General features: G+C 37.9%; 7 protein-coding genes across 14 annotated transcripts; 4 read left to right on the top strand and 3 right to left on the bottom strand.

Moving 5' to 3' along the window:
- Nucleotides 1-2,467: 2,467 nt before the first annotated feature.
- On the bottom strand, nucleotides 2,468-14,293 carry LOC114149737 (ER degradation-enhancing alpha-mannosidase-like protein 3). 2 transcript variants are annotated; one of them, XM_028025780.1, is made up of 20 exons: nucleotides 13,435-14,293; nucleotides 13,292-13,337; nucleotides 12,196-12,296; nucleotides 11,572-11,611; nucleotides 11,356-11,468; nucleotides 11,119-11,272; nucleotides 10,675-10,809; nucleotides 10,428-10,533; nucleotides 10,197-10,294; nucleotides 9,944-10,069; nucleotides 9,730-9,813; nucleotides 9,438-9,521; nucleotides 8,939-9,063; nucleotides 8,697-8,862; nucleotides 8,342-8,496; nucleotides 8,140-8,257; nucleotides 7,170-7,340; nucleotides 6,209-6,374; nucleotides 5,930-6,121; nucleotides 2,468-4,480 (listed from the first exon to the last, which is right to left on the bottom strand). In XM_028025780.1, the coding sequence occupies exons 1-20, from the start codon at nucleotides 13,596-13,598 to the stop codon at nucleotides 4,242-4,244; spliced, it is 2,583 nt and encodes an 860-aa protein (XP_027881581.1). In that variant the 5' UTR covers nucleotides 13,599-14,293; the 3' UTR covers nucleotides 2,468-4,241. The 2 variants fall into 2 exon arrangements, with proteins under 2 accessions (XP_027881581.1, XP_027881580.1); XM_028025779.1 differs by having other exon boundaries at nucleotides 7,170-7,343; nucleotides 13,435-14,292.
- A 2,053-nt stretch (nucleotides 14,294-16,346) lies between these two features.
- anxa3b (annexin A3b) lies at nucleotides 16,347-22,203 on the top strand. 2 transcript variants are annotated; one of them, XM_028025714.1, is made up of 14 exons: nucleotides 16,347-16,466; nucleotides 16,809-16,851; nucleotides 16,931-16,978; nucleotides 17,266-17,353; nucleotides 18,815-18,909; nucleotides 19,442-19,555; nucleotides 19,844-19,934; nucleotides 20,043-20,122; nucleotides 20,508-20,564; nucleotides 20,684-20,777; nucleotides 21,063-21,158; nucleotides 21,247-21,305; nucleotides 21,601-21,723; nucleotides 21,830-22,203. In XM_028025714.1, exons 2-14 carry the CDS (start codon nucleotides 16,840-16,842, stop codon nucleotides 21,887-21,889), a joined length of 1,017 nt encoding a protein of 338 aa, XP_027881515.1. In that variant the 5' UTR covers nucleotides 16,347-16,466; nucleotides 16,809-16,839; the 3' UTR covers nucleotides 21,890-22,203. The 2 variants fall into 2 exon arrangements, with proteins under 2 accessions (XP_027881515.1, XP_027881516.1); XM_028025715.1 differs by lacking the exon at nucleotides 16,347-16,466 and adding an exon at nucleotides 16,584-16,722.
- Nucleotides 22,204-22,205: 2 nt separating this feature from the next.
- On the bottom strand, nucleotides 22,206-30,536 carry rcl1 (RNA terminal phosphate cyclase-like 1). Its single transcript, XM_028025713.1, has 9 exons — nucleotides 30,319-30,536; nucleotides 29,852-29,923; nucleotides 29,294-29,469; nucleotides 28,906-28,980; nucleotides 28,657-28,781; nucleotides 28,168-28,293; nucleotides 27,917-28,073; nucleotides 23,905-24,008; nucleotides 22,206-22,376 (listed from the first exon to the last, which is right to left on the bottom strand). Exons 1-9 carry the CDS (start codon nucleotides 30,446-30,448, stop codon nucleotides 22,223-22,225), a joined length of 1,119 nt encoding a protein of 372 aa, XP_027881514.1. The 5' UTR covers nucleotides 30,449-30,536; the 3' UTR covers nucleotides 22,206-22,222.
- A 6,789-nt stretch (nucleotides 30,537-37,325) lies between these two features.
- On the top strand, nucleotides 37,326-47,448 carry ak3 (adenylate kinase 3). Its single transcript, XM_028025525.1, has 5 exons — nucleotides 37,326-37,910; nucleotides 42,016-42,135; nucleotides 42,388-42,560; nucleotides 44,225-44,343; nucleotides 46,150-47,448. The coding sequence occupies exons 1-5, from the start codon at nucleotides 37,763-37,765 to the stop codon at nucleotides 46,259-46,261; spliced, it is 672 nt and encodes a 223-aa protein (XP_027881326.1). The 5' UTR covers nucleotides 37,326-37,762; the 3' UTR covers nucleotides 46,262-47,448.
- cdc37l1 (cell division cycle 37-like 1) lies at nucleotides 46,477-58,744 on the bottom strand. The gene is made up of 7 exons (XM_028025524.1): nucleotides 58,361-58,744; nucleotides 56,196-56,495; nucleotides 55,997-56,090; nucleotides 55,650-55,765; nucleotides 55,187-55,309; nucleotides 54,906-55,076; nucleotides 46,477-50,510 (listed from the first exon to the last, which is right to left on the bottom strand). The coding sequence occupies exons 1-7, from the start codon at nucleotides 58,463-58,465 to the stop codon at nucleotides 50,394-50,396; spliced, it is 1,026 nt and encodes a 341-aa protein (XP_027881325.1). The 5' UTR covers nucleotides 58,466-58,744; the 3' UTR covers nucleotides 46,477-50,393.
- A 1,043-nt stretch (nucleotides 58,745-59,787) lies between these two features.
- exd3 (exonuclease 3'-5' domain containing 3) lies at nucleotides 59,788-107,589 on the top strand. 5 transcript variants are annotated; one of them, XM_028025231.1, is made up of 23 exons: nucleotides 60,508-60,624; nucleotides 61,889-61,948; nucleotides 65,849-65,913; nucleotides 66,897-67,058; nucleotides 67,876-68,061; nucleotides 68,173-68,226; nucleotides 68,393-68,532; nucleotides 68,898-69,004; nucleotides 69,093-69,166; nucleotides 69,320-69,358; nucleotides 69,457-69,623; nucleotides 69,855-70,008; nucleotides 70,088-70,286; nucleotides 70,372-70,481; nucleotides 71,443-71,626; nucleotides 71,803-71,972; nucleotides 74,219-74,437; nucleotides 75,181-75,234; nucleotides 75,343-75,474; nucleotides 97,681-97,748; nucleotides 104,180-104,246; nucleotides 104,343-104,454; nucleotides 104,654-107,589. In XM_028025231.1, the coding sequence occupies exons 2-22, from the start codon at nucleotides 61,921-61,923 to the stop codon at nucleotides 104,406-104,408; spliced, it is 2,445 nt and encodes an 814-aa protein (XP_027881032.1). In that variant the 5' UTR covers nucleotides 60,508-60,624; nucleotides 61,889-61,920; the 3' UTR covers nucleotides 104,409-104,454; nucleotides 104,654-107,589. The 5 variants fall into 5 exon arrangements, with proteins under 5 accessions (XP_027881029.1, XP_027881032.1, XP_027881031.1 ...); XM_028025230.1 differs by lacking the exon at nucleotides 97,681-97,748 and adding an exon at nucleotides 80,837-80,959; XM_028025228.1 differs by lacking the exons at nucleotides 60,508-60,624; nucleotides 97,681-97,748 and adding exons at nucleotides 59,788-59,821; nucleotides 80,837-80,959 and having other exon boundaries at nucleotides 104,343-107,589.
- A 4,554-nt stretch (nucleotides 107,590-112,143) lies between these two features.
- On the top strand, nucleotides 112,144-117,322 carry nrarpa (NOTCH regulated ankyrin repeat protein a). Of its 2 annotated transcripts, none has more exons than XM_028025232.1 (2): nucleotides 112,144-112,400; nucleotides 112,612-117,322. In XM_028025232.1, the coding sequence occupies exon 2, from the start codon at nucleotides 113,101-113,103 to the stop codon at nucleotides 113,437-113,439; it is 339 nt and encodes a 112-aa protein (XP_027881033.1). In that variant the 5' UTR covers nucleotides 112,144-112,400; nucleotides 112,612-113,100; the 3' UTR covers nucleotides 113,440-117,322. The 2 variants fall into 2 exon arrangements, with proteins under 2 accessions (XP_027881033.1, XP_027881034.1); XM_028025233.1 differs by lacking the exon at nucleotides 112,144-112,400 and adding an exon at nucleotides 112,407-112,526.
- The last annotated feature ends 10,548 nt before the right edge of the window (nucleotides 117,323-127,870 follow it).

Below are 127,870 nucleotides of genomic sequence, written 5' to 3'. Positions count from 1 at the left end.
AACTCCAGTCCTCAAGCATAAATGCCCTGCATGTTTTGGATGAGTCCCTGCTCCAACACAGCTGATTCAAACGCTTAAATCCTCCTCAGTATGTAATCAAGTTCTGCAGCGGCCTGATAATGAGCTATCATTTGACTTAGGTGTGATTAATCAGAGAAACCACAGAGGTCACTGGCCCTCAAGGACTGACTTTGGACATCACTCTAAGGATTTTAGATTTGAACTACAGCTGGTGCTGGTCAAGTGCAGACCAGATTCCTAAAATGGCAAAATACTTCTTTAAATAAGCACAGGGAAATGTCTACTATTACCCAATGCTAATGAGGAATAGAACCACTTAAAGGGAAAATAAAGACATTTTTGGGAATGGACTTGCCTTCCACTTGATTCCACAATCATCACTTTAATGCATTTTGTATTTACTCTAGCAATTTTTGGAGTGATCTGAACAATGCGACCAAAGAAAGAAAAAAAAAAACTACAGAAATCAACAGAAAGAGGGCAACATTTTCTGACAATAAAAAAAATAAAAATTAGTACTCACAATCAGTTGACTTTTGATTGTGAAAAGTTTATTTATGTGAACAAATCCTGTTTGTTGTTTTTAACACAAAATTTTTAAACTAATGTCCTCTAAGTAAATAAAAGAAAGAAAAGTGACTATTTTAGGATCTTACCCTTTATACTGATTCAATTAGCACAAGTAGAGCTCAATTACAAAAAGTAAAACAACACCTATTACAAAAATCTCTGGGATTTCTTATACAAGCTTTTAAATAATTCAAATGAAAAGAACAAAAAAAACTTGTGCTGGAGAACCGATTACTTTATTACCCAAAAACGTGACAGAAATTTCTACGTTTCATTTTAATTTCACTCAGCGAACATCAAGTATGACCAACACTTTCCCACAGCACCTGAAGGCACCAGTTTACTGGCGATTAGATGTAGCAGCGCCATGACGTGGAGGAACCAGTTTACTATACATGACGTCCTAATTAGTTTATCTCATGACGCAGAATGAAATAAATCGCCCAATTTAGCTTTTTTTTTTTTTTTACTGTTGAAGTTGGATTAATTTGTTCCTATGAGACAACTCTTCATCAAGCAGCGGGCGTTTGAAATATCTTTAGTAGTGACAAAACAAACATGGAAGATGTATTCTGTCCCAGACCAGAACTAGAACAAATCTGGCCTGACTGATTATTGCTTTTTTTGAAGAGGAAGTCCAAAGCTCAGTTAGAGAAGAAAAAGTTACAACAGAGGAATTAAATGTACATCAGCCTTGCTTTGAAATCACAGCCTAAAGCATTTATTCTACTTTTTTGTGTAATCTTTTCTAAGTCTGCAAAAAAATGACAAAGCAGAATATATTTTTTTTCAACACTGTCTTTGACTGACTTGAAAGCAACTGTGAAAGAAAAGCTCAGCTCACCAAAATTGAGAGTATTTGCTGACTTTTTTTAATTTAATGTGCAATTTCAAACTTTTATTTGTAAATATAACAAAACCAAAACAAAAAAACCCGCAAGAGGTTTATTTACATTTTGAATGAAATCCATATTAATTCAGAAGGTCGAATGGTTTGCACTACGCTTTGTTCAGAGGAGAATAAAAAAAACTTTGATTTTAAAAAAGAAATAGGAGCACAAGTGTGATTTTTTTTTCTTTATTCACAAAAGGTCAAAATCATAAGTACAGATTCATCACATACAGCCACATTAAATTAAGGTAGCAAGTTGCCTGATTTTATTTGTATAAAAAAGGGGTGTTATTAAAATTATTTATACCCCTGTCAATAACCAGTGGGAAAGACTGTATTGGTTTAACAGCAAACATGTAGCTGCTCACGTTTGCTGTTCGGCTCTTTTCATCTTTTGCAGCGAGCTCCAAACCTTTAAAGTTGGAAAGCCCTCACTGCCGTTCCCCTAAACTTTAGCTTCCTCATCAGATTCTCATATTGAAATCATGAATCTGATCTGGTTGATTATGTCAAATCAAAACTTGCAAGGACTATGAACTATTCTGGGCATAACTGGATACAACAAAACCTTCAAAAAAGAGCTATATATAAATAAATAAAAAAATGTAAGAATCTGCTTCATCTGAATGATTAAAGGTAAAGCCCCTTCTCACTGTGCAAAGCGCAATCCCTGGCCATCTTAGTTTCCATGCAGGCTTTTAACAGAGAATGATGAAGCTATGACTAATAGAAGACAATTACAGAACAAAATGTGCAAATGTCACAGATTTCCAAAGCTGTGAACAAATGTTTTATGAATTATTCCAAAAAGTTGTTGGTTTTTGTCTAAGTAACCAATGGAGCTTATCAGCAATGGTAACGTTTATCACTTCCTTCTGTGTCGATGCAAATGTATGAATTGTGTTTCAGTTTCAGCAAAGAAGAAAAAGCATAGAGATAAAAAAAAAAAAAAGAAGTTAACAACAAACAATAAAAATAATATGCTAAAAGGAAGTTACAAGCATCTTTATTCTCAAATTCACCTGGATGAATGTCTCATATTTTCATGATTGGTCAACGTAAAATGTCACTCTATGGATACGGAAATCAACAATTAGAAGCAAATCGTCAAGTCCACAAACATTCAAATGCTCCTAAAACATTTCACAGAAACTAAAAAAATATGGCAAAGGCTCAATTACAGAAATATTAGTTAAAGAACGAAACCTACTAGGACTCCCTCTGCTTGCACCTGAAAGAAAACATAATGTGTAGAGATTATTGCAGCTCTTTTGGCACATTTTAGGCTGCAGTTGTTAATCAGAGAAATAACAATAAATAACATAAAATATCTAAAATATAACAAAAAGGTGTTCTTGGTTTGCCCTCTATTGGCATTTTATTCTGCATGAAAAATAATGTACCCAGACCTGAGGTAAAAAAGAAAACTTAGCAATAAATCTTAGAGAAGTCTCTTTGCCCTATAAAACTCTATCGGATTTCTGATCTAAAATCAGTTTTGAGTGTGAAAATTAATCCACTGGTCAAAAAACATTAAGTGTAAAATGTGCAACTTATGAGTAGTGAGAACAAAAACCAGCAACAGAAAGTGACTGAAGAAACAACAAATTTAAGTCATTGCACATATTAATGCCCGTGAAATACTTCACAATGTGAACTGGACTGCTAACCGGTGCAAATAAATCCAAAACTCATCCTGGACAGCATTCAAATTTCTTGAGGAGAAAAGTTTTCTATTTCTTATGCAACTGTGACAAACATGAAGCGAAATCTTGCTGCACACCTGAAAAGAAAACATTCACAACTAAATGTTGAAAAGCATTTTCTCTGCGTGGAGATGTTTAACTTTGGTTTTATATTAGGTATTGCCATGGGATTTAAACATAGTTGGAATATACAATAAGTTCAGAGCTAATGATCGGATATGATCACACCAGACTGCAAGACGGATTTAATGTGTTTTTCACTTTTTTCACAAAGTAATTTGAAATTAATTTTCCTAAAATTTGTACAAATACAATATTAAGAACCAAAGCCTACAATGAATCTCAAATATTACTCACAATTTTCTCTTCTTACTTGTTATTTGCATGATTAGGTTTAGAGGTTTCAACCGAGATGCATTTTTATATAAATATAGCCTAATTAATAAACTACACTCACACAGTCTAATGCTAACTCTTTAATTAGCCAAAATAAGTGCAAAACATCCCTCTCAAACGTGCACATTAAAAAAATAAAAATATTGGTCAACCTTGCATACTGCATTCACTCATCAAGTCCCTGAAGTTTCTACATAGTACAAAATGTACGTTCCAAAAGAACCCAAGATTTGTCTCCTTCATCCACCTTACACGTGGTGCAACAGAGGCGTTATGGAAGCCGACGCCACCTACTGGCCAAGTAAGACTCCACCGATCATTACAGACCGCTAAAACAGTATTTGAAGAAGTTAAAAAGGTGCAATCTAGATTAAAAGCAAATTGCATACATTTTGTTGCCTCTTCCCCCTAGGTTAGGACGACTTTAAATCCTGCTCTACTGGACACAACATCGCAGCCACAAGCTGTTTGTAGCTCCAACTAATGTTCTGGTTGAGAGCAGAATCCCTCTGATCTCACTGTGTCATAAACATGTAGCAGTAAATTCATATCCTCCCTGTTAATTGTAAACATTGCAGGCTGTGCTGCAGAGCAGAGAGAGGGGCCACATGCTGCTCACAAACCAACTAGCCGCCAGCATTTGGGAACCACAGCGGTCAAGGGTTTGTCCCTGGTTCGGGTTTGGAGTTCAGGGCTTGCGGAGAGTCTGTAGAACAGGGTCCAGTTCTGCCTTGAGTGCAGACCTGTTGGTGCGGTGACTGTTGTTTTCCACTAAGCTCTTCTTCGTCCTCCAAAACCAGCTCCAGTGTGGCTCCTGGAGCTGCTCTGTCCTCCGACCCCCCCTCCTCTCTCAGGCGGAGTTTTATGTTCATGCTGACAGGGTTTTCCGATTTATCTGCAAAAATGAAAAAAAAGTAAATAATAATAATTAAATAAAATGCATAAACTCAGAAGGGACATTCATACCACACACATAATTAAGATATGATGTTGCTAATTTAAGAATTATATTTGTTTAAGAATGGAGCAAAAAGTAAAGTCCAGCAAATAAAACTTGACAAATATAAGCATTTATAGGTCATTTATACTTATAGGTATTTATAGGTACTATATTTACAGGTATATTATAAATATATAACAGGCATACTGATAGACACATTTGACATTTCTAAAAACTTACATTTGAGTGAAGCTATTTAATGGGTAAAAAAAAAGCTGTTAAATTGCTGATGCTCTTAATCTTTTGCTAATACAGAAGCACTCAGTGTTCTATAACATTTCACAAGAAGCATGAGGCGTCCAGAGGCTGGTGTTTTTGAACAAACCCTCTTTTTATAACCTCTCTAGATCAAAAATAAAAACTCAGAAAAACTCAAATTATATAAACTCAAAATCTTAAATCCTACAAAAAACAGACGTTTTGAAAAGATGTTTTTATAGGACTTAAGTCTGGGGACTGAGAAGCCATAGCGGAAGTGTTTTTGATTTTTTTGAAATAAATTTACTGATAGAATCCATCTGATTTTTATTTAAAATGTCCTATTTTTAAAAGTATATGACGCTACAAATAAAAAGTTCCCAGGGCCTTTCGTAGAGAATCAGGCCCACGGCACCACAGACCCTTCACCATACCCAACAGGGGGCAGAGGGTGCTTTTGCACAGATTTATCCTGAGTTTTAGTCCACATCTTACTTGTTTAAGTTTATTCTTAGTCTTATCTAACTAAAGAACTCACCCTCTGTAAAAATCCCAGAAGAGTATATAAAACTCTAAATTTCTATGCTTGTGATAGAAGTTGCTTTTACTTTCAACTATCATATTTATCTCGCACATGGTGCCAAAATAACTGTGTGAGATTAAAAGAAAGGTTATTCGATTCTTATTAGAAGTTTCTGGAAAAAATGATCAAAGTTAAAAGTAGGAGTAAAAATGCTTTCTTTAGACAAAATTGTTAGGCATGTCACTCATTTTGCCACTCATTTTTAAATCTTGCAGATAAATAAGACTTCCTAACATGTTTTTTCTCCCACTTAATAAATCTGTTTGAAATAAAATGTACATTTTTTTTCCTAAATTTTTCATTGTGAGGTTTTGCTACCGCCATGAAAGATTAAATTAGTGAAAGACTTTTTACATGTCTTTGCCAAGGCATGCTAATACAATTGTTTGGAGCTGTAACACTATTCTATCAACAAAAAAATAAATATGCAAGAAAAAAAAAATCTCTTCGATCAGACTCTCTCCTGTATAGAAAAACTTACTTCTAACCAATGCATTAAACGGCAACAAAAATACACAACATGGAGTGCTCTATCTTTTAATGGACTTCCTCCTGGTTCTCACCCTGTCCCAGCTGCCTCTCCTTCGGCAGCAGCAACACATCCACATTGTGATGTTCCTCCAGGGCGGAGGTGAGCACGGCGCCCTCCCGGCTGAACAGAAACACTAAAGGTAAGGCGATGTCTTCGGTGGAGTCACCGTCTCCGACCATCTGGAAGAGGGGAGTCTCCTCGCTGTTGCTTCCTTCGCGATGATCTGTGCGACAGGGAAGTTTATCAATAATTTACTTCCTGAAACATTAAAAACTATGAGAGGTGTTGTCAAAATACAAAAATTTTTCACCTATAAAGATGACTCCACCGGCTCCAGCTTGTTGCAGCCAACGAGCCTTGGCTGCAAACATGCAGTCACCGCGTAATGCAAGTGCAATACGACCTTTAACCTCTGCTGCATTTTCTATTGGCCCACAGGCAGTGTAGGGGGAAGCTTTCACTATGGTTCCTTTCACCTGTGGTAAGGGAATTCATTTTAGTTTCTAATTTTTTATGTTAGTGAGAAAAGCAAATAAATACAAAATAAACAACTTAAAAAGTTAATTTTTGTATCTAATTTGACAATACTCCTTTGCTGAATTTAGGGTACATTCACACCAACCCTGATTAGTCCACTTTAATCTCTAGTTCGTTTGTAATCCGGTTCATATGGGGAGGTGAGAATGCACCTGCTAACCAAAAAAAAGAGAACTGCCTAAAAACCTAGGTTTTTGTCTGGTTAAAGTGAACTCTAGCGCAGCTCGGATGCATAAGTGAATGTCAAGTGGAAAGGAGACCGTTCCAAAAGCAGGAAGTGAACTACAGCGCAAGGCATACATTTACCCAAGGTAAATACAACCCAAACAAATGCGCATTTAATGCTAGCTACAGAAATTGCTCATTGATTTTTTGCCAAAGACAAAACAAATCCTTCAGCCGCTAAAATCTGACCCCACTACATGTTTGTTTACATGATGAAGGATATTGCACTCTTATCTCCTTCAGAGGTTTTTGGGTCACTTTCTTCAGTGTTTCCTGGTCCAGTGGAACCACAAGTGAGGAGGGGAACAAGTGTTTTAAAGGGTTTAGTTTGTTTGACGCAGTGCAGTGTAAGAGCGAAACTCACCAGCTGAAAATGCCAATTGAACCAAATCTACCGGATTATCAGGTGTGAAAACACCCAAACTGTTTCTATTCCCAATATGATGATATTTTTTTGAAACATCAAATCTCTTTCAGGTTTTGTCTCAATAGTAGGCTCTTTATCTCACCCCGTGCTCCTGCTTGGTCAGGTCCATCCCAAACTTGGCAGGTCCTGCAGTGAGGACCGTCCTACCCAGAAACGGAGGAGATATGAGCTGAACGGCGTGCGGCACCACCAGCTCCTCCTCTATCGTCTGGCTCACTTCTGCGACAAGCTTTACGCGGAACACTCCTTTATGCTGCTGCAGGTATTAAAAATATTTTAAAAAGACAAATACTCTAGTTGAATTCAACATATTCAATGTTGTTCGGGTACTTTTGTAACTAGAAAAATTACCTGAACATCATGTTGCATGTCCAGTATTTTATTACTAGATAATACTATAGTAACAGAATAATATTTTCAGCATAGACACAAATACAAATCAATTCAAAAGTTGAAATGAAAAAGATACAGGTTATGTAGTACTACTGGCCTTTACTTGAGAGTTATACAACAAGAAGTGTGGCAGAAAGAGAAGAAGACGTGCAGTGAAGGGATCAGGCTAGGAAGACATGCTGAGCCATTCTTCAAATAATTCACTTTGCAAAATTCATGAAGTTCAAAGTAAATTTTAACTAATCTGAAACTGAAAGCTTTTCTGTGCCAGCGGGAAATTTAATTAATCTTTTTTATTGTACAACAATAACAACCGGTTTGAGTTGTCAAAATTCCTGACTCCCTAGTGTGTAAATGCAACCAGTGTAATATATTTAAGTTTTAAATGAAACTTTTAAAAATCTCTCTCCATACAGCACCGTTAAATTAGTCACTGACTGTGCTCATGTTAAATCACACTATTATCTGAAAGGACATTTTAATGCTACACATACAACAATGTGTTCCACCATATTGGAATCAGTAGATTTTAAATGTTCATATTTGAAATATTTCATAATTTAACGTAAGCAAGATTTAAACTAGAAATTGCTACAGACGCTCTAGAGGTGATAACTTTAACTGAACACATATGAGATTTAGAGGTAAAAGAGGCCCACCTTTGAACCAATAGAGTCTCCCAGGGTAAAGTCATTCAGAGGGGTGAGAGAGATGCCCATGCTCTTCAAGAACTCCACTGGTTCCATGCCACTATCATGGAGCGGCAGCTCAATTTCCCTGTGAGTAGTCATGAACACATTCAGTTTCACATTAAGCACATCAGCAGCAGAGATACTGAGAGTCTCTTGCACCAAGTCCCACCTGATGGGTAGAGGAGTGAAGGCTCGTCCCACGCCGGTCAGGTACTTGTAGCCGTCCCTAATGGTTTTGGCAAACGATGGGTTGTTTGGGAACAATGTCTCTGTGCTGGGGCAGGAGTGTGTAAATAGATCCTCATCATGAGCAACAGGAGCCTCCTAAAGCGCAGCACAAAGAGATAAGGCACCACAAACCTTTCATAAGCACTTCAACAAAATAAATTCTCAATCTGTATTTGCACGCAGTAAAATGTTGCATATATAATTACAAGAATTAACATATTCTTGCTTTATACTCGTAGAGCACATCTTCCTGTACAAATTCGAGAACAGTAATTCAGATTGTTGAGAACTTTTACCGTAACGTTGGTCTGGACGGTGACTTGAGTCGTGGACAGAGAGACGGGCAGTAGGTGAGCCTCTGTGGTGAAAATGTAGTTGTCCATGTTAATCGGCAGCTGGCTCTTCTCCGAAAACAGCAGGTAGAGGTATTTGAACATCTCTGCCAGAAAGAACGAGTCCATCCTACACAAGAGCAATAATACCGAAATATTATTTATGGTTTCCCTCAAAGCTTGGCTTCGTCTGTCCCAAACAGCACCTGTCTTCATGTGTCCCAGTGCGGACGTCCTGCACAGCAGCAAAACCGCAAGGCACCCTGGCAAAGGCATTGAGTTTTTCCACTATGGATTGTCCCACTCTGAGGTAGTAAGGGTCACCAGTGGCCTGGACAGGTCAGACAGAAAAGACATGTTATTAAAACAATACAGGACAGGAAGACTTTTATTTGTTAGGGTATTTCACCTGGATTTTCAAGACTGAAATAAAAATTATAATTATAAAACTTACACCAATTTCTTGGGCTTAATGAATGAACATCTAGAGCCACATGGATGAATGGATAGAGGGTCTCTCAAATATTTTAAAGAGGGTTTGTTTGTGAGAGTTAACGTGTATTTTTAAGCATTGTTTATCTCGCAGCTCATTTTTTTCTTATTAATGATTTATTGGGATCTTTTTGGGTTTTATTTTCTTTCTTGCTAAGCAGATAAGTCAAACTAGAACCAAGCATGTTGTGTTTTTTATTTCAGTGTTTCTACCTTAAAGAGGTAGTAGGTGCTTTCTGCAAACTCTGGTCTCAGCAGGTGTTGACCCCAATGAACTCTGAACTCTGTGGTAAAAGCCTGGGTGGAGATTGACCAAAGGGAGCAAACATAAAGCTGTGGACACTCATGACCAGATTCAACAGCAAAACAATGTAACTACAGAACGAATGTCACTTATTGAAAAAACTAACTTTGTCACTTTTATTACATCATTATTCTCACGTGTTTTAAATATTTGTCTAATGCATGATGACAACAGAGTGAACAGGAACGAGATCTTCTTTACCTCTGGGAGAAACTTGTGCTGCTTTGTGACTTGGTATAGCATCTCATGAGTCTCTATGGCTGGTTTCAGATCGCCTGTTAAAACCTATGCAAACAATAATATATATACATGCATACATTTTTTTTAGACTCAGCAACCTTTTATCTGTCATCTGCTATTTACCGATTGGAGCAAATGTAATAAATGCAGCGTCTATTTAAGCAGTTCATCTGACCTGTAATCCAGGGAAGAAAGCGAGCAGCGAATCCATCCAGCTGCGAACACTCACAGTGGGATTGTGCATGTGCACGTTGAGCAGGAGAGGAGGCTGGCTGATGTACTTCATAATGGCACTGTAGTGCTGTTACAGAAAAATAAAAACAGCATAAAAACTAGATAAAACAACAGTTGTTTAGAGCTTCAAATGACAAGATGTGCACCAAAGATGTTACAAAATGGGACGAGTTGTTTGTTGAAGGGAGACTCACAATGTTGAACCTCTGCAAAAATGTATTGTCTCCTAAAAGAATGTAGGCCTTCATCAGATATTCGTAGTACGAGTCGATTCCTGCGCCAACACCGCTATCTGCACAAACAGAAGCAAAAAGGCTGTTCATTTACAGTAATGTGGGATTCTTATCAAGATTGTGCAACAACAAGAGAGATTCTGGGATTCATTAGGCATTAGCAGATGTGTATTTGTGCTAGAGTGTTGTTACCTTTCCTAACCCATTCTCCATTATGGATATTGATCACAGTTCCAACTAAGTCACTTCCTCTCTGTCTCCTCTCCCAGAGGACATCCAGGGCCTTCCTAGCATGTTCCTGTTAAACATCAATAAGCAGCCGGCTTTAATTTTTCAGATAAGGCGAACTAATCTCACACTTCAGTAATTACATATTTACAGCAGACTAAAGCACAAAAACAAACATTAAGAAAACTTTGTAATTATTGGCTGGCAGTACCTCAAACACGGACTCTCCTGACAGCCTGCTGAGAGCGGCAAACTCCAGGATCATGGTCCCTGCACACGCTGTGCACGTGTCCGATTCAGTGCCGGTGCGTGAAAGTGGGTTCAAGATGCCGTACCGCAGATTCACCTGGGAAACAACAAAAAGAAAGTCACTTAACTGGATGAAAAATATAGATAAACAAGCTATTTATGTTTACTTTCAATCAGTTTTGTTTGTGTTCACTGAACTGTGCAGAACTAGTTTCAATACTGAGTGGCATGGTCAAATATCTACAGTTTCCTATTACTTTTTTTTGCTAAATGTACACATAGAAAAATCTAATATTTATATGAAAAGGTATTTATGGATGTTTGGAAGATTCAGTGTTAAGAATGGTTGTGGTAGGATCATGTATTGGAATATTTTAGAGAAATAAATAACGACTATTAGTTGTACCTTAGGGTAGGGAAGGCCACTGGAGGTGTTGAAGGCAGGAATCAGTCGGTGGCCCAGCTCGACGGCCATGTGAAGGAGCTCGTCACGATACCACTGCATCCTCTCCCCACGCTGCCTGAGCAGGTCAGCCATCACATGTCCCCCCAAAAGCCCTCTGGACACATGTTTACAAAATGATAAACAGCACAACAGGACATGTTCATCATCAAAACTACACACTGCAAGCTTGTTTTATACCCTAAAACCCTGATGTTGGTCTCAAACACGGACACCACCACATCGTTGTCCAAGCGTACGTCCCTCACAGCCTTCTTCACTGCGTCGTCAAACTCGTCCAGCTTGTTCAGCACCTGTGCACATGCAACCAAGAGAAAACAACCTCATTTCCAAAAAGGAGGAAGGCGCAATAAATTCATTCTTGGCTTGGTAAACAGATGAACAGGAAGTACATACCACTAAGGTATCTAGGGTGTCAATCAGAGTGAGAGAAAACCTACAGAACAGGTGGCAGAAATGTTACAAGATGGTGAGGTCATGTCACTCTTTGCTGCACATTTACTTTTTAAAACTCTACATCCTGCTTGAATTTGCATAAAATAACACTGAACTCTTTTTTATACATAAACTTATTTAAATGATCTTGTGTCAATGATTTATTCGTTTAAATGTTGATTTCATTCACACATGTTTTTGTTACGTTATGCATGATCTAGTATTTGCAACAACAGAGCAATAAATGTCTACTTTGAGTCTGTGAGCTCTTTCAACTCAAATTTGCAGGAATATCATCACCTAAACTGTATATTCTTTGTGTTTCATTTAAATTCCCAAAACATTTGCTATATAATTTATATCTTCATTAGATTACTTTCCCATTGACATTAGTCAAAACAGTAGAGTTTGGGGGGAGAAAAACAGTTGTGTGATTCTGCAAAGGAATGCTAACGCAACCAGACAGGTCGTACAGACTATAAATTAACTATTTAAACAAATTTCCACCTGCCTGTTTAATTCAGGGTGCTGTGAAACATTATTTGATGTTTCAAGGCATCAGAAGACAAAGTAAGGTGTTCTTACTTCCCCAAGGAGTCGTCAATGTCCCCTCTGTTAGGCTCTTCTCCGCGTACTCTCCCTTTGCAGCTTAGCGGCATCAGCTCATCTGCTGGATAGGCATATTTCTGCAACAGTAACAGCTATAATTAGGCTCATCACTTCGTAATCATTTGATTCATGCTATTTAACTCATTTAACCATCTCCATGCTATCGGTATAGCTTTTCCTCATTTCTAAAAAAAACAAAAAAAACAAAGAAAACATACATGATGGAAACACCTCCAAAAGAGAGGATTTTTGTCATTTTAGTTGTCACATTTCCCTACATCCTCATGTACTACTTCATGTTTGAGCCAGTACTGTTTAGCCACAACTCCACAATAAAAAATAAGAGAAATCATCTAAATTCTCCCTATTCTCAGAAGCAAGTTGGGACGTCAACTCTCCATTGATTACTTATGAATAAAAACAGCAGAAAATGTATTCAAGGTGCAAATGACAGTTATTGTTTTTATCTGTAAACATCCAAACTCCTTTTCTAATGGTTCAATGGGATCTTGTACATATTGATTAATCAAAAACTACCAATGTTTGCCATTTTTCCCGATGTTTTATTTTTTTTTTTTTACAAAACAGAGAAGCAACTTTATTCACCATTACATTAAATTCCCTTTCTACAATAATCTAAACAATACAGCATAAAATACATCTAAATAAAAAGTTGTTGTTTCATGTGCCAATAAACTGCTCATTGACCATTAAACTTTTCTCCCAAAGGCTTTTACATGAGTTTAAAAGTTTTTAATTCCAGTTAGACTGCATATTAATGACATTAAAATGAGTAAAACATGTCCTGGTTTGGTTTTATGCCTTATTAGAATGTAAGATTTTGTGGTAATGGAATATGCTTCTAATCCGGTTAACACAGAGCTGAGTCTTGAAATACTTAGAGAAACTATTGAATTTATATCTTCTGTTTGGTTCGTGCTCTAAATTTGCCAGCTTTTGATCTGTAAGTTTCCTCAAAACACTCAACTAATAAAACTGTCACTCAGGCAACTTTGAATGGAACAAATAGACAAAAGAATGTTGACAATTACAAAGCTTTAATTGTCCTTACCATGTAACTTCCATAGGCATGGTCAAACATCTCCAGAATTTGGTTTCTTCAAATAAATAATGAGAAAGCATTAAGCAAAACGCTCTCCTCGGGTAATTTCTGTTTATTACATAGAGAAGAACTGTGTTTACTCCATTTTTCACCTGATGTTGGTCTTCTCCTCTGGTGTCATGCTCTGATTCTCCAAACAATTCACCCAGCTAAGAAGACTGGTGATCAGAAGCGTCTTTAGCAACATATCGGTTCCAAAACAGAGACCCGGTTTCCTCTGAGATTTAGCACCAAGTCTCATCATGTGTTCTAACATAACGTTCAACTTTAATGGGAACAAACAAACTCCTCTCTATCCAACACCCACGCAAATCAAACAGTCCAGCTGGCACAACTGTCCCCTGTCAGACCCCAGCTCATCCTCTTGTTTTGGTAGAGAAACAGCACAATTTTAGCTACCTCCTAGTGTCCATTTTCCCAGCTTTGTTGCCCTGTTGTTTGTCCAATCTTAATAGGACCACTTCATGGAAACAAAACCTCTCTGACGAAGTGTCTCCATGTAAACAAAGGAGAAAGAAAGCTACAAAAGACTCGTTGACTCCTATTGAAAAAATAAAAAAACAAAAACAAGTACAAATAGCTGCCTAGGTAAAGAAAACACACCTCTATCCAGACGTAGAAATACAGGAATACTATTTATAAACTACAAAACTGAAAGGAGAAGGTAACGATGTGGCTCTACCAGCTGTTGGGAGGCTCCCCGTTGCTAGCCTGATGTCGTTAGCAATGGCAGTTGGTTAGCAAACAAGCTTCTTGATAAAACAATTAAACTTATATTGGGACCAGATTTCATCCTAAGACAGATTTAACGACGTTTTATCGAGTAAAACTAACCCGAAGCAAGTCAACAGACAGGAAAGCGAAGCTGAGAAGTCTGCTGGATCTGTCAAACGACAGGCTACCCGGCTGTGGAAGTGAACATTTTAGCCCTGAACTTGTCTTTCAGGTAACGAGAGTGCCACGTAAGAGTGAGGCGAGTCCGTCGCTTTGACTGTTCCCCTTTTCTTTACGTCCATGATTATTCAAAATATTGTACTTTTTAAATTTTTATTATATTACTAAAGCGAAATATACGTTACAAGATTTCCATAAAAATATAGTGTTCATTAAAAAAAAACATTTAAACATTCCCTGTCAGACTATATTTTGGGAATATCTTAACACTACACACGCCTACAAGTACAGCAAGTAGGTTCACATCATTTACAACCCGGCGATGGAGTCAGTTCCCCGGATGAACACCGACTAATAGTGATGGAAGCACTGTTCAACTATGTGACCAACATAAAATAAATAGCATTTTTGGTCCCAGAAAAAATATTAATGGAACGGTTGCCTTAATGATGAAAAGGCAGTGACACATTCCAAATTCTGGGTGTTATTTTCAGTGTTTTATGTTTATTTGTACAAAAATTTAATATAACAGTGGTTATTGACATAATAGGTTGAGAATTTAAATTTCCCTGACATGTCACCGACCTCGTTCCGCCGCCCCCCAAAATCTTTCTTCTTCTTCTTCTTCTTTTCTATTATGGCGGATCACAAGCAACTTTAAGGTGCATACCGCCACCTACTGTACATGAGTGTGTAGCAGCATTACTTCACATCTATTAAATTCTATTTTTTTATTTTGTATTCTTAAGATAAATAAACAATGCTTTCCTTAATTTGTGAATATCTGTTATGTTTCCTTCATTTCCTAATATACCTTTAAGATTCCATTCATGCCCTATATTTCTAACTATTCTCTTTAATTCTTCCCTTTCGAGTTCATTTGACTTACATTTCATCAAGATGTGTTCTACATTTTCTTTCTCTCCACATCTCTCACATGTATCATTATTTTTCCTCCCTATTGTATAAAGCATGTCATTTAAGTAGGTATGACCTACTCTTAATCTACTAATTATTATTTCTTCTCTTCTGTTTCTTTCATTAATGCTTCGAATTCGAACTGACTTTTGTACTTCATATAATCTTCTTCCTTTCTTATCTTCATTCCACATTTTTTGCCATTTCTCCATTTCTTTACTTTTAATAAGTGATTTCCCTTCCCCTTTCCCAAAATGCCCCAAAATCTTTGCCCTTAGTAAGACGTAATATCCTCCCACGTCGTCTCGTCGTCACTCCCTCTTCGGGTGATTCAGTGGCTGACATGGCCAGAGATGCTCCCGTTATTCGTCACATGCCAGCTGATGTTTTACAAGCGCTGTACATCTGCTGTAGTAGTTCTAATGATAATACACCAATAAACTGTATTGAAAAAAATGTCAGCTTTTGTGTCCAACGAACATTATGATGGTCAAGTTGCTTTGCTTATTTTACTGTCCAGTCAGCTGTGTCAATAGTTTGCCATAAGATGTCGCTGTTGATCAACTGTCCCCATGAAGTCTTACCCATCTTTGTAAATGTACAAATACAGCCAAAATGTACACATTTTTGGCTGTATTTGAGTTCCCTACAACATGAGAACAACAAACATCTTTGTAATTGCAATTTGTAACTAACATCTCGGTTTCAAAAGCATATGGTGAAATTGCCCAGCTCTAAAATTGGTTCCAACGACTATCTGTCTTTAGGGCAGGTTCAAGGATGTGCGTCAGAGGGAGAGGAAGGAAATGAAGAAACAATATAAAATGATTTTAATTGATGTTATCTGTGGGATTTTGACACTGACGTGACGTGGAAATTTTAACACCGAACCAAACTCTGCTTCGGTTGAGAAAACTTAGTTTAATCGTTGAATGTATGCTGTTTTATTTATAACTTTCTAGTTTTCTTTTTTTATTATTATTATATAAAGCACTTGGAACCGCCTTGCTGCTGAAATGTTCTTTACAAATAAACTTGACTGACTTGATTGATAATGACAAATCATACTAAGTAGCCTCGAAAATGGGCAATTGTCAATTTTACCGAAGTGACATTTTTAAAGAAAGAAATAATATAAACATCTTACAGAAAGAGGCCACGGAGAGAGAAAATGCGGTTTAGTTGATTTGCACAATGGAGGAGGAGTTTTATGATTCAGCCAATAACGGGCGTTCCCCTTTCACAACCAAAAGGTGTGGCAGCTTGTGTTCCAGTAAAATTCCCCTTTCTATTAGCTAATATTTTACATCAGGTAAGAAAAAGCCTGCAAGTCTTTGATGTTGTGGTAACTTGCTAAAATGTTCTTATTTGTTTCCTTGTGTTCTGTGCTTTGTTTTGTTACGTTTTGCTGGTCCGACAAGAGCTTGTTTCCTAATATGGAGCCATCGACATTCCAGACTTTATTTTCTGCGGTTCTCTTCGTGGACACGCGAAAGCTCAATCCGCGAAAGAGAAATTGGAGTAATGATAAGACAGAATGGATTAAATATACATAAAGAAAAAATAAGGTTAATGAGCGTATAAAGAAGTTAAAAACGTAGCAGAAGAAAGGATGAGGGGAGGTTGGTGCTGATATGTTTGCTCTTCTTTTCAGATTGAATCATCTTTAAACTGCAACCAGAAAAATGTCTGCTTGGGTGAGTTTTTTCAACAATGCCTGTAATAGTTTAATTCGACATGTTTTCAAAAATCTATATTTGCTATTGTGTGGTGCAGAGTGATCTGGAGCTGCTTTTAGACTCTCCCTCCTCATTGACTGTAACTGTAAGTTAAACCAGCTTTTTTATTTATTTATTTAATCCTGCAGATTGTATTTATGGAGAAAATGATATATTGTTGTAATGAATTGATACTTAAGATGTACTCTTCAAGGAAATATAAGAGATAAATCTGTAATGTTCACACGCTGTTTTGTATGAATAATCACCTATGCAACCTTTTTACATTTGTTTTGAAGCAGTCTCTCTTTTTACCTAGACAGACAACTTTTTACTTTATTACCAACTGAATTTTGTATTATGTATAATTACTTGTAATTTGGTGTTTTCTAGTCTACTGCAAGAGGAACTGTGAAGGATAAGGCTAATTTTAAGCCAGAAGATGACGTCGCTGCCCTGAGAAAAGCAATAGAAGGCCTTGGTGAGTTAATAAACGATCAGCTTATTTTCTGAATATTATAGGCTCTATAGAGCAACAAAATACACTGCCTGGCCAAAAAAAAAGTCGCCACCTGGATTTAACTAAGCAAATAGGTACAAGCCTCCTATTGGATAAGTACTGCATAGGCGATTATCTTTCAGCTGGCAACAAGTTATTTAACCCCAGCCGATGCAATGAGTAACTCCTCATTTCTTAAACAACCATGGCAAAAGACACATCCTGTGGTCGTGGAAAAGACGTTAGTCTGTTTAAGAAGGGTCAAATCATTGGCATGCATCAAGCAGAGAAAACATCTAAGGAGATTGCAGAAACTACTAGAATTGGGTTAAGAACTGTCCAACGCATCATTAAAAACTGGAAGGATGGTGGGGAACCATCGTCTTCCAGGAAGAAATGTGGTCGGAAAAAAATCCTGAATGATCGTGATCGGCGATTACTTAAACGTTTGGTCAAATCAAATCGAAGAAAAACAACAGCAGAACTCAGGAGTATGTTTAATTGTGAACGCAAAAGCATTTCCACACGCACAATGCGAAGGGAACTCAAGGGGTTGGGATTGAACAGCTGTGTAGCCGTAAGAAAACCTCTAATCAGTTAGGCTAACCAGAAAAAAAGGCTTCAGTTTGCTAGGGAGCATAAAGATTGGACTCTGGAGGAATGGAAGAGGGTCATGTGGTCTGATGAGTCCAGATTTACCCTGTTCCAGAGTGATGGGCGCATCAGGGTAAGAAGAGAGGCAGGTGAAGTGATGCACCCATCATGCCTAGTGCCTACTGTACAAGCCTGTGGGGGCAGTGCTATGATCTGGGGTTGCTGCAGTTGGTCAGGTCTAGGTTCAGCAACATTGTGTGCCCAAAGAATGAGGTCAGCTGACTACCTGAATATACTGAATGACCAGGTTATTCCATCAATGGATTTTGTCTTCCCAAATGGAACGGGCATATTCCAAGATGACAATGCCAGGATTCATGGGGCTCACATTGTGAAAGAGTGGTTCAGGGAGCATGAGACATCTTTTTCACACATGGATTGGCCACCACAGAGTCCAGACCTTAACCCCATTGAGAATCTTTGGGATGTGCTGGAGAAGGCTTTGCGCAGTGGTCAGACTCTCCCATCATCAATACAAGATCTTGGTGAAAGATTAATGCAACACTGGATGGAAATAAATCTTGTGACACTGCAGAAGCTTATTGAAACAATGCCACAGCGAATGCGGGCTGTAATCAAAGCTAAAGGCGGTCCAACAAAATATTAGAGAGTGTGACCATTTTTTGGTGGCGACTTTTTTTTTGGCCAGGCAGTGTATTTTAAACACCCTTGTAATAATTCAAAGATTAGACACATGATCTATCCAAATTACACCTAAAACAAAGGTGGAAAAAATGCTGTACACTTATGGAAAAAGTGAGATATTTAGTTTTTTTTTTATCATTACAGGTACAACAGAAAAGACCCTGATTGATGTGCTGACCCAAAGAAGCAATGCCCAGCGTCAGCTTATTGACACAGCTTATCAAAAAGCCACTGGAAGGGTAAATGAATAGAGAATTTACAGAGCCTTGAAAAAGTATTTATTTATTTATGTATTTTATGGGAGAATCACAAATTGGCACATAACTCTGAAGTGAACAGAAAATGATATGTACCTATTATCATGTTTTCTAATTAATCTGAAAAGTACGGCATGTCTTTGTATTCTGCACCAGATTTTAAAATCACCTTACAGACGCATTTCAGTTTGTGTCTCCAGCTGTTTTGCACATTCAAAGTTTTGCCTCGTTTTCTTTGGAGATTTTAATGGAAAGTATTGCCTTTTGCCACAGATTCAAAATTGTTCTTTGGTCTAGACTTTGACTAGGTCATTTTAGCGCATAGACATGTTTTAATTTGTAAAAAAAAAAAAGGTCCCAACACTTCACTAGTATGCAACTGTTTTGTGTGGGTTTATCACATAAAATCCTAAAAAAAATTGCCTCTAGGTTTGTAGTTGTAACAGAAAATGCACAAAAACATTGTCTTTTTATAGATAAACACAACGCTAAGTTTCTTATGTCCTTGCATTAGACATTAGTGGCTGACATAAAGGGCGACACCCACGGAGACTTCGAGGACTTGTTGGTTGCTTTGGTAACGCCTCCAGCTGTCTATGACTGTCATGAAGTCATGAAGGCTATAAAGGTGAGACTTATTAATATACAGAATCACAGATGCCCGAGTGTGGATTTTCAACTAGTCGGTGTCCAGAACAGGTGTTTAGTTACAAGTTTTTAAAAAATAAACCATTATAAGAACAATTTTCAGTCTTTGAATTGCAAAAAAAAAAAAAAATCACATGTAAATCTTGACATTACTGATGATTTATTGTACAGTTTGTTCAAAACAGCACTTAATTACAAACTCTTCCTAAATAAGTTATATTTATTACTTGGGGTTTTTATTTTAATACCATTGTGTTTTTACATCTAGGGTTCAGGGACCACTGAGAGCACTTTGACAGAAATCTTTGCTTCCAGATCCAACAAGCAGATTAAAGCCATGACCGATGTGTACCTCAAAGGTAGGTCACTTAAAAACAAAAGCCTGAATGTAGTTAATAGTTTTTTATATTGCAAAATGATTGTGAAAGTGTTCACAATCTTTAGCAGATTGTGCTGTTTTATTCCAGAAACCGGAAGATTGATGAGAGATGATCTGAAGTCGGAAGTATCTGGGGATTACGGCAAAGCGGTGCTCATCTTGGCTGAGGTAAAGTAAATTAAACTGAAAGCATACTACAATGCACCACTCCCTACAGCAGCACATTCATCTAGTAGGCGGAAAGTCATCAACATTCCAAAGATATTCCAGGAATTTACATTTATCCAAACAGTCCACATGCTGAATATTTGGAAAGCGTATTGATAATCTGAAACAGCTGTTGAAAATTTGACTTGTCTTAATCTGAAGGTTAAATTCAGAGGAAATGTTTCCATTTATATTTGTAGATGTAGTAGAAAACGTGTCAAGCTTTAAGTTATGTTTAGCTGAACTGTTTAATTTTTAAGTATATTAAATCATTTTCTGACTTCTTTATTTTTCTTGAACATTATTGTTTTAATAAAATGTAATGCTTATCTGTCCACTTTTACAGGGAAAGAAAGATGAGAGCACCAATGTGGACACAGCTAAAGCCAAAGCAGACGCTAAGGTACCATTTTCAGTTTGAACAAATTTCCTTGTTAAGCAGCTTCTACTCTTTTTTACAATTATGCAACCACAAAAACATGTGAAGCCTTAACATTACATGGCCATATTTGTTTCCAACAGATTCTGTATGAGGCAGGAGAAAAGAAGTGGGGAACTGATGAGGCCAAGTTTATCGACATCCTGTGCCAGAGAAGTGTTCCTCAGCTTCGACAAAGTGGGTTTGCCTGCTATTCCTTCTCAATATGTGCAAACATTTGCAAACTATGTTACTGTCCATTTGAAATGTTTTTATACTCATCACGGGGAGGAATGTATGATATTGTCAGATGAATTGTTTGCTGTAGAAAAGCATCAATCTCATGCCGATTCGTCAAACTGGAATCAGTAAAAACTGATTGTATTAGCAACAGCAAGTTGATCTTCTGAATTGAAATCTTTTTAAAACCAATTCCTGCCATGAAAAATAACAAAAAACAAGTCCGTTTTTTTTTTCTGACAGCGCTGATTGAGTATAAGAATATTAGCAAGAAGACTCTGCAGGAAAGTATTGAGAGCGAAATGTCTGGAGATCTGGAGGAACTCCTGGTTGCTGTTGGTGAGAAACAGTTTTTATAGCAGAAATATAAGCCGTCTTCATCTACTGGGAACTTCTTGATATTAACCCCAACCTATTTTCTAACTAGTGAAGTGTGTCAAGAATGCCCCTGCATACTTTGCCGAGAGGCTTTTCAAGGCCATGAAGGTAAAATCAGTGCTTAATCTAGAAACAAATGACTACCTGATACTTTTTGATTAATTTGTTTTTGTGCCATATCAGCCTGCTCTCGTTGGTTGGTGGTGTGGAAAGGAATGTTAAGCCAGTAAAAAGGAATGTTTTACGGTTGCTGCATCAGCAGAGTGACTGGTTTCTAAAGCAGACAATAAAAGAATAGTGAAACTGCACATATAAAGCAAAGCTATCACCGAAGATCAAATGAGACCAAATCATTTTGATCAAATTTCTCAAAAAACAATGTTCAATTTCATGCTCTGTTTAGGGAGCAGGAACCACAGAGTCCACGCTGATGAGGATCCTGGTCAGTCGCTCTGAGATCGATTTAATGGATATTAAAGAAGAATACAAGAAGCTGTTTGGATATACCCTGTACAGCCAGTTGGAGGTCGGTACACAGGCTGGATCCCTCTTATGAACGCTACAGCTTAAATCTATTTTATTTCTAATTATGATTAAATTCCGTCCTCCTTTTATGTCTTTTTTTTTTTCAGTCTGAAGTGTCCGGTAATTATGGAGAAACTCTCAAGAAGCTGTGTGGCCAAGATGGCTGACTTCTCCCATGTCCTCAAACGCAACCTGGAGGAGCAGGGATGATCAATAATAACCTGAAGGCCTAATAGCTGATCAATTTGACTGATCGTAACCCAAATGAATGGAAATAATCAAGTAATGCTTTCAAACATGGTATTCTGAGTTATATATACCTAAATGTAGGTGTCACTTTGTTGATAATGTACTGTTACTGTACTGCAGTAACATTTTGAGTGCCTTCTTTCCTCAAGAGAAAAACCCTACATTCCTTTGAAATAAAAATAATCCAATAAAGTTTTAGGCTGAGGAAAAATAAAACAAATTCACAAGTCAACATGTATATAAAAAAGATTTTATTTAACAGTTTTGTTTATATTACTATAGCCGACCCCAACACAGGTCATCAGAACTTTATCTCCACCTTTCCGTTCATCGTCTAAAGGCGTTTGGACTTCGATCTTGAACATAATCTGGAAGAAATCTCTGATGTGCCTCAGGAACTCGATCCTGGAGGAAAAACAAGACAGTTTTGTTTTTCAACTGAGCCCTAAACAACTACATCATTATTTCTTGTGTATTACATCCAACTTTTTATAGCTAAACATTGAAACAAACAAAAGTACTCTCATAAAAAAAACAAAAACAAAAAATTATACCTTTATAATCAGTTTTCAACCTTATCTGAGTAAAATGAAGAGTGTTTTGTGATGGCACTGCCAATCTTCAGTTATCATAGTACTGTACTTGAGATTAACACAGCACCGGTACCATGATAGCTGAAAATGGACAGTTCATAGTTCGCTCCTTATAAAGACTGGAAGAGGAATTCAGTTAGAACTCTGCTTTAGTTCCTCCTCTCATTTAAACTAATTGTTACCGACTTATATATGAATTTAAACTTAATTTTTGAAACATAAGACTTTACAGATCACTCTTTAAATATTAAGTCAGTCATATTTGTTACAAAAATTAAAAAGATGTTGGAAAATTATTAATACCCCTTGAATAAGTTCCCCATTTTGTCACATTATGACCACAAACTAATATATTTTACTACAGATTTATGTGACACACCAATATTGCAGTGCTTCACAATGCTAAAGTGGGAGAAAATTATATATGATTTACAAAAGTCTATTTTTAGTAAAACTTGAAAAATATAGTTTGTATTTGTAGTCGTTCCCCTCTACACTGGCACCCTTAAATAAAATCCAGCCAGAGAACATTTAAATTATCCACTTGTTATGAAATCTCACTTCTACGAAAACCTCAGAGCTTTGTTGTAGAACACTAGTGAACAAACAGCCATTCACGGATGAAGTAGTGGAAGAGTTAGGCTATAAAACAATATCCTAAAGAACTTCTTTGTCCATCTAAAAAAATGGAAAGTGTATGGCACAACTGCAAATTTCTTAGTTCACAGATAATTCATGAAAGAGGTGCTGTAACACTGCACTTCACTCTTAACATACTATTCTTACTGAAAACCTTGTAGATGGCAACATCATGCTGTGCTCTTCAGCAAGTTCAGCCAAACTGCTCAGTGAAGATGGACAGAAATAAATACAGAGCAATTCTCCAAGAAAACTGTTAGAAGCTGCTACAGAATTAAAGAGCAAAGCTTATACTTTCCAGCAGGACAACACTAAAATTAAGAGCCAGAGCTATGACGAAATGGTAAATACATGCATGTTTTCATGTCAGAATGGCCCAGTCAAAGTTCAGACCTAAATCCACCTGAGAATCTGTGGCAAGTCGTAAAAACTGATATTGAGAAACACTCCCCTGAATTTGCAAAATACAATGAATCAACTTTCAGTTTCTAGATTTGTAAAGCTGGTGGAGACGTACCGGAAAAGAAATAACTGCAGTGAAAAGTGCCAAGTTTTTATTTTTAGAGTTTAGCTACCAAACCAGATCAAGTAGAAAAGTAACTACCTGCAGAACGGAGGTTCTTTCGTCGCGGTAAAAGGGTCAGAAAATTGAGGCTTTTCATGTACACAAGTTTTCAAAGTACTGGATGACAGCTGCTTACGTGTATGGTGAGAGGGGTCCGAGCAGAACCTTTGACACATCCTGTTGGCCAAGGGTCATCAAGAGCAGCGCCAGGCTCTGATTGGATGAATCCACACAGCCGCCCTACAGGGATCCAAAAAAAAAAGCTATTTTTTAAACACTGAAAAACAGCAAAGTACGTCATAGAGGTGGGGATATTTAGAAAGAAGCGTGTCCTGTAAAAGAATCTGAGCTTTAAGACAAAAAAAGAAAAAAAAAATTTTAGCAAGTCATTTTCTAACAACACACTTTTAAGACTGTATCCTGTTACTGGTAAATGTGTAATTTTCCCCTGAATCTTCCCACCTTCTCTTCACATCTTGAACACATGAGACATTTATTAGACAGAGGATCCACTCTGTGCATTCAAGTCAATACACGCACCAGTGCGTGAACAATAGCTGTGCGAAAGTTTTCAATTTTCAATCCACAAGCAGAGGGTCGTACACAGCTGGACACACCCTGGTGTATTTTCTAAACCGTGTTTGTCCTGCCGCCATGCGGCTTTTAGTATAACTCCAAATTTTTGGTGCTTTGTGCATCTGATTTTCTGAGGAACGTTTTTGGCCCAGTCGTGCAGTCCTGTGGCATCATGACAGCTTGTCATCAGAATTATGATTCGATTATGTAATCGCAATACTGAAAACATTGTGGAAGGATGACTACACAATTTGCATTGTCGACAGGGCCAAAGTTTTAACTGAATTCATCAGCAAACTTGAAACCCATGCACCACTGCTTCCATCATTTTGACAGAAAGATGGGTTTAACTGCAAAAATAAATGTTTAGCCTTTTGCTAAAGATTAACTGTAAGCTTAAAAAAGTGATAGTGGCTAAAAAGCTTACCGTTTTCACCTGGAGTAAAAGTACATAATTCCTGGGAAAGTTGTGCATCTGCACCTAGCTGCTGAGCAAACTAAGAAACAAGATGCAACACTTGAATGGATAACTGCCACTTTCACACCCCGCCTGCCTTTCGGATGTGGTTAAATGTCCCAGGAGCCCAACAGCCTCCAGAAAGTGACTTATGGAAAAGTCCCTTAAATCCTCAGAGCGACATGTGACCCATTTCCTCAACAGACACAGGAAATAAAAACCCTAACATTTAAATGCAGAGACCAAAACAATATAGCTAACATCCAAATATGCAGAGAAATTAATCAAATGTGTAAATATGGTACCAGCAGGGCAGCTTTTAATATTTAATTGATGAGCAGAAATGACTGCAATAGGTTAAAGCCAAAAGCTTGTTTGCTAATGCGAACTTTGCAATTTGCTGCCACAATTTATGGCTTTATGTTCAAATAAAACATAAATGTTAAGCATACAAAGATTGTGCCGAGTAAAAACGAAGCAGATCTAAAACAATAAGATTCCCACACTATGAGTCGAGATCTAATAGAGTGCAACACTTACATCAGCTCCTGTTGAGTGTTGAGGTTGCCTTAGAAAACAAGTTGTCCACAGTGTTTGGACAGTCCACTACTACCTGACTGTACTCATTAACCATAAAACAAACAGAAACATGCAGGGCCCCCAGACATGCCCCTAAATACAAACCTGAAAATGTTCCTTTAATTTCAAAACAAACTTTTCCAATAAGAATTTCACCAGCTTTTACCGACACCCTCTCTGTTGCTCATTTCCCTTGAAACCTTGTGGAAATAATACAAAACAAAATATTCAACTGTAAAATGTAAATTTCTTACAGCAGCTGTAGCCTTTTCAAAACGGAAACATTTCCAAACTTACCGCTCTAGAAGGCAGCAAAGAGAAACTGGTTTGCTCTGCATTCTGTCGCTTGGACTTAAGAGGAGACCTCAACAATATTCCTCTTTCAGAGTTAATCAGCGCTACCCTGACCAGCTAACTGGACTCACATGGCTCCGATGAGAGAGGCCCGAGTCTTGCAGCCGTGTGGAGGAACACCGAAGACACAGAATCTCATTGTAAACGCTCGGTGGAAGCTGCCTATTTTACCCCGTCGCCAAGAGAGGTGATCTGTGTGCATGTACATTTAACAAGCAAGTTATCTCCATCAGTGGTCAGCGCAGTACAAACATGCAGGTGGAAAGACATTCCACCTCACATTTCTTTCTTTTATCTCGAGTTGAGAATTCCTGGTTTTTCAAGCATCTTTGAACAAACACTGATCAGCTTCACTCATCAAGCTCACAGGCAGGCCTCCTATAAATGAAATGGTTAAATTTTGACAGAGTTTGAATGATAGTGTAAAAACTCAATGAAAACATGAATCTGCTAAATGCCATGCTGCACTTGAAAGTAATGCATTCATAACATATATTATATTTTCCAGACAAGTGGCAGTTTTTTTTTCAAATTCTGGCTGGTCCCACGATATATTTTCTTTCCTCTTCATATCTTAATTTCTGACTGATGTGTTAACTTAAATGGTGATCAATACTGACGGGCGTGGACCAAGGATTAAACCTTTCCAACTGCAGCCACAAGAAAAGCTAAACACGAGCTGAAGCGAACATGGACAGATGAACTGGAGTGATGCGTTTCATTTTAACTTATCTGTATAAGCTAAAAAATGTCAGGAAAATACGGTAAATCAGTAATAGTTCAGAAATATGTTGTGTTAAAACGGAAAAAAAATAAAAAGAAATTCTGATATTGTGTAAGTAAATGTCTTCCAATCTTACTGCCCATTCTATCAGGCAAAACATTATGCCCAAGGCTCATTGTTGCATTTGAGGAGGGAGAGGTTAACAATCCAACAGATCAGCAATGATAGCTGAAATTGATTAAATTGCTGAAGCTGCGTTAGAGAGAAAGGCATCAAAATGCACAGGACGTTGCAGAGTGTCTATTCAGACATCACCCCTCACATCAAACCAAGATACACTATAGGAAGAAGGCAGCGTTGTGCAGAAAGTGCAAAGCTTTGGAGAATGTTCTGCTGGGAAACCTTGTGTCCAGCCAATGGATGTTACTCAATCAAGACTTAATCTTCCTCTACATACAAGAACATTTTGTGAGCTACCATCATAATAAAGTTTAGGAAAAGAGGCACAGATGCTGCAAAACAGTTTCTCAGCTGATCTGCAGACAAGTCATTACCAGAGAATGTGGGTAAACAAAGGCAGCAAATGTTGCAGAGAGTTTAATGTGTTCAGCTCATGCATGTCTGGTATTTCCAATAAAATTTGTATTTCATTTGTCAAAGTAAGAAAGGAGGCAAATTATTTATAATTGTTTAGTTTATATTATATTTATTTATATTATTATTTATTTCTTATATATGCAAGATTGCTAACTCTCTGTTAGCAAGCAGAAAAGTTTTCAGCTTCAGTATTCCAGGACAGAAAGCAATAGTAAGAATTTAAAATTGTAAATGAATCGACCGATCTTTCACAAAAATTTTAGAATTTTAATTACAGTCATATATTATGAGAATGGGGCTTTTCTACTTTTATAATATACCTCAGTTATGTTACAGAGCTGCTCTTCCTGTAGGTTTTGTCTACATACAAAAAGGAGGAAGCACAAAGAAAACCTGTTTTGAGTCAACCCAGCAAACAACCCTAGGTGCAAAGATCCTCAACGGAATGAGATGCTTGTTCACTGAAGGTTCTTATGTAACCATGTGCGCTGAGACGATGAGCCACAACATGACTGTTGGTGATTCAGCACAATCATAATACTATGTATGTAGCATGGTTAACATGTACTGTGAACTTTAACTTCTTATGTGAAGAGTGTTTATTTAGGAAAAAATACTTCATAAAACTAAGTACTAATAAATTTGGTGAAGTTATTATCCAAATTGTTGAATGTCTACCATGCAGTTATGTAGTTTTTAGATTAAAGAATGTGTTTACTTTGTAAAACATTTAATTTGGGAGGGGGGGGGGGGGGGACAAAAAAAACTTACCTTTTTCCTTCTTAAAGACAAACCACTCTAAAATAACTGAGGACTCATGTTCAATGTGAAAATACATGAGTAATCAAAAAAAAATCATACCCGGTACACCTCTTCCAAGAGCAATTTGGCACAATTTCTCCCAAGGTCTTCAGGCAGGACAGGGTCTCCTTGTCCCTGTGGTGTGGATGACATCTCCGCACTGAGAAAGCAGCCGTTCAGCGTTTCTGCCACCAACGTCAGACCAAATCCTGGAGACCTGCAGTCGTGAAAACAAATTACATCCTCTCCATAACTGAAGGTTGAGAGAAGGAGAAATTACATTTTGGTAAGCTGCATTAACAGAGACTTACTTGCCAGAGTTGGTTCCTTTCATGTGGTCTGTGTAGATGTAAATGTCAGGGAGGAACTGGTTCAGGACGCTCCTGGCCGACTCCACAATCCGGTTTCCCATCTGAGGAGAAACTCGAACCGAATATCTGAGTGTAGAAAGTCAAAGAGCTACGAGGAGAAGTTTAGTAAATTTATGCTTTAATCGTTCAAATACAAAACTGAAATTTTATTTTTTATTAAAAAGACCAAAAACCAGACAAATAATTCCTGTTATCTTAATAAACTTAGTTTTAGGTTAATGTAGCAGTGAAAAACACTCTGGTGCATCATGACCATTGTGTTTAGATACAAAAAATAAGACATGGAACTAATTTACTACTTGAATAATATTTTTCCTGGCAACTACTCACATATGCAACTTTTGCAAATGTATTTAATTTGTAGTGCTAAACATGTTTTATTCATAAATAATAAAAAGTAAATAAGTAAAATAAGCTTGAGAAGGATACGCCACTCCTCTGATTCTCTTGATCTTTCCCGGCTCGGTCAGCTGGACTGGCTTGATGGTTTTGCGGACAGGACATGTAAAAACTACTTCCCCTCCTCCGCCAGGCGCCATACCCCTCTTCACCACCTGAGGGAGTAGCAGCAGGGAGAAAGTGAGAAAAAGCTTGAGCGCAGGTTGTGCTTCACATCCAAACGCATTTCCTGCAAAAGATGCCACCCTGTTCCTGCTAGAGCACACCTAAAGTCCTCACCTTTATTTCAAAGGCCTCTCCATCAATTCCAAACTTCTTCATTAGAGGGAGAGCTGTGGACTTCAACAAGTCGACCTACAAGATGCAGAGAAATTGGATCATAATATCGATAAGATGATGCAGTATAGAACTCCTTTATTTTCAAGAAGCTGACATGTCTACAAGGCACAAAGATGAAAGATGCACATTTAAACATGATGATACAAGGAATAAAATTGGAAAATTCCAATATTTTTAATTGTTTATCTTTGCTTTCCATACATATCTAGACCAGAAAAACAAAGAAACCAAACTCCTACTGTGTTGCTTTACTTTTTCATACTGCACAGCAACTTTAATAATATCATTAAAAAGGTGTACAAAAACCTTCAACCATGTTTAAGCATACCGTTGGGTCAGTCGGATCATTTGTGACGCCCTTAAGCGTCGCCTTAAGAGGAGTTTTCATAAAAGGCGCCAGCATGAGCAAAGCCTCCAGATAGTATCCTACTGAACGCTGGGGGTTACAGTCATGTTCCACAGGGCCTCCATACAGCAGGCCAGGCTGGTAGAATAACACAGTACCTGGTAGAGAAAGTTAAAAAAACATCACTGAATGTATTGGCAACCAGTTAAGATATTATTAGCAAAAACTTAAACTTTGCAGTAGACAAGAAGTACCAGCAAAAGAGAGCTTTTACATTATATTTGTAATTTAACACAAAAAAAACTGCTCAGAAAAACATAAATAAAACAGTACTCTCTTATGAATTTCTTTATTTGTTAACAGTAAGAACAGAGTAAAAACAAATGTTTGACATATAAAGATGTATGAATGCAAAAAACACAGAACAAAGCTGATTTTTCGTCTGGTGCTCTCCATTTATGAATTACTCTTGCAGAGTCTGGTTCTTATTGGGTCTCAGCTGTAACAAGTATCAGCATCAGCACGTATTTTAATACTTACCAGTTTGATTAATCTCGATTCTGGAGCCATTGGTCACTTTGTCGAGAAGTCTGATGAAACTGGCTTCAAAATCTAGAATAAATAAACAGAAAATTGCACTATAAGAACCAACTAATCAACCAGTTAGGGGGTTAATAATGACAAAGTTATGTTTAACAGAGTAACCCGCATAAAAAGTTTTTTTTTTTCTTTTCCTAACAAATTTCTGATTTCTTAATGGAATACTATTTTCATTTAAGCAATGTAAAATTTGACTAATATTTAAATACAATAACGTTAAAAATGTGACGAAAAATATGTTTGAAAGTACTGTTTGAAAGGTTGTAATAATATTGACCACAGTTTTATGTAATTCACATAAGAATACCATTATTTCCCCTCTCTGACTGCCTGTTATAAACACACACTCCCAACTGCGTAGCAGCTAGCCCGTTAGCCTGCGAGCTAACAGCAGGGCTGTAACTCACCGCGAAGCCCCGGCTCGTCGTCTCTGGAGCGGATATTTTTTATTTTAACATGCTTCCCGCTGAGAGTCGACAGAACCAGTCGTTGTCTGAAGAAATTGCAGCCGTCGTAGGTCAGTCCGTGGCTTGCCATGTTATTGTTGTTGGTTATTGGCGTAGGTAAAAATCCACGTGTGTTTGTGCAAGGGAGACATTAGAAGGAGGGGGAGTACGGCAAGACAGGAGGGTAAAACGGAGTACCACAACACGGTGCTGAAGTTCGCTTATGGTTCATGGATTGGTAAAGGGCTACTTTTAAAAAAAAATACCCATTGTGTGACTTTAATCTGAAGAAAAGGTTTTTGTTATAGTGTTAGTACCAATATCATTTTTGAATTGCCAGAATTGTTTTTTGTTTACCTAATTTTTTATTTAAATTAATTTAAATGTTTTTAAAGGTTTCATAACCGATGATTAAATTGTCTATTTTATTTATTTACCGCAGAGTAAATAAATAAAATAGATCATGTTTAACAAAACAATGTGATATAGATGTTGAAAGAGAAGAGCATCGATTTAGTTCTTGGCCAAAAGAACTGTGAAATTGCGCTCGACCCGACTGACAATTCGCAATACAACTTCGGTTTCCTTTTTTTTTTCTTAACAGTTCTCTTAAAGAGCCGTTGTCACCATGAAGTGGGTGCAGATTTCTACCATCTTAAACAACAACAAATTGTCAAAAGCACTTTCTGCTAACACTATTTTATGAACATTTAAACTGTCTTGAGAGGATTTGAGGTCAGGGTAAAACAGTATAGTAAAAAAGCACAAGAAAATGTTTTTAATCAAACTGTACACATTTCCTTTGCTTTGTACAGAACATTACTTTTATAATAAGTCTGACCAGAAATTTATGATATTCTGATCTCTCTGTGTGTATCATTGGTGATGTGGTAAAATAAAGCAAAAGAGACAATATTTTAAAGGTAAAACAAAACTAGTACTCGCAACATGGGCCACACCTTAAAAATGGCTTAAAGGGATTTTTTTTTTAAATATGAAATGTGTGTTTTGTTAACGTTGTACTTTATAAAACTCGTAGACTCATATCAGACGAGTTGTATTAATTTTTTGGATTTTTATTAATATAAACACAACTCAACAATTTGAAAATTCTAAAGTTTTTGTAAAATCTTTTGGGGACAACATAGAGCTACAGACCAGGGACGTAATCTACCATGCATCAATTATTAAACACCAATTTGTAGGACTATATACTGCAAATTGCATTCATAATTGTTTTTCTTTTGTGGATATTTCACCAAAACCTGCTGCAGCCTAGGGCTCCATATCATTTTAAATTTGACCTTTCTTGCATCAACTGCTATTATGTTTTTGAGGTTTGGGGTTGTTGTTAGAGTGATTTATTTATTTATTTATTTATTTATTTATTTATTAGCTCCTGTCAGTAGTGGGGGGAAAGCTTCGACTTGATATGCTGTCAGTAGAGTTACACAGTTGCATATTTATAAGATATTAACCTTTTACTACGACCCAATTTTAACAACTGTGAACTATCCCTTTAAGAAGAAGACTCTTTCCACTCCACAAAATGGCAGGGTGTAGCCGGTCGGTTTTTGAAACGGGAGCTCGCTGAACTTCGGTGTTAAATGCGACTTAATTCGGAACATGACGACGTTGGATTTGGAAAGAAGTGACTGTAATAGTATGGAGTGCAGTGACGAGGAAGGAAGGAGTGGTCGGAATGAAGATAAAGAGTGGGAATTGGTGGGAAAGGGTGGAAAGAAGCAGCGAGCTGCTGAAAGAAAGAGAAAAAAAGGAAATGAGGACAGCACTGAAGACACTGATAATGAAGGAATTGAGGAAGGAAAAGAAGCACAAAAAAGACAAAATCTGAACATTATAATAAGATTTGATGAAGGAGAAGGAGTCAAGAAGATTGATCCACTTAAACTAACAAAAGCACTTAAGACACATGTTGGGGAAATTAAACATGCTAAAGTACTGAGAGACGGAAATCTTTTGATTGGCTGTAATTCTGAAGGTCAGGTTGAAAAGGCAAAAAAGCTTGGATGGGTATGTAAAGTCAAAATTAGAGCAGTTGTTAAAGTGGGTGAAAAAAGAAATAATGAAAGCAAAGGAATCATAACAGGAGTGCCGTTAAGTGTTGATATGAAGGAATTAATTGAGAATCTGAAAGAAAGAAACAAGGAAGTAAAAGGAGCACGGAGAATGAAAAGGGGTACAGAGAAGATTGAAACAGAAACTGTGTTGCTGGAGTTTGAAACAAAAGAAATGCCAAGGGAGGTTTTCTTTGGCTTGATAAGATTTAGTGTCAGGGAATATGTGCCCAAACCAGTGAGGTGCTTCAACTGTCAGAAATTTGGCCATATTGCAAAAATATGTAAAGGTAAAAAGAGATGTGCCCGTTGTTCTGGAGACCATGACTATGGTAAATGTGGAGTTGGAGTTAAACCAAAGTGCTGTAGTTGTGGAGGAGAGCATAGTGTCGCTTTTTGGGGATGCGAGGTAATGAAACGACAATCAGTGATACAGAAAACAAAAGTTACGCAGAAAGTAACATATGCAGAAGCGTGTAAAGTAGTTGAGAAAGAGAAACAAACTGAGAAGTCTCTATCAGGAGAAAAGCAAGTAATTTCAAAAATTATGGTAATGGTTGAAAAGAAAATTGAAGAGGAAAAAAAGAAAATGGTGACTTTTATTGCAGGAGTTATAAATGCAACATCGGATGTGAAATCAAAAACGGAAAGGATTCAGATTATTGTAAAGGCAGCATGCCATAGTTTAGACTTAAAGAATATTCGGTGGGAGGACATAAGGGGAGAACTGTGTAGTCAGGCAAGTCAAGAAGGATAGTCTCAATATTGCAATGGAATGCGAGGAGTCTTCTGTCAAATGGGCAAGATTTTAAACAGTTTATTTACGAATTAAAAGAAAAACCTGATGTAATTTGTATACAGGAAACTTGGCTGAGGCCTTTTTTGGATTTCAAATTGGATGGATATATTGCAGTTAGATATGATAGAGAAGAAGGAAATGGGGGAGGGTGTCTTTCTCTGATTAAAGAAGGTATTCCGTATAAAGTTATTGGAAGAAAAGGAGATTTGGAGTATGTTGCAACTGAAATATGGGTGGAAGAGAAGGTACTGTTGGTTTTAAATTTTTACAATCCTTGTAAAAAGCTTGAGGTAAGTAAACTTGAAGAGATGGATATGAAAGGAAATGTTATTTGGTGTGGAGATTTTAATGCACATCATTCATTATGGGGTAGTGGAAAAGTAGATTATAATGGGAACATTTTAGAAGAATTTCTAGATAGTAATAATTTGGTTTGCTTGAATAATGGAAAGAAGACAAGAATTGATATAAATTCAGGTAAGGAATCTGTACTAGATCTGACATTTGTTTCTAGCTGTTTAGCTCCACTATGTGATTGGCAAGTTAAAAATAAGTCATTTGGTAGTGATCACTACATTATAATCAGCAAAATAAGGATGGGCCAGGTGCATAGGCCTGAAATGATAGGAGGGAAGTGGATATTTGAGAAAGCAAATTGGGAGGTATTTTATAACCTATGTGATAGGAAAATTTTAAATGTTCAAAATGATCACAGTATTGAAAGTATGAACCGAGTGATTAGTCAGGGTATTTTAGTTGCTGCAGAGGAGGCTATTCCAAAAACATCAGGGAAAAATAGGAGAAAGTTGGTTCCATGGTGGAATGAAGAGTGTAGGAAAGCAGTTAGAGAAAGAAATAAAGCATTTAAATTGGTTAAAAGGTCTCATAATTTTCAACATTTAATTGAATATAAAAAGTCACAAGCTAAAGTCAGGAGAACAATAAGGAGCACAAAAAGAGAATACTGGAGAGGTTTCTGTGACACAATTGGCAGTAGTACAAAACTAGGGGATGTTTGGGGGATGATCAAAAAAATGGGAGGAGATAGAAGGGAATGGAGTTATCCTATACTAAATAAAAATGATATAGTAGCTGTAACTGACAAGGAAAAGGCTGATATGTTAGTGAGAACATTTGTGGAGATACATAGTGGTAAAAATTTATTAGGTAATGAAATGGAGGGAAGGGAGAGAACTAAAAAGGAATACGATGGAATCTTAAGAAGAAAGAAGAATAATAATGATCTGATGAATTATCCTTTCTCTATTGGAGAGCTAAAAAGAGCTTTGGATAGAACTAGGAATAGTGCTCCAGGTAAGGATGAGGTGTGTTATATTATGTTAAAACATGTAAGTGAGGAAGTTTTAAATAAATTATTAATTTTATTCAATAAGATTTGGAAGGAGGGGAGACTGCCTTGTAAGTGGAAAGAAGCTATTATTATTCCGTTGAAGAAACCTGGGAAAGATCAGAGTAACCCTGTAAATTACAGACCAATAGCTTTAACATCTAATCTGTGTAAACTGATGGAAAGGATGGTGAATGAGAGATTGACACATTATTTGGAGTCAAACCATTTAATTGCTCCGTATCAGAGTGGTTTTCGTAGAGGGAGAGGAACAATGGATCCTATTTTATGTTTAGAGGATGTTATTAGAAAAGCTCAGATTAATAAAGAAACTGTTGTTGCTGTGTTTTTTGATGTGGAGAAAGCATATGATATGTTATGGAGGGAAGGGTTAATGATTAAATTACATCAGATAGGTATAGGAGGTAATATGTTTAATTGGTTATGGGATTTTTTAAGGGATAGAAATATTCAAGTTAAAATAGGATGTCAGTTTTCGGAAATATGTAAAATAGAAAATGGAACCCCTCAAGGAAGTGTGGTAAGTCCGACATTATTTTCAGTTATGATCAACGATATTTTTAAAGAAATATCCATTGGTTTTGGTAAGTCACTTTTTGCTGATGATGGAGCATTATGGAAAAAGGGAAGAAATGTGGACCATCTTATTGTTAAAATACAGGAAGGTATAGATAAAGTGAGTAAGTGGGGAGTAGAGTGGGGCTTTAAATTTTCAATTGAAAAGACAAAAGTAATGTTTTTCACAAATAAAAAAATAGGGGTTGATAAGAAGTTGTGTTTATATGGGAAAGAGTTAGAAAGGGTTGATTGGTTTCGTTTTTTGGGAGTAGTTTTTGATAAGAAACTAACTTGGGGAAATCACATAGAACATATTATGGAGAAGACTAAAAAGGTTCTAAACATTATGAGGTGTTTAGCTGGGTTGACATGGGGTGCAAATTTCGATTCCCTTAGAAATATATATGTGTCTCTAATTAGATCAAGAATAGATTATGGGAGTGTGGTGTATGGATCAGCAGCTAAAACTAGGTTAAAAAAGTTAGATGTTATTCAAGCCCGAGCACTGAGAATATGTTTAGGGGCAGTTAAATCAACACCTATATGTGCATTACAAGTAGAGTCGGGAGAAATGCCATTATGCATTAGAAGACAGCAGCTAATGGTAAATTATTGGATAAGTTTAAAGGGACATAATGCAGATCACCCGGTTAAGAAATTATTAGGAGAGTGTTGGGAAAGAGGAAAGAAACAAATGGATAGTTTTGGGTGGGTTGGGGATAATAGAGCGAAAATTTTTAATGTATATTATAAGGAATTTAGTCCAACTGTATTGTGGCCTTTGAGACCGACATGGACTTGGAAATATATTAATGTAGACAGAACTCTAACAAATATTAGGAAAAGGAAAACATTAGATACTTGCCAAGAATTTTATAATCACATGCAGAATAAATATATTGAATATTTGCAAATTTATACGGATGGGTCGAAAGACCCTAACAGTGAAGCAACCAGTATAGCCATAGTGATTCCTGAATTAAAGATTAGTATTTCAAAAAGAACATCTGATTATTTGAGTGTGTTTGCGGTAGAACTAGGTGCTATTTTAGTAGCTTTAGAATGGGTGGAGGAAACTAATAGGAATAAAATAATAGTTTGTAGTGACTCTCTATCTGCGTTGACGAGTATCGGAAAGGGACGTACAAAAAATCATCAAAATATTTTATATGAGATTATGGCGGTTCATCATAGGATCTGTGAACAAAATAAAAATGTTGTATTATTCTGGACTCCTGCTCATGTAGGTATTATGGGGAATGAAAGAGCAGACAAGCTGGCGAAGGAGACAATTAAACAAGATGATATTGTTATGCAAATAAAGTTATCTAAATCTGAAGGCAAAAGTATAATTTGGAAAGAATGCAAGAAGATATGGGAAGATAGGTGGGTAAATGAAATTAAAGGAAGACATTTATTTAGAATACAAAAAACAGTCGATGTAGAAAGGATCAGAGGATTAAACAGGAGGGAAGAGATAATTATAAATAGAATACGAACTGGGCATAGTTTCCTAAACGGAACTCTTTTTAAGATGGGGAAACACCTTACTGGTTTATGTAGATGGTGTGATGAAGTAGAAACAGTGGAACATGTTTTGATTAAATGTAGGAAATACGAAAGTCACAGAAGATTATTAAAAACAGAACTAGGTGTTAGTAGGGAATTGAAATTTGACAAGGTGATCGATCAGCTGAATAATATTGAGGGGAAAAAGAAGATTTTTCGTTTTTTAAAAGACACTGGGATTTTTAAGAGTCTTTGAGGAGTAGGTAGTAGGAGTCAATAGAGGGCAGTAGTGCAACATAATTGGATGCAAGCTGCCGTTAAAATCTAAAGAAGAAGAAGAAGAAGAAGAACACTCCACTTAATCGTTACTTCTGCCCGGTCCATCCCCCGGATGACTGTGAAGGAGCGCACCCGCCACCGAGTTACTAGGCTGTCTCGTTTAACCATTCATTAAATTTGAATGGGCGTGGCTAGAACAATATTTTTTAAGGCGTTCAACACAAAACAAATGCTTAAACAGAACTTTTATATTTTATTCAACAATTATTCTTGTGAATGGGATTTAGCAAGTGGACTTTTTAGTGCAACCTCCCTCCAAAGCTGCAGGTTTGTCCGGTCAAAGGCATCGAGGGTTTGAAGGGATTAATCAACGCTACCTTCCCAAAAAGCGTTTTTAACCCCGGCAGACCAATTATATAACCGCATTATACAATAAATGGATCGCCATTAAAGCAAATGCAGTGACACGGACAGTTTCTGCACAAGCCGAGTGGGAGAAATTGACTTCCTGCACGATGCGCGTCGTCCTTCTGAGCAGATCTCCATCTGCCTCTGCAGGCTGAGCTGGCTCTCGTCTTCTTTCTCCTCCTCTTTCCCTTCCTCCTCCTCCTCTTCCTTTTAGCTTCAGCAGAGCCCAGGGAAAAGAGTGGGTTGACACTGTCTGCTTTAAGACTCGCCCCATTGTTGCGTAGTTTGCAAGGGAGAGAAAAAAAAACAACAGTCTACTCTCCCTACGTGCTTCGATCTAGTCTGATTGGAGCAATCCAGACGGGTGATTTTCCTCTGAATTCTACTGCAGTTCTGTTGGGAACTATGGTTCTGCAGAGAATGATCCGTGCTGTCATCATGGGACCTCCGGGATCGGGGAAGGGAACGATGTCTGCGCGCATTATCAAAAGTTTTGGACTGCAACACATGTCTAGTGGGGACATTTTAAGAGCCAACATCCAGGATAAAACGGGTAAGTTAAAACCACAAGCAATTTATCTTTAAGCTTGATTAAGATTTTCAAACCCAATGTACTTTCTACTGTACTTTCCCTTGTATTTTCATTTTGTGGAATACAGACACTTGTGTTCTGCACGCTGTGATAAGAGCACCACCCTTATATATTTCTTATCTTGCGGCTACATACCACAGATCAGTGGCATAAAACAGTTTTTTTTTTTTCTGTTAAGCTAAAGTCAAACAGGTTTGTAAGTGTAATGAAGGTGTCCTTTTTATGTTTGTACTGCAAACATTTACACCAAATACCTGAACTTTGAAAGGTGGTCGCTTCTTCTTAAATTCACCTTGGAGGAACATAAAAAAAGAGCTGTAAAGATAAGTGTTAACTGTGAACTTTTGTTCCCTGGGTAGGAGGATTGGTGATAAAGAAGCTTTCTATAACAGCTTCATGACAGAGAAATCATTATCGGGGCAGAGAAGATGTCATATCTGCACTGAATCGGGAGTCTTCTGCAAATTTCCAATGGTGCATTTATTTCCCCAGTTTTCCAGTCTGTCTTAAGTTTTGCAGCTATAACCCTTTAAAACTGAAGCAAAGTTTAAAAACTGCTGATGCAGGCCAGAGGGACTAAATATGTATACTCTGCAAAAATGCATCAAGTTCAAGGGTTAAATTTAGTCAGTTCTCATTTATGTATTGCAGGAATGTTTCTGTTGAGTAAATCAAACATGTGGCTCGATATTTAGTGTCATTAAATGAGTAGTAATGATGGCTGATTGAATTTTGCTCTCCAGTCTTCTGACTTTAACTACTGACCTTTTGCCAGCCTGATTGTTCTACAGTTTCTCATTAATCATTCTCAGAGAAATGCAAATTTGGTTTGAGACCTTTCCTAGTACTAACTCTTTGCATTGCAGTAGAGAAAGTCCTGTATCAATGCCCTTGATATTAAAAAGACATATACCGTGCAGGTTGTTGACCTGCTTCCTTAAAACCGGGAGAAAAAAGCCTTCAAGAGTTTCTGTTGTGACGATCATCAAGTCTGACCTTTTGCACTGCTTCATGCTCACGTCGGAAGCAGAGTCAGGAAGTTTCGGCAAGACTTGTGAGAAAATGACTTCCTTCAGTTGAATTCTGACCTCCTTGAGTGAAAATGACAAAACAAAATACACACACACACACACACAAAACGGTTTCACCTTCTCAGTGTCCTTCATTCTCATTGCTTGGTTTTTTCTTTCCTTCGCACTTTGCAAAACTATTCACAGCCCTTATACTTTCAAATGTCCTCTTGTTATTTGGTTTTTATGCAGTACAAACTAAAATCTAAAAATATTGTTTTAGTATATTTTAAAAGAATATAATTATTCATATTTAACCTAAAATCCCTAAATAAAATCCAGTGCAACCAATTGCAATCAAAAGACTCATAGTAAACAGAGTCATTTTAGTAGAAATCCTGCTTTTGTGTAAAGAGGTTTGTAAGAGGAGGTCAGTGAACAAGCAGCTCCATTCAGACCAGAGGACACATCAGGCAGCTCGCCGATAAAGCCGCAGAGAGATTTAAGGTAGGATTAGGTTATAAAACAATGTCATACGTTTTGAACATTTCCTAGGGGACCGCTCAATCCATCACCCTAAAATGGGAAGACTGTGGCACAAATCCAAACACAGGAAGACATGGCCGTCCACCTGATCTGAGAGGGTGGGCAAGGAGAGCATTAATCAGAAAAGCAGCCATTGTAACTATTCAAAGCGCTATCTGAGGTGGGAAAGTAACACTGTACCTGCCCCTGAAAACACGGTCTCTACTGTGAAACATGATTGTGCCAGAAAAGGTAGATGGTGGATAAAGCTAAATATCCACCTGGAAATACGGGGAGAAAAGTTGTTCGACTTGAAAATGTTAAACCTTTCTGGAGGAGAGTGACCTTTAATACACAGCTAGAGTTACAACAGTAGACACATTCATGTTTCCCCCATTTTTTTATAAGGGGAAAAAATGTAGAAAGGAGACATGATTACTTTTGCAAATGACTCAAAATAATTGTATGCAATCTTATTAATAAAGACATAAAGAGTCATGTCACTGATCATTATTTCTTTGAGTCATTAATAAATAATTTTGTCCATCTGTTATACCAGTCTAGACAAATTACAACTTATAACCATGTGCTTTGGACTATTTTGTTTTTTCGAAATAAAAAATTGAGAATTTGTGACTGTCTTGAATTCTGTATCTTTTTTCTGACTTTACAAAAATGACTTTAAGTACAAAAATGACTTCAAGTAACGTCTATGCTTGTATACTTTGAGTTGTGAAATGTGCCCTTTTCTTGTTGTGAAGCCAAACTCCAATCGTTGTTTTCCAGCTTTTACAACCATAATTTGGTGTCATTCGATCCACTTTATTCTTTCCTGCACTGTTAAAAAAGAGAAGGCATGATCATATGTGCCAACTGATGATCAACACAAATCCATCTTTCAAATTCAGTGTAACCTCTGCATTTAAAAGATGTAGAGATGCTCTCTTTTTTTTTTTTGGTAAATTCTGAAGATGCAGATGCAGGAACGTTTTTCTTCTCAGAATATTCAAGTGTTGGTATTGTTTAGTCTTAAGCCATAAAACCAAACCTCAGCTGTTCTTGTGAAGAGCTATAAGTCATCTTACCACCACGGTAATGTCTCCATAAAGCCGATGACTGGTCTGGAGTCATCAATTACTAAATTAAATCCAGCACAAAGGACCATATGGCGGCTGTTTGTTTTGACAAGGTTTGAGGAGCCAGTTTAACGGCTGGTTGTTTGCGGACTGAAGCTTCAATTAAAAAAATGTTTAGGAGCTTACTTCTCTTTAGCAGCTGAAAACAGTAACAACTGTCCTTTTGTGTGCCTTAAAATTGAGTTAATAAAGACAAAATGATCATTGTATTAGCTATTTTGAGAAGAGGTTTTTATTTTTTAATCATTTTCCACTGGACTGTGACTTTAATGCCTTTAATATTTGTTGGAAACCAGCAGATGCTTCTGATGCCAAAACCACCTGCAACCATAACTTTTAATCTTATTGAGTTTTATATGACAGAGCAAGATACATTATTTCATAATTAAGGACATGTATTCACAGGCTTGTTTTTTTTCTCCTTCTAAAAGTAACTCTGAAAAGTGCAGCATGCATTTATATTCAGTCCTTCCTTAATCGTAGAGCCATGTTTTGTGGTAGTGCAGCAGGTGTTTTGGGATATATCTCTAGAAGTTCTACTTTGCAAAACAGCTGGCTTAGTCTGGTTGGGAATCTGACAGCTTGTTTGAAGTTTTCCACAGATGCTTGTTCAGATTTATGTCTCAACCTCAACTGGATCATTCAGTCACATAGATATGTCTTGACACAAATAATTTCCTTGTACCTTTGTGGTATTTTAGAGTCATCACCCTGCTGGATGGACAGTGAACCATCTCCATTTCTGCAGCCTCTGGTTTTCTTCCAGGGCTGTTCTGTATTTAGCTCCATTAATCCTCCTGTAAGCTCTGAATAGCTTCACTAACCATTGGGAAGAAATCTATTCCTTAGCATGATGCTACCCTCACCATTTTCTGTTGCTGTGCTTGTCAGATGCTCAAAGCTGGATATATCGTTTGATAAACTAAACGTGCTTTAAACATGTACCTGTCTGCTGTGTTCTTTGGTCTCCATGATGCTTTTTGTCCACTTAAGTTTTCTCTGAGGACTTCACAGTGCATCTATACTTTATACTGTAAAAAAAATATTTGTTCAGATTTAATAGTGGTACACAGTAAAATTGGACATGAAAAATCTGTGAATTGTAAAACAATTTAAAACGTTTTATTTAAAGTGAAGCCGCCATAACTAAATTATAAGTGAAAACATTTCTCATGAGGTTAAGTTAGAACCAGATGGGCTCTACTTGATGTTAACTATCAGAAGAAAGGGTTCTGAATTGTAAAACTAATTACAGATTTAAAATGTGACAAAAGGTGGAAAAAGTGATCCTTGCAAAGAACTTAAATAAGCTTTGAGACTGATTTAAAAAAAAAAAAAACCATTTAAAGAAAAAAGAGCATTTTCTAACACATGAATCTCCATCTTCATCGTCAGAGCTCGGCCTGTTGATGAAGTCCTGCATCGATCAGGGACAGCTGGTACCTGACGACATCATTTCCCGTCTCATCCTGAATGACCTGAGGAAGATAGACAGCAGCGGCTGGCTGCTTGACGGTACGAGGCCGCGCTCGTCTGTTTCGTTTGCTTCTTTTCTTGGAAATGATAGCAGGGGGAACACGTTATCGGCATTGACTGTTTGAGATCACACAACCTGTGTGAAGCAAGCCACCAACAGTTATTTCTAGTTATTGATAAACCACTCAAGAGAGCCGCTGCCTTATTGTAACTTATCTGCATGGAGATTTTGGTGTTTTCCGTCAGTTTGCTTGCCTTCCTCACGTCTGTTCATCTGTCTTTTATTCCCAGGATTTCCTCGGACTGTGTCCCAGGCAGAGGCTCTCGATCATGCCTTCGCTTTAGATACGGTCATCAACCTGAATGTCCCTTTCCAGACCATCAAAGAAAGGCTGACCTCTCGTTGGACTCACATCCCCAGTGGCAGAGTCTATAATACAGATTTCAACCCACCAAAAGTTCCTGTAAGTATGCCCTCTCTGTCATATGATTTTCACTCCATAATTAATAAAAATGACCAAGGGGAAAATTTAATGTGCAAATATGAGAAAAGTAGATTAATTTCTGAGAAAAGCTCATTTTGGGTCTGTGGGAAATTATTCCCAGAGGCAGACTGAACAAACATCGATGTCTGACCAGGAGCAGTGTTGACCCAAAACAACATAAAGGTGGAATATAGATGGGAGCAGAGAGAGGAGAGTGACAAGTGGTTCAGCAGGTCACAGCTGTCATGGCAACTTAATCTGACCTTGTTAAAAGCTTTGCTGTAAAATACTGAGAGGGAAAAAAAAAACCCACATGCCTCTACTTTCCAGCAATCCAATGAGACATGAAGGGATGGTAAACTTGCAAAAAACATCACCCCAGGGAAGCAATTGGAGACTTGAAGGAAATGGTTGTCATGTAGACTTGGTGAACATTCCCCTCCCCCACCTTGTCAAATATAAGTGTGTCTTTGTTAAGCCAGTTCAAGTTTTTTTTAAGCTGGTTGATTATTGCTCTGACTGTAGATGTGTGGCTATTTTCTTGTAGACTTGCTACAAGAAAATACTAAGACTACAACTGAATTCAGATGTTCATTTGTCTTTCCCATTTTGAAGACTGGCTGAAAAAAGTAGCATCTATCGTGGGTTTTTTATTTAAAAATTATCCACTGAATTGACTTGTTGAATTTTTTTTCTAAAACTTTTATGGAAGCTTATACAAATGCATTCATAAGGTGTTTTTTTTTTCTTCTTCTTATCTTTACCACGGGTGCCAGTAATGACTGGTTAATTATTGCTCGATGCATTAAAACCTCTGTAAAAAGCTGTAATTTTCAAATTTGGACAAATGGTTTAAAATAGTTTTTTTCTAGAGGCAGCATGAGTGCTACAGGTGATATTATGATGCATGACATGAAAGTGAGACAGAATTAGAAGCAGAAGGCAGACAGATGATTTATAGTTTATGTTCCTTTGGTCACATGTCAAGATTTCCTGTTCATTGTTGAGCAGCATCACATATGTGGATCATGATTGGCTTCTAGTGCTCCTGTTTGGCAAAGGAAATGTTTACAGAAGGAGCTTGGTCAAAGAGGCCAAATATGCAGTGGCTTCCTCTTTATTCTAGCTCAATAAGACTTGGAAAAATGAGATGTCAGAACCTTTATTTTCCTTCTTCTCTGCAGATCAGTCGTTTAATAAATAAGTATGTCTAACTTAAGCAAGGAAAAGAATTATATCTCAACATTTTTGGCTTATTATTATGGTTAATTATTAAATACATGAAATTAATATATTGTTAATCATTTAATGGTTGAAAACATTAACAATAAAAAATTTTTTAATAAAAATTCATTAGCAAATTATTATTTTGTAAATGAAATACTTATGCTCTTATTATTATTATTGGTATCACAAGTAAATAATAATTACATAAATGATGTAATTTAAAATAAATAAGTTACTTTTCATTATTAACTTATTATTATTAACTACACACAAGTATACTAAGATATAACAAATTATAGCTATGAATTACAGCAACACCCACAATTTGCACATTTATTCAAATATATCCAACAATTCTGTCTAATTGTTATTAATAAATACATAAAGTGCCAGCATGTTTCTCGTCCTCTCTCCAGGGTTTGGATGATGTGACAGGAGAGCCTCTGGTTCAGAGAGATGACGACAGACCAGAGACGGTCACACGGAGACTGAAGTCCTATGAAACCCAGACAGAACCCGTCCTGGAGTTCTACAGGTAGATGCAACGTAAATCAAATATAGAATAAACTGAATTCAGATAGTTCCGTTTAGAATTAGTGATGTATCAATTGTTATTTTTATCAGTAGATTTATTTTTCTTTTTAAAATAAAATTGTGTGCAAAGAATATCTCACATTTTTGCTAACAATTAATTTCCTCAACTACCTTTTTAAGATACATTGCAGAAGCTTTTCTATTGTTCACACAAAACCCACCAGACTGCTTTAACAATTTCCACACAACATATTAAGTTACCTTTTGGATTTTGTGATTTTTCCATGAGGTTTTTAGTCTTTTAAGCTCCCAGACAGTTTATTTGCATTTAGTTCAGCAAGGAAGAACCAGAGACAATCGGCTCCTCTTATCCTGACAAACGATCACATGTTGATCGGCCTAAGTCATGTGAGCACTGAAAGTGAAGAACAAGTGAGTCTTTAGTAATGGCTGAGTGAACTAATTTAAATAATTTCTCTCAAGAATTGCACCCAGGATACAGTTTATTTATGCTTCACTTGCTATATCTGAATAATTAAAATCCTTTAGCTTTATCTCTGGATGGGTTAGAAGCAATAGAGCTTCAAGTAGTCGAGGGGAAAAAATGCATAAATGTAGGTAAAAGGTCACAGCTAATGAACCCTGACCTCTCCACACCCAGTGACCAAGTAGCTGCCTAAGAATCACATCCCAAGGGGAACTGCAGGGTGGGGAGGTTCAGCTCAGATTGTGTTTCTCCTCATGTCATGTAGGCAGAAATATGTTGAGTGTACATTACAGCTTAAATTAAAATGTGGCAACCACAAATTTCAGTGTATTTCATTAAGATATAATATGTGGCTAACCAACATAACGTGGAAGGAACAGTTCCCTTTTTTTAACACATGAAATCTGAAAAGTGTGGCATGCACCTGTAGTCAGTCGAAGACTCTTTGAATAAATACTACTCTTTTTTTTTTACAGCAATTATGAATAAAAATCAGACTTTTAACATGTTTATTTGGGTTGGTAATGTTTATCCGTTTTACCTCGCAAAGATTCTCCAGGTATATCAGACTAACTGTGAGAATATCTTTTCTCCACAACCCTCTTCATCTGACCTCACAGATTTAGTTCTGGACTTGTACTAGGTCATTTACAAACTTAAATTATTCCTCTCATGAAGTGCTTGTAAGATTCTGGTCCTCCAAGCGCACTGCCTTCTTCTTCTTTTTGTTTACTGGCAGTTTGCAAACGGTTTGCCTTGAGAAACACAAGTTTAATATTGAAAATTCTCTACAATCCGTTGATGGAGGAACAAACAGATCATCCTTTATTCATATAATGCCAGACTTCTCCCAGTCAATTTTTTTTTACCGACTTGATAAAATCCTCAGTTCCATCCAAAGAATGTTGTCCTTGGAAGAAAAGACAACATTCAGCTTTTGCAATGTTACTGTTGTTCTAGATTCTCTCCAGTTATGCTCGCTCCTGAATGATACCTTAGCGCAATGAGATTATTTTGCTCCAGTGTAACCTGTCTGCAAACCGATGCTTTAGCTCAAGGATTCAAATGAGTAACTCCCAGGAAATCCTCTTGTGATAGCTCGAGTTCATTTGAGGTTGACCTGAATTGACGCCAGGTGTAAACTTAAGAGGACTAAATACTAAAATTTCCTTAAACGATCCTTCAACAATATTAGCTCCACACTTGTGCAAGCAGATTTGTTTGTGTTATCAGTATAAAGCTTGCATTATATGTGCATTTACTTTTGACAACCTTTATAAATACACTTTTCTGAGTTTGTGTTTATTTTTCTCTTCCAAGGAGTAAAGGTGTGCTGGAGACCTTTACGGGAACAGAAACCAATAAGATATGGCCGCACGTTGAAGCTTTTCTCCACAGAAAATTCTCCTCCCTCAGTCAAAGAGCTGCTTAGCCTCAGCAAAATCCAAGAACGGCTGAAGTTTACTGATGGGAAAACCACACTGTGCACCGTCCAATCAAAAATGCATCATGTAAATAGTAGTCGAGCATAGAGGAATTATGTTTCATTGAAAGTAAAGCCCTTAAATTAGCAAATGAAGATCTAGCTCTTTTACTAAAAACAGAATAAGACTATTACCTATGTTAGAAAAAAAAATATTTTAAAAAAAATGTTCTTAAAACCTCTGTGTTGTTGAAATAATTTGGGGAGAACTCAGATGAGTGTGTGCCTCAAATCTTTTTAACCATTTGCTGTTAGTGTGTCCACTCTGTGCCTTTATGTAGTCAGAAGTTAACAGCTGACTCAAACTTGAAGTTTTGCAGGAGCACAACATGAAGGGGTTACATTCCACAAGATGCTGCAGGAGGAACTGCTTTGGCACGAACAAAACCAGGTATAATTCTTCTAAATGTAATCCCAACACACACAACCTGTTGGCATGAGCTAAACATCATCAGCAGCTTTTTTAAAAATCATAAATCCTGGAAAGGAGGCTATTTTGTTGTAGTGTAACAAGTGTGCATCTCAGTATAATGTGGCCCATTTCTTCTGCAGTGGCTGTTTCCTTTAAGCAGAACATGCTGTTGGGTTTGATTCTCATATATGTGCCTTTTGCTGCTGTCCAGCTTGATAAAGGCAGGATTTTTAAACACTTTGTTTTCCTCTAATCATGGACCAATTTAAATAATTTATAAATGGACATTTATAATAATGGATATTTTTTCATTCTTACAAGAATTGCTTAACAGCTACTTTCAACCACCTCAGGTCTTACAAGTGATGCCTCTGAAACACTCCATTCTTATACATTTCATCATCCATTCCTCGTTGTGACTATATTCCCTGTGAGCGATAATTGGCATTTATTTAGTCTGACCTGACAGCAGAAAAATAGATGAACACATACATGGACACATGTTATACAGGGTCAAATGTTGTTGAAAGGTATGAGCTTGCAGGTTTTGCACATTGTTCTGAATGTTTACCCTGTGAAAAAGCCTTAATAATGCTTCTGTGCAGTGTACTGTATGTGGTCATTCTGGTTTTTTAAACACTTCCATGCATTGTTGAAATGCAACAACCATCTTTTCATGTACAACTCAGATATTTATGAATCACAATAAATGTCTTGTACTGTACACTTGAATGACAATGTGTATTTTCTTTCATTGTTTACCATTTATTGACTTTGACAGCAGGACTGTATCCTCTATCTGTGTCAGTAGTTTAATATTCTGTCATTCTGTCTCATTGGGCAATTTTAGTGTTAATGGTCCACATGCACATTTATTGACTAAAACCAGACATCATGCACATCTCCATATTTGTTTTGGTTGATTGGTAAATGCCTAAAAAGCTTTTGAACAAATGTCCTCTTTATTCCAGCACCGTAATATGACACTAAAAATTAGACAAAAATTTCAGTAATAAATGTAATGCTGAGGATGTTTTCTTTCTTTTCGTTTAGTATCTGTATCAATGCAACCCTCACAGGCAGAAGCTCTGCTTTGCTCCACGGAGGCTGAGTAACAAAATCGGAGTCAAAATGCAGCAAAGCATGACTCATGGAACTGATGTCAATTATTTTTGCCTTTATTTTTAAAGAGGCAACTGAAAGCAATAACAGTCGGCCACAGCACATGATTGAGTTTTGATGCATGTAAGTCATTCTGTGTGTAGTGGTAAAGAGCAGCTGAATGCAGAACAGATGCTGGAAATAAGGATTCAGAGCTGCAAAACCAATGCATCATGCATCTGCCTGTAGTCCCAAATGACATTCCCCTAACTGCAAAACCCATCTCACCGATGGTGTTGCTCAGCAAATTTTTACATTGTTTTATGCAGATCAGATTGTTAAGATCATGGAAATTGTTACCATGGGAACAGAAAAACGGGAGCCCATTGTTGAGGTAAAAGCTCCACGGCGATGAGAAAATGTAGACAGTTGGTGACATGTTTAAAATGGAAGTTTGTAACAAGCAATGCTAATGTCTGCATTTGTTCAGCTTGACTGGGGAAATAGAAATTAAAAAATAAATTATATAATTATATGAATTGCCTATTAGTGTTTTTCATCTAAAAATATGTTTAATGAAATAGTTATAGTTACACACACACACAATCTTTTGGATCAGCCCTTTTCCACCTAGTGCTGATGCTTTTTTTTTTTTTACAGATGTCCTGCTTAAAGCTAAACCCACACTAGACACTTATGCTTAAGTCTTGATTTCAGATACAGCTGGCCTATGTTAGCTACGTGCAATTGGTTTCTATCAGAACAACTTGATCAGAGACAATAGCTGGAAGGGTTGGCTAAAATCTCAATTAGAACAACCATTTCTCCAGAAAGAAGAATTTACTTTCATCTCTTTAAAATCCAGACAGTATCTGGATAACGCCTGCTGTTTACACCTTTCATATTGAACATGGTTATTTTTTGTATATTACACAAGTCAGCTGAATTATTTTTTTTTACTGCTGAGCTTTATTATAAACTAACAGGTACATGCAATCTGATGAAACCTGAGAGCTTAAAGAGCTTAAGCAACATCCAAAACTTTAAACATCTCTCATAAAGTCAGGTTTTGTTCATCACTCAAAATACGAAATCATTCGGGATAAATGGAAAACTACCTAAAAGTACAGAAAAAACTAGAAAAATGATTTGCAGACTGATGGAGCTCAACTCAGAAAAATCCTGAAAGGAAACCTGTGAAAGGCTGCAAAGAATTAAGAGTGGTGCTGAGGGGCCATCAGGACAGATTCATGCATTAAAGAGGTCCAATTCAGGTTTACACTGTAATTCAATTGAGAATATATCATACATTTTTTTTAAATGTTATGAAACATTTATCCCATTTGACTCAGCATGAGGCCATCTGTAAAGAACACTGTAAATTAAAAATATGCTGTATATTGTACTTTTTAAGCATGAAATGTTTAAATTCAGTTTATTAATGGGGTTTAGACTAAACCTTTCTGGACAACATGTTGGGATACGTTTTGAGAGGGAGTTACTTACAGTAATCCTTAAAGTGCATCAGCTGTTCACTTGTTTACTCGGCACAAGTGTTCAAAACAACAATTTAAAGCCACTGATGGCTAACATTCTTGCTGTCTCAACTATAAATACCATAAAACCACACAAACTATAAAACAGGTGACTCTTGGTGGCAAAAGCATAGAAAGGTTACCATCTTGAAATGTTTCTTTACTGGTTTTGGTACATCAGTGCAACAGTCCAGACTGACTGCAGCAGCTTTGCCTGAGAGATCAGCAGTGAAAATGGGAGAAAACCTGATCAAACTGATGTGGTGATTAGAGAAAATAAATGGCAAAAACTGTAACCACATTATTTATTTTTCCTCTGCTCATTACAACAAACAACTGCTTCATTTAACATGTTCACTTTAACCGCTCCTTGTAGGTGAGGTTAGGGCAAAAAAAAAAAAATCCAGATTGTTCAGAGGAGTAAGTTGGAGAAGTAAGGCCTGTACTGCACATGATTTTGTAATACATAACATAACGGTGTGTATACCAATAAGGTACATGTAGCTGGGAAACTCTTACACATACAGATTTGTCTACAAACAGGCTGATAATAAACTTAATTCAAAGCATTTTCCCCCTTCACATTGTCAACAGCCAATCACATTTCTGATTCAGCTTAGCAAATCACAAAGCTCCTGATTTTTCAGATATTGTTCTCTTAGATTTTCACATTAATTGTTGTCTGTACTTTTTGAATTCTCTGTGTTTTAAGAACAGCAAAACATCAGTTTCATCTTAAGAAAACAGAGGAGGTTACACTACAGCATAGCATAAGCATTTATTGGCTAGCAGGACACTCTGCAGCAGTAGCCAAATGCAAATGAAATGTTAAAAAATGTTTACCATGAGCAAAACATAACTTCCTCTTGGTTCTGCTGAAAGAGGCAACACAAAGGATGATCATGTCTCCATTTATTCCTGCTCTGTAATGCCGTTTCAGCCTGCTGCGCTGGATGAAGGCTTACAGACTCAATAAATGCTATGTGGACCGACGAGTGAGATGGGAGGAAAGCAGGAGTCGAGGCAACAGTCTTTATATCTCCATCATCCGGATGTCTTCTGTTTCTGTAGTGTCGTCCTTTGTCCATTTTCCTGTATTTGTCCACAGTCCAGCCTCTAAACAGTGCTTCATCTTGAATTCAGGATCCTCCTAGAAGTCAAAGGCAAGCAAAAGAAATAAATTGCCGAAACAATAAATTCTGTAAGTATTGCATAGGCTGAAACCAACAAATATAGCTCTGAAGTATATTTTACACAACCAGAAACGGCTAAAAATAGTGCTATGTGAGACATGATAAAGAAATAAAAACATTGAAATCCAAAAGCAGGACCAGCTTCAACTTCAATAAGCTCAACCATCTTGAGAAACAGGATTTTCTATTACGGAGTAAATGTTTGGCTGCTAATCAAGCTGTGGGGCCGGCAGCGGGGGATGTGGCCCCCTTTCTCTACCTCGCTTACAAAAACCTTTTCAAAACAACAATGAAAATGTTTGCTGAATAGAATGTGGAGAACTAGCTTATTATTGGTTCTCTGGAGATATACCAAAGGAAACTGTCTAAATGTTAAAAATTCCACCACAAAGTAAGTTTTTTTATTTACACATTATTTAATATTTTCAACAAAAACTGAGAGCAGCTCCTCAATAACTGTGAGTTATTACACAACTGCTTTTCTTTAAAGTGATAGAGTTTGAAGAACTCCATCTACATTACGGCTAATAGGTTTTTTATTAAGAAAAACAAATGGGAAAGAATATTTGAATGACTCCCACCAATCAACTTGAAGCCTTGGCAGCGTCAAAGAACTAGATTTTGTGAATCCCATAACCTTCCATAACTACACAGGGAGAAGTCAAAATTTTAAAGATTGTCATGAATCTCAAAACTCTTGTCTACCAAGAGCATTTAAGCTCTATGAAGTATTATATAAAATACATTTCCATAATCAACCACAGACTTTAAAGTAGCAGACTAGTCTACTTTTAACCTAAAACGGAGGGGCAAGTAAAAAGATTTTCAGATTAATATTTTTTTTACCAATTGTTTGATGTGACACCTGACACTTAGAAGATTATTAAAGCTGTTAAACCGTCAAATGTGGTGTGAATTCATCAGAGTCCAACACGGTATCATCAGCAGTGTTGTATAGTAACAAAGTAAAAACACTTCACTACTTTACTTAAGTATATTTTGGAGTACTTCATACTTTCCTCGAGTATGAAAATTTTTGATAACTTTCACTTTTACTTCACTATATTTCCGAACTTAATTGCGTACTTTTACTCCGATACATTTTCAATGTGTGGTTTAGTTACTCGTTACAAAAAAGCGAGAAAGAGAAACGCAAGTGTTTTGACCCCACCTACTGATTGACTGCAACAAAGTCGGTAGCCTGCTTGCCTGGGCTTGTTCATCACCTCCAATAGGATACACCTGTTTCGCTTCTCCCATTAAACACAAAGCAAGTCTCGCAATCAGCAGCAGCCACATGGAGGAGGAGACGGAGACCACAACGACTGCAACTACGTCAGACACGGCTCAATGTGTCCAGGGGAACCACCAGCTGGTGATGAGAGCCCATGGCCTTATTTAAACACAATATACTCTTTCGTGGGTGTTAAAGATTCGTCGTACCGCATGCAGTTTATGTTATTCCTGCCCAAAGATGTGGAAATTCTTTCTTACAAAAACTCCCCGTCCAACTTGAAGAAACACATCGAGGTAACGTCTTATGAAATGGTTATAATCCTCCTGTTTCAGTAACTATAGCTTGGTCACTAGACACTATTGTGAAATCTTGAGCATAACGTTACCTGTATAAATGAACTTTGTTTGGCATTGTTTCAGTTCCACACGTGGTGTATTTAGCTTAGGCCTAATGTTGACTGTAGCAGGCTACCTAGACTCCTCTGTTCAAGGGGGGACAGAAGCCATAGCGATAGCAATTTAGACTAAATTTAACGAATATAGAAAAGGCATGCAAGTTCAAAACCAGGTTTACAAAAAAGGTCTCCCTCTTCAGATGCCAATAAGCTGCATTTCCCTCCCAATTCTTTTTTTCTTTTGCATAATGACCAGTTGTGTGCACCACCTACTGACTGTAGCATTGACTGATTCACTGATTTGTGAAGTAGAGTAATCGTAACAGCTCTTTTTCTTCATGTTGGCTGCATTTTCTGTACTATTTATTTTTCTCATTTTCAGCACTGACCTTACTTGAAGGGAAAACTTAAGGCTTACAAAAACGTTGTATTTTCTGTCCTGGAGGGTATACTAAGAAGCTGGTTCAGCTGTAAAGCAGGTTACGTTAACCTTGTGCTATAGGTAAAGCACCTAATTTTCTTAACTAAATGATGGCTGCAGGTATATCTATTAGCAGGTTTAATTTTGCCTGCACTTGGTTGTGTACATTATTTTAAGTGTATTTGACAAGTTTACCAAAATATAAAAAATGTCATTCAAACTGCATTTGCTTTGTTTTACTTTTTACTTGTACTTTTCATTACATTACTTGAGTACATCCATTTTTACAGCAATTTCCATACTTAAGTACAAGAAGTTTCAGATACTTTAAGACTTTAACTCAAGTAACATTTCAGTCAGTGACTTGGACTTTTACCAAAGTCATATTTTGGAGAGGTACCTATACTTTTACTTGACTCTGAGATTTCAGTACTTTATACAACACTGACCATCAGCATAAAAACAGAAGCTAGTCTTCAACTATCCATAAAAGAAGTTAGAGGAGATGTCTCCTCTAACTTTCACACAGAGTTTTGTTGAAAATATGTTTTTTGGACCACTCAAAAACCTGCTCAGACAACAAGATGCAAATGTATTTTTGCCTCAATAGCAAATGATCCACAGCACCAAAGCCATTGAATTGCTGAATCATAAATAAGTTTAAGACAACTAAAATCAACCGCCTGTTTAATAGAGACGGCTGTGAAGGACAGGATTACCTGACTGGACTCCAGAAGCACAAAGCCCATGAGGAGCTAATCGAAGAAGACAGGACTTTGCTAACAAAGTAACAGGAGAGCATTTAATCCATCACTGGATTACAAGAGTTTATGTTTCTTTATTTTGAAAACCTATAATTTGCTTTTTAAAGTGTAAAAACTGGCTAAGGGGTGAATTAACTGAAAATGACTTGTTCAATAAACCCATGATAACAATAAACAGATGTGTTTATTGTCAAGATAAATCATTTAAAAAACAAAGTAGGTGAAATAGGTCCACTGAGATATTTAAGTGATAATAAAGACTACAGGAATATCTAATCAAGGTGCATTTTTAAATACACCTTGATTTGTAGCACAAAGTAGAAAAAAATGCCTTCCTTCATTTACATTTTTTTCATTCAAGCTAAAAAATTATTAAAATTCAACTACAAATACACAAAAAAAACTGACTCCGATGTGTACTTTTTTCATATGAAACACAGGAATATGCAAAACTAAGGTTGCGTAGAAAAACTAAACACAGTTGGAATCCCAGCATATTCAATTCCAGATCAGATTACCTATTATCTGAGAAATTAAGCATCGTACCCACAACTATATCACAGATCTGAGTTTGCATGCTAAAGTGACCAAAATATGAAAAATGCTGTTTGGATGGAAAAGATGGCAAGAGTATTCTTTTTTTATGACTAAAAATAATAACGTAGCAACGCAAACTTTCAGCTCAAAAAAGCAGAAGGTTTCTAGGAGAGTCTCCTTTGCAAAGATGAAACCAAAGCTGAGATGCACTGCATTCTTCTTTGTTCAGTAAATAATGACACTGTGACTCCACTAAGGTTTGATTTCAGTCATTTTAAACCCAGTAAACCCCAGATCATCCTTAGAAGAGCCGAAACACAAAACTCTAGACATGAAAGAGGGTGTACTTTCTTTTTCCCTATGACAATGTGTTGTGTGTACATTGCCCAACACCTGCAGGAGTAGAATCAGCATTCATAAAAAAATATTAGTCAATACACTACAACTTAACAGAAAGTATTCCCTCTTTTTATCATGAGTAATATAAAATATAAAACATGAAGTATTACATATTGCCTAGGATGAAGGTACTGTTATTTTATCTTTCAGGTTTGTCTAAAATGTGCATTAATATATTTTTATTTTGCTTATATGGGCAGTATTTATTGCTCAAAACATATTCCTTCCATTTATAGTTGTAAGTCTAATTTTAAAGGACCTCATAATACAAAAATGTCTGATTTATTGAGGCTTAGACAGATAGGAGAAACTTTACTATGAGAAGTTTTTTTCAGAAAGAAGTTGTTAAAAGACAGATTGAATTTCTGCAAAGATCTGCAGCCAAATGCACTAAACTGAACTGCTAAACTGCTGTGTGCTGAGCAGTTTTTGGCAATGTTATAACAAATATTCTAAAAATATATTTTTTACCTTGGCAATTTTTGGTAATACTTGTACCGACTTTAAAACAACTGCTTTTTAGTGCCATCTATCAGTTGAACAGGGTAACCACAAGAAGTCACAAGATTTAGTGACGCCTGAGAACGCAGCAATGCTCACCTGTGATATAAAATCTGTTGTTACTTTGGTGTTAGGTCTACAGTTTGTGTCAAAGCCCTGATGATCAACGTTCAAAGCGTCATTTCTACATTTCGCTGCATATTCTTCAACTCTTTGTTTGAAGGCGTCAAGTTCTGCTCGGAAGACTTCAAGGTAGACGTCCTGTCCCTCCTGCAAAGCAACATGTAAAATGTTTGTTTATAAAGCCTCGGGTCATAGTTGTAGTATAAAGATAGCAGATATAGATACATTATACAATATATAAACTGTCTGTGGCTTACTTTCGCTTTGTGGAAGAATTGCCTGAAGCAGCCACGAGGGTCTTGTTGAGAATTTGAGGCCATTTCTAAGATAAACTGCATAACCACGGCTTGGTGCGCCACCTGCTCCATCAGTGCTTCTTTCTGCAAGGCCAAACACAGAATTAGCATTAAGAGGGCTATGTTTAATACACGTTTGACCTCCTGAACTGTAAACAACGTCAAAAAATGTTTTTATTTCAGTATGCACTGCCTCTTGTTTGGAAACGACAATGATGAAAATCTCCGGGAAGTTTCAAATGGTTATAAGAGAGGACCTGAAGACCCTGTTGTGTAAAGCAAAGGATCACCTTAGCATCTTTTTGCTTAGTCTCTTTATAACTGTTGAATCATGAACATCAGCCTAAATGAGTTCTGCAGGACTTTTGAAGTTTTCTGAGTTTTTTTTTTCTGTGATGTCAAAATAACACCTTCATCATATTACCCCTTCTTGCTGTAGTCGAATGCACCACAGGACTAAGAAATTTGCTGTTTCCTCACAGATGAGCTGCGGCATGTGTGAAAGGAATCGCTGGCTGTCGTCCCATCTCCGTAACATACCTGAGACAGGAAAGTCATGTTTTATCAAAACTTGAAGACTGAAAACACAAATTTGGAAAATTAGATAGTCTAGACATTTTTAATATGCAGAAAAGGAAAATAGCAAATTTAGAAAAAACTGGCTTTATCTGGAACTTTGATTAGCCTGAACAAGTAAAAAGAACAAGTAAAAAGAAAGAGATGTATCCTTTACTTCAAAACTAAAAGTTTAGTAGTGAGTGCCTCACTTACCAAAATGCCTGAGCTCTTGTTCATATTTCTGGAGAAATGTTTTGCAGGTGTCCTGATCCATTTCCACAGGTTGATGGTGCAAATTAATAATACTCTAAAAGCAATAAAAAACAATGATTATACCAACACATTAAAAAAGCAGACAGGAGAAATTAATTATTTTTCCAACAGTATGACATTTTTTTTCTTTATGATACACCTTATCAAAAACGTCCCAACTTCCAGTGGCACCGAGGACGGGACTGCGACTGGGCTCTGGGACTGCCAGCATGCTCTCCTTGCGACGCCACTCCTCCTCTGTGTTTGTGAGTTCAGTCGGGCAGACGAGGGTCCGCGCTCGCTCCTGTTCCATGGACTCAGAGCTGTGGACCCCCAAAGAGCACATCTGATCCTGCGCTTCAGCCAGCCGCCAGCTGGAAACGATGGAGGCTTTCACACAGCGCTGCTGGCTCTGGCAGAGTGACGCCATGGGGCAATCACAAAGGTGGGACGACGGTGACTAGAGAAATGTCAACACGGGAGAACTAACATTTTATTCTACTTCAAGAGAGTTCCTAAGCAGATGCAGCAACTAATCTTTCATGAAGTTCGTAGAGAAAAGGTGCATCTTAAGCCCTAACTTGTAATATTCTATATTGCCTTATTTCACTGAAAGTTAAAAAGCTAAATAAAGAAAGCTACACCTTTCTTTGCAATGATCAGAATTTTTCCGGCTGAATTTTATTATAGTTCTGTGTTTTTTAGTAACGACTTTCACAAATAACAGAATAAAAAAAGTGGTTCAGTTCAGGCTCTATGAGTGGTAGTAATTATCAATCCAAAATAAAAATTATTATACAGATATCTCCATTTACGTATCAAAGTATAACTTCCCAAACTTCAATAGATATTAAATAAGTTCATCAACATATAAGCTCTTAGTTAATGTGTTAGAAAACCCAAATTGGTGGTGTTTTTTTTTTTTTTTTTAGCTTTGATGCCTTTAACAAATAGTTGGGGAGAAAAGTCAGAGTTTAACTAGCCAATCGCTGATCCAGATCTAATTCCAACCTTTGGGCGATTTGTTTAACGGGCACCTCTATATGCAGAACAGAGAAAAGTGAGATGGATACAAATATAGAATAAAAGAGCAAAAAATAAATAAGAGCTCTGTTGTGTCACTAATATTTGGCACTGAAGTAAGCCTTTGAATTGTTTTAATCACTTTATGCCACCAAACATAACAGAGCTTTTTTTATTAGAGACTGCAGCTGTCATACCACTACGGAGCCCCTAAGGGGACATGGAGAGAGAAAAAAAGGAAAGAAATCCCGACTTATTATCTCGAGATCCCGACTTATTATCTCGAGATCCCGACTTATTATCTCGAGATCCCGAGATCAGTACATAACGACCTAATCACAGTGATGGAGGACACCCACCCATGGGGTAGATATATAGATTTTTATTTCGAGCTTGGGCTTGAGTATAAACACATTAAATCAGTGCTTGACAGCAGACATGGATTTAGTATTAGTGAGAGACATCTGAAGAGAGTTTTCAGAGCGCGGGGACTCATTCGGCGCAAGTCCTTTTCCGACTTGGCAGTTTTGGTAGAATTCATTAATAACCAGCTACAGTCCTCTGGACAGCTTCACGGTTACCGATGGATGTACGCTAAATTGCATGTGCATGATATCCTCCTCTGGGACATCTCTGGACCGCAGAAAATGATATAAGTCGTCCTCCATAATCAATGTAGACACACTCCCCCACGTTTACCGCATAAAAACATGCCTTTCCCCCCCAAAAAAGTAACTCGCGATTTTTCAGAAATGTCGCGGGATCTCGAGATAATAAGTCGGGATAATAAGTCGGGATCTCGGGATAATAAGTCGGGATCTCGAGATAATAAGTCGGGATTTCTTTCCTTTTTTTTTCCTCTCCATGTCCCCTTAGGGGCTCCGTATACCACAGAGGTGTGCTCATGATTTGGGATGTGGATGGATCAGAGATGGAGAAGTTTGTGAAATTTGATTTCACTAATCATGTATTTCGTCCGCTTGTCACGTTTTCTATTGTCATGTGAACTTTTAGAGAAATATCAAAGTGAAGTACAGCACACGTTTTTTTTTTAGACAACGCTGTCTTTGATTTAGTTTAGCTACTCCTATAACACAGCAAATAAGCTATGTTAAGTGCTGTAAACTCTTTCTGAAATAATTCAGACCACTAAACGTCACAAAAACAGGCCTTACCCAAAAACCTACTTCTTAATGTAAAATTAGTGCTTAATTACTAATTACTCTGAAAGAATGTTAGCTTGTGGAAAATTAAGTTGAATGCTAACACATCAGCTAATAATTAGCATTAAAAGTTCATTACCTGGTGGCTGGGAGGGACACCAGTTAAAGTCCTCGCTGGCGAATTTGGGTCGCCATTCTGCTTATCGTTTGTATGAAACGGAGCTCCGTGTCCCGTCCACGCCATAACCGCAAAAGCAACTCTCAAGAGGACCGTGCCCGTTGGAAAGTGCTAGCCTATGCTAGCTATGTTTGAGGAATCTCACACAGTTTTGCCTCTTTATGCTCAGCTGTCAGCCACGGCTATATGAGATATGAATAGCGACCTGAAAAGCCAAGGGAGGAAAAGTGGAAATATGATTCGGGATAGCAGTATGTCGGCGCTACAAACAATAACAACAACCGTTGCTCTAACTAAAGCAGGCTGCAGCTGTTTTGGGACATGACGTATTGGGTACGTAGTGACTATGTCCCACGTGACTGTGTACCACGTGACATAGTCAGAGGTTTCTCCAGGATTCTATTTATTTCTAGCAAACTTTTCCTTTAGGCCAAGGGCAATTTAAAATGTCGCTTCGTGGAATTTAGTGGTTCTCTCTTTCATTATGTGCAATTAGCAAAACTATGAAAAAGACCTATATTGTTTCAGGTTAGTATTCACACTTTGTACTTGGTACTGTTAATCATGACGTTGCAAAATGTTGAAACCTTTCAAGAACTTTTAGACCAAAATTGGTTTGTTTTAGTTTTTTATTTTAGTTCTAAGTTTAGATTTTAACTTAATAAAATGTCTAGTCTCAATGTGTAGTAGTGAGGTTAAAGGGTAAAAAAGGTGAAAAAACAACCCCCCATACCCCATTAAAAAAAGAGAAAGAAAAACAGCATCAGCCACCAGTTCCAGATTCTCCTGATGAATTTTATTCCAATTTTGGCTCTGACATCCATTCTGAGCTTCTGACATTTCACTGTTCTTACATTGTATTGGCAACACACATGCACTTCAATGGACTAAACCACAATGAAACAGGTCAAACCGAACAGCAAACTCTAAACCAGGGGTGTCAAACTCGAGTCCTCAAGGGCAGGTGTCCTGCAACTTTTAGATGTGCCTCTGCTGCACCACACCTGAATAGAATAATTAAGTCATTAGCAAGGCTCTGGAGAACTTATCTACACAAGGAGGAGGTAATTAAGTCATTTCATTCCAGCGTTTTGTACCTGTGGCACATCTAAAAACTGCAGGACACCGGCCCTCGAGGACTGGAGTTTGACACCTGTGCTCTAAACAGAGAAACAAGAATAAGATTATTAATTTAATTTACAAACTCATCTACATAATTTAAAAGTCTGCAAAATAAACCATGTAATACAGGACAACTCAAAAGGTTACTTTAAAGAAAAAACAAACAATGTATCACACAAAAGAATACCCCAATACCACTATGCAATCAGTGACATCATCCAGCTATTTAAGCAGGAGATACTTGGCCGCCCCCTCCCATGCATCTGCCCATGCTGCAGAATTCACAAGGGACAAACAATGGTGAGTATAAAGGAAAACAAATAATTTACCATAAATATACCTGGGAACAAAAGAAACATATTCATCTAGTGGTCCAGACGTGTCAGCTTTAACTAAAACATTAGTTGTAAACTGCTAACACATACAAACCCGGGATAGTGAGTGAAGCAAAGTTGTAAAGTAATGTTGAAATTGAAGAATTATGACCATCAATAGAAAGATTAAATGAATCAGAAATAAGAATAAGGGAAAACAAACTGGACCGCTTTGTCCAGAATCTACTGTCCAAATCTACTGATTTTCTATTTTAAAAATAACTAAAAACAATTAGATTTTACATATTCATTTGTATTGTAATTATTTTTCTCAGAGAACAAGTTTATTTTTGGCTTGTTAAGGATGAATATACAATATTACCCAGAATTGATTTTCGTTTGCCTGCATTTACAATGTTCCACCAGAAGTGGGAGGTAGAGTCACTGTAAACCTAGGGTAGCAAAAATTTTTTTACCCTTATTTAGACTCACAGGCATGTGTGTGAAAATGTTTCGGTAAAACTGTCGTTTTAAAGTATTAAAACATACATGGGCTTGGACCATACTATTCTTTAAAAAAAATTATTTAAAGTTAATAACATTCAAGGTCTGTTGGACTTGAAAAATCTCCAAAATGTGAATAATTGTGTAAGAGAAAAAGCTGCCTGCGAAACTAAACTCAGGGATAACTTGGAACCTTACAGACGCCAGTGAGCTAGAGAAACAGAACGGCTCACACTTTGCCAGTCTGCGTGACGATTTCTAATTAACTGAGCAAACTAGCCAGTGGTGAGTCTATTTAGCTTAATAATGAAATTTCTAAACTGTCGGAATGAAACCATTTTGAGCCGGTTGACACGTTTAAAACAACTGAATGTTGAACTGAAAATATGTCAACCTAGCTATCGGGCTTTCGAGCTAGCTTATAACGACACAGGTGTGTTAACGAATTGAAAAACAACGGACTTTGTAAAGGTTTATGCCTTTGTTTCCGGAGAACCTAGAAACCAATACGAAGAATCACAGTGTCTGACATACAGTACCTGTGACAGACAAGCTAATCCTTGCTTACAGAAAATAGTAGGACGATTTCCTCACCACGAGGTGGCGTTGCAGGCAAAAAAAGACTCGTCTTTATTCCCCATCAACAGTTCCCCTTACCGTGCAGCAAAGACAGTTCGCTGCCAAAAGCCATCCAAGGCCTGCAGACAGTCAGACAGACAGAGAGAAACAACCAGACTTAAGGCTTTTAAACCATCCCCAGCCTGAAATCAAACTTTAGAGCCAGCTGGCATCTTGCCCTTTCTCAGGCTTCTGTTCCCACAGTTTTTTCTTTTTTTCCATGTAGCTGCTTAAAATTGCAACACGCATTTTGATGCCTTTGTTGAGGCTTGATTTATACACGCTCACATACCCACGCGCACACACACAAAAATACTGAACATGCGACAAGTCCCTGAAGATATTTTGGCATTGCTGGATAAACACTCCAGGTTCAGACTCACTGTTTCGTGTAGCTAGAGATTATATAAAAGTGACAGTTAAGGATATATTAGTGGGAGAAAACTGTTTATGTTCAAACTATGTTTGAACAGAAACATTCAGACATAGTTTCCTTAAATTGTGTTGTCCAAGGAAAAGTATTGTACTAAATAAAATAAGTTTTTGTTACTGTTTGAAATTTATTAATAGTTTTATACCTAATATAAGTGTATTAGTCTTGAAGTCTGTTGGTGTAATGACTGACAGCTGTAGCGCCAGTATACTGGTCAGTTCTGGGTCCTTTCCAGGCATTTAGCCCTACAAAATCACAGATGTATTTAAGTCTGTGCAATATTAGAAAAACATGCAGTTTTAATGTTATTGTTGAATATTGCGATGATACATATCTGTATTGACTAACCCACATTTTCTCTCTTTAACTTGGTAACTTTGAATGTTATGCATATACTCACCAGTAAACATATTTTGATGTAAGATGTATATACTGTGACAATTTGAAATAGTTATAGTGGAAACCTCACAATCTGATCTCCGTGCTTCCGTTCTACAGGGTGACAGCAGAACGTCGACCTGAACACAGAAATGAGCCTTACTTCTCTAGAGGAAAAGGGTTAGTAACCCAGTTTTATTGCACATGGTAGTTTTGCAAGTCCAGACATGTTTTACACATTTGGGATAGAAATAGTTTTTAGAGTGGCTACAAACATAACTGAAAGCATAAGTGATACTTGAAGTAAACAAAGATTTAAAAAAAAAAAAAAAAGAAAAGTTGAGTTTATTTTAAACTGCAATAAGTTGTGGAGGAGCGGCACTAATATCTCTCACTGAAAGAGTATGCTAGTTATTTCTCTATCCCTTTTTAAGTTCCACAAAGGAAAAGCTACTGCCTAAAACAATCCACACTAAATAAAACCAGCATTGGTTGGTAATGACACATAAAAGGTTCAAGTCCCACATTCTAGTTTTTGAGCAGGAACGTGGTTTCTGGTAACAGGGCAACAGTGGACTGTGAAAAGTACATATGTGCATTCTCTAAGGTAATATTGTAGCATTTTATGCCAAGTCAATTGTGCGTTTCTTCTGTACCTTTATTATTAAACATAATTTCATTCAAAATGACACCCACAGGAACCGCCAGATATTAAATAAACTCCACAAGTTTCCTAAATCCAAATCAAGGGAAATTAGTACTTTTATGTACCATACATTTAAGTTTTAGATAAATTAATTTTATGTTTGATATGTGGGCTATAGAGTACTATTGATTTCAGAGAGGATGGGGGAGTTTAAACATTTTTAGTTTTAATGTCAGTTTATCTTTTCTTAACAGTGACTTGTGTATCCCCCCCTCTTACAAGAAATATACTGTATAACATTGGAATGACTCAGCAGTGTTAGTAATGCTAACATGCGATAATCCTGATGTATAAAAAATAATAATGGTTGCTCAATGCAGTAGAGAAAAATTTACCTGTTCCATTCAAATCCAGCTTAGCCCTAATTGATACAGTTCAATCAAATGACAACCCTCTTTCAAATGGACATGTCATTGTAGATTTATAAGAGATTTAAATCCAGTAGGTCAGCTTTAAGTGGACAACTGACATATCAACAATACTTTAATGGGCATGCTAATTTCCAAATGCTGCCATTCTATTCATTTGCTAGATTGCGTTCTAGCACCTTTGACAATACACAAAAGAAGAGAAGTACTTGTTGAAGAATGTTGTGGCATTCGTCCAGTGGATTTGAGCCATTTGCAAGACTTCCAAGTCACACTGAAGCCCTTCTAGTGGCTGTAGTAACATCAAATGCCTCAATTAGATACTTGATCTTGGTGTTTCTAAAACTTTGGCAGCTGGTTGACAACATTCAGCCAGAGCTGCCTGTTGATCTTACCTTGGTAGATATTTCTGCAGATGTTTCACAATAGTTGGAATAAATTAATGCTGAGTCTGATTACAGTGAACTAAACAAAAAAAAAGACTTCATCTTCCCAGAGGTGAATGAGTTCATGCACTTGATGGTTGTCGGTGTAATTCAATGTGGTGATAGGGTTATTATGTTGTAATGAATGAGGGTGCCTCCAGCTCTGTCATTCGCACTTCAGCCAAGACCGTAAAGAAGCTACATGCTCAACATTCCTCTTCTCATGCAAACAGTGAGGCTGAAGTGGGTTGTGCTGTTTGTGTTTGTGTGAGTCCCTGTGCACATTATAGTCTATGCATGTTTGTCAGAGGGATGAATGGGCTGGAGTGGGGTGTAGAACAGCAGGGAAGCACACAGCAGGGCAAAGGGAGCCTTGCAGCCATTCAGCTGGTTTAAATTGAACGACATTTGATGGAACCGTGATTGTGATGTTTCAAGATGCCCATCTTTGTGAACTTGATGCATAACTACTTTGCTTTGCAGCTTTCCATTGTGTGAAGTGATGTGGTGTGACGAGTCATGCTACTCTAAAAATCTGTTTTTTACACAAATACCTAGTTTTCCATTTATATACATTAAATGGAAAATGTGCATATTTCTTGTACAGTTTTGGCTTAATTACTACTCTGAATATGTTATTTCTGCAAATGACCTTTTCTTTGAGTCTGTATACGCTAGTCAATAAATAATCGATTACTAAATTATTTGACAATTATTTTAACAATCGATTAATCACGATTAATCTGATTAATCGTTTCAGCCCTATGTCCATCCATCCATCCATCCATCCATCCATCCATCCATCCATCCATCCATCCATCCATCCATCCGTCCGTATATTTGTACAGTCCATTTGTCCTCCTGTTTGTCCATCTGCCCATCCCATCCATCTTTGTAGACTGAACATTATGTAACGTGTCTAGAAATATCTGCAATAAATCCAGAGTGAATTTACTTATTCTTTATATTGACTGAGAGCCCTGAGCTCTGCTAGTTTGACTTTGGAAAGTGGAGTGGTACTGTAACCATTCAAAAGGATTAATTTGTGCTGGTCAAAAAATATTTAGTTATTGGACAAAAAAATAATTTACTTGCAAAATGTTCAACAATAGTGTGTTTGTTTTTTTATTTTATACTATATTTCTCCTTAAGCACAGAGTTTGTCTGGCTACGATGGATTAGAGGCCAACATAGAGAGGACTTTGGGCTTGCTTTCCCAGGCTGTGTTTCAGGAAGGCAGTATTTTTTACAGCATGACCAGCGCATAGCCTTTTTCCTGGGGAAATCCGAGACAAAATCAAGAAAGGCTGGTGCAGGGAGGGAGAGAAGAACAGGAAAACTAGCCCTGGGAAGGAAGGGGGGAGAAGGTAGGCTGGAGGCCACACAGAACGAGAACACACAGAACAACCAAGAACGAAGCTGGAGCTTCTGGGAAGAATCAGTGAAATATATAGGCATCCTCACTTCTAATTCTGATTCCAAACTCCTCCATTGGAAGTAATTTAGCCTAAAATGTGCTCAGTGTCTTCTGCCGGCAGTAGCAGATTCAACTGGAATGCAGAGCTAATGCTGGGTTCCTCTGCTGCCCATTCTGCCTCAGCTGTTAATCCACAGTTATATCTGCTCTGTTATGCTTGTTCAAGAAATTATACCTGACGTCATTTGTACTTAGCTATGCCTTCTTTAGCAGCAATGAAGAAACATTTTCTTTTCATATCGCATTACTGATAAAGTTTGATTAACAGCTTGGTGGAAGAAGGGAAATATTTGAAGAAAACCGCCAACAAATTAGAACATAAATCTACATGACTTGGAAATAAAAGTAAAGGTCAAACAAATCCTTGTTTACAAGCTTTGCCAAGCCTTAATCAAACAGTTATGTGGGGTATTATAGAGCAACTGCTAAAATTGTGCATTGATTAACAGTTATGTTTACAGATAATTGAACAAATGTTGCATTTAATTTCTTCAATTTATAGCTTGTATTAGTTAGTTTTTTTTATTTGTGAGAAATTAACACAACTTCAGTAGTCCCAAAATAATCAACAGTGACTGTACTTAGTGATGAACAATGGAAAAGATAATTACAACATTTTTTACTTTAGTGCTAGATTCTTCTTCTTCTCTTCTATACTTAAATATGACATATTGGGGTTTGTTTCGTATGTTATCTATCTGAGATGGATGGAGGAATAACTTCACGTTGTCAAGGAGCCTAAGAAACATCTGTCTCAGCCAGGTCATTGCAACCTCTAAAAATGTCAAACTAAAATTATTATCCCTGACCAAAAAAAAAAGAAAAAAAAAAGTGGAAAAACATGTTATTCAAAATTATTAAAAATAATTGGTCGAAGCACAACGCCTCGTTTTAACCTCTGTATTATAATAATAAATGAGGAAGCAACTTATTGCGTAATTGTTGACCTTTATTTACAAGGTCAAGTGTTTGGTGCTGCAAATAAGTGCAACTATTGCAGATTTTATTTGCAAATTTGCACTTTTTAAAAAAATTAGACAAACATTAGTGTTGAAATAAAGCTTTAATGAAAACCCCCCACCTTTGTGTGTTTTATCCCTTCAGGGCTTGACCCTTTAGTACTCAGTGACCAGTTCTTTGAGCTGTGGAACCAAAATAATCTGCAGATGGTAAGAGTCACCTTCACATTGTCACTTTCATGCATGAATGAATGTATGTGGGTTTAATAGGTCATGTGTGTTTGCATGAAGCACGGGAAGGAGCAAACTACTGAGAGATCCCAGTATCTTTAACTGAAGTGTGTGTGTGGGTTTTAATGAGGAAAGCAGAAGGAAAGAATTTGTGTTGCTCTGAATGAACTTGAGAGGAGGTTATTGAGTGGATGACATCTGTTTTGTAAATTAAGACACAGTTCAAGGTATTCTCACACAGATATCGTTTTCTCTTGTTGGAATTTCCTGATGCCAAGCTTTGGATTCTTATGCCAGGATCCCTTATATGTCCCAAACCTCTGTGTCTGCTTGGCTCAAAGAGCATATGTGTTTCTCGTATTCTGAAATAAAATTCATGAATCTGTGTTGCAAAACATTTTCTTATTAGAAACAAAATCTACAGAGGATAAAAGTCCGGAACTTCACTTAGGTATTTTCCAGGTCTGAAATCTGGAAAGAAGTGTGGACAAAGGGGAAAAAAAAAAAAAACGAGCAAGGAAAATAATTTTTATTGAAAGACTTTCTTTATCCTTCTATTTATCCATATGTTTGTGCTCTTATTGATCGAACAAAAGAACAAACACAATCATATCTACACTTTGCTCTAAATCCCTAGTTTGGTTTTCTATTTATACTCTAATTCAGCAATTCTAAAAACATATATGAACTTTTGACATGCAAAAATGTTCTCACCAATGTGTATAAGTCAGTCTTAACTACTTTTGCATGCAGAAATAATAAAGAGCAACCAAGGAAAAGCCAAGACTATTGCATAAAAATGTGTTTTAATCAACTGTGCATCTGTCAGTTGATTTTGTCTTAGAGCCGTAGCAAACAGTAAGAGTGATCTGAAAGACTTGAGTTGTTGATTCTACAAGCTGTGGTGTTCCTATCATAAAACATATAGTTTTAACTTTCCGTCCTCTTCTTTCCACCCACAGCTACATTTGGCGGCTATCCAAGGATTTTCAAAGCTGTCTGAGCCTCTGGAGGCCTTACTAACACTCCTGGAGAGCTGTCCGGGGAAACAGAAGGGTCGGAGCCACACCCTGGGCTATCACATTCTCATGGAATTCCAGACGTGGATGAAGGAACGTCCTCAGGTAGTGGAGCCAAGTGTTCAGCCCCTTGGCTCTAGATAAGACTGTAGCGCCAATGTGACTTGCATTTAATATGTGAGCAGCAAGTATTGATTTTGAGCTGTTCGCATACTGTTTGTATTTCTACTGTCTGTTAACTGTTACCGTGACAATGTAGACCAGTTGCATCCAAACCTTTTCCTACATGTTCCAAAATTGTCAAGCAGAAATTTCTTTTATTTTAAATTAAAAAACAAAATATAATTTTATTGGTTTTTTTTTCTTATTTTCCCGCTTAACAAAAGACTAGACATGTTACATTCTAATGAAACAGACTAGTCAGATTTTTGTACAAGAGTTATCTGATATCACATTATAAGAAAAGCGTGCAATTTTCTAATTTTTTTGGTTCAATTATTTTCTATTTTCTTTGTTCTCAGCAATAAGAATAAGGTAATGATCACTGTTTTTTTCCAACAATGTATCATTTTGCCATCTTCAGGAAATGGTTGCACCCAAGTCTGCATGAGTAAATGCTATTTACTACAAAAGGAGTGGTTATTAAAAGACAAATACATGTGTTTTGCATTCTGTTTTGTTTCAGGATTGAAGAAGGTATAAATTAGCAAAACCAAATTTGTATAATTCTGTTTTATAAAATTATAATTTGTATAATTACAGTCTGGGTCTGCACAATAACATTCAAACGGCCATGAATGGCCTGTGGGTTGCACTTTGGGCAACCACAATTTAGACAGTGTTACAACCTCCAAAAAATCCCTCTGTGTCAATGTATATTGCATCAGTTTTTTCCATCTTTCATTCGTGTTTACCTTTCCAGGTGAGCCTGAGCTCTTTGGCTGAGGACAAAGCAGTGAAGCTCCAGCGGCGGGCTCTTGGTCTGTTGACAGACACCCAGCCCAACTTTGTAGACACCCTAATCAACATCTACCAGCTTAAGACTTTGGATCCTTCCATACAATGTATGCAAATTTACAAGCTCCAAGCTTTGAACTGTTATAAAGAGGTGAGTGAGTGATTTGACTTTTGATATAATAAAAATTCCATTAGTCCATACAATTTAAAGAGGCAACTAAATTTTGGCACTTGTTTAGTTTTGTCTGTTTTCTTCCCACAGGCGGTAACTCTCAGCATAAAGCTCGGATTGCAGACTGAACTAAATACAGAGGAGGTAAGACTAAGATTTTTTTCTTAATGTAGAATTAATGTTCTGTCTACCCATGCACAATAAATTATAAAGAAAAGCTTTAAACAAGTTCAAAGTTAAATTCTCAGATGATCTTTTTTGTAATTCATTCTTCAATTCTATCTATTTTCTATCCATTATTATTTTGCAGATGCTTATCCCTCTGATTTTACAAGACAAGCTGCCTTTGGCAGAGTCCTTTGTCAAAGGACACAGACAGCTTGAAAATCAGCTTGTTATGTTACTAGACTCTTGGTGTCACCCGGACTTCAATGTGGAAGACATAAGAAAGTACGCTATGTGAATTTGTAGGAACTGGCTATGAACTCTGCTTTTCATATTTATTGGTGTTGCTCCAACGCCTCCATAAGATGGTGATATCTTCTCTGACAACTGTTGATGAGTGTTAGTGGCATGGCTGAAATATTAATATATCTCATGTAAGTTTTAAGATCTGACTTTGAATGACGTCACATAAACAAAATTATTCATGTTTAATTTTAATAAAATTTCTTATTTAATGGAAACTCCATAGCTGTAAAATTGTGTTTTTCGAGCAGAATATCAAAAACATTTTGCGCATAATTGTAATGAAAATCATCCTTATAATTTCACTATATAAGTTTATATAACTGTATGTATTTGTCCTTCAACAGGAAGTTTCCTTGCCTGTCTCTGTCCAAACACTACATGGCACAGATTCAACCCAAAATGCTCACCAGACATGTTGTACGGCTCATGGAAAAATTCAAAATTGACCAAAGTGGGTGACTTAACACGTGTCACTTTGTTTTAATGTGTTTTGTTCCTTTTCCACATACTCACACTCCTACGTCTTCTTGTCAATATAGGCCTCTGTCCAAATGCTCTTCACAAGAGGAGACTGGACTCTCTGCGTTACCTTGTGTATAAGACATTTGGGGACGTAAGTGATGCAGCAGAGTCTTGCAGCCTGCAGACTTTTAAAGGCATTAAAGTCACTCTTAACATTGAGCTTAACTGTCAATTTCTGCACAGATTATAAAATATAATGACAATAGTAAACCTTAGGTTTCTTTTGTGGGCTTTTTTTTGGTAGAAAACCATGACAGAGGAGAATTGGACAGATCACATGCAAGTAGGTTTCAATCTGATTATGCTTATTAGATTCTTTTTTCTTGCACCACCACATTTTTAAAGATGTTCAATGTTTAAGTTTGTTTCATATTTGTACAGTATGTGGTGGCAGATGACCTCGAGCTTCAAGTCCATTTGGTGGAGCTGTTGGTGAAGCACAGCAGTCTTCAGAAAGCATCACAGTGGTCACTGAGATACAATATCCCTAAAAATCGACTTTCTCAGGGGGTATGGGAAATGCAGCAGAGTCTGCCACCTGACCTACAGTGAGTTAACCAAAAATATGCAAAGACACATCCTGCAATAAAACTAAGTGACCTATCTTAGTTTTATTGTAGATCACTTGCAATAATTATTTTTTAGTTTTATGAAATAATTAAAAGAACTTCCAGTTTTTTTATTTCATACTTTCTATAGATATTTTGTGTCCCCCCCCTCCCTATTTTTCATATTCCTTTGCTATATTTTAGTTGCACACGTTTTCTCTTTGTGCTCAGACAGATATGTTTGAACGATCTCACACAAGAGGAGGAGTGGATCCCACCTCAGTCTCACTGCCAGAAGTTCTACCAGGCGCCTCTCACCAAAAATAAAGTCCACTTTGTAGATACGCTGGAAACTCTGCAAAGATATCAAAGCATTGTCCTAAAGGTACAGAGAGTTTTTAAAAAAAATTCTTTATGTTTTTTTTTTTTATATTGACACGTTCTTTTTGTGTGTCCTTTTCCAGGAGAGTGGTGTAGTAGGAGTTGACATGGAGTGGCAGCCTACGTTCGGCTGTGTTGCTACTCAGAAAGTTGCTCTGATACAACTCGCTGTTCTTGACCAAGTTTTCTTATTAGACCTTTGCGCAAAAGGATTCTGTCACCAGCCTGATCTAGTTGGTTTCATCAGGGCCTTGTTTTCTGAGCAAAATATTTTGAAACTGGGTAAGTAACAGCCAAATAAAATGGTAATCAGTTTTATACAGGGAATGAGTTTAAATACAAAGAACGTCTCTTAATCTCTGTACAGGTTATGGTATGACCGGGGATCTCAAGTGTCTCTCTGCCACCTGGCCTGAGTTATTGGAGGAGCCACTGAAGATGGAGGGAATGCTCGATCTTCTTAGAGTACACCAAGAGGTGCCTTTATTCCATCAGTCACGCGATTTCTACAAACTCAACTAAATCAATCAGTTGGCCTAACAGAATATCCCTTTATTATTACAGGTTTAACATTTCTGATGTAATCTAATGGTGTTAGCAATTCTAAGGCTGTTAATGTCCAGTTATGTCAAACTTTCAAAGTAGAATCTCTTCTTTTAAACAGATTCTACATCTTAACTTCAAAATAATTTCTAGGTTTCCAAAAATCTATTGCGGTGATTATTAGAGATAAAACAATCAGTGATTTATGGTTTATTTCCCATCTCCTGTTGTAAATTGTTCCTTTCATTTCTCTTTTAAAACTAGAATTGACTGTTTCTTTTTTTTCTTCTCACGTTTCTTTCTTGAGTCATCATTTATTTTTATTAGCAGTTGAGGCAACTTTACACTGGGTGAACAAGAGAACATGCGCTATTTATAGACAACAAAACAATGACAGAACTGAAATTTCAAACTGTATTTAGCACCTTATATTCATTATTTTCACAATATTTGCAAGTAATATTACTACCTTAATACTGAGATTTCCAAAAAGCTGCAGTCATTTCTAAATCCATCTTGTTCTTTTCACCAAAAAGTCAAGAAAGTCAAGTTGACAATGAAAAAGGAACCAGTTGAGGTGCTTAGGACATGAACTTTATGGAGGTTTCATGTTTCATGTCTCTGGGGCTGACGTAGAACTGGACAGAGATTTAAATTTTAGCCTTTAAAACAGAAGGTAAATTGGCTTCAGAGCTTTTGATTTCAAAACAAATAAACAATTAGTAGTTCATTTAGACTTTTCTTAGCTCAGTAACATCATCTACACTGAAGAAGGTTAAATTTCTTTTTGGCTCTCTAGATCCAATACCTAAAAAGTTTAAACAAAACTTTTTCATCTGTAGGTAATATTCAATCTTCCGACACTACTGGTATGTTTTGTGTTTTACCCATTCAGATTCAACGTGGAAAGGTGAATCGAGTTCAAAATGCCCCTAGAGAGGTCCTAGTTTGTGAGGACAGTTCAGAGAAAGGTCTCAGTTTGCTGGTGCAGCAGGTCCTGGGAAAGCCTCTGGACAAGACAGAGCAGATGTCTAACTGGGAGAAGCGTCCACTGCGCATCAGCCAAATTAGATATGCAGGTATGGCATTATGCATGCACAGTCAAACAATAACAGAGAGCCAGATGGTCGCTGCTCTCCTCTCCATAGAACATCAGAGATTATTTTGTTATCCCCTGACAAAATGCAAACTGATAATTCACCCCCATTGGCCCTGCCTCACTCTTTCTCTTTTTTTTTTCCAAACTCTTCTCTAGTGGCAGATGCCTACTGCTTGCTGGATGTGTACTCGGCTCTCTCCAGCAACCCAGCGAGCTTTGGGCTGCCTGCTGACCTCCGCAGTATCACTTCAGGCCAATCAGAGATGAGCAAAGACAAGCAGAAAGAGAAAAGGGGCAAGAAGGCAGCACAGGATCCTAGGAAAGAGGTAATGCCTCAGCTGGGAGTTCTGTAACTACTACGTATTGCTTATATTTGGGAAAATATGTTTCTTTCTAGTCTATAATGTGAATGATTTTCACAAGAGCATGTCACCGAATATGTCTAAGAGCAGTTCATCAATACAGTTCTATTTCTAAATGTATAGTGCCGCATTTTATGATGCCACCTTAATTGATGTTACTTTAAAACAAGTAAAAAGTGTAAACATTCCTCCTGCTTGCATTATCATAGATGGTCAGATTTTTTTTGGATATCGAATTAAAGTGTTTTATAGCTATGCTGTTGACGAAGTCAAAAAGAATTGCCAGAATGTGAAGCTTAATTAATTTTTTTTTAAACCATGAAAAATGTACAATGTTGTGTTGTTATAAAATAGCATAAATATAAACAAATATAACTTCCATTTAAATTTAATTGATATTAAACAGTCTCAAATGTTGAACAGGAGTTAAAAAAGAATTTTTTTAGCAACACTACATAATCTCCACGCAGATAATATCTTCCTTTAATAATATTTTATTGCATGAAAAATTTCATGCAATAATTTTAATGAAATATTTGATAACTCAGACACAAGCATCATAGATTATAAATTTAGCTTTCACTTATGACATAAATTTCAAACTTTTTTATAGTATGTCCACAACTACTGGATTTGTAATCCAGTTCTGGGTGAATTCAAGTTTTTCTGAAGCCCCCAGGCCAGCAGGGGGCCCTAAGCAACAGCAAAGTATGCTTATAAACTCAGCAAAGATTGGATATGGCAGACATTCCAGACATTATTCCTGGTATCCCATCTCCCTATAGGGAAGCAGAGTGTAAAGAACGAAAAGCAGACTTAAACCCTATGATTATCTTTAGGCTGTCTGTAGGATGTCTACTTAGTGACACTTTCTGCTGAGTCTTACAAGACATATTTAATTTTTAAGTTGTTGTTAAGTTGTCATTGTTCTGAAATCAGAACCCTGATTAATTAAACCCAGAAAGACTGAATTAAGGATCTAAACCTGTCTGAGACGTTCCATGATTGGGATAAATTCCAGGAATAATTAAGGATTTTTGATGGTGTCTATTCAAAAAGGTTAAGTGCAGTTAGCACATCTGTCCTGCAGTAGATACTCTCTTGGCATCTCATTTAGTGCTTTCTTATGAGCCTTTAGCCCGTCTTCATGTTTTCATATGATGATTACTTACACAGAAACCAGTGATTATTTACATAAAAACTGAATGTAGGAGGCGGCGCACCACCAATGATCTTCTCATGTGAAACACGTTTTGAGAATGGAACATGTAAAGCATCTCCAGGATAAATAACAGATTAAGTTAGCTTTAATTTTTTTCCATTGTGCAATTCATTTGTAGTCCTACAGTGCACAAATGATGCCTAAATTGCAACCCCCAAATCAAAACCCAGCAATATGCCTAATAGGAACTGTTTAAAATCTTTATAAAGATCTTCAGATTCATACTTGGATATCATTGGAGGAAAGGCAAGGCATAGATTTTTAGTAGTATTTTTAAATGCATATTAATGGGCTACTTAAGCACTTTAAAAATCGATATGAGAGTCCCTGCTAATTTAAAACTAGCAGTAGTTTTAAAAGGATGACAAAACACAATCAAATACAAATTTATTACAGATTAATGATAGATTAATGATATGATAGATTAATGATTCAAAAAATCAAATAATATTGATAAAAATAGGTTAATAATAGTTGTTATCATCATGGCAACATTTTAGGAAAAGTGTCAAAATTTCATGTTATCCTGATGTTGTGCTGCTCTAAATGCTGCCAGTGCAGAAAAGTGAGAAATTCTATTACTGTTTTTTGTATTTTGAATTGTGGAAATGGCTTTAGACCATTTATCCTCCTTAGAGTTGGTGTAGTGCAGTTATCTCACATCCAGACTATAATCAGAAACCATAACCTGCTCTATTTAAAGAAGAGCAACTGTGCTAATTTGACAATTCTTAATTCTGTGATAACCTGTGACTTTTGTGAAAGAATAAAGGCAACCTCCAGCTGAAGGCCCTGGGTTTGAGCATCCAGCCTGCAGGGAGAGACAATGAACATTTGACAAAGGCCCTTCACTAGTTCCTATCAGCTCCAGGGGTGCAGTTGTATTACTCACCCTGTGCTTTGACCTCTCTGAACTGAGGTGCAAGTGAAAAGAAAATCCCCCTACAGGGATCGGTTAAATATCACATTATTCTCTGTGTCCATTTAGGAATGTCAGGGGGCTCAGAGGGTCAGTCCCCCTCATTTTGACACACTGAAAGGCCTCCTGTGTGGCAAGCAGCCCTCAGAAGACACTCCACCCCTAACCCCCCAGCAGTTGCGGGTGGTGTGTGACAACATGCTGCAAGGACTGGGAAGATATCTGCGGTGTTTGGGAGTTGATGTGGTCATGCTGGAAAACACTGATGATCACAGAGTGGCAGCAAAGGTTGGTTAGAAAGCTATTAAGAGGAAGTGCATTTTCTTTTTTTCACAAAGAAGAAAAACTTACAAAAATAATTTTAAAAGTTACCAAAATACCACAAAAAATCTAAACAATAAATCTGTAAAGTAAAACCTTTACCACAAAAGTAGTTTTTTTCTTAAATATAATCCAGGTTTTGGACAGACCAAAAGCTACTGATCTTATCCAAATGTTGTAATATGATCAACACCCAGTTTACACAAACAGCCACTGATACTTGCTTTTTAGCCACAATCCAGATTCTTAAGTGACACGTTTATAAATCTTTTGCGCTGCAGATACAGGTTGTTTGAATTTGTGATGTCATACTTAACCACAGAAAGTCTGAATGTCCTTTTTGGGCACGTCAGGAGCTTGAATGTTTCCACCTATTGTTGGAAAAATGTTGGTGACATCATCAGCTACACCATTTTATTGTGATTTTAGAGGTCTCTGCGATTGTGTGATTCAGCTGCTAAATGTAGTTACAGCAGATGTACGGCTTGTACTTTTTCCCATTAAGTTATCCATCCATCCATTCTTTCACTTGGTTGTGCATCCATTTACTTATAAATTTGAAATATTTTTAAAATCATGGAATTTTAACATGAAATTGTGTCTGGACCCAGGTAAATGTCCAGCATTCAGCACTTATAGTTACTTCAGACTAATAGAAATCCCAGCAACTGTGCAGTAAATTAACGGGAAGGTTTTTTGTGTGCTTTCAGTTGGCACAAGATGAAGGCCGTGTCATCCTCACATGTGGTCAGCCGTTCCAAACTGTAAGTACATGCAAAGTCAAGTGCAATGTAAAATCCAAATGTGTTTCCGTGGATGCACTCCTGATTATTATCCCTATTTTTTGTTAACATGCTTCAACTGTCTTCCAGTTACGTTCCCAGGTGGGTGAAGGTCGCTGTCTGTCCTTAGACTGTTCAGAGAAGGCCAGAGACCAGGCTATTCGAGTCCTAAGACACTTCAATGTCCAGCCTACTCCCAGTGACATATTCAGCCGCTGTCAGGTATGTTTCCTTGTAATTTTGTCCTCCTGTAATCTAGTGCAGTGCAAACATTGTTTAATGGTTGAATTCTTGGTTTTTCTATTAATTACATTTAAACTAATTTACCTCTACCCAGACACAAAGCCTTACTTATACATAAAAGTTGACATTTGGTCTCATCTGACCACAGCAGAATACCTTTGCAATGAACAGCAAGTAGCACATCATTAGGGCTTCAATCATTAGAAAATGAACCAAATGGTAAGCATTATGACAATCATATTAGTTGTGATAAAATACACATTTTCTTCACATCTGTCTTTTGTATCCATGCCAACCACTGTCTTCCCAATGTAAGGTTTTGCATAATCTGTATAATGATAATATGGGCAGATACTGCATTGAGACTACATCCAGCAATGTGAATATAAACAGTCCTTTTTGTTATTAATATTCCACAGATTGATTTTGCTGGGACAAGATATTTTTGATGCATTATGCAATTCTACATGTCATAAGGATGACACAGGGAAAAACTAAATTTTTTCATCCTAGTATAAAGATACTACACAACTGCATGTATACAATACATTTATTTAATCCTACATTAAGTTGTAACTGTGTTGATATAACATTTTTGTTGTTGTTGTTGTTGAATCAAACCACACTATGAGAAAGATGAAAAACATTTCTAAAAATGAATAATAAGGAAGTACTAATGTAGTTTTAAAACTTGTTCAGCAATCACTGAGTTCTCAATTTATATTAACAAAATCTGTGATGGTCATTCTTGTTTCAAATGCAAAACAAAAGCAGAACAGATTAACTTGCAAGGATGGGAAAGCTATCAGAGGAGAAACTGTCATTTGTGCTGAGATGTTTGTGAATGGGGAACATGTTGGACTCTCCTGGAGATAAAAACCTGAAACTATGCAGAAACACATTGCTATGCAGTGTTTTACTTTGTATACACTACTGGGTCTAAAACAAGCTGCTGCGTAGCTGTTAAGTTGACGAAAGTTTGAGTAAGATGCGGAAAAGATGGAATGAGAAAGTGATTAGTGTCTTGTTGTCAGTAAATTGGACAGTACAGTGATGTTTAAAGGTCAAAAATAGCTCATTTTAAATGATTAACTAAAGGAACAGCTTTCGTGTGGAAAGCTATAGATTAACGTCTTGGTATATCTAATTAGTATACCTCCTGGTAACCTCCTTGTGGAGGTATTCCAGGCATGTCCAGATGGAGGGAGGCCCCTGAAGCAGACTCGGGAGACACAGAAAGGGATTGCATTTCCCATCTGGTCTGGGAATGCTTTGAGACCCACAGCGGTGACTGGAGGATGTGGTAGGGAGGACAGACGTCTGGATTACATCGTTTGGCTTGTGGTCACCAGAGCTTTGAATTGTACTGGTGCTTAACAGTGGAAGGAAATATTCTAAGCAGTTGTCAATGATTTGCTCAATATAATTTTAAGGACAGCATTTGAGAAAAATGGAAAGAAAGTAAGCAAAGAAAGCATGTGTATTTCGGAAGATTTTTGAGTAACACATATCTTTTTCACAAGTAATTTCATGTAAAAAAAAAAATCTGCTTTTTGTTGTTTAATTCTACAGAAATTATAACAGTTCAAACCTAGAGTGCTCTAAAGAATCCTTATCCTATCTTAGTCAGTGATTTTAAACTATTAACACAGAGGCAGTGTTTTTAATAGTTTATTTTTTCACAGAGTTTTTACAATTAAGTTGCAATCAAATAAAGAAATGTAATTTATAATGTTGCTGTTGATGCACATCATTGAACACTAATTCTTTTTAACTACTTGTATGTTTGCCATGTTTGTTGAGGCTGGAGAATAATTCAGAAATCGTTATCAGTGAATTAGTGATTTATGCTACCTGACCTGCAGATGTCTCTGTGGGTGGCTGTTTAAGGAACTGTGTTTGCCGGTGACTGTGTTTGTGTGTGTGTTTGTTCTTGTGGTTTCAATGGGAATCTTTGCGAGAGGGTTCCTAAACCTGGGTGTTCTGCCTGCTCCTGGAGGAGGAGACAAATGTATCAAGATACGCCACAAACTGTGTCTCTGTCAGGCTTGAAATGTTACAAATGTGGACCACCTTGATGCTTCCTTCTGTCCAAACTCAGCTAAACAACTATTTACAATAAGGTAGAATATGGTTCACTGCTGAAATAACATAAAGAGAGGCAAATTGTGTCTCTAAATGAATTAAATGCTTTATTACTCCAGTACAGATGCAAACAAAGCCAGAGAAAGAAAAAGTTTAATGGTGGATCTCCTTCATCCTTAGCTCTGACATAACTTTCTTCATTAGCACATCTGGAATCTCTGTTAAGGAATTTATTCTTTCCTAGTTTGTCTTTTACTGTTCTACCGTAAAATTCAATTTTGATTGTACTTTTTCTTCTTAATGTGACAACTCTAACACAATTTGGTACCCTGCTATTTGTCCTTATGAGCTACACAGATCTAGAGAGGCTCACCCTGGGGCTGCACTGTGGCCCACCCAGGCAAACGTAACCCCTTTGTTGTCTGATTGTAAAGCTTTCTGATTAGCGTTGGACGGGTCAGTTTCCCTCCCTTGTCACCGTTTGTCTTCTTCTCATTCATATACACCACTGATGAATGTCACATGAAAAAAGAAAGTAAAAGAGAAGAAATTCCAGATTAACCAATGACTTAATGACTTTATGATTTTAGAGGCATTAGGAAATGTGTTTTTGATGGACGTATTAGAACTCCCTGGAGTCCAAAAGTATTAAAGTAATACTGTTTGTCTTCTTACTTCAACAATAAAAAATACTACATTTCATTTATTTTTCCAGTAAAATACCTACTTGTGTTGGAATGTTTTGTGTTACATTTACTATGAACAATCTCACTTTGAATTTAATCTAAAATAAGAGGTCTTTTGAAACATTTACATAAGGAAAGTCATTTTAGTATTACCTGAAACATATGGCATTTATTTAATTAGAGACTCTTTTATTTCTAATTTCTAAAAAAGAATCGCAGCGCAATGATTAAGTAAGAAACTTTATTAAAGTTGCAGCTACATTGTGCAGTTTGTTTTGGTTTGTAGCAAGCTGTATTTTGAAGTAACTGGTTTGGGGTTTAGTTTAATTTTATCCACTTTGTTATTGCAGTCACACACTAACAGACAGGTCCTTTTGAAGCCCGGATTAGCTCAACCATTCCTGTTTGTTTTTCTGTTTTTCTGCACCTTTAATCAGATGCTGGTGTGTGTTTATATGAACTTAAACCAAAACAGAATTATTTCTGTGATCAGTAGATTTTTTTTTCTGTTGGTTACCAACAGACAAGTAATGAAGACAAATGAAGTTGAAGAATCTTAATATAAAGTAACTGGCAATATCCATGCAAGTGTGTGTTTGCACTTGTAAACTAAAGTGGAGGAAAAAGAAAACTTTGTTCTTGGACGTTAGCCAACAATAGAAGAAATACCTTGGCTTCTGAAAAGAATTTACAGGCCTGGTGAGAGCAGATCAGGTATCACTTTAGGCATCCAAAGTACCATTTAACTTAGTTATGACTTTTTATGATCGATTATAATCAATTAGTGAAGGAAAATCACTGTTTTTCCTTCAGTAATTGCATTCTCAACCTGCAACAGAAAGCTACCGCTTGAAAATAGTTAAACACACAACTGTTTTTCCCTCAGGGATTTGAAAGCAAACAGAAAGCCAAATCAATAATGAAATAAATCTAGTTTTAACCTCTGTTGTCTGTAGTGGAGTTGACAGAGTAGCTAAATATACAAGTATATGTAATATTTTCAATTGTTTTTTTCAGAAAATCACTGATAAAACTAAATTTGAACTTTTGAGCCACAATTTTAAAAGGTTTGTTTGGTGCAAAAATAACAGTGTGTGCCCCCAAACGAACAGCATACTGACAGTGAAACATGGTGGTGGCTGCCTCATGCTCTGGATTGAAAAGGTAGATGGATTTATGGACAAAACATTTAGGTATCTGGTTGAAAGCTGAAGATAAAATGTAGGGTTTGCTTTTCAACTCTACAGGGTATGAAACGTGTTCAAATCAACAAGTTGGGATTGTTATAGATTCCTAAAAACACTGAATGCTGAATATAAATAAAAGCGTCATTCTACAAAAATTAAGTGTTTGCATAAGTATGAAACTAAGTTATTGCAGCATATTTGTTTTTTACATTTTGTCCTCATCACATTTTCTTGTTTTCCTGTTGACTTGGACAAGATATGTCTCATATTAAAGGCTGCAAAGGTTTAATATTTGCCTATCATGGTCACATTTATTTACATTATACGAAATGGCATTTTAACAAAGGTGTGTAAACATTTGAAACAATTTTAACATTGCACAGCCTGTAGTTGCACAGTTGCTTTGTTTTCCCACCACTAATGCCTGCTGCACCTAAACTTTCCATGCATGTACACACTTGCACACACTTCCGTTGGGTTGTGCAGCTCCATGAAATGTGACCATTAGCCTTTTATAGACACGTTGAGATCGACTGTGAGATAAATCCAACAGACACAGCACAGTGATGCATCTGCGCAACTCAGATCTGACAAACATGCACAGATAACATCATACTGTACACAAGGCACCTCAGAACCTTCAAAGGCTCAAAAGGCTTGGTCACACTTCTGTTCAGGCTCAGCTGTAGACGCTGTTGCAGTGAAAGCGCTGGTTCCCACGCACTGCACTACTGGGGAAGTGAAAACAAGAGCAACAGGAACCGCCAAACTGTGAGAGGGAGGGGCAGGAGAGACGGAGGGGGAGTGGGGGTATGGGGGTGAGAACAGAGGAGATGGCAAGGAGGTAAAAATGATGGGAACAAATTTAACCAATTGAGAAAGTTTGGAGGAAAAAGAGATGTAGAGGGAAAAAAGGCTGGAATGGATTGCTTTTTGGGCAAAGGAGATGTGAGTTAATTGAATGAAGGATAGCAGGACGAAGAGAGAGTGAAGGATAAGGAGGGGTGGAAGAGAGCAGGGCAGTAGAAAGGACTCGTCCGTCCTTTGATCTTCTTGGAGAGCCGCAAGCTGAGAAACCGGAGGAATGTAAGAGGCTGAGACACAGTTAATGCTAACCTTCACAAGCTGTTAATCAGTGTCAGGACGGATGGATATGTCAAAGACTGTCATAAACAACCTCACACCTTTAAATCAGAATTACTGTGATTAGATTCACATGGCTCTGGTTCACATCAACGCTTTTGTTTTTGGTTATATAAACTTTAAAGACTAGCATTTTCTCAAATCTGAACAAGTTTCTTGTTTTGTTCCATACATGTGCACTGCAGTGACAAAACTGAGGATCGTATCTGTATATCCTCCACAACCCCTTTTCCTTCATAGATGGGAGGAAGAGACAGTGAGAAGGAGGTCGTGGTGGAGAGATGTTGGGGGAACGGGAGGCATTCCATACGCAGGCCAAGACATTCCGAGAGAAACCATCCCAAATATTTCCCACTGTGTGTGGTGAGGGTTTCACATCTCCTGTTACACACACAGTTTCACAAAGTGTTCAGAGTGAACCCACACACTGACTTTGCTCCTCTAGGAAGCACGTCAATCTTTCACTCATTGTGTTCGGCACCCACACACACACAGCCCTACACACACCCCTGCACGCACACCCCCACACGCCCACACACCCCTACACATACAGTAATTAATTGAAAGAGCTTTGTCTAAAGTATGAAGCCCAGCATGCTTTTCGTATTGTGGGTGACAAGTCAGCAAAAGCCATTGTAACTGTTTTGTCACTTTTGATGTACGAGTTTTAGAATTGAAAGAGGCATTTTATTTTATTTTATTTTATTTTTTTTTTATTGTTATGTTGTGTTTTGATGTACAGCACTTTGTATCAGCTGTGGTTGTTTTAAAGTGCTTTATAAATAAAGTTGGTATGGTATGGTATGGTATGGTATGGTATTACCACAAATTTAATGCAACTTTGCTGAGGTTTTGCTGGGAATCATGTTTGTTGTGGATATGACCTCTTCAGTTTAATGAGAAGTTGACTCATGGAGACAGATTATCCTTCACACATCACAAAAGTACTTCACTGGAAGGGGAAGCGTTTGCCAACATTTTTTTTAATTTATGTGTCTGGGGTATTATTTTTTTTCTTTAGCTTGTAAGCCTAAGTCTGGCATATTTGCATGATGGATTGGCATCAATAATTCATCTGAATATTCTTCTTAAAGGGGCAGTATTATGTATTTTCCAGGCACATGCATAGTTACTTGATTAATACAATCAAGTATCTATGTTACCTTAGTTGTTATAAAAAATGCTGTTTAAATAACTTAAAAGAAATTTGACTTTGCAAATTGATTGTTTGAAATTGGGCTTCTGTATTTTTAAGAAGCTCCTTTGCTTTCTGATACTCCGCCTTTACCACATCATCACAACGGTGCTTCTCATTATGCCGTTTACAGCTGTTCTTAGGACCATTGGACTCAGAAGTAGTTTGTATGATAAGCTCAGCAGATGCACAGTACCACTATGTATTTGCTAATTGCTGCTGCTGCTAGTCTGGAGGAGCGGAGTGGGGAAAGCTTAGGGGAAAGGTGCTCTGTGAGGCTAGAGACTGTCTCTCTAAACTGGAGCTCTCTAATTATTGGCGGGGCTTTGTGGCGGCAGCCATCTAGGCACTTTGAATTGCTGCCACGAAAGATTAAAGGATTTCTTGAACATATATGAAAGAATCAAAGCAACAATCCAGATATGGTTTTGATGAGGGGGATAACATTATGAGATGATATAAAGCTCAAAAAATTTATTTTATATAACACCACCTCCCTTAAAACCAAACAAATGTGCTGTTATCGTAAAATACTAAAAAGTACATAGGCAAACGTCACATTCATTAAAATTGGCATAGATGGTCAGAGATGTTCAAGCTTACATTACCCATGTTCCTACATTGCAATCAAATCAATCAGTAAAAATATTTTGTCATCATTTTCTTGCCACAAAACGAGACAAGATTGCTATAAAAATGTCTTCCCAGTAGTAAAACTACTGTAGTACTGTACTACAGTAGTAAAAACTGTGGAAAACTAGCAAAGTAAGTCTAAGCTTTCAACCAGAATTAATCTTTAGACCTACCTTGCTAGGGTTCAAAGCTTGAAGAGTCTGTCTGAAAACGAGATATCAGTGATTTGTTAGGGGAGTGGCTGGTTGCATCACAAGAGCAACCAGCGAATCAATAGCAACTTATGATAAAGCACAATAGCAACTAAGTGCATTTGGGGTTGCTTTCATGTCCTCCATCGTTGTGTTATTGTTGCATATTGATCACTTAGCGCTTCTTTTCAAACTATGACCGCCTAACTATACGATGACTCCACTACAGCTGTTACTCAGTTATAATGAAAAGCCATCCAAGAGATGAGGTGCTAGTGGAAAAGGGCCATAAAGTACAGTGTAGGATTTTCACAGCTTGAGGCACAAAGCTGTGTAGCAGTCCGCTGGTTTTCCTTTTGATTTTCCAGTAATGTTTGCTTGAACGCAGTGCGAACAGCCTATGGAGAAGGTGTGAAAATTTTCTGATAATGTCCAGAGCCTTGTTCCTTAATCTGAAACAGATCATGGACGCATTCTGCGTTCGAGTTTTCTTGAAAGTCAGTGTTATTAAATTTAGTCACACTTGAGCTGTGAGTGTTCTGGTTGAAAGTGAAATATGGTGGGATTTCCTATTTGTTTTGTGAGAACTACTGTGAGAACTTAAAAGTATTCACGGTAATGTTAAATGTAGCCATTTTGAAGACTGAACTTAGGGTAAGTTGACTGACTCCAACTATAAGTCAGAAGTCTAACTTCAGTGTTCTTATTTTGTTTTTTTCATGTCTGGGAACTTGGAAAATACCCCTTTTGAGTCCCACATAAATGTACAAAGAATGTTGAGACAATCCACTGACACTTCTAGCTTCCCTCACTAAACTTTGCTGAACTCTCTTGTCTGCAATGCTGCTGCTGGAGCACCAAGCAGAGAAGCACTATGTTAACAGTCTAAACAGCAATGATGTGATGATGCTGGTAAGGAGTAATGTTTTTCCAGTTTCCACTGAAAGTACCCTTTCTTATAGACATTTATATGAATAGATGATTTGATTTCTGTTCATCATCTGATGAACAGATGATTTGTAAACTGTTCATTTCAGCATTTGGCAGTAATTGATTTTGGTCTTTCTGAAGTCAAAAGAACGTCCAGTTCTTCGACTAGAAGAACGTGAGGAGAGTGGTGCGGACAGCACAAAGGATCATCGGGGCCCCCCTTCCCTCCATTCAGGACATTTCATCCCAGCGCTGCTTGTCCCGAGGCCGAAACATCATCAGTGACCCCTCATACCCCCACCATGGACTGTTCTCCCTGCTGCCCTCTGGAAAGAGGTTCTGCAGCATCCGGTGCAGGTCCACCAGGTTCCGAAACAGCTTTTTCCCACTTGCCATCAGACTGCTGAACTCTTAACTGGACTGCACTCAAAATCTGGTCTCCACTTTATACCTTGCACATGTACAGAGCTAAATAACTTCTATTTTACTGTCAGTCCTGCACTTTATATTTTATATTCATATTTATATTCATATTTTATACTGTATTTTATTTTATTCTGGAGTAACCTCACAACATTGGAACCTCAAAACATTGTCCTGAGCCGTATGCAACGAAATTTCGTTCTGTATACACCCTGTGCATGCAAAATGACAATAAAGTCAGTCTAAGTCTAAAAGTAGAAATGTTGATTTTAGCTGTGCGGTAATATTTGAAACCTGAAATTTCAGAAGCTACCCCAGCATACTTATCAATGATGTAGATTAAGACCTCATTAAGACTTCTAAAATAATCTAGAATTGCACTTCCTGTTAGCTCCTGCTAACTTTTTATCAGCTCAAACCAATCTGCCCATCTTTCTCTGACAACTAAGCCCTCATGTAAATGCAGCTGCTGTCTAGTAGATATTTTCTCCTTTTTGGATCATCCTTTAAGTCAGTGATATGACTGTATGTGAAAATCCTAGCAGCTTTACAGTTTCTGAAATACTCAGAGCTGTCTGTGTGTCACCAATGACCTTGCCACTTTCAAAGTCACTTTTATCTCCTTGGTTACACTTTCAGTCACTTGGTTTTATCTTTAGCATGTGTAGATGTGATTGAATGATTTGCTGTTTTTGTTACCAAGTATTTATACAGATTTACCTTATAACCTGTCCATTAACTGATTTATCATTTATTCATTCATTACTTGAGCATACATTAATTGTAATCTTTATAATGACCTTAAACTTTAGCAGAATTTCACTCTCTTAGTTTAACTAAAAATCTCTCAAAAGATAGTCCACAACCATTTGAAAGTACAAAGCAGCAGACATTAGTGCAAGCTGTTGGATACGAAAGAAGATGAACAATCACTCAGCAAGCATTTAACAAAGCAGATCTGCCTCTTTTTCCCACAGTCAAGTTGGCCCCAGGTTAGCATAGCTATGCAATGACACCTGTGTGTGCATGAGTGCGTGCATGATAGAAATCTATGTCTGTCTGTGTGCCTGTCTGAGACTATAGGTGCTCAAGCGTCACTTTTTTCACTATGGGAAACAGGTGGATGTCTGCTTTTTAGGATATTAAATGTATGAAAATAGGTGCTGGAATAAGAAATGATTTATTGATTTATTTCTTGATTTAATTATTGACCGAACAGTTTGACTTTGACAAGTGGAGAGTTACATCTTTTGCAGTAATGCTCCACTTGAGATATGTCTTTGAGAGCATTTCTATACTTTATATGTTCCATATATATATTTATATATATGTATATACTGTATATATACAGTACAGACCAAAAGTTTGGACACACCTTTCTAATTCAATGGGTTTTCTTTGTTTTCATGACTATTTATAAGGCAAGAAATCCCACTTATTAACCTGACAGGGCACACCTATGAAGTGAAAACCATTTCAGGTGACTACCTCTTGAAGCTCATCAAGAAAATGCAGAGTGTGTGCAAAGCAGAAATCACAGCAAAAGGTTGCTACTTTGAAGAAACTAGAATATAAGGGGTATTTTCAGTTGTTTTACACTTTTTTGTTTAGTGCATATTTCCACATGTGTTATTCATAGTTTTGATGCCTTCAGTGTGAATCTACAATGTCAATAGTCGTGAAAATAAAGGAAACTCATTGAATTAAAAGGTGTGTCCAAACTTTTGGTCTGTACTATATATATATACATATATATATATATTATTTTGATCACATCTTCATTATATAATGATACTGTGATCAATGTAACTTAACCTCAAGTGTTTATATATTTATATATAAATATAGAACTTGCCATCCCCAGTGGCACATGGGGGGGGCGGGGGGGTTATATTTGAACCCACAACTTTCAGTCATAGTCATATAATTGTAATATTGGCATTGCATGATTGTCAGAGTAGCCATCAAACGATCACAATGAGTAAGGATCGTATCTGTGACTCCAGCATCTCTCTGCCTGGCTTTCTGTCTACATGACGAGAGAGAGATTTTAAAAGAAGCTGCAAAAGATGAGCATTACCAGTGCTTGTCTACAACTGCTGGTGTCATCCAGGACATGTTTCTGTGAAATGTTGTCACAGTATTGAGCTGTTAGCATGTCATGACACGTAAGACTGTCGTGACACTATTGCAACAGGGGCTTCTTCAGATTCATTGCAAGACTGAATTCTTATCAGAAATCCTTTCTGCCCACAGCATCACTAGCCTGTTAGCCATTTGGAAGTGTGGCCAACATAGACTCATTGGCTTCCTCTGCTGTCATTGCCAAACTACCCATTATATCGGCAGACTACAATTCGTAAAACAGCACAGAAAATTGACAAACGTTCACAACTCCTCCTGTTCACTGATTGGCTCAATTAATGCCTGGTTAATTGAGCTCAACGGGAGAAATCCCTGATGGAGGACTGAAGGGAGATGAGAAACAAGTGGAATAGCATAGGAAGGCTATGGCCAGGGTAGGCATCTCCATTCACAAAGACTTTTTGAAAATGCTTGAATGATATGAGTTACTACAACATTTAGATTCCCTTTGGGATTAATTAAGTATTTTGAAATTATTTAAATTGAATGATGAAATAACACAGCTTTTAAGGGAATCCTTCTCTAAGCGCCTTTCCTTTTTAAGATCTCAGTGCAAGTTCAACTCTTCTTTCACCCAACTGTATCAGTTTCTTCTCCTCTTCCTTTATTTGGCCTTCTCACTTTCCATCTTTGCCGCTCTCCCTCGCTCCCGGTTCTCACCCGGCCTCGCTTTTCCGCTCCGCTCCACTCCCTGTCTCACTCTCCGTTTCAGATTAGCCAAAGCGAGGAATCCGGTGCAGCCGGCAGCTGGAATGTCCTGTTTGTCTTGCTGTGTTTGCGTGTATGTGTGTGTGTGAAAAGTTGGTGAGGTTGGTGCTGCTTTTTGATTTTGATGTGTTCCATTGTCTAAGAACCAAGCTGCTTCCTGTCCCTGCTTGCCCCAATCGCCTCAGAGAATCAAGAGAGGACAAACAAAACGATAGGGGGAGAAACTGGGAAAAAGATGGTGAAGTGGGGAAGAAAAAGGTGGGATGCAAAGGGGCAAAGCTGCAAGGAAAGTGTGGCATAAAGCAGGAAGTGATGGAGGGATGTAGAAGGGATGAGAGTTTGGCAGAGGAAGAGAGGTGAAAAGGAAGTAGAGAGCTTCAATAGGGCTTTTCCTCCAAACACCAATACAATGAAGTAGTGCGTAATTTCCCATACACAGTACCACTACCGCCGCCTCCACCGCCACCACCACCCAAACACAGAAATACACTATACAAAAAGTTTCTCATAGCAGATAAAGCTTTATTCTCTCGGTTTGAGCTCTTATTCTTATTCTAGTTCTCTCTCATACATTATCAGTGTTTGGGAGGTTTTTGTGTGTGGTCTGACACTGTGAACTGCAGAGGCTGCACTGATATGAAAGGGTGAGAAGAGAATGAGCAAGACAGAGTTATAATGTTTGCAAAGGGAGATGCAGGGGAACAAAATCTGGGCAGAGAGAAATTAAAATGGCAAGACATTTCTTAAAGTGGTAAAAATACATCTATGAGCCTGCATTGTTCACTCCGTTATGTGGAAAAATGTGGACGTGTATAAATCACTTAACATGTGTTAGAGAGTGTGTGTGTGCGGCAAGGGCTTTGACGTGGCAGAGCGCAGCATTCCTGCTTGGTGGTGATGTCATGAGAACTAGATCTCCACTTGCAGACAGAGAGCCCTGTTTATGTTCCCCTCCAGAGGAGAAACCACACTGTGTGTCTGAGAGCAAGTGTGTGTGGGGGTGTATGTGTGTGTGTGTCTCCCTCTGTCTGACTGGGATATTGGCTCATGGGGGAGGTGGGGAAGCCAAGAGGCACTCGAGAGGGTCTACTTTCCCCTGCCGCTCAGGGAGAGGGAACCACTTACTGATGCCTTCCTCTCAAACATACCAGAGAAAGAGGAAGTTTCTCATGTTTTGCCGAGCACGGTAGCTGCGCAGCCAGACTATTCTGCTGTGAGTGATTGCCCTATGCTTCAAACAGTCCCCTAAGGGAGGTTGAATTCTTTGCAGTATAATAACAAACCTTGGGTCAGCTAATGACTACAATACCACACAGAAACACAATCCTACAGTATTATTTTTGCATCATAAAAACTACTCATGTCGGTTTTTCTGAAGGTGAAAAAAGTAGGTCAGTGACTTCAGATTGAACGCACGTGTTTTGTGCATCTCTATCGATTTAAATTGAAATGAAAAAAGGTAACGCTTTAGAAATGTTGTGAGAACAAATCCACACCATCATGCTTTTCTCTCCCAGAAACTGCTGGTATGATTCTCATTGTGTCTGTGGTCATGGTTTAATGGTTTCCCTTGCGATAGTGAAATGTGATCTTTGGTCTTTTCAGCTTCGTGAATCGGAGATCATTCTCCCACACTCTGCACCCACCACACTATAAGCGAGACTTCCAAGCTCATTCTGCCCCATGCTGCACTCGCCTGAGGATGATGAAGAACTCATGTCAGCTGGGCTAATACCTGCCAGAGAGAAATAGCTGGGAGGTTTAGGGCTGTTATTATCACAACTCTGGCACACGAGCCCACTTTAGTAGATAAAGTAACTCCTACCATGCATTCATGTGCTTTAGGCAGCTGTTCTTGCTCAAATGTAATACATTTTTTTTACTCAGATATTTTTATTAAAATGTTCCACAGATGAGGGATTTGGGGGAGGTAGGTAATTAAATGATTGCTTGACAAAGTCGCACATGGCCTTTTGCATTTACTTTTAAGAAAATTGTAACTTTTTCATGCCTGTGATTGAGCACTGTTGAGCTGATCTTATGTTGTTTATCATACCCAAACCTAAGCATGATTTACATGTATAAAAGCATAATACTAAGGGAAAAGAGAATGTGAATAGGAGACAAGAAATAGAATTAAAGAAGTACTGTAGAGCTGCACAAATCAGACATCTGATTTCTGTACTCTTATTTATAAAGCTTAGACCAACAAATACCAGTTTTGACTACTGACTACTGAAAGTCTGGATAAAAAAAAACAAACCTGAAAAAGTACAACATGATAAAGCAGCAAAGGAGATGACTGCTCATCTTTTGTCGATAAACACTGATATATGAAATTCTATGAAATACTTCCATAGAAAATAAGAGTAGTAAAATATGCATGCTCAATGTAAAAAAACAACTTGTAGACCAGCATTCACATTTAATTTGAAAGTTTGACATTTTTATGTTTTTGAAAGTCACATGACTTGATAGACTACTTTGGAGGATGTGTTCTGATTTGTACAATTTTATAGCCTTGCGTTGACATTTATTTGCCCCAATTTTACCAAACTTTAAAGAATTTGAGATGCAAAACCATATCTTGCAATAATTTTCACTATGCAAAATGAAAGAGTTGTGGTTTGTAATTGACACAACACAAGGAGAGACACTCTGTCCTTGACTTTGCTTATAGTAAAAACATCCCCCCTTGGTGTTAAGAAGCTGTTGGGGTTAATTATCTCATCCTCCCCTACTCCTGCTGTGTTTTCCTAATGTTAGGTTACGAACTTCATAATTTCAGTTACAGTTGGGCTCATGATTGCTGTCTCCCTGCATGATGAATGTGTGTGGTCTATTGTCCGTGCTTATTGTCACGAAGGAGTTAGGATGTTTAAGTCCTGTGGTTGCATCTGTCTTCCGGAGTTGTGTTTCCAGTTTTGGACTGTTAGGAGGGTACCAGTGAAAGTTATGACAGCAAACAGATCTATGATAATGCATTTAATTAAATCATGACCTGATTCACACCTTCTGTATTATAGGCTGTCATGTTAAACCTGCTCCCACATGAACAGAAATTACTGACCTACATACCTTTGACACAGTAAACATAACTGTACTCAACATACAGTACATGCAGGCTGTATGAAAGTGCGAGCTTGATGTTTGTGAGAATGAGTTAACAAATCTAAACTTCATGTAGACAGAGATAATATATGGTAACCCCCCTCAGAGTTTGTGGTCTATGAGCTGAACCACAGAATTCTGTGTGACTGGGTGTTGTTCAGAGCTGATGCTCCTGCAATGTTTTGCTCTTACTTGTTTCTCATGAGCAAAACTGTGACTGCTATCTGCGTGTCTGGGTGTTCTTACAGCACTGAATGTAGATCCGTACACATTGTGTACATAGTTTTGCAAGTGTGATCTGTTTCTGTGTGTGGAGCTGAGGTTTTTGGAATGTGCACCTAGTTCATACCTAACATGCTAGGTTATGTCTTGCTTTGGTTCCCCTTCAAGCTCAGTTTGTGTGATGTGATGCAATCTAGGTTTGTTTTGCATGCTTCTGATCACCCAATAAGCACTAATGCTTATTGGGCGCACGTTATCTTTTTTTGTACTCCGTTTCTCATTTCTTGCTCTCAAGTCAGATTAAAGTGAAAGTCCCTGTGGGGTGGGAATAGTCAGAGGCACAACCCCTCCTCCCCTCACCCCTGGGAGCAAAGGGGTACAAGGCTGAAGAGGTCATGGTGCTTGGCCCTGGGAAAGACCTTTTTTTTTTTTAAAAAAAAAAAAAAAGGAAACCATTTAGGTTAGGGTGGCGGTCACTGATTAGATGTCTTGATAGAAATCAAACAAGAACAGAATAAATGCAACCGAGAAAAAACAGAGAAAAGTGATTCACAGCGAGCACAGCTGAACTCAAAGATTAAAGTGGAAACATAAAAAACTTTACAGGGATATGTCCATGACTTCATTTGCATGTCAAGCCAACTGAAGTCCAGAATATAAATAGAGTGGAAAATTTGACTGACTAGGTTTCTGAAAAAAAAGAGGCAGATGATGCACTGCTTGCGTCTTTTCTCTATTTCTTCCTCCATCTCTTGGAAGTAAGAGTCTAATCTTTCTCATCGGAACTTTATCCCAGTGTTTTAACTGAAGCTGTGCAGTCTGAGGGGGTTTGCATGCATCCATTTGTGTGTGCGTACTCTCTGGAGACTGCAAGGATTATCTGCGGACCAAATAAAAGTAAATACCAAGTGCTGTACAAGCAATCTTGATGAATTGGGCTGCTGTGGCCCAGGAGGTAGAGGAGTCAAGCGGAAGGTCAGTTGATTGATCCTTTGCATCTTCCCATGTTCAAGTGTCCTTCAGTGAGACTTCATGTTCTTGGTAGCATGTATTTGATTAGGAAAAGTATTTGTAACAATAAAGATGTACAGAACCTTACAGAAGTATTCATACACCTGTAAGATTATTTTGCATGTTGTCATATGACACCCAAAAACTTAAGGGTATTTTAATGACTTTTATGAGACAGGTCAAGTGGGAAAAAAAGGGTACTTTTTATAAGCACATTTCCAATAATGGCTGCAAGCCTCTTGAAGTCTATATGCTTTACTCATCTAAAGAATGACATATTTTTGGTGAAATGGGTTGTTTTGGTGAAATGTTCCATGTTCAGTCAGATTAGATGGAGAGGATCTATGAACAGAAAGAGAAAATCCATTCCATTCTAGCTCCGGCTGTATGTTAAGGATTACTTTGCTGTGTTCTTTGAGGATTCTCTTATATTTAGCTAGAGTCAGATCCTAAGTTCTGTACCTGAAGAAAAGCTTTCCTGCTGCATGATACTGCCACCACCAGTGTTTAAGGTGAGGTTCATTGTAGAGTTTCAATTAAGGCTAAAAAGTCCGACCCATCCCTACCTGAGCCTGTAGACTGGCCCCATCTGACTCAACTAAATTCACTTTGATCATAGACTTGAGTCCAAAGTGAACCCGAAATATCACTTTAGCTAAAATTTTACTTTTTTGGTTTTTTTTAGCATAATTTGAGAAAACAGTGTTTCTTCTCCCGTTTTTAAATTTTGCTTGTTTTGGGCCATAAATCTAAACTCTGCTTGCATTGTGTATGTTGGACATAAACTTCAATTTGTTCACTAGCAGATCTCTAATACCTTCATAGAAAAGTGGATTTATGCTGAGAGTAAATCAAAAAGACACTCACTGTTGAGTAAGTAATAGTTGGTTGTTCCGGATTTTATTTAGGGGTATCAGAGTAAAGATTGCTGAATACAAATGAGACATTCTCATCTTAAAAGGAATATCCTATTCCTAAAAACAGCACCAAATAAAGTATTTTGTGATTGCTTCTATTAATAGTTTATTTGCTCAAGTGCTGACCAACCAGCAACAAGAAAAACATAATGAAAGAGAACTTGTGGTAGATGACATAACGCTGGTTGGAATCCATATTTTTAGATGTTTACTCAATATTAGAAAGCAGTTTGTTGTGTTGAGGATGGTCTCCACAGCATTTCTTGACCAATCCAGTCATCATAGATTTCATGGGACTGAATCCTTTCATGTGCACATCTTTTCGAGGTTTATGGCTGTGGGTGTGTGATGGTGTAATATTACTACGGTGTTTGGGTGTGCGTGTCTGTGGTAAGGGTGTAGCCCTTTTTCGCATGGGACAGTGCTATCTAGTAACTGTGGGATTTTTTTTAAGTGTTTGTATGTGAGTGAGAAGACAAGCTGCAAGCATGTCCCACCAGCAAGAATCAGGCCTGCATCTCTGTTAATTACTCAATGCCACAGTTCAAGCCACCCGGCATCCCTCTTTGTTGCCGATGGAATCTAGAGGTGAGCAAAGCGCCTGAGTACCTGCCTGTCCCAGTGATCCCATAGACCTCCTACCCACACAAGCGGTCTCTCTCACAGGCCTCCTCAGACGCAGGAAGCCCTTTTCTTTCTTTATTTCTTTCCCTCCATTTTCCTGCTGTCTATTTTGGTCAACTGGTGGCCTGTTCCCACAGTGCTGCTGTTCCCATGGTTATCGCCACAGAGATAGCGATTGGGGTTGGGGAGGGGGTCGGGGTGATGGTGGTGGGGCTTGACAGAGCGGGAGAGACAGCATCGCTCTGTTCGAAGAGATAGGGGGCCTATGTGACTGTAGGGGTGGTGGGAGAGACGCTGAATGGGGATAGAGGGGGGCAAGGGATGGAGTGTGTGTGAGAGTGTGTGATGTGCAGCTCCCATCAACGTCACAGGTGGCCAGTGAGGATTTAGCCAATATGGGGTTTAGGTCGATTTTTAATTGACTTTGGCAGCGATGCAATTCTTTATTTTAGATTGACAACATGCAGACATGATTGATGTGAAAATGCTATGAACCCCATGTGAAACATTTTGTAATGTTTGATGCCACTTCCTGAGATACAAAACTTAGGTGTGGTGCAAAAATTGAGGTGGCAGAGGAAGTGGAGGGGCGGGGGGGGGAACCGCAAGTTGGTTAGGGGGTGGGCGAGGGCCAGCAAAAAGGAGAGTGAAAACGAGCGAGGGTGAGAGGGAGGGAGGGAGTCCGGGGCTACGAACGAGGGATGGATTCAGTTCCCACACTTCTAATTACTGTGTCACTGGAGACTGAAAGGGGACTGCCCCTGGCCCTAGGGAATTCACTGGGGCCAGTCGCAGAAAGGGTGCAGAGATGGAAGAAGGGCAGGGGACGGCAGAGAGGAAGTAAAGGAAGGGTTGAGCGACATTCTCTCCTTCGTCCTCTCTCTTGGCTATACTTCACTGCACTCACACCACAGATGAACCCCTTCAGCTTGAGTCCCCTCCACCCTTGTCCCTGTACCCATACACCCCAACCTCTCATCCCCAGCCCACTCCTCCTTAACCCCTCAGTCTAGTCTCTCTTACGCCTTTGTTCTCTATCTTGTACCACTTCCTTTTGAACCCCCCACCTCCCTGCTTTTCTAATGCCATGAGCCTCTCCTGCATCTCCTGTTGACATGAACAAGGCTCCCAGAGACACTTTGATGTGAGTTTGAATTCACACAGCCACACACATGCTGGTGACTTATCCAGTATCATTATTACCACTTAACCCCATGCCCTTTTTCCTCTTTTGATGCTCTTGTCTAACTTTACAATAGGCGGTCTTCTGAGTTGTACACATCCTAATAAGGCTGTTGGATATGACTGTGAATAAATTATAGCTCTCCATTTGTCCAACCATGTTCTCATGCGGCATGAACATTTGTGTTTGACAGTCTCATTAAAAGTTGACCATCCTGAACAAACTTAGTGTTTTGCATTAACATGCATCCCAAGTGATCTGATGATATCAAATCCCATTTACGGTCCCTATTTTACCGGTGCATCCAGATAAATGAGAGTATCAATTCAGAAACTGAAAGTTGTATTTCACACATTCATTACACATTTAATTTAATATTTGATGCATTTATTTCTGTCCATTTCAATGATTAGCTAATAAAATCTAAAAAAATCACTTTATCTGAATATTATAATATTGCATAAGACTAATACAATGTTTTTAATAAAGAAATGTCATGAAATGTAAGCCTCTATAGGTCATTGTTAAAGAAACTGGCTGTTCAGTGTGCTGCATGTCAGTATAGCAACCAGTCATGTTAACAATTGCCACTTGTTTCTTGCAGCTTAAACTACTTCTGCAACTACTACTGTTGCCATGACTAATTGGCTATTAATGGATATCTTGAGGTCTTTTTATGATGATTTCTCTTAAGCAGGATCCTGCTTTTGTAGATGCAAAGCCTCCCATTTTATCATGGAAAGCCATTCCCATTTGACTTTGCATCTGCTTTAGATTGCAACACAGTAAAAGAAACAGGTTAGAAGACACTGTGTATAACACTGTGAAATCACTTCAGAAATCATTGTAGTTATAATTGTTAAGTACAGTTCTATTTTTGCCTCTTTATTTCCAAGGATTGCATTCAAATCCTAATTATTTTACATTATATGTTGATCTCCATTATGGTTAGTTTCAGTAATACTGCACTTTCAGCTGCTTTACTTGGCACTTCTCAAACTCTTATTTGGAAGTAGAAACCTATGCTGGTACTAACTACTTAATCAGCGGACCGGCAGAGCAACTTTACAAACTGACTTGGTGGTATCGCTCTCTAACATTGACACTTTTCTGTCAAAAAGCCATGTGGGAGAGTTGCTTCATCTCTGTTCTCTCGTTGCTCTTCCGGAGCGAACAGACCAGCAGCAGCGGCCACCCCTGTCAATATTTACAGTCCTGAATGAATCACTCTGAATTACAATAACATTCCCTGCATGCCTTCACATCAGCAAGAGATTTGAAAAAAAGAAGTGAAAGGAGGGGGAAGGAGGAGACCTGGAAGGGTGAAGTATGCAGCAGCAGTGATAAAGGTTGAGCGACAGAATCTGCCTGTGGCTCTCCCATGACGAGGCATGCGCCCGCAGAGTCGGCTTGAGCTGATTCGTTCGATGGGTGGAATTTCAGTTTGAGTGTGTGGGTGTTGTGACAGTTTGAGAAGTGTTAGCGCTTATCCAAGAAAGTCGTGGATGTTGTAATGGTTGGTTGATTGGCTGCAGTGAAAGCATGGGAAAAATTGGTTTATTTAGGCTGTTCGTTGTGTAGGAACATGAGTAAGACTTATGTTTTTCAGGCAAGCAGGAAAGCCATTTAGATAAAGCAAATGGTAACTGACAGTTGAATGGACAGTCTGTATTTTAATTGTTCTTTTTACTACCACTGAGAAAGCACCTAATCAGAAAAGGAGACTGAAGCAATTTTCTCACTCAACACAATGCATTTTTTATGTTGAGTGTCTGTCACAGCATGACTACAAAAATTGTTGTAATTTACATGGTGCCAACCAGCTGAACAGAAGCCAATAAACACTAACAAGTTCTCAGTCCAGCCCTTTTGGTCTGATACACAGCCGTACCAGAAAATATATTTAATTTTATATTTTAAACAACCCTCTGATTTGATGTCAATGAGTGAGAAAATATCTTTACCTGTCTTTCCGTGCAGTGTTTGTAAACATCTGGTTCCTATTTTCTTAGCTGTGCTATGTAGTATTATTGTACAGTATCAGGTCAACATGTCATTGTGATACTATTGCTGATAGTATTGCGATGATGACTACAGTTAAACTTTTTTTTTCTTTCCTTTTTCTTTATCACAATGCCGCCAGTCATTTTGAGCTGTTGCATCTTGACTCCAAAAACATCAGGTGTGAACATGCAGGCATGGCACTTAAGATATGATATCCCAGGGAAAATTACATCCAAGTCGGCTGTTGCAGTTGTGATATTGTAAACACTGATATTGCATTCCTAATTCCATATATTGTGCATGTCTAATATAGCCAGGATTCACAGGAGATAGCAATCACAAAAACAGCTGAAATTGCAAATTCTTGGGACGCCACTAATCATATCTGCCTCCATAGCTGGTCAGACAATAGCGTGGCAAAGCATATGGTGTCTAGGTATTTTATCTTCCCAAATTGCCTTTTTTTTGAGTATTTTACACATGCACACATTTATTTTGTATTAATGGAATAACAAGCAAAACCTAAATAAGATCTGCTAATATAAAATAATTTAATCGCATTTTTAGTTTTTTTTTCTTTTAATTAGTTGTTTTTGTGTTTTTAGAATAATTTTTGAGTGAGTTTAATTTTCAGCAGGTCACTTCACCTCTGGTTTTGTGAAGTGTTTGTCTTAGAGGGGCCTCTTCTAACTGGTGTCTCATGAGTACTGAAAAAATAAGCACTTTTGTAAGGGAAAAAAGAGGTTAGAGGTGAGGGGACAGCCAGATAAAAGACTGAAAAAAACACAGAGTGGGTAGATGGAGCTTAAAGAAAGAGAGAAGACAAAGGTTTAACTGGAGATTCAGGGAGCAATAGAGGTTAAGGTTGAAAGTTGAGTGTGTAAAAAACAGAATAAACCAAGCATGTCCAGCCAGGAGAGAGCATTGCTTCTATTTGTGTCATGGCTAGACTGTTATTTACCAAGATTTGACTCTTATCCTCTTCATGACTGAGTCGGTAAGCACCAGAATTATGTACTGGGAGAGAAGAACAAACAAAAAAGTTGAGGCCAAAAGAGAGCAGGAAGTATGGTTGAGTAGTAAAGCAAAGAGCAAGAGGTGAGCAGATAGTTTAAGAGGTGAAATGACTGTACAGAAAAAAACATGTGCAAGAAATGTGAAAAATGTTGAACATTTCTTTACCTGTTGTTAAAGGCCATTAGAGGTGTTCTTTTTGTTTTGTTGTCTTTTTTGGAAGCTAATGATTAAGTACAAAACAAGTGTGTATGTTAAGATATTAGTGCGTTTAGAAGTACAGCATTTTTTCTCATTTTTTTTATTTTTCCTGTATCATTTTTTAGTTTATTGTTATTCAATTAATTTTTTTCACTTTAGACTGTCCAACTGATATTTATGGGTTTTGGTTAAATTAGTAGCACACATTTAATATGTACATAAAGAGATGGTTTATCTTTTGTAATGTCTGATCATGGCATTATATAGTAGACTGCATTGTTAGATGTAGGCTTCATGTTGCCATTGCTGAGAAATAGGGAATTTTATTTTTAATAAAAATAAATGTTGGCATATTTTTGTTTATTACTTCTTAAAATATACTGTTATTGAGAAAATTGTGTCCTCATAAAGGACATAAGTGTAGTTTAATTAATAATTAAAAAAAAGAAAACATCTTCATTGAAGAACTACAGTATGTCTTAGCTGAAATGAAATTATGCTCGTTAAATTTGTAGTGCCTTCTTTACACTTGAGAATAATTAGATAATTGTTGTAATAAAATGCATACTTAGTCCCTTAGGCTCTTCTTGGTGACTTGTTTCCCTGGGAGAAGCCGGAAAGAAATGACTGCTTCATACAGGTGAGATGACTGGGTGCATGAGTCAGACAGGGAAGGGTGTGCAACTTTCCTGTAAGAGCTACATGCTGATTTTTTTTTTGTGCATCTTCCGAGTTACTGATAGGTATCTGAGTATTTTTAAGTGTGTGAGTGAGGTGTGTCAGATGAAGGTGTGTGTGATGTCAAGCCCAGACAGGCTCCACTGTGGTCCAAGTTTAGGTTGCAATGAGGTCAGTTTGTAGTGATTAGTTAACAGAGTTAGTTATTACCTCAGACTGTCAGGTTGAGATACAGACCAGATACCACTAGGATGCTGTGGGAAAGTGCATTCGGGGTCATTTCACTATCTCCTTCAGTTTCCTGCTCTAATTAAAATTGACCTGTAGCTGTAAGGAAACTACACCTTCAGGAGGAATTTATATTGAAAAGATATTTATGGGGTATATTTCATGATCTAATCTCTCACTAAAGAGAAATCTTTTTCTCATTTTACTTTTTAAGGTTTCTTTATTTCTTCCAATGCTGTTTGTATGAATTATGGATAGTTGTAATTCTACAAACGTTTCTTTATGGGATCAGAAACCTGATCTGGCTTTGGGTCTCTAAATCCATCAAAAAGGCTTTGTGGTCGGTTATCCTGTCGCAAGTTCGCAGAGCTTCTGTCTTTGAGTTACTTTTAGATCCTAAAAAAACTTAGAGAACATCCCATAGGAGCTGTAAAAACTAAACAGGTTATCAACCAGAACACTATAGATACTAGATAACTATGGACATTTGTCTTTTTTCTCTCTCACTGTTTAAAAAGGTTAAAAAATGAGAGGGAGGAAAACAATACAAACACCATCTCATTAGTAGATGTCCTTATGCAAACCATTTTTATGGCTGCTCATAAAATGTAATTTTTTGGGCAGTATTTAATTCAGTTTAACATTCAAAAACTGTATCTGTTGCACTTTGCAGAACAGTAAACACAACACAACATTTTCTCTGATATCATCATGCTGATGTGTCCTTTTAAAAACTGACAATCTATGTTTTTAAATATGTTATTGTACAAAAAGTACTAAAAAAATACAAGTAGAAACAAAATATACATAAAAAACTTAATTGTCACCAGCAATGATAAGTTATTCTATCTTAAAATGATTCTCATAAATTCATACACTGAATTCCTCAATTTCTGTATCAGCTGGTAGCAGATCAATCTGATCTTTATTTCCCAGTGATGCAGACAATACCAAGAAGTAAATTCTGTACATCATGTCTTTCTAATTTGCATCTCTGTGTTTCAACTCAAATGAAATGATTCCACTCTGTATAGCTTGGTACCAGAAGCAGCCCATCCCTACTGCAACTACAGTAAAAGGAGGCACCTCAGTAGAAATACCAAAAGCTTTTGTCGCTGCTGACTCTGCAACACTACTGTGCTATTTTAAAATTTGAAGTGCTCTTCTGCCCAATATGAAGAAGCAACAGCAACAGCTCCTTGCTGGACAATGAAGTGATGCCTGTCTCGGTAGGGCTTGTAAATCTCAATGATTTCACTGCATCAGCAGAATTTTCTGTCTCCTCAGCAGAATAAATCACTGATGGCACAGTTTCCCAGACATGAGCTCATGGGAACAACCTTTAATTTTTTTTTTTTTTTTACGTTTTTGTCCTTTGCTTTCCTGGCAGCACAGTTGCAGTTTCTAGAAAAAAACGTTATGTTCTATACTGCAACGTAACCTTTTATGTTGTGTTGTGGTATGCATTTTTTAAACCTCTCTGTGCTTAAAATTTGCATACAAACAGAAGTTGAGGGAGATTTCCAAGGAAATAGAGGTGCATTTTTTTTCGCTCCCCTCTTCCCACCGGTTCCCACGCTGCCCCTTACCTGACTAACCACAGTTTGAATCGGTTTTCCAGCTCCTGATTGGTTGGTTAAACCATGTGACCAATGGAGCACCGCCTTTGGAGATTGGTGGAGGATTTTCCCATGGGAGCTGCCTACAGTGCAGAGAGAGAGTGTGTGTGTCTGTCTGTTTGAGCACGTTAGGGGGGAAATAATCACCCACCCCCTACTTTTTCTGTCTCCTTTCATTTATCCCCCTTTTTTCCCTCTTTTTTTGATCAACTTCTATCTATTTAGACTCAGCATCACACATTAGTCACAGTATAACTATACTGTGACTTGCTGAAGAAGCAAAAAATGTGTAATATATTTTAAAGCAGAAATGGAAAGACATTGAGTACTCCTTATGTTATACTAATAATACTAAATTAAAGCCATAAGTAATATAGCTTAGTTTCTATGAATAAAGAGTGATTCAGGGGACACATGCACTTGGAGAACATGGAGCCATCACTTCTATTAGTCGTGTCAGGACCGACAAACTAAAGCCACATGTTGGTTTCAGACATAATCTGAAGTATGTGAAGACATCCAAAGTTTGACTTTTTTTGTAAATAGGTTTGACAAATCTGTCAGCTCAGGTTTTACTAAAGCTACATAGAAGAAAACAATGTGTGTTTTAATGTGCCATCTCATGGCAGCTGCATGTTTGGACCAGACCGAAACTCTGTAAGTAGTCCACCAGGGTTTTGTATTGGGTCTCAGGTTTAATGTTCCCAAGTCTGGGCCTTTAAAAGCCTCACATATGGGCAGATTTTCCAGACTCTTAAATTATATTCTATTACGGCTTACATGTATGCATTTGCTTATTCATTGCTTCTGTCCATTTCTACTGATAAAACTGTCTTATTGCATTTAAAATCTTTTTCATGTTATTGACTACCAGCTTCTTCATCATGAGAGAAACTATATTTGAAAAGGTTTGACCTGGATTTTCTGAAACAACTATGAAGTTAGGGCTGTAAAAGCAAGTCCCAGAGTCAATACATTTCAACTTAGTTTATTCTTAATTTAGTTTATTTAATATTAATGATAGCAATTCTTTCCTGTTAAAGCTCCAGCATGTACCTTTTTATCATTTTTTTTCACGTTTCTTAAAACTATCACCGTGTTGTGATAGTATAACATGAGACAAATAATCTGTAAATAAAAAAACAGAAAATTGAGCTCCTCTGCCTCTTCCCTATGGTCCTACTGGCATCCTACCATACCAGAGCCAGCAGGAAGGTCTTAATGTTGCTAATCAGCTACATGTATGTTTTGCTCAATGTGCTAATGGCAGAGAAACAACTAGAAATACATAGAAACACATCAATAGCAGATGAACAGGGAACTGTTAATTCTCAATCACCAAAGGCCATGCTTAATTAATAGCCTGTGCATTTGTGGCAGGCTTCATTGTGGGGAACTAGCTGTAGTGCAGCAGAGAGCAATGGAGAGAGAGGTTGTGAGCATTGTGTACTCGGGGTGATTGACAGCGCCAAGTCCTCCTGACTCTAATTAGTTGTTTCTGACAGAGCTACGTATTTCTGCAGATTACAGATGGACCACAGGGAGAAGGCAGAGGAGCTTGATTTTTTTTTCTTTTACAGATCATCTGTCTCATACTGTCAGGACCAACTGATGGTTTTAACAAATGTGTAAAAAGAAAAAAAAAACCTTTTTGTTTATAAACATTACATACTGCAGGTTTGAGTAAGTTAAAATCTACTAAGTCACTCTAGTTTGTGTTCAGTTGAAAAATAATTTTTAAAAGTCCTAAATTTGACTAAAGCATGTAAAATGCTAAAGACCAACACCAGCTGTAACCACTCTTTATTTGCAGGTGTCTTTTAAAATGACTAACATGACGTGATTAGTTCAAATTAAAATAATTTCTCTTCATACTGAACTTAATTGTGTATTAAATCACTCCAGGATTGTAATTTTCTTGGTTTTGAAGAGTTACAGAGTATGGGGGTTGCGTGTGTGAGATGATGTGTGTTTGTCTGCCAGTCTGTGGTTCAGCCTTCAGAGTTCAGAGCAGGTTCTGGCATGCTCCAAGCTGGGAAACTTTGAGCTGAACAAATAGCTCGCTCTGTCGTGCTGGTCGCTGCCATCATGCCCATATATTTGCGCATGTGATGCAACTTTTGAGCCCCTTCTCAGCTTTTTGGTTGCGTTTTTGCTGGTTTGTGTGTGATATGAGGCAGAGTAAATAGGATGCACCAAGGGAGAAGTAAATACAAAGCAGACACCTCTGCTGTTCCCACACCTCCACTGTCTCTTACAGCTTTCTCATGTCCTGACCTCAGTCACCACAGAGGCAAACACCGCTCCGCATGTGCACACAGAGGAGACGACCTGCTTTTGTGCTGAGTGGGCGTAGTCTCCGGGTCCGCTCCTGATTTTTTTTCCCAGGTAAAGAGTGACAAGGATTAAGCGGGCCTGTTAAGGATCTCTCGTATGAGCCAGATTTGATTTACTGCCCACTCCTGACTGGAATGCTGTTTACAGGGTGGAGCTCAGGTGTTTTGACAAGGCTTTTAGCACTGAAGTGCTGTCAGAATGGCTCACAGACAAGTGTGTGTTCGGGTTAGGAGCCGGCAAGCAGGAGGTCACTAATGTCCCACCAAGTGAGACCTTTACCATGAAGAAGGACAGGCCAGCAGGAACGTGTGAAAATCACTCCGGCGTAAACGGTGTCTTTACTGACACACTAACACCCCGACTGGATCTTTGAGTAACACTTACACCCTTTCACACCGGAGCAACAACCTGGGAAAACGTCTGATTGCTATCAACGTGAAAGGGTCAACACTAGTGAGCGGGCCATGCAGTCTTGCTTCCAGATAGTTTAACATGCCTGACACTTTGCTTTGAAGCTAAGAAACATCGCTGAGCTGAGCCTTCCTGCTACTGCTGAATCTGCAGGAAAATTTATCTTTTACATCAGGCTGTGTAAAAAGTTTTACATCGACGCTTTCAGGTTCCACACAATGAAGATGAACCACTAGCTGGTGATATTCTTTTCTAGTTCTTGGCTCACATATCATTTTACCGTCTCCAGTCAATTAACATACATTATTTTCATTTTATTTTATTTTACCACAATTTGGTTGAAATTGATAAAGCTGTGATGATGATTTGCTTTTTTGATGTAGAATTATTGAGAATTCAATAAACATGGATGTGATTTTATTTTCTTTCACATTTCTTAAGATATTTTTTTTTTTTACCTTATGCATCAATCAGTCAAACTTTATTTAAAATGCAGCATCAACAATTGTTTTGCAGTCAATGAAAACGAACTTTATCACCATAAAGTGGCCCATCAAATAAATAAAAAAACATGACAAAATATGAATTCAGGTGATAGATTTACATAATCATTTTTATGTATTTGTTACCAATGAACATTTAGATGTCCTGATTAAATACTAGCAGGAAACACTTTCTTTATTATCTGAGGAAATCCTAAATAAATACATTTCAGATTGTAGTAATGATCATTATTGTATAATTTTATGCGTTGTTTGATATGACATAAAAAATAGTGAAGAATAAAATAATTCAACTAAAAATAAAGATGAATGTAATTTGATTAAAAAAATAAAGCAAATTAAAATAGTGTGTGATAAAATGTGTGTGAGGGAAATATAGTTGTAGTCTTAAAACGTGGTCGATAAATTCATATAGGGGGATTAAAATTAAATTAACTAAGCACACATATAATGATATTTCTAAAAATCATTAATTATTAAAACCTGTAAGTAATTATTACAGGTTTTAATATGAGCCAAATTAAAACCTGAGTAAAGAGCCAATTTATCTAAAGAACTATTCTAAATGTGAAAGGAAAAATCTGTTTTCAGTTTATTTATAAAAACTACAACACACTCAAAAGTCCTCAGGTCAGCAGATTAAAAATCTGCTTCCGTATGATCTTCAGGTTCAGGTTAAAGAATAACACTTCTGATAAATAAGATGGACTGGACCTGTTGAGAGCTTCATAAAATGTTGAACAGCAGCTATAGGAATTAACTATTTAAAGACCTCTTTGTATCCCACAAAACAATCAAAATACATTGAATTTGGAAAGATAAACAACAGGAATACGTGAAATACTGTATCCTTTTACACCAAGTTATCCCTGGTGCTGGAAGAACTAACTAAGGAAAACTCATAATATTCTGTCTATTGTGCTGATGTATTCTCTATTTCTTATGTAGTTTAAAAATATTCTCCCTTTATGTGCTTGATTTGCTCTTAAAAGCAGTTTGGATATTTTATGTAATTGAAGAAATAAAGCTTATTTAATGTTAATAAACTTGACCACATAACAGTATTGGGGTAGATCTTACCCTAATACTGAATTTTTCATGAGAAAAACTCAAGTACAAATTAATTTTTTACTCAAGACAAAATGTTAGCTTTTGTTTGTTTTTAGTTTACAGATGAAAATTAGACCCCAGTTTTTAATTTTCATAAATATCTTACAAATGAACACATATATGTGTTCCTGTGGTTTTGATTCTTTCTCTCCTATTTCATATCTGTTGCTCTGCTTTTTATCCAGGCTTGTAACAGCGATGAATATGTGTCCATTCCCAGAGCTGACATGGAAACAATGCTCAAAGAGAAAGGTATACTAAATGCTAATGGAAATTTATTAGTGTTTATATTAGGATTATCTGCATGGAATTTAAAATTTAATTGTTAATTCTGGTTTTCTTTTTCAGGATTTCTGCAGGATCACAACACCACTGACCACATGCTTGAGAAATCCTGTCAACAGGAAGAGTTGAGGCCTGATGACACCCTGACCCCCAGCGTGACCCCTGAGCCCCCCAGGTACGCCGCTCAGTGTCGCTGGGCCTCCCTTTCAGGACTGGACCGCGACACCATGACCTTTCCCGGGGGGTCGCCCATTCAGCTCCACTCTGTGCCCCCCGCCTTGCTGCAGAGGATACCCCTGTTCTATGTCTGCACCAGATGTGGCAAGGTGTTCTGGGAAGGCTCTCACTTTGGCCGTGTCCTCTCTTTGTTCCAGGAAGTCCTACACGTAACAGAAAAGGATCACATCTCAGTTGCCGGGCCATTCAATTGATGCAGAGCTGCTCATTTTTATATTTTGTATTAAGTTTTTATTTATATTACTTGTTGATAATTCAGTTCTCTGCTCAGGTCCATGTATTTATCTTTCATGCAGTCTGTGTCTGATGAAGGAATGCCAGAAGTTCCAAGCCTTTAAGTCACGTTGTTGAGTTTTGATGAGAAATTGTGCCAGGAGACTAATTCTATCACGGTTTCTTTGTTTTTATTATTTTTATTATTATTATTAGTGCAACAAAGACTGATGTGTTTACAATCCTAGCTATTTCATCTGTTGTTGTTTTTTTTTTTAAATCTGAATGTTTTTATTTTTGATTGTTTATAATCAGATGTGTAGAATTTTGCTTGAATTTGAAACTTTTTTTCACTTTAAAAGGTATAGAAAGCGTACTTTTCTATTGGGGCCTAAAGATTTAAATTAAATTAAAATATTGAAAAATCAAGCCTTTAATGGTTTCTATTCAGTTAAGCATCCCAAGTTCAGAACTATATACATAATTACATGAATCATGTGTGTCACAAGTATTTGACTCCCTCCTGTTGGAGAAGGTTAGAAAATACAAGGATGAATATTGCTTGGTGTTTCCTCTTTTGGACAAGATCATGCACGGTCCTTAGAGACGCTTCTCTTTAGCTATAGGATTTTCTGTTGTATTAAAGTTAAGAAACTGAGATGACAATGAAAGAAAGCTAATTTTATGTTTCCAACATTGGCAGAGTCTGAATTTTTATTTGAAACTATCTCTGTTTTTTAAGAGTCCTTTATGACATGGCGTTTAGAAAAGAAACTGGGACACAGTATCACAGATCCTCCTCCATACTTCAAAGTGCTCTGCAGGTTATTAATAAATAACTTTTGTTTCACACAAGATGCAACGCAAGTATTTGTTGCTGAAGATTCAAATCTTAGTCTCGGCTGACCAAAACAGTTCCAGTTAAAGTCCCACAAGAGTTTATAAAACTCCACCTTTAGGTTTTGTATGTAGGACAGAAAAGGCTGTTTCTGGTTAACATGTATATTGTGGTTAGTGGCCGTGACATGACCATACTGCTCACTTTGCGTGGTGGTAAAAATAAAAGGAATTATGGTAAAAAAGAAGAGAAACTAGTTCTTGTCCAGCCTCAAAAGTTTATTTTGTGTCAAATTATTTTCGGTTTTTTTTCAATTTAATTAATTTGTAAATTATCTTGTTTTTTTCCATTTTGAATGGCATTTGTGTTATGTCATACTTAAACCAGGTGAAGAGGGAGTGGTGGATTACTAAACAAAAAATGCCATATCAGGTTTTTAAGGAGTTGGTTCTTGAGCTGCGGAGAATAGAAGCTAAATATTGGTACGTCTAGACATCTCAAGTCTAGATGTACCAGTGATTAATTAGCATTAGATCATTTTTTTTCTTCCTCGCTGAAGAATGCTGCTTAGATTAAATGTTTTTTTTACAAATTGTGTGTGATAAATAACTGCTGTTGGAATGCAACACTTTCAGTAAGTCTTGTAACTGGATGTTTTTTCACATTTTCCATGTTCTGAAAATAAGTCACATGGACTGATGGACTGAGAATGGGCAGTCTGATGAGATCTTCTAAGGTTTTCTGATATGTTTCAGGCGTAGCACCAACATGGGGGAGTTTCTGGCAATAGATGTGTCAGATCTCATAGAAGAAATCTCCCCATACCAGAGGAATCCACTCATATTTTCTGCCCTCTTTCCTAATCTCATTTTAAATTTGTGTGATTGCATGACAGGAGCCTTTATCCAAAACGGCCCAAAGAGAGTGAGGTTCGTGCTGCTAGAGATTTTCTGATATTTTCTGTAAATGTATATGGTCTGCATTCTGTTAAAGCTACAACAAAAGGCATACACCCATAAAATGTAGGAATCTCTAACGATAGCCAGATGTGGGCTTTCTTCTATTGATCACAGGCATCAAAACGGCTGCAGTGGTTTTCAGACGGCTCATAGTCACTGAGGTAAATTAGTGTTCAGTTTCTGAATTTAAGCTGCAACAGCTGCAGGACAACATCTGGGGTTTGAGATGTTTATATTGCTACTTAAATTAGCAATATAAGTAGAGCTGTCATAATTACAGTTAAGCTCAGTTATAGAACTCCTCAGTGTCCTTGTGTGTCCAGATGTTTTTGAATCCTATTGATATATCTTTTAATAAGCATGTGTAAACTAAAATATTTTGTTAATCTTGCCATAAACCAATTAACAAATCATTTAAATGTTATTATTATAAACGTATATGTATTGCTGTGTGGTCACTTTTGTGCTACACTGCAAGAAATTCTCTATAGAAATTATTATAAATATGATTGCTATTATGTTCAGCATAACAATTTTCCCATCTAATTTATTCAAATTATATTTTTAAGGAAATTTCAGCTACATTAGACATGCCATTTATTTTTATTTGTTAATGTACTTCACCTGTTGAAGAGACTTCAGCTACAGAGATTTTTAAAAAGTAACTGTCTCTGAAGATGTCACAGAAAACTGCGGGAGACACGGATGTGAAAAATGTAAAGGGGAAACATTAAAAACGTCCTCCTAAATGCGCAGGTTAATAAAAGTTAGTCCAAATTATAGTAACATATGCAAAGTTCAATTAATAAAAAGTACATTGACTTTGTTGAAAAATTTGCTTTATAGTTTAGCAATGAGTTTCCTAAGAACGTTCAAGCAAACATTTAATTTTTTAATAGCATATCCACTTTGGAATTTTGATTATTGCTCCCAATTAAGTCATTAGAAATTATCTTTAATGGTCTGGGAAAAGGTTGATGAGAAACTAATGTGCGCAGCGCTGTGTAAAAAGATCCCAAATCTGCAAATCATTGCTTTACAATAAAGATTTAGCTCATGCAAACTCATTCTGCTCTGTCGCACAGCCTGAACCACACACACACAAGCACACACACACACATTCGCATCTCGGCTTACAGCCATAAGCTTTCATAAATAAGACTTTATAATTGCTGCAGTTGCATTAAGCTCCCCTGAAATATTTTATTGGTATGGATAAAACAGACATGATGCGGCTCCCGGACTGTCCTTGTCCGGGTGGTCGCAGCTCCTGTCTGCACAGAGCTCTGCGCTGCAGCGCCGTGTTATTTGATCCACGCTCTTTCTTCGCTGGGAAGAAAAGCTCGCCTCTTTCCCACGCTCTGAGGACACGTGGTGTCCGGAATGAATTGGATTCAGAGGACCCTCCCTCCTGGTTAAACGTCACCTCCTTCTCACTCTCTCTCCCTCACATTCACACACACACACACACACATTCTTCTTCTTTTTTTTTTTTATGTATGTGAAAGAAACTGGTTATAATAAAGAAAAAAGGATAATTTCCTTCATGGTTTAATTCTTCTCTGTGAATGAGAACCCAACATTTCTGTGGGTTTTTCGTTTTCTTTTTTTTCTAAAACTTTTTAGCAACATGCATTCCGGGAGAACGGGGGACGGGGAGTCTCCTCCTGTCTTGTCTGCCGCGGGTCCCTTCGGCCCCTGGGCACCAGATCTCGAATCAGAGCTCCGAGTTGCCTCGATTTATCCGACGCCCCATTCACAATCTTGAACTTATGACTCTCTATAAACAAACATGCATTTTGCTAACAAAGAATGCATCTATATCTATAGCTACTCAGCTATAGAGGCCACCGGTTTACATTCAAAATATCCTAGGTGAGCTTTGGTTACTCTTATTACTGTGCGCATTTACGCGCGCGTAACGCGCGCATTTCATATTAAAAAGTTTTATTTTCTGTCAAAGTATGTGTGATATTAACAGAAGGTGTGAAGTTTGGAAAAACAGAGTGGGGTGAAGCTGTATTTGGGGGAGAAATTCATCCAAAAGAGAAACCTTTGGCTCCTTCAGCTTGTGCACACGCTTTCCAAGTATTTAAACTGACTCCAACTAAAGCTGTGATGGCCGACAGATGTTCCTGGTTTTCTAGAAAGTGTTCTGCAAAGACCAAGGGAAAAAAGGAAACAAGACACAAACTGCACAAAAGTCTTACAAAAATCTTTGCGCTGAGAAATTAAAAGGTTTTAATGAGTTCCCGATCTTACGTGAACTGTGTTTTTATTTTGGAACTGGCACAAACTTTTCAAAGTCCCTTTGCACACATGTAATTTTAAAGCGATTCGTTTGATATTTTGATCCAGGAACCCTGGAGAGCACGCCACACTTCTTTCTCTGCCGTTTCTGTCCATTCATGTGATCCAAAAAGTGGGGGTGGGAGGTGTTGAGAGCCATCTGTTCTATGTTTGTGATGGTCATGCTGCTGCTGAGTCAATTTGGAGACCAATCAGAAGACTGCCCTAACTTAAAAAAAAATGCACCACAGAAATGCTTATGATTATGTTTTCCAAAATCAGAAACTGCAGCACATTCTCCCTATGTTTATTATAGATTTAATTCAAGAAAACTCAAGGCAAAGAGAGGGGCCCTTATAGAGGCTATGCTGAATGTGAACTTATCTTCTTCAGCAAGCATCATTCTTATGGGGTCCATATGGGATTTTCCACAGGTTACATAGACTCCCATGTTATATTTACTTGGTTGATGTGGAAAAAACAAACAAAGCAAACCCTTTGGATTAAAAGTAGGAAACATATGGGTCCCAGATGTGTTGCTGAATTTAAGCTCATTTCAGTTTGTGAGACATAGCAAATACATTCATAGGGTATTGTTAATGTTGCTGATACTTGGTAAACCCAGTGAGCTGCAAACATGAGGCACATTGGCACAGATTCACTTGGGACCCATCCAGCTTGAGCAAAATCTGCGAGGGGAAGTGGCTGAGAAATGGGTCCATAGGACCGTGGACACAGGTTTAACAATGACTCATGTTAACTGCCTTCACATATAGCATGTAAAAAAAAAAACTGATCTTATGATTTACATGCTAACCAAATGTTCACAAAAACATTTGGTTATCAGATGATACACAAATAAATGACTGCGGTGCAAGTGAAGTGGTTAATCCAGCCTGTGTGACCACAAAGGGGAAGTAGGCGAGCATTACTGCGCAATTAAAAGGAACTCTGAATTCAAAAGTTAGCTTGTTATCTAAAATGTGGTAAAGTTTTAATTTTTGAAGGCGCAGAGTTTTAGTTATGGACAAAAATGAACCGATCGCGGTCAGCTTCCTCTCATTTTAATAGACACCTGTCATTTAGCTCATGTTTGCAGTCATATAAAGAGTGCCGCCCCGTATTGAAATCTGTACGCGCGGGGCTTCTTCATCCGTGGGATCTCCGCTGCAGTCGCACGACTCATACGCGCAAGTCAAAATGTGCGCCAAAAGGTACAGTGCAGGGTGTGGGAAAATTAGAACAGTGTGAAACCATTAGAGCAGCGAGCTGCTCAGAAAGTGTTACACAGATGAGATAAATTCCGGAGCCGCCAAACGGAGCTTTCTGATTGAGGCAGAGATGTTCCTTCTCCGCGGTTTCTCTTACTGCTTGCTTCTCGGCGACTTTTAACACGTATTCTCTCCGTCTCACCGTGTTTGCGTCTGTCACCACCCCACTCCCCCTTCCTCCCGTCCTCGCCTCTCTCTCTCTCTTCTCACACACACACGCAGACACACACAGGCGCCCGGTTCCCACGGTGGCGGGGGCAGCTGAGCGGCGTGTCAATCTGCGCACAGCGTCACCTCTTTTCACTTGCAAAAAGGAAGTAGCGCAGGGCTTTTGTTATTTGAAGTCCCACAGTCTAGTCGCTTTAAAAACAACTGGACTATATCCGCCGTTTATGATTTAAACAGCCACCTATAATCTCCCCATCGGAGGTGTTTTTACACGGGGAGCCCGGGCCCGTTTGACTGCTATTTATACCTTTTGGTTCCTGCCCATACACGCTGATAAATCCAAACCTCTGTGCCGTTTGGACCCCCTGGAACCAAGCATGTGCCGAAATATGCACCGGTCATCCCCATATTTCTCGCATTACACTTACAAAAAAAAAAAAAAAGCATTATTTTGAAGGGAAAAGAAAATGATACATTTTTGAAAATTATTTTTGCAGTTTTTATTCTCAACTCTCGTGTCCCTAAATAAAACGTTCATTCATAAATCTACTGCTGAATAAGTAGAGGCTTGTAACATTAAAAGACAGATTCATGATGATCAATGAATACAGCAAACAGCACAGAAGCCTAAAGCAGGTTTTGGTTCTGAAATAATATGCAAAATTACTAAAATCTTATTGAGCACTACAAACCATCCGAAAATGGAAATGATGTAATACAATCGTCAAGAGAGCCACAGTTTAGGGGCGTACAGGTGCTGTACACTACACAAATCTGGTCATATTGATGAAACAGCAAGAATAAAGCAATGTTCACAAGGAGGCGATAAGAACTAACGTTTATATTTTGTCACAAGACTTATTGTGTTGAATTTGAGCACACCATTCTCAGGATGCAACAGGGTGATGGCAGTATCAGGGACAGGAAATAATCATGATAGACACAGGAACCAAGTTTCACTTTGAAAACTGCTTTTTTAAAGTGCGACCCAAAGTGACAGATTAAATGGGATGAAGCATAGTGTAGTTGTGTTGGGAACTTCCAGTCGCCTGGCTGAAAGTCTGCAGCAGCGCTTTTCCCTCGCTAACAATTTTGTGGCTGCGAAATGTTTTTGATAACAATAAGATGCAGATAGCTATGATCTGATAACTAAAAGAGCGCCACCTGTCGATTTTAAAATGCACATTACATTACATTTTCTTTCAAGTATTTGAGAAAATAGCTGCAAGTGGGCAACTTTTCTCCAGCTAATTTTTGAGTTTCTTTCCATAAAAAAAAAGAAAGAAAAAAATAGAAATAGGGGGAATTCGCAAAATACTAAACCACAAAAGGTTGGGATCCACTGAACTTCTAAATTTAGCAGGTGTTCTATATTTCTTGGTTCATATATATGTATTATTATCAAATAATAAATAGCTGTCATGTATTGGACTGATTTACAATCATAATCAATGTGCGGCCTTAGTAGAAGCAAAAAATAATCGTTGCTTTTCTGTTTAAAAAAAAACAACACATCATATTGTACATTTTTTAAGTAAATGTTTGTATAACACCAAGAAACCATAGTACTTTTACTTACGTTTATCATACAATGAGACATTCAAGTACAGATGAATAAAATGAGAAATAAGTTGAACTGTGGTATCCAGTCTTAGGACCCCATATAATCTTTATCCGGCCCTGCATGTTGACCATAATACCTCATCGGTTCTTATTGAGACACTCTTTTCAATTCGCTGCACTGCGTGGCAAGCAGGATATCAGATATTGAGCTCAAGACAGAAACATTCTGTGGCAACATTATTTGGACCTCCAACCCCCCACCACCAGCAACTCTCTCTCTCTCTCTCTCTCTCCCTGCTGAAAACCACGTCGCCCACCCCACAGACACACAGGCAAGGCTCTGATCCCTCCCTCTAACCCAGCCGGCAGCCTATAACCTCCGCGCTTCTCCGCCCATTCCTCCACAGTTGATTCTTCGGGAAGGCATTGTCATGCAAATAAAGGACGCGTAAAACTATTCCCCCGGAGCACGGCGCAGGGCAGAGACTCATAAGGACCGCGAGGAGGAGGAACACACGCATCCCGGGGCCCCGCAAAAGTGGTTTATCTGTCGCCACAACACGGACCCGTCCATCTGACGCAGGTAAGTCAACGGATTGCAGTTTGGCTGCGGGACGCAAGCCTGGGGAGATCCGTGCGTAAACCTGTGCGCACAGAGCTCTCCTCTCCTCTGTCGCGCTGTCTCATTCTTGGATGTGGCGGAATGTGTGTAAGGAATTTGGATACATGCGGACATCTTTTGTGATTTTTCTTCTTTTTTTTTTTTTTTTGAAAATTACTTTTGTCTCTCTCAGACGTCTGCATGGCCACATGAGCAGCCACATATAGCCAGGAAGCTGGTTGGACCGTTGGAGGAAAGCCGACGGGGACCCAACAACGAGGAGGCTGCCCTTTGGTGATTGTGGTCATACTTCCAGTCTCCCCAGTGAAATCGGAGGAGTCTCTTCTTCATCTCACTGTCCAGGCTACCTGCTGCTGCTGCTGCTGCTACTAGAGAAGAAAAATTACATCCAGAGACGCCCGGAGCGCTCCTTGACACTTTGATGTTTTAGGGGATTTAGGATTTCTCAAATATTAACGTTTTTGCACACCAGGTGTACCGTTTTCCCTCTCGTCCTTTTTTGGGATATATCCAGTGATCTTCCACCGTTAAAAGTGCCTTAAAACTGGGTGTAATCCAGCATAACTGTGGCACTGTTACCAGACCAGAGACGCTCGACACAGTCTTAGAGCCGAGGCAGGATTATTTCTCGTTCCCCCTCAAACTTCAGCGAGTTGCCACCATGAGCCAGGCGGATGTGTCGACTTGCTCCGCGCCGCAGAGGGTCTTCCAGGAGGCAGTGAAGAAGGGGAACACAAAGGAGCTGCACTCGCTGCTGCAGAACATGACAAACTGCGAGTTCAACGTCAACTCCTTCGGGCCGGAGGGACAGACAGCGCTCCACCAGTCCGTCATCGACGGCAACCTGGAGCTCGTGAAGCTGCTGGTGAAGTTCGGCGCAGACATCCGACTGGCTAACAGGGAAGGGTGGAGCGCTTTACATATTGCCGCCTTCGGGGGCCACCAGGACATTGTGCTATACCTCATCACCAAGGCCAAGTATTCCTCTGGGGCCCGGTGATCTGTCTCTGCTGTCAGGTAAAAGTAGAACATTAAAGAAAGAAAGAAAAGAGCAAAACACATCAGCAACAAATTCAATCTTAAAACTGCAACGCAATTAAAGAAAACATGTTCTTTTCAAAACATAGCTGCCATTATTTACGTATTTGTGCCAAAATATATGGAAAGGAAATAAAATTGCGCAAAAAAACTCCCCTCTCTGTAAACCAAACAGGGCCATCTGTGCGCACCGCATGGTTCACTCAGACCAGAGCCGGCCCGAGGTTTTAAGGGGCCTTTAGCAGAATGTGGTGTGTGTGTGTGTGTGAGGGGGAGGGCGAGGGGGGGGGGGGGGGTACTTTTTCAATTAATCACCAGCGACCATTGGCAGAGCTAAATCACAGGTTTCTGTGAAGATGGGAAACATTTGACTGGTTGCACTGGGATGTTTCTAGACCTAAAGCCAAACTGATGCAGACGATCTAAATGCAAGCATCCTAGAAGTACGATCTTCTTGTAATATTTAAGCTGGCTGTGTTTTTCAGCACTTTCTGGTTTAATATTTGCAACTTTTTCCCAGCCCACAAAAGATAAATAAAGTAGACTTATTCAAATCCAGTTACAGTGTGCAAGAATTATAATTCAAGCCCAGAAATAACAAAAACAAAACATTTAACTGCACTGTAGTTATTTACTGTTAGTCCATTTGCTGTTCTTTTTTAAAAATAATTTCTAATCTTTTAAATTAACTTTCCTGAAAAATCTAATCAACTATAAAACTAAACTAATTTCACTATATGAATCTGTAATTTTGAAATGTATATTCTTTCCAAAATTTGGGCCCCCTTCTGATTGTTTTGTGGCCCTAAGCAGTGCTCTTTTTCACTTATTCCTTGGGCCGGTTCTGTCTCACACACAATCACGCAGCTTCATTATGAATCTCTCACAAAAAGCACCTCACTCCGGTGAGCTTGTTGGTACTTAAAGCTTTCGTCTTGAATGTTCATACAACATCGTGTCATTATAGAAGAAACTGTCACACCGTATCTGCGTGTGTGTGTGTGTGTGGATAGTGCAGTGCAGATGGCCCAGTTTTTTCATTCAAAGTTAATCGTTTCTTTGTGGGAGTGCAGATTTGACCTGTTGCTCCTCATTGTCCTGTAAAAATACCCACATTTTTTGTAAGTTATTTTTATGTGAAACACGGCACTTGATGCTGCTCGGCTGCATGCTGGAATATCTGAAAGGGAAGACACACGAACAAGAGGAGAAACCCTCTGTTGGTTTCCTGAGGTCTCTCTTTTTTCCTAAATTAATACATATTATAAACTCAAAATGAGGATCACACAGCTACAATTGTATTTTCTATGTATTCAGGGTTCCTGCTCATTTTTCTTTTCACAACTCCACATGTTTCTGGACTCACATCAACAGAGTTCTCATTTTGCGAAGTTCGCTCTCTACTTCCTTCAGACATTTTATTTTATTGAGGTCAAGCTTTGGAAAAGGAAACCTGCAAAAATCCCAGATTCCAAGCACGGATGGATGCAGCATTTAGACAACGGGACAGTGAATAAAGTCTGGAGACAGAAACGTTTTCCCAGAGTTTATTTAATTTTTCCATACAGCGTAGGAACCCTGTGAGTGACTCCATCGTTGTTGTGAAGTACTGTACACAATAGCTTTACCTTTTTGACAGTAGCTGAATGGGCTCTGCAAACACACATTTTGCCATTGCTGGTGTCCCAACCTTTCAGGCCAGTGCGACCACTCTGCCCTGGTGGTCATCGTATTAAGAACCGCTGCTTTCGCTTTGTATGTCGTTAAAGAAAAAAAAAAAAAGGAAAATTTGGATTTCACTTTATAATCTCCTTTCAGTATTCTGTTCACATCCTAGTCATCACTGTGAAAGCAGGCTGATTTTATTGTTTGTTTTTTTCTTTTATATTTATGAAGGTACATTGAAAAGATGCATTTTTGAATATGTTGTGGTTCTACTTTTTAAAAGAAAAACACCTGTAGAGTCAGAGTTTGGTGGGTGACTCAAGCTGCTTCAGACTCTTTTTAATTTTTAAATTTTTTTTTTTTTTTGAGTGCAAACCTGCAACCCCCCTCCTCCTTAGATGACCCACACAGCTTTAGCCTGTTGACCCTCAAGAGGACTTTCAATTAAACTGACTTTTCTTTTCTTTTTTCGTTTGGTTGCCCTTTTTCCCAGCTACCTCGTCTGTAAAGTATTCTCAAGCTGTTTCGCCTTCTCTCAGCTTGCCCTGCCAATCATGCCAGTATCTGTCTGCTATGTAACCTTGACAGAGACGATGGACTTCGGTGCAGAAGATGCAATGCATTCCTCAGTCAGGACAGTTTATGTTACACTACAACCAAACCAGTGCTGACTAAAGCATGAGCCCCCCCTGCCTCTGAACTCCACTTTACTCTTTCTTCCTCTTTCTGTGTCCTCATCAGCCTGTTTTATTTTATTTTAATTTTTTTTTTCGTTGTACAGCATGACTTATAAATGCAGGGAGTTTTATTGCACAAAAATACAGAGCCTTGCGCACCCCTAGTGTTCAAACGGGGTAACTTCAGAAGGCTTTGGAATATTTTCTACTACTGAGCAGGATTCTTCTTACTGATGGATGATGAAGACTTTATGAAAAAATCTACGTATGACTATTGCAGGATGTCACACAATAAATAAAAAAAGGAAAATTGGATTTTGTAAGCTTGCCTGCTACATTTTGAGAGTCATGACACCCTAACTGTTTTTTTTTGTTTGTTTGTTTTTTTTAACAATGCTGCTTGTTTTGTGTCTTTTCTAAATGATGATCATTTTTTTAAAACCTACTGCTTCACAGCAACACTGGTCTAACTCATGAGAAGCTTTTTTTTTTTTTAAAGTGTCTTTTATTTCTGCGTGAGCCTGACATGTGTTTGTGTTTGCTTCTCATGGGGGCCCGTGTGGCTTTTAAACAGTCATCGGCCAGACTGAGAAGCTTCCCTGGAATAATCATCCGGAATCCTACAATAAAGCTCCACTACGACAAGGTATAGATTCACATCAGGCAACAAATAAAATATGCATCGCTTGTGTTTAAACTTGATCTTTCTTTTTTATTTTTTGTTAAGAAAAAAAAAATTGCACTGATGACTGTTGTTGAAAAGTTGGCTTTTATGTGTCAACATTTAATTTTTTTCTGAATAGAAAAAAAAACAAACACAACAAAATACTATTGTATATGTATACGCTCCAGGTGATAATGTCATAATGTATGTTTTACTTTGTGGGAAAAAAACATGTTTTTCAACAAAGATGTGTGTATCTCTGTGATTGGGTGTATGTATATATACATATGGATATATATATAAATGCTGATGATGATGATGATATCTTGGGGCACTTTCTTTTCTGAAGTGCTGTCTTCCTGTTGTGTCGTTTTAAAAGGGGGAATAATACATTTGATGGTAAGATCATTGTAACGTGGTTAAAAATTGCACGCTTGTGTGGTTATACGGCTCACCGAGTCATAACATTTATGACGCGCAGAGCCAGCTGTCGGAATGGTGTACATGAGTGAGAGGATATTTTTTTTCTAGAAAAAATGGAGAAGAAAAAAAAAGAAAGAAAGTGAGTAAGTGCAGATATTTTTTTTTTTGGGTCAGTCAGCATGTGTTTCTGGTCTTGCTTCATTTCAAGCAAAAGGAAACAGATGAATCTTTAATGAGTGATGCAGATGTTCCATCTTGTCTGTTTTATTTTTATTTTTTTTGTATACTTTTCTTTTTGAACATTTGTAACACTGTGATGATGGTGACGTGACGTCACATTGAGATGAGTGCTGTATTATTTTTGTACGTTTGTGTACAAGCCAGTAAAGAAATCATTAAACTAAAAAAAAGAAGAAAAAAAAAAACGGATCTTGTGTATGGATGAGTTTCTTCCTCTTCGTCCTGCTGGATTTTGTTCATGGAAGGAATTGGTTTTGGAAAATGCACCTCCCCTCCCACCAACTCCCAGACTTCCAAGTCGGGCACAGCCCAGATCCCAGTTCTCCCCTTTTGTCATTCATCATGGCCTCATCCTTTCACTGCCGGGATAAAGGAGCCTGGTGCATTGTGGGTAGGCTCAGTTTTAAAGTAGGGTCCCCTCCCCTGTGTGTGTTGTGGGAGAGATGGTTTTATGTTATCCACGAAGACCCATACACACACCCCCGCACGCCTACACACACGCACACACAAACTTTCCAAAAAACTCTTCCCTTGTACAACTTTTGCACTTATTCAGCTGTTCTGACCTTTCTTTGGTCTTCAATGCGTTGCTTTTCAAATTATTTTTGTGTCAACAAAAGTCTAAACTTGTGATAAAAAACACAATACTCACTTTAGTCACATAATTTGTTTAAAACACATCACTGTTTTCACCACATTTTGTTGTGGCTCTGCTTGCAACATATAGAATGTCTTGTTAAAATCTTGCAATAACTTTCAGTTCAAACATTAGAAAAAAAAGAGACTATCATTGTTGGCTGCATTTGTTAGCCACAAATGTCAACGTATTTCATTGACCCTTTATGCTTTAGTCCTACACAGGTTAATGTATAATTTAAAAAGCAGAAGGAAAAGTAAACGTGACTTGAAATGTAAATAATTGAAACTCAGTCAGACTGGATAGTAACAGTGATACCACTGTCCTGCTGGAAGGTGATTCTCCACCCCAGACTTTTTATTGTATTTTTTTTTTTGCAGTTTCTAATAGGTTTTCTTCTTACGCTGTTCTCTGGTTAAAACAAGCATCCTCATCAATGTGTTCAGAGTGATGTGGAGTGTTAGTTTTCCCACACAAAGTGTTTCACGTGTTGAGTAGAACGTTTATTTTTGATCTCATCTGAATAGAGCACATTTCTCCACATGTTCGCCCTGACCTTGCAGAGTGAACTTCTTGTTGCTTTGTTTTTGAAAACGTGACATGGATGACTAATGGTTGTCCTTTCAACTGATTTTCCCTACCTGAACTGTGAATCTTTTCCCCCTTCTCTAGAGTCAAGGCAGGCCTCTTGGCTGATATCTCTCATGAAAAGCTCTCCTCTGTCATGTCTAAACCAACATTCATGTTTGGTTTAGACATGTGACATTTTTTTCTATCACTGCATAATGAATTGAACTTAGTGAGATGTTCAGAGCTTGTTGTTTCGCACCTAATCCTGCTTTAAACGTCTGCACAGCTTTGTCTAGGATCTGTCTGGTGTGTTCGTTGGTCTTCATGACGTTGTTTATTCTGCAATGTTCTCCATTAACTCTCTGAACCCTTCGCAGAACAGCTGGATTCTGGCTAAGATAAAGTTACAACACGGTTGTACAGTTTGAGTGTAAGGATTAGGAAACACCAGCCGTCATGTTTTGTTAAGATTTCGGTCTTAGTTTCTAATGTACGTGCTGGGAATTTTAGATTTCTGTTAGGTAATTACCGTAGCTATTTTTGTTCACGAGCCTCATCAGTTGCATATTTTGAAATTCAATGCTTATTTGAGTCAGGTTTGACATCCTGTGCTGCATGCGATATTGTGTTGCTACATAAATAGGTCGTGGGAAAAGCAGCAAAAGATTTCACATGATTGAGGTGTTTCTCTTGCGACACTTTCTGGGTGTTGGCCGCGTTGGTTTAAAAAAAAAAAAAAAACGAAAGAAGAAAAAACACGTTGCAACTGAGATGGAAAGGATGGTTGTGGTTTTTAGGGAGTTTTCAGTCAAGAAAGGAGTACCGTTTTTCTTTCTTCTGGTTTCTCTGACACGTAAAAAGCGTGTGGTATCGGTTGAAGCAGCTGTTGAACCCTCTTGTCTGAGCTGCAGCTGAACTGCTCTTAACCTCAACTCAAAGGTTTCCAGCGCATGAACTGCACTGACCTGATGCATTTTCTCTGTCAGATACAAACAGGAGACAAGTTAGCTCCTTTAAAAACCAGCCCTTCTGTGTTTTGATACCGTTACAGCCAAGTCGGGTTATCTGGCCTGCCTCTCCCTCCCTCCCTCACTTCTGCAGGATGTTTTTGTTGAGCTGGGTTCCCATTGTTCACACACTCAGTTGGCTGGCCTCCCAGAGTTGCTGCTGGCTGCTAGGCCCCCTAATAGGTTCTTCATGTGCCTTGGCTTTCCTCACACATCTTAGTCTTGGCTTTGCGTGGTGAGGCCTGTGTCACTGAGCCAGGCAACACAGAGCATGTTTTGAGAGGAAGGTGGCTGGGGAAAAGAAAAAATAAGCTTGTAATTTGTTCAGGGAAATGCATCTGTTCCAGAAAAAAAAAAAATAAATAAGAGAGCAGCGACAAAATCAATTTCACGAGAGTAACCAATCCAATCTGGCAAATGCAGATGCCTGGTGTCTTCAACAGTAGCAGCACAGTGAAATGTTTTCAGTGGGTTTGTGTTGCGGCAGCTGCAATCAAGTGCATCTGTCCGATTATCTTCCAGCTCCATTCAAAAAGTCCATTGTTCAGAGGTTCATAAAATATTCATAACCTTGCTCACACCCCTAAATTTGAAAGGCCTGCAACACATGAGATTAACTGAACATATTGCAATACGTGTAAAATGCAAGTTAAACTGGTTTTGCAACAAATTCCCCATTTCGTAACGGCACCCTGCTCGACATGTGTCCAGCGGTGTGAGCCTTGATTGTGCGATCAAGTTTATAACTTCCTCCTAAGTCCACTGGTTTTCACTTGATTGCAGTCTGATTGAGCCATGGTGAGCAACGGACGACTTCTTTGAAAGACGTGTGATAGGCACACAGAAGAGGAAGAATGTGGAGCAATGAAAACCACAAAAAGAGGAACACTGTCTCCATTTAAGCATGGATATGTTTACAACGTTTAGGCAGTGCTGTATTAAATCGTGCTATTATTGGTAAAATTGTATATTTCCCCCCAAGTTGTCAAAATATATATTTTAACAACTTAACATCAATTTAAAGGTTCAACAGGCTCCAAACCCGCAGCTGGCTAAAATTTTGCAACTTGAAGGATTAAGTCACCTGCACAGGTGACATCACTTTCATTTCCTGAGTAACAGAGCGCGCACCTTCTCGGTTGATTTCCCTCCGTCACACTCTGTTAGTTTTCATGCACATCCAAGGGTGAGACTGCTCACACTGTTGACATGATTTTAAATAAAGTTTGAGTTTCCAGTTCCCGTCATCCACCTGCCTTCTAACCGACCAGAGAACCTGTCACGTAGATTGAGGGGCCCACAGGACCATAAATGTGTTGATCATTCATCATCCGTGCAGCTGCAGGAGAGAGATAAAAAGCTAAAATATGGACTTTTGACTCCATGTCGTCCTTTTGCTTAGCCACACTATATTTATATAAATATTGAATCCCTGGCCTTTACATAAATGTGAATTTTAATGACATCCCATCCCAGGCTTTAATATGGCACTGGCCCAGCCTTTGCAGCTAAATAAGCTCCAACAAGTCTGTTGACTTTTTCAGTATTTGTGAGGTCAAACACTGATGTTGAATGAGAAAGGCTTTCTCAGAGTCTCCACTCTTAGTCTGACATGTGCTTGATCAGGTTGAAGTCAGAACTTTGTCAAGTTTCTTCACACCAAACTCACATGTCCATGCCCTTATGGACGTTGCTTTACTGGGAGGCCACTTCTAAACTGTTCCCACATAGAAAGGAGCTAAAAAAAAAAGTCCAAAATATCGACATTGGTTGCAGTATTACGAGTTCCTTTCACTGGAACCAACAGGTCGAACGCAATTCGTGAAACAGTCCCACACCATGATTTCCTTTCCAAGACTTTGAGGCTAGTGAGACCAAGATCAAACCACTCCTAAGGTCACAACCATAATCATAATAATGTTGTGTTGCTGGAAATGCAAAATAACAACTGCCCCTGAACAGCTCAGTAACATGCTAACCAATAGCAGGACTCCAGACAAACTGGTGGAGTTGGTATGCTCCACCAGTTACCACTAATTCAAATTATAAACTGTCTCTTAACTGTAAAAAAATGACCTCTCTGACCTCTTTGTTTGCTATTCGACCACAACCCTTAGGGAGAATGAAACTTGCATGTAAGCAGATCCTCAACTAGGCCACTTGTCCAATAAATCTAAAAAATATGGTGACAAGTTAAACAGATAATTCAGATAATTCTGAATTAGTTCAGCTAAGATTTGGTTGATTTGCGTTAGACTCAGGCAGAGTGAGCATGTTCGCTACAGAGACGAGACAAAAACTGGCCTTAAGTAACACAACGACATCTCCCAGACAAAGAGACATGACTGACTTCTAAAAGCAATTGGCTGGACTAGATTTTATCAAGTGGGTATCAGAGTAAAGGGATCTGAATTAAAAAAAATTAACACCACTTCAGCAGATTTTATTAGTAAAAACAAAGGAAAAACAATGGATTTTTAAAATTCCTTTGAAATTATGATGTATTAATCAATTTTATAGCATTCTGTCAGGTTTACAGCAAAGCGATGTTCACAATAAGAGTTAGAGCGCTTCTCGTCTCAATTTGGCATTGTCAAAGGATTATTCTGAATCCAGCTGGAGGTGCTCAATGTGTTGGCAACTGACATCTTACCACGTAATTAACATGTGGCTCTGCTGCAAAAATTAAACAATCCCAACCCCCATTATTCTGATGCTGTACTGCATCTCTGAGCCAACCCTGGGAGTGCAACAGTTGGTTACCATGGAGAGTGAACACGGGCTAGAAGAGATGCATTGCTGGCCAAAGGGCACCAACAATAACAAACTTGTTACTTGTAGGAGATCCACGTTATAGTGTGAAGCACATAAACACACTCAGGTGAGCTTAAAATATGTATTTATTTGATGGCAAATTTTATTTTTCTTTTTTTTTCTGTTTAGCTAATGATAAAAGGCACAGATTGTTTCTTTTTTTTTACAGTTAGAGACAGTTTATAATTTGAAATAGTGGTAATTTTACAAAGCTCTAGGAAGCACAAAGCCATATCTGTTCTTATGACATTTAATTTATTTGACATTACGCCAAACAGAATTATCTCAACGTTTTGCCCAGTGATCTTTGTTTCTTGTTTGTTTTAGTCAGGGTGCAACCAGTCACAGTCACACTGGCTAACCAAAGCACTCACCAACCCCTATAAAGTCCAAAATTAAAGGATTAACTTGTGAGAATTGTTGTATTCACTGAAACTGCCAGCAAGCAGAGTCATTCACTATAAACTTAAGTTTATTTATTCTCTCATAAAGTTTACAGAGTGAAGTGATTTTGCTTAGTTTTAGGGGTGCTTTTTATGCAACCTTATATTCCATGGTCCTATTTTCACTTTTTATGCATGCATTGTCAGAAGCAAGCTTACGCTACCCAGTCTTTTACTCATTTGAGTTTATTTGTCCATGACTCAGACGGTGGAGTCAAAGGCCTCCAGCCCGGGTATAAAACGCATTTAAACCTGCACAGACTGATGCAGGCAGATTGACAGTGAGCTTTAAATTCTGCTGATACCGCACTTTCTCCCTGAAAACAAAAACATGTCTGTCGCTAACCACAACCAGCACGCCACCGTCCCGCCCCCTCCCTGAAGTTTGCCTGAGTAAGAAGGGGAGTAAAAGAAATGGATAGAGAGAGAGGCAGAGAGACAGGTGGTCGGGCTGGTCTTTTCCTTGCCCTCAGCTCCCTTTTGAACTCTTCTTTCATTCTTCCAGTTCATTCTGTGCTTCTTTCCATTGCTCCAGTGACAAGGCGCTCCATTCACTGCCTTATTCTTCCACCCCTCCATCTCCCTCACACACACCCAGACCCCATCCCCTCCCCTCCTGGCTCTTTTGTCTATCTTCCAGGGGCCTGCTTTAGCTGCTATTCACCAGCCAGACGGACCGCCATTGACTGGACCACCCCCGCCTCTCTTATTCATCCCCCCCTCTCCCTTCCCTCTGAAACATCCCTCCCCTCTGCGGAAAAACACTCTCACACACATATGCACACCCCAACCTGGCCATTCTCCACCCTACGCCCCGTATCAGGCAGCTGCTATGCTAATGGGGAGGAAAGGACGAGGAGGAGAGATGGAGCAGCCAGCCTATAGTCAAAGGACAGAGGGAGGGAAGAGCAGGGAGAGTGACCCCCGCTCCTCCATCTCCATAGCCATGCCAGGGCAGCAACAGACCTCCTGTTACACAAAAGGGAGTCCTCACCCCACCCTATTCCTCCCCTCTGTTCTTCTCACCCTCCTCCCTCTCTGTTCTCCTCTTTCTCATTCAAATCCATTTTATACCCCAGTGGTAAAGGGAGCTGTAAGTGCAGTATGTAAAGTAACCTTACTCCTGCCCTGCGGGCGTAACCATTCAGAGCTCAGAGATCTGCCTCTGTGTTTGCGTGCATGTGTGTGTGTCCATTTGCCTGCTTTGTTTATGACTGAAGCTCATACCTCCACACCCACACACAACAGAACAGACACCTGTCTCCGCTGCATCTCCCTTCAGAGACCCAGACGCATTAGAAGTATGCTTGCCGCCTTGCACACTCAGCAATCACTGTGCAATTTATAATCAAGTACAACCACTTTCCCTTTCATTCACCACAGTTAACTAAAACAAGCACAACAGCTCTGTGATGAACTTCGTCCTCAGTGAAACTGTTTTATGGAGGTGTTAATTGGGCTCGGTGCTCATTTCGGGTAGGCGGCAGTTTGGCGTTTTCAGCTGCAGTTGGACATTTTCAGGTGCGGCCGGAAAATGTATTTTCTCACCCAGTTGGAAAAAAGTCTCATAAATGCCAGAAGTAATATATGAAAAATCTGAAACAATCTGAAATCAAAAATGAATAGAAAAACTAATATTTATATTTTCTTATCAAAATGATCAAACTTGACCGATGCAGCTCTAAATGAGGATATTTAGATTGCTCGTCCCTCGTGATTACATCAATAAGACAAGCAAACAGACAAACGTGATATATTTCCATCTCATGTAAAACAACAAAAATATAGTAAGTTAGAGTCTAAGATGACTCACAATTAGAAATTCTCTAGATAATTTAAGAGTGAGAGATGTTGCATACAAAGACAAATTTTATGCTGTAGAAAAAAATAGATTAATCTTTATATCTGTTTTGATTCTAATTTTATTTTTTCATATTGTCACATTTATATTATTAACTTAAGTGTATTTATTTTGCAGTTTAAGCTGTTATGTAACCATAATTTTTCTGTCCTATTACAATCGTTTACAATTGGCCGTTGTAGCTTTTTCACAAACTCCTGTGAATGCAATGCATATTTAACTATTAAATATGAAATACGAAAAAATTAAGACTTGACAATAATAATTGATAAATATGTAAGCATTTTTAAAAAAATCTAAATGTTTAAGAATATTTACTGATTCTAGATAATTATTTAGAGCTACATCAGCTGTATATTAAATATATTATATTATATCTTGAAAATTAAGCTTTAATATGAGCACAGCTTGTTTTGCATCCCTCACATTTACATCAGTAAGAATGACAGCGTTAGAAACAAACACGTGGTTATTTACTTATAAAATGATAAAAAGAAGTTTCCACAATCAAGTATTACCTCAATATTTTTTATTCTTTATTTTTTATTGTATCACTTGAGAGAAACACCATCAGCTAGAGTTATGTTTATACTCTTTGACAATATTTTTTTCAGTTCCTCCATTGTCAGCAGAGGAGTTGAAATGTATTTTGTATTTAAAATGTATTCCTATTTTAGCTTTTTGAATTTATATTTTTATTTTCTTTTTATTTATTCATTTTGCATGTTTTTCTCAGCAATAAATTTTATCATTTTGTTCTAATTTTTATTATTATTATTATTTGCCAGAATAATAAATGTAATGCTATGCAGAGAGCCTGTGTGTTGGCATGTTTTGCACCACCAGCTTTGTCTCTGGCAGCATGTGTGTGCATCTTTTTTGGTGCATTTAGGGGGAGGGAGCATTTAGGGGGGGGCAAGAGGGTTTGTTGGCAGGAAGACATTTTCTCCTCTTTCTGCCTGCCCCTCCTGTTCTGTTATTTGCCCCTGTGCAGTGTGACCCTGTGCCCCATCAGGCAGGCACGTCCCATTTGACATCTGCCTGTTTTCGGGGGTGGGGAGGGTTGGGGGAGGGCGGTGCCCATATGGAGCTTCAACCCACCCACCCCCTCCAAACCTAGCATTCCCCTGTCCGTCACACGCATGCATGCGGCTTCAGCACATCTCCTGATGCCTGCACTCTTTGTTGCAACTAGTATTTACTTGAAATTTTGACAACACAAAATATAAGAATTCATATATTTGTATGAATTCTTAGTTTGACCATGATTTTTTGAAAAAGATTTTATACTTGTTGCTGCCTGTGCAGATGCATAAGCTGAGATCTTCTGAGTTTCACTCTACTCATCTATCCTAGTGTTGGAGTAGATGATCAACATGATTTGTTATTTGTGGTTAATGGAAATGCGGCTGTTATTGAAAAAGACAGAATTTTTTTTTTATCACAATTTCATATTAAATCCTACAATCTTCCTGGTTAGGCAATTTTTAATGAGCAAAGTTGTTGCTATTTGCTCAATTCCAGAATAACAAGAAATCAGTTATTTGAGTTTTTTGTTTCTTCTTTTTCTACACACACAAACATTTCTGTCTTTGAAGTCCTGCTGATGATGAGGTAGTTTTGCAAACTTGTGATATGTTGATCCAACAGTCGAGTTAAAATTGGATGGAGTTTACATCCACCTCAGACACATTATTGCCCTGAGTAACATCAAATTACATCCAATTACATACAAGTATCAACACAACAGTAATTTTCTGTCATCACACTAGCATTCTTTCTTTTTGGAAAAAAATGAGTTCCATTTCCCAAAGATGAATGTGTTTTGGTGCAAAATGTGTGTTGATCCCAGAACCACGTCAATGCTGGATGGTTTATATTACATCATCTCTTGGTAAAAATGTATTTAACAGACAGAGAAAGTGGAAAAATTGGTATAACAGCAACATCTATTCAATTTGGTCATTTCTAACAAAAAATGAGTAATGAACACATAATGCCCTAAAATTTAGTAAATAAAGTATGTGCATACAAACATGAACTTGAAAAAAAGCTTGGGTTTCTAACTCATCCACTTTTAATAACACTGACAAAATCTTTAAGAGAATTTAGATGTTTATATTTTGTACAACTTACATCACAGAAATGGATTTTATCTACGCCGAGAATAACCTTTCTTTTGATGTGTTTTTTATAGTTAGAACCTATTTTGTTTAATTTGAGGTTTATTCTATAGACATGACAACTCAAATTTGGTGGAAAAAAATAACAGTCTAAAATGTATCTGAAGTAGCGAAATTGGTGCATTAGAGGAAAACAGTACAGCAGTCACACTATTGAGCAACTAGAATCTTGTATCCAGGAGAAATTTGCATACTTTTCCAATTCCTCTTGCTGAACAAAAACAATTAGCGTCCTCAGTTCCTAATCTATTAAATTAATCTAATACTTTTGATCATCGCACAGATGAACGGTAACAAGAACTGAAATCTAGATTCTAGATTTTAGATAGCTCTTGATTTCAGTTCTTGTTACCGTTCAGCTAGCTAGCTAGATAACTAGCTAGCTAGCTAGATAGATACTGTAGATAGATAACTGAACAGTGAGTGGTTTAACTAGACATGAAAAAACCCCTTTCATTAGCCAGAAAAAGTCCCAGAGGTACCGGTGTTTTTTCCAGCTGTGAGTAGCAGATTCGTTCTGCTCTCCCCCTCCCACACCTGTTTCTGTAGACTGCCAGACTCTCCTACACATTTTACTTGCTTACAGGAGAGTCTGTCTGTGAAGTAATATTAATTTGAAGAGGAGGTCAGATTACAAAGACAGACGTGTGCTGTTCACTATCTATGTTGAAATCCTAGTGTCAAAATCATCATATATCATGTTATAGGTGAAATTTATGTATCTGAAATAATCACTTTATTGAACAACAATAGGGATAATATTTGCTTTCCAGTTTAGAATGAAGTTACATCAAATCTGTTTTTTCAGCATTATGTTTAAGTGTAAATACAGTGAAGCTGTGCTATTTATGCTTATGGTGAGAATCTCATGCTAGGAGTGACTGTTGGGTTTAAATGCCCCTTTATATCTGCACCATTCAGCAGCACTTTCTCTGTCGAGGCCTGCTGCCTCTGTCTGACAGGTGGTTTCTGGTAATTCCTCTAGTTAAGGGGCTTATAGTGAATTAGGTTGTTAACACACAGTGTGACACAGATGTTGCAGCAATATTTATTTATTACAGCAGAGAAAATAAGGCTTAAATGGGGTTGGAGATTATAGTGATTAGACTGAATCTTTTCCCATCCTACTTTTAGGCTCCATGCGATTGTAGCTAAGGCGAGGTTTTAACATGCAGGCTGACGGGTTCAAGGCTAAAACATTGCCATATT

Source organism: Xiphophorus couchianus, chromosome 8 (assembly GCF_001444195.1).
Source record: "Xiphophorus couchianus chromosome 8, X_couchianus-1.0, whole genome shotgun sequence".
Lineage (NCBI taxonomy): Eukaryota > Metazoa > Chordata > Actinopteri > Cyprinodontiformes > Poeciliidae > Xiphophorus > Xiphophorus couchianus.
This window is presented reverse-complemented; position numbering and strand designations above follow the sequence as displayed.

What these genes read in the sequence shown, in the direction of transcription:
- LOC114149737 (XM_028025779.1), bottom strand. Translation starts at nt 13,598, where the DNA reads ATGTTAGAACACATGATGAGACTTGGTGCTAAATCTCAGAGGAAACCG. An exon ending in ACACCCTAGATACCTTAGTG is followed by an intron (nt 11,469 to 11,571) that starts GTATGTACTTCC and finishes GCATGTGCACAG; the next exon opens with GTGCTGAACAAGCTGGACGA. An exon ending in CTTTCTTCCCTGGATTACAG is followed by an intron (nt 9,814 to 9,943) that starts GTCAGATGAACT and finishes TTGTTTGCATAG; the next exon opens with GTTTTAACAGGCGATCTGAA.
- anxa3b (XM_028025714.1), top strand. An exon ending in GACCGATGTGTACCTCAAAG is followed by an intron (nt 19,935 to 20,042) that starts GTAGGTCACTTA and finishes GTTTTATTCCAG; the next exon opens with AAACCGGAAGATTGATGAGA. An exon ending in AAGCCAAAGCAGACGCTAAG is followed by an intron (nt 20,565 to 20,683) that starts GTACCATTTTCA and finishes TGTTTCCAACAG; the next exon opens with ATTCTGTATGAGGCAGGAGA.
- rcl1 (XM_028025713.1), bottom strand. Translation starts at nt 30,448, where the DNA reads ATGGCAAGCCACGGACTGACCTACGACGGCTGCAATTTCTTCAGACAA. An exon ending in ATGATCCGACTGACCCAACG is followed by an intron (nt 28,981 to 29,293) that starts GTATGCTTAAAC and finishes TGCATCTTGTAG; the next exon opens with GTCGACTTGTTGAAGTCCAC. An exon ending in TCTTGGAAGAGGTGTACCGG is followed by an intron (nt 24,009 to 27,916) that starts GTATGATTTTTT and finishes GGATCCCTGTAG; the next exon opens with GGCGGCTGTGTGGATTCATC.
- ak3 (XM_028025525.1), top strand. Translation starts at nt 37,763, where the DNA reads ATGGTTCTGCAGAGAATGATCCGTGCTGTCATCATGGGACCTCCGGGA. An exon ending in CAGCGGCTGGCTGCTTGACG is followed by an intron (nt 42,136 to 42,387) that starts GTACGAGGCCGC and finishes TTTTATTCCCAG; the next exon opens with GATTTCCTCGGACTGTGTCC. An exon ending in CCCGTCCTGGAGTTCTACAG is followed by an intron (nt 44,344 to 46,149) that starts GTAGATGCAACG and finishes TTCTCTTCCAAG; the next exon opens with GAGTAAAGGTGTGCTGGAGA.
- cdc37l1 (XM_028025524.1), bottom strand. Translation starts at nt 58,465, where the DNA reads ATGGCGTGGACGGGACACGGAGCTCCGTTTCATACAAACGATAAGCAG. An exon ending in GTTGGGACGTTTTTGATAAG is followed by an intron (nt 56,091 to 56,195) that starts GTGTATCATAAA and finishes TATTGCTTTTAG; the next exon opens with AGTATTATTAATTTGCACCA. An exon ending in CAACAGATTTTATATCACAG is followed by an intron (nt 50,511 to 54,905) that starts GTGAGCATTGCT and finishes TTTGACTTCTAG; the next exon opens with GAGGATCCTGAATTCAAGAT.
- exd3 (XM_028025228.1), top strand. Translation starts at nt 61,921, where the DNA reads ATGAGCCTTACTTCTCTAGAGGAAAAGG. An exon ending in CTGAACTAAATACAGAGGAG is followed by an intron (nt 68,227 to 68,392) that starts GTAAGACTAAGA and finishes ATTATTTTGCAG; the next exon opens with ATGCTTATCCCTCTGATTTT. An exon ending in CAGCCAAATTAGATATGCAG is followed by an intron (nt 71,627 to 71,802) that starts GTATGGCATTAT and finishes ACTCTTCTCTAG; the next exon opens with TGGCAGATGCCTACTGCTTG.
- nrarpa (XM_028025232.1), top strand. Translation starts at nt 113,101, where the DNA reads ATGAGCCAGGCGGATGTGTCGACTTGCTCCGCGCCGCAGAGGGTCTTC.